The following is a 117,420-nucleotide window of genomic DNA, read 5'->3' on the forward strand; positions in this document are numbered from 1 at the left end:
TTAGGTTTCTAGTTTTCAAACGTACATATGTAATTTCTCAGGTTTCAACTATAATGTCTAGGTTGAGTATGAGGTGTTACATAAGGCTTAGATGTCTGCACAATGTTTGAAGATTTATCTCTTCGCTTCAAAATGCATTTTGAATCACTCAATTTCGAGTTTGGCAACTCAAGTTATGACCGTTTTAGTGAAAACTGAGCGAACAAAATTTTTAGATGGGATTATGACGGAAATTATGAGTTTCGAGTTTTTAATTTGAGTTTAAGTCATATTGGATTCGATTTTAGGCTTAATTTTTATTAGATATGAGCCTAATATTATATTTATTAGGTTTTATTTATTTATTCCGAATTTTGGAAATTGTTTAAATATTTTAAGGTGTTTAACGGTTTTTGTTTTTAGGCAAACAAGAAAGATTAGTTTAAAATTGCTTCTTGTTTAGATTAATTAGAGTTTCAGATACTTTAGAGTATTATTTGGATGTATTTAGTTAGCCAATATAAATGCTTCTTCATTGTTTATTAAGTAGACAATTGTTTTCATTAATAAAGTTTTTAACTATGGGAGTTAGTTTCTTTGTGCAAGATTTATTTTTTGTGATTTCTAGAAGTAGTTTTCTTCTCGATTTTTTTAACGGGCTATGAGAATTCATTCTGTACCCTTCAATTTGTCAAGGATTATTTATTGGAGGGTTGATTAGAGCCATTAATTAAGTTTGTTGGGATTTATATCTCAAAAGGGTTCAATTAGACATTTATCATTTTATCCATCCATTGATTTATCGTTCCATCTTCCATTTTGTTTTTTTAATATCTATTTCTTATTTATTTATAATTTTTATTTGCTCTGTATTCTCAAATTTCTTCTTTTACTTATTTCGATTTCTTTATTACTAATTTTGTTTATTTCTTCCTTTCATATTAGATTCAAATATTTTCTTTCGAGTCGAACAACTTGAATACGATCATTCTTCCACTTCCTCCGCTTCAATTCCTTATCAGGAGCACATAGTGCACTAAAGTAATTCTGCTTGCAAGAGAAAGCTGACTGGAATCCCAATTATGCAATTTATTGTGAGCCTTTTCAACCACAAACCTCAAAGTATTGCTCGTTATTTTACCATGAAATAAAGGCACTCCCAGATATGTTATGAGATTTTATACCATTTGAAATCCAAGTAGAGTGCTTATCCTGTTACCTAGCTTCTCGTCAATTCCACTAGAGAGGAAAATATTAGTCTTGTAGACATTAACCCGATACTCCGAAAAAGCACAAAAACTATCCAGAGTTTCCTTGAGAAGCCGAGCTTGTTTCAAATTTGCTTTGGAAAAGATGATCAGATCATCAATAAAGAAAAGGTGGGATAACTCCGGCCGGAATTGAGATAATCGAATAGGACACCATCTACCACTGGAAGTAGTTGAATGAATACCATGTCCCAACTATTCCATACAAAACACAAAAAGGTATCGAGATACAAGACACCTTCGACTGATCCCTTTAACAGACTTAAACCTTTGCGTAAGGACCCTTTCCACAAAATCTACATAGTAAAAATTGAAATAATAGACGTGATTACCTTTCAAATCAAATTATTCCACACATAATTGAATTTTCATCCCTATTTCACCGATATTCAATAATCCTATTAAATTTCAATTATAAATTCAAATTGAATTAAACTTCTAAACGAAAATAAAAAGGTTCCCAAAATTATTTTTCCGTTGAGAATTGTTTGGTTAAAAGGAGAAGAAAATAATGATATAAATGTTTGGCTATTTCTTTTGATTATATATATATTATAGTATTTTGATTTTTGTATTTAGAACTTTTGCCACTTCACATTTTAAATAATAGTTGACTAATATATATAATGAAGAAAAGGAGGAAACTATATTTTAAAATTTTATGTTTAAATAATGAAAAATCGCTCAACTAATTTAATTATAAAATAATTATTAGAATTCCTTTTTGTTTTTGGACTAGAAAGCAAAGTTTGAATAGGTAAAAAAAGTAGTAAAATTGAAATGGTGCCTGCATGTCCTGGCACGACGGTGACAACTTTCTGGAAGGTTTTTTTTAGTGGTTCTAAGAAAATTAATGACTCTTCTAAGAGAAACTCGTTCTCAGAAGTATTTGTTTGAAAATTTTATAAACACCCACATCTTTGTCAACATTTAATAACCAAATCTCTTTATTATTATTGTAGTGCTTTACAAATCGAGACTCATAATCATACTTGAATTAGCCTTTCCTTGTTGGTAAAAGATGAAGGAAAGGAAGATTCATGTCCATCACATTAGTGGACACACCATCGAAGCCAGCATAGCCGCCTTGATGTGAAAGCCACCCTTGCTAGCTTGAAACAACAACTGTGAAAAATAAGCTAAAAATAGGATGGGAATCAACCACCACGAGTGGCTAATCCAATGGGCTCGAGCCTCAAATATGAATTTTTTTTATTTGAGTTATTTTATAATTTATAAAATTTTAAATTAATAATGATAAAATTATACTTTAACTTTTAAAAATAATAAATATTTGATTTAAATTTTTAAAAATTATAAAGATATAACATATTAAAATTATAAAATTATCTTTTTACTATTATAAAAATATATACTTTAATTTCGCCCCAAAACCCCCGGCCACCACCGACTCAGCAAAAGGGCTCAATTGTCACCCTCATGCGAAAGAGAAGGCGAATGCTGCCAGAACCACCACGCGACGAAAGCCGGAGAGGTTGAAGAGCCACAGTGGAACGCTCTTTGTAATTTATACTTTCACATTTAAAAATAAAAAAAGTTAAATAGTAGACTTAGCTTATCAAGTCTTATACCATGAAAAGAAGATTGTTTTCTTTGCAAATTAGCTAACACAAAACATAATTAAAGGTGTTCAATGGTCGGGTCAATATAAGATATTTAAGTCACTTTTTCAAGTTAAAACCTATTTCGGTCCAGAAAATAGATTTAATTTTTTTGTTTGAACCCAACTTGATTTAAGAAATAGATTTAATTGTTATTGAATTAATAATTTAATATAAATATAAATATATATAATTATTATTTAACATATATAATTAATATAATATTATTTTATAACATAATATTTGGGACAGGCTGGGTCAAGCTCAACTCAACCTAAAAAGAATCTTACCCAAAACCCAGTCCATATAAAAAATGAGCCTTAAATTTTATCCAAACTCATTTTTCAAACCTCGTATTTCATCCAAACCCTCCAATTTTTTAGCAAACTTCCAGGCCTAAGCGAATGGCCCAACCCATAAACAGGTTTACACATAATCCGGTTAAAAAGGAAGATATAAAGCATTGCTAAACAGAGCTATTTATGCTCTTAGCTCTTTCAGACGGTTCTTTTTGAACTAAGATTAATGAATAGTATTGCCTATGTTCAAATGTTCAAGAGAAGTGAACCAAAAGAATACTAGCAATATTTTATCACCTCTACAACATGAAGAAAAGGTTTGGGATTAGCCCTCAAATCATGCATTGATGGATAAAATCTGAATACCAACCATCATCCATCAAAACCCAAAAACGAAAATCAATTTTAAATGTGATCCGCTAAAGAATGTGTTCGTTTAGAGTGCCAAAATTGAGGCTTCACCAGACAACAATGGTGGTTTATCTCAGAGTAGATTCTGTGGTATGGATCGAAGGGCAGAAATGTAGGCATTATGGTGCCGTAAACAGCTCTCAACATGCATTGATTATCTTCATGTTGGTGGTTGCCATGTTCCTGGCTTATAGGTTGCACCAGATCCTGTTGGTTCCGAAGACCTGAAAAAAATAGATAGGAGGATAAAAGAACACATAATTCGTGTTAGCAAGAATAGTGAGCTGAGAGTATCCATGTATAAAGCTATATTTTCGAAAAGGGACCAAAACTTACTCTGGAATTGGCTCTTCTTTTTCTTCATGTGTTTCTTTGATCCTGTAAATACAAGATGAGATGTTTAAGCGTTCATAGTATTGAGCAATTATCATGATATGATAAAAAGAAAAACAAATAAGCTCCAATGGCAACTCATTTTACCAGAAAAAAAAAAAAAAAGGTCACCGGTGCAATGCAGGGAGAGTTAAAAAGAAAGGGGAATCCAGCATAGGAATCAGATTAGGAAAAAGATAAAACCACAGTGATAAAGAATTCAACAAAGTAGCATTATTATTGCTTCAATTCTCAGCAATGTTTAGTTCAAGTAGCAAAATAGTTTGTTGTCTCTTACCTTCCATCTGATGCTTGTTCAACTTTGTCACCTGAGTAAAAACATCGGAATGAAAACATTGGCAGCAAAGCTTTGATAAATTATATTGATTAAGTTTTAGAACAGATGCACAGCTCAGTAAAAGAATATAATACCTTCTGAAGCAGATGGAAATTGCCGAATGAAGCTTTTTAAGTCTGGACCTCCAACTTTACCTTTAAGTTACAGTATAGTTATCAACAACTAGACAATGAAATATAGCAACAGGGGATGAGGAAACACAAAAGCAGTAGCTAAACACTAACCCAAGCTCACAGCCTTCCTACTGCCTTCTCTGGCTTTCCTTTCTTCTTCTTCCTTCTTCAGAACTTTTTTCCCAAAAAAAAAAGAAAAAGGCAAGACAAATCTTTATCAGAGAATGTAGTATTGAGACGTGTAAATTGATACTACTAGTACTAGTAATACATACGGGCAACATTAAGCCTAACACGTTCACGCCTTGCTTCAAGTTCCATCATTTCCTGAAGATAGAAACAATAAACTGTCAAATTGGAGTTGAAATCATTCCACCAGGATCCTTACCCGGAAAACTTGCAACCAAAGTAAAAGATTTGATATCAAAATGTTTTCATCAAATCTGCTATCTGTTTAAGAGATATTTATCCATTTAAATGTATAATTATAGTTCACTTCATCTTTTGATGAGGGAAAGTTTTGGTGCTTTGAGAAAAATTTTGATAATGCATTTGTAAGTACCTCTGGAGTCGGAGCTACTTTTCGCTGCCCGTTCAACCAACATATCCATTCAACTACAGCAATTGAACGGCAAGAAACCATAAGTAAGGATAAAAAAAATGTAGTGCATGTTAAGGTAGCTTTTAACAAACATACCGGTTAGTTACATTGAGAGTATCATTGTCTATTCTATTCTATGCTATGATTAATGGACATGGGTAAAGAGCGAGCAAGCTTACCTGAGATGGATGTTGGATCTTGCTCTCCTTTGAATTCCACCCATCTTTTCTCCTTTACTAATACATAGACAGAAATTACAATGTCAAAGAAACTTAATAGTAATGGCAACAAAAATCTGCATTAATTCCAAATACGGTGTTCAGGCCTGCTATTTTCCTTATTACTTTCTCCTTCTTGAAACCTCCTTACGATTAAACCCCACATTCAGACGAGGCCCTTGGAGCAAAATAGCATCTTAGTTCGAAAAATCCTTAAAAGACAAGAATGAAAATCCAGCTCAAAGACATCAAATAAACATATCTAGCTAGACCTTGAAGGCTTCAAGTCTTACCCTACATGATTTCATAAACAAAGAACTAATCTCCCAACAAGCAATAGCTAAAAGAAAAGTAAATCAAAGGGGAATCCAGATGTCAAATTGCTAGCTATTTGCAACAATTATATACACGAAATGCAATACAAAATACACATGTTCATACAATTCTTCAAAATCCCAGACAAATAATCCAATAATTCAAATAAAAAGTTTAAAAACACAAACAAGAATCACAGGTAAAAAACCCATACAGAAAAGGAACAAACAGGATCAACAACAAGTACCCATATCCATAAGAGTGAAATTTTTTAAAATTAAAAAAAGAAAAGGGAATGAGACCGACTTACAAATACCATCAATCTCTTCTTTTCTAGTGAAGTAACGGTTCCCAGCTTTATCTACACCTATGAATGTTCTGTTGCTGAAAAACCCAGCAATTCTAGACAACAGCTTTGACATCTCTGCTTCTAAAGCTGCGGTCTTTCGGCTTTTTGGTAACTTCAATTAAGGACTTTGCGACATTGGAGGGTGAAGCTAAGGTCACAGACAGTAGCTCAAAACGACATGCCGTTTTGAGTCTTAAAGTTCTAATTCACGTGGAAGTGACCCGTGGGTTGTCTTTTAGGCTCTGTTTGTTACTTCAAAAATAATTCTCTTTTAATCTAAACTCGGTTCATTTATTAATAAAAGTAGCCCAAACAGAGTCTTACAACAACTGAAAAAAGTCCCAACAGCAATCGTTTGTCACTTTGATCGGATTCTAAGCTTAATCCCAAAACCCTGCAAAAACCCCTCTCTCAATAATGTATTCATCAAATCTACCGATTTGGGTCTCATCAAAACCTTCAAATTCCAATAAAAATATACTCTTATATCAATTTAACCAAAACCCATTTCTCCAATTTTCTAAAAGATTACCACCAAAAAGCCTCTCTCAATCTCCTTCACCCTTTACTCGAATTCGTTGCCGCCTTCTTGAGCTCCGAAAACGAATTGAAACAGTAAAAAGCACTCAAAAAATCACTGAAGCAATGAAGCTGGTGGCTGCTGCAAAGGTTAGGAGAGCTCAAGAAGCTGTCATCAATGGTAGGCCTTTTACTGAGGCTTTAGTTGAGTTACTTTACACTATTAATGAAAGTTTACAATGTGACGATGTTGATTGTCCTTTAACTGTTATTAGGCCTGTTAAGAAAGTAGCTCTAGTTGTTACAACTGGTGATAGGGGTCTTTGTGGTAGTTTCAACAGTGCAGTGATAAAAAAGGCTGAGTCCCGGATTTCGAATTTGAGAGGTCTTGGATTGGATTACACTGTTATTAGTGTAGGAAAAAAGGGTAATTCTTATTTTAGTCGGAAAGATGATGTTTCGGTTGAAAGATTTGTTGAAGGAGTAGGGTTTCCTACTGCAAAAGAAGCTCAGATGATTGCTGATGATGTTTTCTCATTGTTTGTTACTGAAGAGGTCGATAAGGTTGAGCTTGTGTACACAAAGTTTGTATCTTTGGTGAAGTCGGATCCGGTGATCCGTACTCTGCTTCCTTTGTCGGTGAGAGGGGAGGTTTTTGATGTGAATGGGAATTGTGTTGATGCTGTGGAAGATGAGTTGTTTATGTTGACAACCAAGGAAGGGAAGCTGGCTGTGGAGAGGGATAAAGTGAGGGTGGAAGGAGGGCCAATTTCTCCTCTTATGCAGTTCGAGCAAGATCCGGTTCAAATTCTTGATGCCATGATGCCTCTTTATTTGAACAGTCAGATCTTGAGGGCATTGCAGGAATCGTTGGCGAGTGAGCTTGCAGCTAGGATGAATGCAATGAGTAATGCTACTGATAATGCAGTTGAGTTGAAGAAGAATCTTTCAATTGTCTATAATCGGGAGCGACAGGCAAAAATAACCGGTGAGATTCTGGAGATTGTTGCTGGAGCTGAGGCACTTACATAAATTCATAATTGGACCGTTTTTACCACTCCTTACTTTGTATGTTTCTTTCCTCCAATATCCTTATGAAGTGCATAGTCTTTTGATTATGATTGCAATAAAGAGGAATTTGTTCAATGATTCTAATTTTTGCTTCATTGCTCCTTTATCTTCAACCATATGCTATGTCTCACTGTTCAGCATGGTGCCTTTACTCGCAATTTAAACTACTTTATGTGCTTCAAGGTTACATTTGGTGTTGCACTTTTGTTCTACAGTACATATTAGATTGAAACTAGAGAAAATGAAGCGGTGATTTTTACGAATTTTAACAACATTAATGTGTTGTAATAAATATATTCAAGATTTATATATATGGTATAACACACTTCTTTTCATTTTTAAAAAAAAATGCTTTGGGGTACATGCAAATCCTCTCTGCTCCGCTAGTGATCATATGCAGAAGCCCCCCCACCAATAACCTGTAAAGAGGTCAAGCAATGTCGATTGCAAAGTGGAGAGGTTACTGATTTGAAGCTAAGTTCTTCACTCCTTGTTAAGGTTTTGAATGATGAATGGAAGTATTGCACCATGATTAAAGTAAGCCAATTCCACCTGCAGATTAATTCTCATGCAAGTTAGCAACATTTATATGCATAAAGCTGGTAATTCAATCCTGAATGCTTGGCAAAAAACCCTCCCCTTTTCTCTTCATATAACTGTTGAGTCGTGACATACCTTTGTATTGAAGCGGACAGTACATGTGAAGGATTTTCTGGTGTCGGTTGTGATGGTAACATCTTGGCCTGCTCTTATCTCACAGATTTTACTTGGTAGGTGAATTGTATAGCGCTCGAGACCTGTTAATACTAGTGTATCAGCATTCTCCAGCCTTGAAACAAAATGTTATGATCCCTATACCGACCAGATTCTCTCTCGAAGCTCTTAGCAATCACTGCTTTGACTCCCTAAACAAAGGGGAGGAAAGGTGAATTATATTGATAGATAAGATGAGCTAGAAACAAAAAAAAAAAAACACATGGCATTTAGATGTATTTGGCTATTTGCACCACTAACATTGGGCCTTTGGCCGCCCAATCTCGTGAGCTGCCGCTTCCATAATCTGATCCAGCTAAGATAATGGTGTCCTGCCCGGTGGCCTTGTACTTCTGCGAGTAGATGATATTCCGTATTTATTAAATAGGGTCTAAGCTTAAGTCATGTATTTCTAAATACTGATGCTAACACGCACCATTGCAGCATCATATACATTGAGTTTATCTCCTGTTGGGACATGAATTATCTTGGGGCTAACTTCCCCCTTCAAGAGCTTGTTAACAAGGAGAATATTGGCAAATGCACCCCTTGCCATCACCTCATCATTGCCTCGACGACTACCATAGGTATTGAAGTCCCTCTACTTGATCCATTTTGTTGTTCAAAAAAAAAAAAAACATAAGAACAATTTACTTGCATATTTTTATCATTAAAATTTTTAAAAAATATTTTTATTTATTTCAAACAGTAAACAAGTCATTTGAGTGGTTCTGATGCCTAGATCCAAGCCTAGAATTTTCTTTTAAAATTAGACTTATGATGAATCTATGAACACCTCTACTTCTACTTTTCCATATTCCATCAAAATATAATATCCAAACAAAATAAAGATTCATTTCCTTGCTTGACTCAATTTTCCTTTTATCTTTAAATCTCGATGCAAGCGTATTAAGTGAAGTTTAATATTCGATAAAAAAAGTAATATTGTAGATAAAAAAAACATAGTATCGTAAAAATTTTGTTCAATGTTAAAATACGATGCAACTTGATTTTAAATTTAATGAAGCACAAAAAAATCACAAAAACTAGATTTTGAATAATTTTATTTCTACATAAACAAAACCTCATGCTTCCAAAATTTTAACCCTGTTGCTACTTAAAATCTCTAATAAACAAGAGAAATCACGTGATTCAGTCCAACTATGCATGGATTTCCCGCCCTACCTTTTTCAAAGCCCTAAAAACATTCTCTTTCTTTCTCAGCCCTATTTCTCCAATTTTCCCACCCATATTTTCCCGCTTCTCAAACACTCCTCTTTTCCCTTATAAAACTCTCCCATTTTTTCTCATCCAATAAAATATCTATCTACTACTTACTCCACAGTTCCGTATCCATCTAAATTTCCCAAAATTTTCCAGATGAAATCCATTTCAAGATCCTTCAAGGCTGAAGCATTCCACAGGTATCTAAAGCCAGGAGCTTTAGCCCAACTAAGGGACTCCAAAATCAATGCCAGATCCAACAAGCTCAAGCTATTTCGACTTGACTCGATCCCATCTTTGAGTCCAAGCCAAACCCAGATCCAAATTTCAGATTTTGATCAGATCCCAAGGTTCCTTAGCAAGATCTATGGAGGTTCATGTTGTCTCCAAAGGAAGAAGCTTTTGGCTCCCAAATCTCTTTTGCTTGTCAATTTTCAGGCTTCTAGTCAAAGTTTAGAATCTAGGGAGAACGATAATAATAGTGAGAGTAGAAGTAATAGAAATGGTGATAATTTGTTGATTAACGTGCTAAACACTGATGTTGTTGTGGCTCATTGAATCGAAGTGGTGAATTAAAAAAAAAAGGGTTCTCTTTGCATTCCCTTGTAAAGTTTCTTCCTTTTTGTGGTATTGATTTTACAGGGAAATTGAATGTGAAGTTTCGCTTATAATTATGGTGGAATGACCCCAAAATTTGTTTCCTTTCGTTTATGACACAAGTGATTGTAATAACTACTGATGTTCATTTAAACCAATGTTTTGGTCTCGTAGGGAACTCAAGGAAGGTTTTTTTTTTTTTTTTTAACTCAACAGTAATATCCTTGTCCTTGTATGAAGTGGCCAATCAAAGAAATACAATTAGTATGAAGTGGTCAATCAAAGAGATACAATTAGTCTTTCTCATTCACATCTTAAATTACTGTTCTTGTTTCTGATCTTTTTCATGATCAAGGGCAAATGGGATTTGTCAAACTACACTATTGGTTTCTTTTGTTGAATCAAATGTTGTTCGTTAAGCTGATTTGAGGTTGAATCAGGTTTTAAAACAGGGGAAATTTACCCTTCTGGTAGATTAAAATCTCAAGTAACCAATTTGTCTTGTCATATCTGTCTATGTTGCTTTATGTTTAGCTGTATCATTTCCAAGAAGTAAGAAACGTGCAATATTCAATGAAGAGAAACTTTGGGAACTAGAGCTGATTCCGGGGTTCTAAAACTAAGCTTCTTAGTTGAAATCTAGCTCAAACTCTCAACTGAATGATCCCTGAATGTGAAGTCTGGAGAATACTGCATTGCTTACAGCCAAAGTTTATGTTTAGGCCTTTATGTGAATCTGTTCCTTCGTTGAAAGTTGATATGTTATTTGTTTGTTTTATAACATTTCTGTCCAAACCTATTCATGGTTCTTAGTTTAGTAGTCACTTGCATCTATGTTATTATTGTTTGTTTATCTCTCAAAGCAAAGTATTGTGGCCAATCATGTACTTCAATGCTCCTATCAATCCAAAAACCAAAGTTGTTCCTGTATGAAGCCTGAATGTTACCCTTATCACCATTTGGAGAATCCTATCATTACTTGTATCTGAACATAAAACTTGTCATTCATTGCGTCCAATCAGAATCAGTCATTACAAGTACCGAATTGAACAGTTTAACTCAAATCAAACTGACTATTGCTTACTCAGCAGTCGAGACGTAATGATCTTACATTAATTCATTATTTCTTGAAAGCCACTCTAGTATCATGGATGATGCATCTGTGTCTCTCCAAAAATAGTCATAAATTGAAATGTCATGCTTCCTCAGGCAACAACATGTAACAGAAACAGACAAATTCCTAGCAAATTTATGCTTTCAAATAGGCCTTACATGTTCATAGTTTCAGATTTCTGGTCTTAACTTTGAGGATCCAAATAGCATTATGTTCAACCATTTGATAAGTTTTAGTCTCTTTGCACTGAGTTTCAAACTACCCAAAACCTTTATGCTGATCTTGTCTGAAAAACGACCAAATCTAAGTTAAATGTATTTCTAGACATTGGTAAAAATCCTAAAGCAAATAGTGTTCAAAGTTTTCAGGAAATCAAGAGACCACACATGCTTGGAAAGTATTGTGCTTTTATTAGTTTTCAAATCCTTAGATTTAGTACTCTTTTGAATGATCTTTCCACAAAGTAATAACACAATAATTGAACTTTACACTAAAAGCTCCAACCATGACTTTCTGAGTCATCAACTTCAATTTCAATTTTCAATCTGATATAAAGTACTATCTTTCCTCCACCTCCCATACCCTTTCAATATTTCTTCATCCAATGATTTTGGACACTTTAATTATATTCTAGCTAACAACTGTATTTCTCTCTTTCAAACTTGAGTTCATGCACAAATTCATTAATCATTCGTCCAGATTACATGTGAAGAGTGAGAGCGTGTTGAAATTTAAATATAATAGTAATTTTTTTTAAAAAGATGATATTACGTGGAATTGTGTACCACTGGTGATAATATGTTAGGTAGATTCTGCTGTATATTTAAGAATGATAAGTGGAAGTTTGTTCTTGTCCTAAAATCTTTCATGTTTCAGTCATGGTTGTTCATCTTGACCAATTAAGCTAATGCTTGCACCTTTAATGGCAGTTTGGTGGAGAAAATTGTCAGCTAGTTTTCTTTATCACACGGTATATAAAGGAAAATCTTTTTCCTGAAAAAGATGCCCGGATTTTCATTTGCCGACTGTCCAAATTTTTAATCTCCTCCGAATAACTTGGGTAAATCCGGTTTGGGAATTTGCATATATATTAAATATAATAAAATTGATGTGATAAATATATAAAAAAATTGATATATTAATTATTTTTAAATTTAGTTGAAATGATAAAATTAAAATATTAAAAAAATATTGTTTTGGTTTTTTTTTTTGAATTACAATAATAGTGCAAAAATCTAAATAATAAACACAATTAGTACAACTCAAGCTAAGGCCACACCTAGAACAGTGAGCACCATTGACCATCATGCCATCACATGGGATTCATTTTGGTTCGATTTTAAATTATGGTTTTCATTATATGTATTTATGCTTTTAGGTTTAAAGAAAATAAAAAAAAATATATATATATACCCATATTTATTGTTTTATAAAAGAAAATAGATTTTGATAATTTTCGACTTAGTTAAAATCCGATCGAAAAATGACATAAACTCAATCAACTACTTAATATTAATATATATAATAATAAAATTAAAAGTTGTTTTAATACTTATAAGGAAAATCCCCATTGGAACCCATCAAATTTAGGATCAAATTTAACAAGTACTTTCTTTTTCTTCTTCTAATGATGTTTTCATTTGAATGCTATTAGTTTCGTAAAAATATTATAGAGACACTTATATTAAGAGTTAGATTGTATTTTACTCCTTTGACTCAAAAATGAGTAAATTAATCCTTGTACATTAAATCAAAAAGCAAATTGGTCTTTTATTAAAATTCCATCCATTTCTATTGTTAAAATTAGTCTTTGTACATCATAATAAGGAACATGTAGCACGCCCTATGTATTCGTTTCACTATTTTGTCAACCATATCAATTTTAATAAAATAAATAAATAAAAATTTTAATAAAATTATCAATTTACTCTTTAATTTAATAAACAATAATTAGTTTATTCTTTTAATAAAGAAACTAGATAATGCATTACCTTCCATTATACATTTACCAATTATTTTCCTATATAAATTCATCTCAATTTAATTCATGAGATTTAAATAATAATTTTATTAAAATATTAATAAGTGTTCAATTCAATCTATTCATATTGGTAAGAAAAGTTTAAGTAAAAAGAAAATTACTCTTTAATTTAATAAACAATAATTAGTTTATAGGATCTTAATCCCCAAATTTTAAAAATTATAATTTTTAACTCTTTTATAAATGATTAAATTATACATTAATATAGTGGAAATTTGTGCTTCGACCCCTCAAGAACTCAAAAATAATTTCTTTAAAATTAATAAAATAGTAATAAAATTTATATTTAATACTTAATAATTTAATTTGAATCCCTTAAAAGAAATTCTGAATTCACTGGATATTCAACTAACTGAAGAAATTTTATTTTTCATTTTTGGTTTTAATCAACGAGATGTCGGCTGACGAAAAAGACAAGAAAGCGAGGAAGTAGGTTTCATGGCCGCCACGGTGGAGAGCATGTGTTTATTTCGCGCATGAACCTGCAGTCTTTATGTTTGACAATGGAGCCAACAGCGAAAACAAAACACATTCCTGTTCTTCAACAAGGAGTTTGATTTGAAAAGCATCAAATCATCGTAAATATTTTAATTGGTTTTGTTTACGCTTTGCCATATTCTTTGAACCCAGTTGATGCATGTGGGTCACGTTGCCACATATCATTTTCATTCTTGCAATTTTGTCTCTGGATTATTCATCAAATCTCATCATCGGAACGGAATGTTTCATTAAGCTTCTTATTAAAAAATTAGAAGGGATAATCAAAATTTTCCGAACTCTTGACCTCTTTTGACTCGAACATAATTCTGCACTACTCGTTGTCATCAACACCATGATGTATGAATGTTAAAGTTGATAAAATATATATAGTATCTAAATGCCTTCAATAACGTTCCCCTTAATCTCAAATTATATTATCTTTTCTACTTTGGGTGTAATTTTGTTTGACATGAAACATTGTATAGCATTTCAAATCACATTTGGATTTGTCTATCTTAGGCTTAAACTACATATCTATGGGCTGGATTTCCCATCTTTATTGACTTCATCATACCTTTCGGCTAATATTTTAACCTTAAAAACAACCTCTTCAACTTTTCTACATCAAAAGGTTTTCAAAGTATCCAAAATTAAACAATCTCATTATATTTTTGTACACCTTTTCCCCCTATTATTGTAATTTAATCTCTCCAAAAATTTTAATTTTTTACATATAGATCAAGTTAATGAAAACCTTTTTGTGCCCCATTCATAAAAAGGGCACCAACGGGGGCATGAAAATGACCGAAAATTTTCCTTCGGATTGAATGGGGTTAAACACTTGTTTCTCCAATACCATTTATTCTAAATGTGTTCTTCACACTAATTAAAAAAATTAAGATATTTTTATAATTAAATTTAAATATAACTATTTTACTTTTTAAAATGGTTCGATTACAATTATATATATACAAATATTAAACCTAGAATAAATTTGAAGGAAATTCATACATACGATAAAATTCAAACTTTAACTTTCAAAATACTTAAGGGCTCAGACTCCATCTTATCATTGAATCAAAGCTTTAATGATAAAAATATATTATTTGATAGGGTTATATAAGTATTTTACTTTTTAAAAAAATAAAAGAAGCTTTTCTTTAAAGCAGTACTCCACTTAAAAAGTTTAAATTACAATCTAACCCTTAAATTATACCTTTTATTCATTTTGGTATTTAACCTTTTTTTTATTTTGTTATTTGAACTATAATTTTGTTCCATTTTACACATAAATTTATTGGTGTCCGATAATAATGTCACATTTCACATTTTTATTGACAAGTTTATTTTTTAGAGTAAACTAAGACAAAAATGATAATTCAAGTACTAAAGTGAGAAAACATATAATTCAAGTACCAACAATTATATGTGTATTTATTTTTATAGGATAAATTACACCAACAGTCACTCAACTTTGGGGTAGTTGACAAAACAGTCACCTAGGTTTCATTTCAGTCACTCAACTTTGGAAAAATAACAAAACAGTCACTAACGTTATTGAAAAGTGACAAATCAGTCACTCATTAACATTTTCCGTCACAAGCTTAACGGGATAGCTAACGTGGCCAATTAACTAGCTGCTGTGGCCAGTTAACTTGCCACGTTGGACGAGTAGTCAAAGGGTCAAACAGTCACCTATGTTTCATTTCAGTCACTCAACTTTGGAAAAATAACAAAACAGTCACTAATGTTATTGAAAAGATACAAATCAGTCACTCATTAACATTTTCCGTCACAAACTTAACGGGATAGCTGACATGGCCAATTAACTAGCTGATGTGGCCAGTTAACTTGCCACGTTGGACGAGTAGTCAAAAGGTCAAAGAAGAAAATAAAAGATGATTGGTCCTTCTCTGTGTCTTTCTTCTTTTTCTTCTCATCTTTCTCTTCATCTTCTTCTCCCTCAACCTCTTTCTCTTTAAGCTTCTTTTATTTTTTCTTGTTCTTCTCTTCTTTCTCTTCATCTTTTTTCTCCCTCAACCTCGTCTTTTACCATCTCCTGAATTTGGGTCTTTTTCTTTCAATCCAAATGGGTTGTTGCTCGACAAAAACCAAAGGGTCAAACCCACAACAGAACAATGGCTACAAATCAGGAGCCACAACAACAGTTGCTGAACAACCCCAAGCCATCCTCATCCTTGAAAAACCAAGCACTCAAGCACCATGAAAGTCAGTGGTTCCAATCAAACATGAACAAACTATAGGATTCAAAGAAAAAGAAAGGACCAATAATTGGTAAATACAAATTTCAAAGCATTAGATGACATAACATGGTACTAATTCAGATTTCAATTTCCATAGGAACAAGTAAAGTAGGTCCATAATACAAAAATCCAAATGGATATTCAAAAGAAGAATGAACTCAACATTACACATTTGAAGTTCAATGGCAAACAATATAAATGAAGGTAAATAAGTAAGGGCTTGATTGTATTGCTGCATGAAACTTAGTTCATATCTATGGGGATCTCACTTTTTCTTGGCAGCCTCTCCAGCCTTAGTCTGCAATGTGGGCAAAGTGACAAATAATAGATAAAATAAATTCAAGAAAAAATAGTTGAATGAACAAACACCCCAATTACCTTCTTTACACCTCTGACTTTCTTAGCCTTGTTTTTCCTTTTCTTTATATGTTTCTAGACTTTTCAACCTTGGTAACAAGTCCATTCTATCATCAGAAGAAAAAAAACTTCAGAATCAATGCACAAACTGCATATGTGCATTAGCACATGCACTCAACTTGTGCGGAGGAGGGCGTTGGCCATGGAAGTGTTGGTGCCGTGGAAGCGTAGTCGTCTTTGAGTTCCTGGATTTTAACCATTGGGAATCGTTGATACGAAGCTCCTTCCATTTTCTCTTATTCTTCTTCTCCTCTTCTTGTTTTCTTCTTCCTCTTCTTCTTCTTCTTCTTCTTCTTCTTCTTCTTCTTCTTCTCTGTTTCTTCTCTTATTCTTCTTTTTATCTTCTTCTTCTACTGCCCAGGGCTCTTAAATGGGTTTAAGGTTTAAAAGGACTGTTAAAATGACAGCTAACCCACCGTTAAATGCCATGTCATTTTTTGTTACGTCTGTAACGGAAAATGGTTAAAAGGACTGTTTTGTTATTTTTCCAAAGTTGAGTGACTGAAATATTAATTTTGTCACCAATGTAGTGAGTGTGTGAAGAAATCTAGCTTATACTAACTGGCCCGATCTTGGGGGTAGTTTAGGAGTGCAGCCGTCTAGGGCCTAGTGCTGAAAGGGGTCTAAATTTTTTTTTCAAGTTTTAATGTGAAAAAAAAAGTCAGCCTTTTAAGTTTTCTAATTTATTGCAAGTAGAAAAAAATGAAATAAAAGGGGCCTCAATTTTTTATTTTATTACTAATATATATTTTTATTTTATTATATTATATTTTATAAATTTTTTAAAAGGATCCCAATTTATTATTTCATATAGGATCCTAAAATATCAATAATGGGTCATTGAGCTTGATGTCATGACTTGAATGATTCCCACTCAGTTGAAGAAAGTACAATAAAATTAGAGAAAGGCTTTTACAATAATAATTAGGTATACTCTAAAATTATAAAAAGCTAGGTTATTTTACTTTTTGATTTAAAAGTTAACAAATATAAATAAAATATATAAGAAAAAACTTATTTATTACATATATATTACAATAATTAGACATAAAACAAAAAATAGTTAGTATAAATTTAAATTCAAAACTAAAAGAATGAGCAAAAACTAGAAATTATTTTATGGACCTTCCATCATATCATTTACGGTCCCTCAATGTTTGGGGTTCATAGTAAAAAAATTACCAAAATTATGTATCAATGATATGGAAAAAAACTGCTAAAATATCATTAAATAATTAGAAAGGGACCATGGATGATGTGGTGAGAAGTATCCATAAAATTATTTCTTTTTAATAAATTTATAATTAGTCACCCAATTTTATAATTAGTCACCCAATTTTAATAAACTGCTAATAATTTTATAATTAGTCACCCAATTTTAATAAATTTTCATATTAGTCATTGAAATATTTCTTTTTTCAAATTAGCACCACCATTAGATAGTTTTCTCATTTTTGTAATGTTTCATTTTGGTCACTTGTTGTTAACATGGCTAACAACAATGTTATTGTATACTGTTTTCATTATCCAATAGTAAATTTTCATATTAGTTATTCATTTCCTCTCTTTTTAATTATTTTTTCTAAAAATAAAAATCTATATTTTTACAGGAATTGAATTATTCATAAAACCAGATAATTCCTATAAAGATCTAGGTTTTTCCTTGTTTTGAAAAATAAATCTAAAATTAATTTTTAAAAAAGAAAAATAAAAGAAATTTAAAAGATAAAATGATTTTCCCTATAAAACCTACATTCTTCCTTATAAGTACATAAGTTTTATATTGTAAAACCTTATGTAAAAAAAAAACTAAAATTAATTCCAAAAAAGGAAATGAGTGACGAAAATAATATTTATTAAAGTTGGATGACTAAGGGTGAGTTTGGATGGGCGATTGGGTGCGGTGCGGTGCGTTTAGCTTATTTTTTGTCTCACGCTACAGTATTGCTACAGTATCTAATCTCACAATCACTGCTGTTTTTACACTAACCGTAGGTAAACGCACTTTCCATCCAAACCCACCCTAAAACAAATGTACAGTAACATTGTCGTTAGCCAAATTAACGGTGAAAGGCCAAAATGAAAACATACTAAAATTAGGTGACTAAAACGAGAAAATTATCTAACAATGGTGATATATTTGAGAATTTGATAACAATGGTGATTTTGCTTGATATAGAGAGGTGGCTATTATACAACTATAAACAACATATTGTTATAGAGAGATAATCGTTGTGAGCTTACAATAGAACTCATATAGTGAATTTTCATCAAATAAAAAAATTGAGAACTGTGTTAAAAAGAAGAAGAAAGAAAGTGCGAATCAAATCAACAAAATTAAAAACATATAACAAGTACATGTATAATAGCTTATGCATATTTTATTTTACGTTATTTCGCATGATTAATTATAAAGTTCATAAATTTAACAAGTTCAATTAATCAATATGAGTTATCAAATTAAATTAATTAATTTATCACAATTTATAAGTTTATGATGTTTCAAATTCATAGTAGAATATTTAATTAAGAAACTTAATAATTTATTGAATTGGTGTCGTTAATTCCACCCATTGACGATTATTTTCATTTAATAAAATACGATTAATAAGTTTCATCTGTGAAATTTAATCATTTTATTGAAATAATATTTTAATTGAGATAATTTTATTTAATAAATGATAATTAATAAGTTTACTTATATAAAATAATTATAATTTTACTTGAAAATTTAGACCATATCTTGTTATAGAGAACTAATTTAATAAGTCGTATTTTATATCTATAAATGTTACTGTTATAAGTGAAATGTTATCGTAACGAAATGTTTTCATAATTAGTGACTGTTGGAAACCATCAGCAATTCGGCTGCCTCACTATTGATTAATCAAATACATAATTAATTTTTATTAAATATAATTGTTTGACAAATAACTCCATTTGTTTTTCCTTTCAATTAAAAATTGTACGGAAACCAAACACTATGGTTTATTTATTTATTATAGCTTGTAATTTAGATGCATTCGTCTTTAATACATGGCTAAAATCAAGGGAGAAGGAAAAGAAAAAAATTAATTAAAATAATATACAATTTGATCCTGTAATAAGACAACCCACATTTTGCCAAAAGAGAATATAAAATGAGATAATGATGATGTTAACCCTATAGTTGTATTTCTCTAGTGGGGAGATTAATCAAAGCTGTTTTTGCTCAAACCAATAACCAATAATTCACATCTCAAGATCAACTTCTCACTTCTCTCTTCCATTCTTTCAAAATATCAATACCCATTTTTCTAATGAAAAATCCTTTTTGTAAAAATGGTATTACAGTTAATGTGGATTTAGATGTTCATGCATGTCTGATTCACCCTGGGAAAATATTTAAGGAAAGTCAGTAAAATACAGCAAAACACTTGAGGCAGTAAGCACGCATTGATAAAGGAGCAGATTTGTAAAGACAAAAACTATATGGCCTGTCTTATTCTTCTTTGTTTCATTGTTCACTGCTCTTTGTCTTCCACTTTGCCTATTTGAGTTCCTTTTGAAAAAGAAAAAAAAAACACCTTGTCATCATCTCTCTGAAAATTTTTGTATCAATTTCTATAGGTGAGATTCTCAAGATATCTGGATTTCGAATCTGTATTTCTTGTTATTTGTTGAAAAAAAAACCCCTTTTCTTTAACTGAAATTTCATTCTCATGATGCAGACCACTTTAGAATCTTGGGAAAGTTGTGGCTTTTGGAGGTTCTTAACACAAGGAAAGGTAGATGCTTTCTTTTTTTTCTTTTACCTAGATAAATGTTTAATTCATTGCCAACATGTATGGATTATTTGTGCAAGTACCCTTTGTTTGTTTTTGTATAAATATGTTGAATTTGGAGGAAAGTTGAAAGTAGATGATGTTTATGTAGGAATTCAGTAATGGAAGGTGATAGGTATAGTTATAGCAGGCAGGGGAGTGGTGTATGGAGATCCTTGAGAGATGGGGATTTTGAGGAAGAAGATGTTTGGGCAGTTCTCAAGGAAAGAAAAGATTCTACTAACAAACTTGGTCAACAATCCATTGAATCATCTGTTCCTGTTAGAAGACATCTCCCAAGTGCTGCAAGGATGATCCCTGGAACTTTCTCTACTATTAATAACAGTAGCAATATTGGCAGTTCAAGCTCCAGTTCCAGTCATGAAGCTAATGGAGTTAAACAGCAATCAGCTCCTGTCAACATCCCTGATTGGTCTAACATCTCTAGAAACAAGTCAAAGAAGGGTCCCAATGGCTTATGGCATGATCATGATGATGGGGATGGTGATGGGGTTTTGGTTGGTTTTGCAGACAGTGATGATGATGATGATGATGATGATGATGAGTACAATTCAAAGTTGCCACCACATGAATTCCTTGCTAAGAGGCTTGCAAGGAGTCAGATATCTTCTTTCTCGGTTTTTGAAGGTGTTGGGAGGAAACTCAAAGGGAGGGATTTGAGGAAAGTGAGAAATGCAGTTTTAACAAAAACAGGTTTCCTTGAATAATGGTCAATGTTAAAGCTTTTCCCCATTGTTGTAATTCATAGATGGTAAAATGTCAAATGTGGAACTGTTTTCAATGTTGGTATTTTGTTAGTCTAGTGTTTATGTATAGGGATTTTGAATGAACAAATGATCATTGTCAGATGTGTTTTTATTAGAAAATATTCAATTATAGCCATGGATTTGAATTATCAGTGAAATTCGAGTCCTGATACTTGTCAAGGTGCTGATGAGGATTTTACCCATTTTGACATAATCATTCGGCATCTATGTATAAAAGCATCCTTCCACATGCAACCAATTTATGCAGAGTACAAAGGAAGGTGATATAAGTTGGCATTGAACCAACTCAACCTAGTGCCTGATGTGTCCATATCATGATATCATTCACAAGGTTGAACCAAGCCTTGCTAGGTACCAAAACTGGGATTTGGGACCATAGAGTTAATTGGCCATGTTGCTTTCTGTTTCTATCATTTTAGGCTCTGGGGTTAGGCAATTAAAACTCTTCCATTCATTGAGTAGGTTTCTTTTTCATATTTCATTGCAAATTTGTAAAACGACGCATTCTATTCTAGATTCCTTTCTATCACGTTTTTTGTGATTACATGATATTCTTTTGTTTTGTGATGTAATAAGATAATATTTAGATTTTGTTAATAAATATTATCTAAGTTGCTATCTATGTTTTCAATTAAATTTGGATGCATAATTAATCAACACCTCTTTTTAATCATCAAAGAAGGAAAGGGTTCTCCAAGAGTCATGGTTGAGATTGAAAGAAATCTAATCTTAATCTAACAGTTACTTTAGCTAGAAAATGCACATTTTTCAATAAGTCTGAATTCTGTTTGTCTCATGTAAAAGATGTCGGCCTCAATCATTTTAGGGTTAGGAAAAATGAAAGTGGGCTGCTCTCGTGATGTTTAAAGCCTGCAATGACCTATGCCCAGATTTCATTATTGGCCCTAAATCTCAAAGCCGAGGGAAAGGGACTTGAACTCCACCATTTTAATCTATTTTAGGAAAATGTTTTTATACCATATCATATTATATTATGATGGTATAAAATAGTGGCGCTACATCATCTGTATCTCTTTTTCAACAATTTAATGTCATATCAGTATTTTCATTTGGAAAAATTCAAGTTCAATTCCTAAAATTCAAGATGAAATTGTTGACGTGGCATTAAACTATTGGGAAGAGATAATATCTCTGTTTCATAGAATCCTTTCTCTTATGTCCATTGTACACGTCTGTCACCAAAGGCATAAAGGACATGATGACTCTTTAATTGTAAAAAATATTTAAATTATAAATTTTTGAATTTTTAAAATTTTAAAAAATTAATTAAATGTAACATGGCAATCCACATGTATGCCACATTGGTAAAATAAAAAAATATTATTTTTTATTTATTTTAGGGTGATTTAACAAAAATACAAATTTAAAAATTAAATAAAAAATAAAATGACTTTTCAGGATGAAACAAGTAATTACACCATAAAAAAAAAAGAGTGGGAGCCACAATAATGAAGGTATTTAATAATGATAGAATTAATAGGCATGTGGGGGGATTGGGTCCCTCAAAATGGTAAATCTAACGGTTAATTCACTCTCTTAAAACATCTATTTATAAAATCTAATAAAATTGAATTCGAAATATTAGAGAGAAAATTGGCAACACGTGGACAAATAGATGCCACGACAGAAAAGCACAATATTTATTAAACTCATTTGCCAAATTTACCCTGGACATTACATAAAACTAGGCTCCAAATAGCTTAGATATTGCTTCAACCTTTGCCTCATTGAAACCGCTCAATTCATTGGTGGCTAACTTTCTAGTCTCCTCCACCAATTCCTTCAAATCCTTGCTTTTTCTTTCATCTCTTCTTATCATTCCTTGTATTTTTCCTATGTATACACCGTACCTTCTCATTTTCTCTATCTCCACTTCACTTCCGCCTCCTAATATCGCGCCACACGCGGCCGCGCAACCGTGTAATGTGCCTTCGTATTTTTCACTAGCACGTTCGTTTTGTCTGATACAGCTTGACTCGTATTCTACTTCGTAATATTGTCCATGAACCATGCCCTGTGAGCCTATAGCACGTGTGATCTCGACCATTACACGTAATACTCGATCCGAATTCTTTTGAGTCGAATCATTCGATACGGCCAACAGCTCGAGCCCGAATGGTATCATTGCGTCCCCGATGAGTAACTCAATGTTTGGACCGTAGAGATGTTGGATCTCGGATTTGGGCCTACAGCTTTGGGTCAAGGGAAGGTGTTCGTGAGCGAAGGAAGCTGCATACATGAGCTGAAGTGCTGATGCCGCGGGCAAAGCTTGGTCCCGGTGACCCCCGACAAGCTCGCAGGCGGCCACGCATAATGCAGGAGCAGTGCTCCGTGGGGCGGAAAACGTCAAATGGTTCATGGGTTCGAAAACAGAGAGGGGTTCTCGTACCGGTATGGCTTGCTTGAGATGAGCTTCAATGTCAGCGTTAATGGAGGTCCAATAAGATTGGTTACTCGACATGGTGACTTTGAAAAGCCTACAAGGCAAATTGGAAGGACATTGACGTGTGGGAATCGGTGTGTAAGGAACATGGAATATTGGGTTGCCATGGATATGGGAGAGAGCTCTGGCCATGGATGAGATGTTGAAGAAAGGAGATTTTGGGTTTTGGAATTACTTAATGAAGATTGTGGAGGAAGAGGAGAGTCGCAGGACAATTATATAACATGGGATGTCACTATTACCATGTCTGCTATTTTTTGTGGTTCTATTGGAATTAAAATATGAAGTTGATGTTGCTTGTTGGAATAGGGATCACACGTGGGACACGTGTTTCAGCATCAAAATATGAAATGTGTTTAACCTCTTGAGGGGTTATAAAGAAACAGTATGAAATGTGTTTTAATTCATATTAATTCTAGGGTTAATATATTATCTGGTACTTGAATTTAGTTTTAATGTTTAATTCGGTACTTGAATTTAATTTCAATGTTCAATTTGATACTTAAGTTTTTCTTTATCCTATTTAAGTGCTCTAGTTTAGTTTCAATGTTCAATTTGGTACCTGAGCTTTATTTTTTTTGTCCCAATTGAGTACCTATATTTTGTTTATTAGAGTACACGTTCATTAGATTGTTTGGTTTGGGTACCAAATTGAATTGAGGCACAAAAAGTTTAGATACCAAATTAAGGATTGATATTAACCCTTAATTAGTTTAGATTGATCTCAGAAGTAACCGATCAAAATTACGCTTAAATTCATTTGAGTTAATAACGAATTTAAAATTCACATTTATGGTAAAACAAAATCATTTATCTCAATATTTTTCAAGAAAAAAATAAAGAAAACATGAGATGTATTGAATTTCAAATAATTACTTTTAGAATACATATTTGGAATTGCACTAAAAGTATAGTCAACTCAATTGGTCAAAATGGTAATCATGTGGAGTAAAAAATAAAATGTCTTTAGATTAAAAAAAGAAAAAGGAGAAAGGAAAGTACAATAAGGTTAGAACTGGGTGAGTAAAACTCGAATTTCGAGTTAAACGAATCGAGTTACTTGAGTTAATCGAGTTATTCGAATCAACTCGAATTTTTTTTTCGAATTTCGAGTTCAAATCGAGTTGAGTTTTCGAATTCGAATAACTCGAATAATTCGAATAATTCGAATATCAAACTATAATATTTTACATTTTTACCCCACACTCCCAAACCTTTTTACTTTTTCCTCAAAACTTTTACTCCTTCCCACTTTCTCCCCAAAACTTTTACTCCTCTCCCCTCCCAACCCCCCAATCCATTTCCCACCAAAATTTTACTCTCCCATTTATTTTTTCTCAAAATTTTACTCCCAAAAACCCTTAAAACCTTTTATTTTCCCCAAAAAATTTTACTCCCTCCCACTTTTCCCCTAAAACTTTTATTATCTTCCCATCTCACCTCCCATCTATCCCAAACCCTTCCCCCTCCAATTTTTTTTTTAATATTTTCCCTCCAAAATTTTACTCCCCCTATTTACTTTCCCTCAAACTTTTATTCCCCAAAACTTTTTATTTTTCCCCTAAACTTTTACTTCTCACCCTTTACTCCCAAATAAAAAATCAAAATATCCAAATAAAAAATCACTAAACATAAATAATAATAATTTTATTTATATCTACTATTTATATTATTAAATTAAATTTCATATTTTATATTATTTATATTATTGAATTGTTTAGTCAAATTGAATATTTATATTAAAATTGAATTATTAATTATGCCATAAAATATTCGTTTTAAAATTTTATATTGGTATCAATTTCACATTTTATTTTTAAAATAAATTTTATTAAAAATCATATTTTTACATTTAATATATTTTTAATTCTAAAATACATAGTGACAAGAATCAAGATAATTGAAACAACTAAGCAAGCAAAGAAGCTAACCAAGATATAAAAATTAATAAATAAATTATGAAGTGATGAAAGTTAATAAAAATTTGATTAAGGTGGACAAATTTTATTACGATGGGTGACAATGGTTACAAGGACCTAAAATTATTTTTTAAAATTTAACTCGAAAAAATATATTCGATTCGAATTCCATCTCACTCGACTCGATTCGAGAAAACTTCAAATAAAGTTAGGATGATAAAATGAGATTCGAAAACTCGATTAACTCGAAAATTTTCGATTCGATTCGATCGAATGCTCACCCCTAGTTAGAAGATCCTGAAGAACAAATAGCTGACAAACGGAAAAAATAAAATAAAATAAAGAGAACAAATAATTAACAGGAAGAATAAGATGCAAATGGTTGATGATTTATTCAATGAAATGAGTGCATATTTAGAGGCTTAGCAAAGACCTATTTTTAGGCAAAAACAAATTCACTAAAAAATTGGTAACTGTCAATCAAATAAGTTAAAAATAGCTAACAAATAAATAGAGAAAATATGAAGATAGACTTGGTCAATAAATGACCACGTGTTGATGTTGATATCTTCAATACTCCCCCTCAACATCAACTTCTTCTTTGTTTGCCGCGCCCAGCTGACGATAGAAGCTTTCGAACTTATTACTACTCAAGCCTTTTGTAAACAAATCTCCAGATTGATTTTCCGTTCTAACATGCTTCAACTCAATCTCCTCTTGCAAGACTTTCTCTCGGATAAAGTGTTAATGCACCTCCACATGCTTAGTTCTTGCATGAAAAACTAGATTCTCTGCCAAACGTATTGCTGACAAATTATCGCAATACAGAGGAATCGGATACGTTACTGGTTGATGCAAGTCCCCTAACAGTTGCATAAGCCAACTGCTCTCTTGGGCTGCCATCGCTGCTGCTTGATACTCCACTTCGGTGTTTGACAAAGACACTGTTGGTTGTCTTTTGCTACACTAAGAAATCGCTCCCGACCCAAGCATGAAAACATACTTGGTAGTTGAACGTCGAGTATTATGGTCACCTGCATAGTCAGCATCACAATAACCAACTAGTTTACAACCTCCACCTCTTTTATACATAATACCATAGCCAAGTGTATTCTTCACATATCTTAGAATTCGACAAACTGCTTCCAAATGAGGCTTCTTCGGATGTTGCATGTACCGACTTATCACACCAACTGCAAAAGAAATATCTGGTCTTGTTAAAGTTAAGTAGATAAGACTTCCCACCAACTGCCTGTACATTGTAGCATCTTCTAAATCTTTCCCTTCATAAGCACATATTTTGGCATTTGGCTCCATTGGCGTCGAGATTGGCTTACATTTAAGCATTCCAAACTTCTTCAACAAATCTTTGGACTACTTTTGCTGATGAAGAAATATTCTTTCTTGAGAATAATCGATCTCTATACCAAGAAAATGCTTGAGCTGTCCAAGTTCTTTCATCTGAAAGCGAACTGACAAGTTCTCCCTAGTTCGAAAAATTTCTTTTTCACAATCTCCTATGATGATTAAATCATCCACATATACTAGCACAATAGCTAACTTCTCTCCTTTAGTTTTGACGAACAGGCTAGCATCCGCACTTGCCACCAAATATCCACTATGAGTAAAAAATTCAGCAATCTTACCATACCAAGCTCTCGGTGCTTGTTTTAATCCATAAAGCGCCTTCCGTAGCTTACACACATACTCAGGATGATCTTGATTCTGAAAGCCCATCGGCTGGTCCATGTAGATCTCCCGATCCAGCTCCTCATGCAAAAATTCATTCTTCACGTCCATTTGCCACAAATTCTAATTTTTGAAAGCTGCAAGTGCTAATAGAACTCGTACAGTTGTAAGCTTTGCAACTGGACTAAACGTTTCATCATAATCTAGTCCATATTGTTGAGAGAACCCTCGAGCTACCAAGCGAGCCTTGTGTCTCTCTATTGATCCATCTGTGTGACGCTTTATCTTGTATACCCATTTTCAAGAAATAGGCTTAACATCTTTTGGCTTTGGCACTATCTCCCAAGTTTGATTTTTGTCTAGCGCGACAATTTCTTCTTCCATTACTTTAATCCATTCTGGACTCTGGAACTCTTCATCGAATGTCTCCGGCTCTTTTGCATCTGTTTCTTTTACTATGGCGGCATTGGCATACTTTGGATTTGGCTTTCTTATTCTTGCTGACCTTTTTAACGAAGTTGGTGTTTCCACTGCACTAGGCTCATCTTGTTCGCTTGGTTGTTGATACACATCAGTTTGCCAAAGACTTTGAGCTACACCTTCTTCGACACTACCTTCGTCATCTACATCTTTAGTTTCATCTAAACCCAATTGGATTTGAGAAGATTGCACCACGTCTTTAAAACCATCTGAGTCTGGCAATACTTCATTGTCTGAAAACCACCATGAAGAAGCTTCATCGAACACCACATTTTGAGATGTGTATAATTTTTCGGTAGTCGGGTTACAACATCTCTACCATTTTCTTTGACTGTCATACCCTACAAAAATACACCTAATAGCCTTCTTGTCCATTTTGCTACGTAAGTGATCAGGTACAAATACATAACAAACACATTCGAAAACTTTGAAATAACTAACTGAAGGTTTCATGTTTCATAATTTTTCAAAAGGTGAAGTAAAACATAACATTTATTGAGGAAGCCTATTGATCACAAATGCAGCCGTCCTCATTGTTTCTGCCAAAAAATGTCATGGTATATTCTTCGCGTGAAGTATGCTTCAACAAATTTCTCTCAAATATCTATTCTTCCTTTCTGCTACGCCATTCTGTTGAGGAGTGCTAGCACATGTGAACTAATGGCGTATTCGGCATTCTTGAAGAAAATCACAAAACTCATCTGAGGTATACTCTCCTCCATTGTCACTACGTAGACAATGAATTCTTTTGTCAACTTCCTCTTCTGCTACCTCCTTGAACTCTTTGAACTTTGAAAGAGTTTCAGATTTCTCCTTTACAAAGTAAATCCACACATACTTCAAGAAATCATCGATGAAAGTCACCATGTATTTCATCCCACCAATGGAAGCTTGTTTAACTGGTCTAAACACATAAGAGTGGACCAACTCTAACTATTTTTTAGCTTTAAATTTAGACTCTTCGTTCGGCAACTGGTGTGCTTTTCCATACTGACAGCCTACACACACTGTATATTTTCTTCACTTCAAGATGTGGAAGTCCCTTCAACATTGACCTCTTCATCATCACATCTAATTTGGAATAGCTAACGTGACCTAGTCGCATGTGCCAGACATTTGTTGTTTTATTCCTTCTTGTTTTATCTACGTATGCAGTTTCTGCAGACATTACGTAGACTGATTCCAACCTCTGTCCTTTCATCACCGGTTCTTCTATAACCTCCAAGTTCCGATGCACTTTCACATCTTGTGGACCAAAGAGAACAAAATAACCAGAAGATGTTAATTGTGCCACTGAGAGAATATTTTTCTTCATACTTGGAACATGGTAGACATTTTAGAGTGACACATCGGTATCACTATGTTGAAAAGAGACTACCGTATTACCGACGTAAGCTATCGATAACTTTGAGTTGTTCGCTGTTACAACCACTCGGCTTCCCTTATACTCTGACAGGTTCTGCAGCTTCTCTTTATCACCCGTCATATGATTTAAACATCCCGAGTCGACAACCCAATCTTTCTTGTAACCAATCTTTTTAGATGTTGTTGCTATCAATAGTGCCTCAGCATCCTATTCATCTTCGCTTTTGAAAGCAGCTACATTACTCTCTACTGATTTTTTTTTCGACCAATAAGCTTTCGCCATGTGACCCTTCTTCCCGCAATTATAGCAGCCCCCTTCAAACTTTTTTCCGTAGTCTTGACTCTTCGAAGCTCCCCCTACATAAATGCTCTCTCCGCCTTGACGACTTCTTGCCTTGTCATTATTCTTTTTGGATCTACCGGTGGTATGTTGCTTGGAATTCCACCTGCATCTATTGGCATAGAGTGCCTCTTCTTCCTTTTTCAACGAGACTCCTCCCATTTGCTTAGCTAAGACTTCTTGACCAGCTAGCAAATTTTCAAATTCTACAAGCGACGGCTAAGTTTGCCACCCTTGTATTGCAGCAACGAAACTCCTGAACTCTGGCTTCAAACAATGAATGATGATTCGTTTCATCCTAGTATCACCAATATGAGCCTCCGGATCCAACTCAGAAATCTCCCTGCATAGCATCTTTACTTTATGAAAATACTGTGAGACCGCCATATCACGTTGTGACACCGAAAACAAATAACTTTCTAAGAGTTAGAGCTTCGTATCATTCTTCTTTGAGAACAGTTCGGTGAACGTATCCCAAGCTTCCTTCGGAGTTTTAGCATCACGTATATGCTCAAGCACATCTTCTTCGACTGTGGTATTCAAGGCGAACATCGCTTTACCCGCTTTGATTCTCCACTTCCGTAAGACACCATTAGTGTCTTCTGCTTCTGGTGATATAACCTCATTTCTATTTACTACTTCCCACAAGTCTTCACCTTACAAGTACGACATCATGCATGTAGACCAAGAATTGTAGTTTTGGTTGTTGAGTTTCTTGATTCCACCAACCACTTGAAGATCGCCCATCTTGACAGCGCCTAAGAGAACCTAGCTCTGATACCAGATTGAAGAACAAATAGTTGACAAACGGAAAAAATAAAATAAAATAAAGAGAAAAATAACTAACATGAAGAATAAGATGCAAAGGGTTGATAATTTATTCAATGAAATGAGTGCATATTTATAGACTTAGCAAAGACCTATTTTTAGGCAAAACAAATTCACTAAAAAATTGGTAACAGCCAATCAAATAAGTTAAAAATAGCTAACAAATAAATAGAGAAAATATGAAGATAGACTTGGTCAATAAATGACCACGTGTTGATGTTGATATCTTCAATAGATCTATTGGCCATAAGTTTGAAGATATTTCTAATGATGCCATTCACGACCGTATCCCAATATTTAGAACCAAAAAGAAAACAGTTAGGGTACTTTTTTAGTGACCAGATTCATCATCAGATATAAACATAGCAGTAAATAACAGGTATGATTCAAGTAATCGGTAAATTAATAAATATGTTCAGATATTAATAGTAAGAGAAATGATAAATATTTACAATTTAATATATTATTACGAAGGAATTGAGATACACTAATCACCACACTGGTGGATAATATTTCTTTATTTCTTTAAAATAATGTCACATTTTCCTATAAAACGTCCTACACAAGAATGCTAGTCATTGCACCTTAGTTGAATTTAGCTATTTAGCTATCAACAATAGATTTAGATGCATACAGCAAACCAAGTTGCCAAATTTGTTTGGCAACAACATTGCTATTATAATGCATATAATGTAAACTTCATTTGCTTGAAAATTGCATTAATATTGAGAGCCAACTTGATAAGTTTTATAAGTCATATGAATTTCAGCTTATTCCCATCACATTCATTCTCTCATTATTAGAATATGATCTAATGATTGATAAATCGCAACAATAAATCAATTGCACTCTATTCAATTATAGGTTGTTTGTTGATTGGAAGGCAAACTACATCTTCTAGCTTTATGGTAGGTTATTCGAATGAAAAATGAAAAGTATATGGTTTCCCGTCTTCATCTTTTGAGTGAGACAGTAAGCAACTCTAGCACCATTTTTAAGTGGGACATTTTAGTTGCTGCTAATAAACCAACCCTCGCTAAATAACCTTCATTAACTTACCTTGATTCGGCTCACCAAAATAAACATTATGTCCGGCTCAAATAGTTTAATTTTCCTCCTATTAGAAATTTCAAAAAAAAATGTAATTACCAGTACAGCAGAACATGTTTTTAGCGGCGTTTTTTAGGTCTTTAGCAGCGCTTTTTAACGCCACTAACTCCATTTCTGGCGCTTCTAGAAGCACCACAAAAAATGTCGCTAACGACAACGTCGCTAACTTTTGCGGCACTTACATAAAAAAACGCCGCTAAAGATCATGCTCTTTAGCGGCGCTTAGAATAAAAACGCCGCTAAAGATCATGTTCTTTAGCGGTAGAAAAAAAACGCCTTAAAGATCATGTTCTTTAGCGGCGCTTAGAAAAAACGCCGCTAAAGATCATGTTCTTTAGCGCGCTGAAGAAAACGCCTAAAAGTAATGTTCTATAGCGCTTATTCAAAAACGCCGCTAAAAGTAGTGTTCTTTAGCGGTACTTATTTCACAAACGCCATTGTTTTGATATGACTTTTAGCGCTTTTTAAAAACGCCACTAATTTTGGGATTTTTAAAATAAATTTTTTTAAATTTTTCACCCTCCCGCAATAGCAAATCAAAAGCAACCAAATCTAAACTAACAAAAACAATAAATTTATATAATATTTCAAAGTAAATGACTAAAATAATATTAATTGATAAATAAAAGTGAATTCATACTTTTCTTTACAAAAGCGTTAAAAGTATTTATGCAACATACACTATGATTGGCGAAGTTATGATCGCTAAACATCGTCATCATAATCAAGTCATTGTTGAAGTTCGTCGTACTTTTGCTCTGCTTCTGCTTCTCTCGATGCCGCATCTTTTGAAGTCGAATGTAGTTCTTCATATTTCTTTTGAACCTCTGCTTCTATTGCTTCTCTCGCTTTTCTCCTCCTTGGCCTCGCTTCTCTTCTGTAGCCTCTGCTTCCCTCACTGCCGCCTCTGCTTTAAGTTCTCTTTGAAGTTCTTCATATTTCTTTTAAACCTCGATGTGGTCGCTTGCATCCGAGCCATCCGTCTTTAACCTCGAACTTCACTTGAGATTGACTCCCGAAGCCATGTATTGGTGCGAATGGATCCAAAATATTGGGTTAATGATAAAAGATCCTTGAAATCGAACCCGACCATACTTTTCAGGACCCAAAACTTCAGTAATAATCAGGTTATCAATGTCTTCAAGATGAACCGAACTATCACTAGAAGCAATCGCTTCATACTCCGTCTTTTTTTCCTTTAGTTTTTCCTAATAAATAAATCACATAGTTAGGAATGCAATAAATAGTAAAAAAAACAAATGCAATATAACAATAGTCGCATTACATGCAATGAATTAAACCATTAGAAAATAAACACTATAAATAACTAAAACAAGTGAAATCGTATTAAGTAAACGTACCATAATTTCACCAGCTTCAGGAGTCATAGCAGATCCATCTTTCTTCTTATGTGTAATTTCAAAAAGTTGTAGGCGTCCAACTTTTTGACCGGACGACCGTTCCTACAATACAATAGTAAAAATATTATTTAATAGAAAGTTATACATATTTGAGAATTAAAAAATTAAAAATACCTACGCCTCAGCTACACATGCAAAACTTCTCGACCCGGCTGTGTGAGTGAATTTTTGTTGCTGCCGGCTACTTTTTCCAACTCGTTCACGATCCTACGTTATAAAATTGTTAGTACGTAAATATTAAATACTATAAACCAAAATAATTACAATAGTTTGAAAGTACGTCGTACCTCGCCTTTCTGAGAATGCCAAAATCTAACCGCATCTTCCCATTGGTACCTCAACATACCCGGCGAGACATTTTGCAATTTCTCATCGAGGGTTGTTTTTGTCTTATAATAATTTTTCTTCAAAGTACTTTTATTGTCTCTCCATCTTTTTCCCAATGCCTTCTTTACATAAGCATCGGAAACCTCTAAAGCAAACCTCGCCTACAAAAAACACAAGTTAATAAAGGAAATATAAATGAAATTATTTCCCAAGCATTACAGATGACATTAACATTTTGTTACCTTAATATTATCGAGGGCTTGGTTTTTGTTGCTATCGGGCATTTGACGCCATGACTCGTAGTTGATAGGCAACATATTCCCATTTCGTGCTAAAATGCCCATGTATCCTCGCTAAAAGTCGAGCTTCGATCCAACAGTGACCAAAATCATTTACGCATACCTTGACACGCTCATTGGATCTAACTCGTATAACTCTCTAAGTATCGTACGTCCTCGACCTCTACGCGTCCCACCATTTTCAGCTACAAATGGTATATTATAATATAAGAATTTGAAAAATAAATAAATTATAAGTCAACACGCATGGAATTAATGTAAGTTACTTTGAACTTCCGTAGGATCCTCGTGTGTAATCAGAACATTCGAAGATCCAATTGCTGTCTGTTGTTCAATACTATTTGTCTCTGCGAGTTTGGATCATTTTGAACAATGTTTTCCCTTATAATTTTTCTTCTAGGCATTTTATCTGCAATACACATAAAATGTAATTAAACTTAATAACTAATTACAACAATAACAGCACATATAAAATAGTTGAGTTATATAATAAGACCAAGATTTAATACTAATGTAAGTTACATATAATTAAACAATCGTAAAATCTTACTACATCATTATTCGTAAACATCTTCATCCGTATCATGACGAACCCATTGAAATTGTGCACTAGTACTAGGGATATTATCGTTTAAGTTTTGTTCTGGAAATGGAAAAGTTTCTGATCTGTCGTCGATGTTATCTCTACTGATTCCACTGCCCATGTCAAACAAGTCTCTAGGGATGTTACGGATTACAACGTACCAACCCTCATCAGTTGGATCTTTTGAGTAAAAAACTTGTTTGACTTGACTTGAAAATACATACGGCTCATCTATCAATTGTTGTCCTGTGTGAATCAATCGGTCAAAGTTCACCATTGTAAAACCATATTGATCTTGCTTGATTCCACGAGCTGTATTAACATCGGCCCAATCACCTCGAAATAAGACAACTTTCCATTTGCCGTAGTAATCCAACTCAATAATGTTAGTAAGCTGTCCGAAATATTCCACATTTCCCTCGACAGGATTATTGTCCCTAGCGCTAGCATAACTTGTAATTGCAGAATTAACAACTATTCCACAATTTTGCGTTCTCCTCAATTTGATAAATTGGCATAAGCGGGAAAGTCATTAATGGTCCACATCAAAGCTGCACGTAAATTAAAGTTCTCCTTTCTCAGCACATCGTATGTCTCGACACCAGTTCATAATTGTTTTAACTCTTCAATAAGTGGCTGTAAATAAATGTCGATATCATTCCCGGGCCCTTTTTCTCCAGGGATAATCATAGATAAGATAAGGGAAGATTGCTTCATGCAAATCCACGGAGGCAGATTGTAAGGAACAAGCACTACTGGCCAAGTACTGTAGGCAATGCTCATGATCTTGAAAGGATTAAATCCATCAGATGCTAGCCCAAGCCTCACACTCCTAGGATCGCTTGCAAAGCTTGGAAATTTATTGTCAACTACTTTCTAAGCTAAAGAATCTACCGGATGCCTTAGTAATCCATCATCGGTTCGTCCATCATGGTGCCACATCATTGACTCCGCTGTCTTCGACGACATGAAAAGCCTTTGAAACCTTGGTATCAACGGAAAATACCTCAAAATCTTAACTGGCTTCTTCCTCGACTGTGCATCATTTTCATCGTCGTTCCCATCTTCTGTGTTTCTATTTATCCAACGGGATTGGCCGCATACATGACAGCACTGTTAGTTTTTCCGATCGCCCCAATACAACATGCAGTCATTTGGGCAACTATGGATTTTGTTGTACCCAAGGCCTAAATCTTTTATCATTTTCTTCATATCTTTGCATGACTGAGGGATTTTTGCAAACTGAAACATTTCTCTCAAAAACTCTAGTAGCATTGTCAACGAGTTTTCGGTCCACCCTCCCAAACATTTTAACTGAAAAAGACGAACACGAAGGTCATTTTGAAAATTTTGATCCTCATACGCTTCTTCGTTCATGTCATTAAGTAGGCGTAGAACTTCGCGCTTCTCCATTTGGCTCTTCATGAGGTACACTACTTCCGGTTCGGTAAAAGCAGTTCCATCGACGTTACAATCATCATATGCCATAAAATCCCACGAACGATTGCACACCATGATTGTGCATATTAAATGCATCCCGCAACATACCTTCCATGTCATCCCCTCTATCAGACTGATGGTAAGCAGTCCCAGGATAAGATACATCCATCGTTGAAGAGGAAGTACTTCTAGGGCATTCTCCATGAAAAAGTCATTGCTTATAACCCTTAACAAACCCATCAACAATTAGATGCTCGTATACAACTTCACGATAATGCCAGTTTATGTTGACACACTTCTTACACGGGCAAAGAATCATGTTCTCTTGGCTTGCATATTGAAATGCAAAATTTAGAAAACTCTGCACCCCATTTCGATAACCGTCGCTTACCCTTGACAAATTCATCCAAGACCGGTCCATTTCTTAATTCTTGAAGTCTGACGTTGACAATAAATTGCACGGTTTTAGGATTTGACAACAAGATATACATTATGTAAGTTATGTAAGTTATGTAAGTTGTGTAAGTAGCGTAAGATGTGTATTATGAAACTTATGTAAGTTATGTCTTATGTAAGTTATGTAAAATATGTATTATTTACACATGTAAGTAATGTCTTATGTAAGTTGCGTAAGTTGTGTATTATGAAAGTTATGTCTTATGTAAGTTATGTAGGGTATGTATTATTATGTAACTTATTTAATTTATGTAGGGTATGTATTATTATGTAACTTATTTAATTTATGTAGGGTATGTAAGTTATGTAAGCTCAGTATTATTTACGCATGTAAGTTATAAATTTATTATTAATAAAATTTATATGTATAATATTAAAAAATAGTAATACTTATTTAAGTTATAAATTTATTATTAATAAAATTTAAATATAGCTTACATAATGTAAATGAATATATGTATAATATTAAAAAATAGTAATACTTATTTAAGTTATAAATTTATTATTAATAAAATTTAAATATAGCTTACATACGTAAATGAATATATGTATAATATTAAAAAATAGTAATACTTATTTAAGTTATAAATTTATTATTCGTGGAGAGGTATATGTGTTACTAATTTGACAACAAAATATGTTTAAATTTGATGCACCATTTTACTTTGACTTATTTAAAGTATTAAAATAACAGTTTAAAGAATTTCTCCATATAACATTTTAAGTGACTTGACATTTTGAACCACGAGCATAACAACTTATGAATTCATGTTTTAAGTAAAGCAATTGTGAAGATTTATATACATCATAAAAAGGAGTATTTTGTAATATTTTAAAAAAAAGGTGAATCACATGAAGAAATATTAAACAGATGAAGACAATACTAATGCCACTGTCAAAGTGCAATTCGCGTTTTGACTGGAAAATAGAAGCTAAAGGCAGCTTGGTTTCGCACTTAAGTTTTCTCCAGCATTTCCAGGCAAACTAGGTCAAAACAGTAAGACATTTGCACATCAAAATTTCCTACATAAAAATTTGCACATCAAATCCTTTGCTAAAAGCAGAGTACCAGATGATTCCACTGACAGCATTTTTGTGCAGAAAACAGAAATTTTCCTACATATATATTTGCACATCAAATTTTCCTAAATATATATTTGTACCTTCAGAACCTTGCAAAGAAATGCGAAATGAAGGCAATGAAATTGAATGGATGAAACCCTATAAAAAGCAAGATTAACATCGGTTTGTAAGCAATGAAACCATTCCAATCACTTTCGAACCATTACACTACCTTCAGGACGGTCCAAAAAAAATGAAGAGGAAGACCGAATAAAATTTACAACAGAGGATACAATTTTTTTTAATTTCAGGATCAACAAACAAATACAAACCAAGAATAAAATTAACAAGAGAAAACCCAAATGAATACGGATTGACAATGGGGAAAGCGAACCTTGAATACTTATTCCCCCGACGATCGATTCCGACGATGCTTCGCGACGTTCTCCGTCAACTATGTGTGTTGACCGAATGTACGAACCGGAGATTTTAATGTTTTGCAAGAAATGTAAACACTTTTAACAATGAAAAACGGTACAGATGAAGAATTGGGGATTTCGGTGACTTAGGGATTTCGGTGAAACACTTAGGGATTTCAGAAGTAAGAATTGGGGCTGGGTGAGAGCGGGGATATACCCCAAAACTGATCTGGTCAATGAAACGACGCCGTTTCACTAAATTAATTTGTGGCGCTAATAAAAAACGCCACTACAAATTAAATTCGTCAACGAAACGGCGCCGTTTTGTTTAAATTTTAATTGGATCCTTGCGGCGTTTTACACAGAAACGCCACTAATAATTCACTTCTTATAATTTTTAATTTCTTTTTATTTATAATTTTAATTTGTAATATATTTCTGATTTAATACATTATTTTTAAATGATAAAATTTATTAAATTTTTTTAATTTTATACCGTATGAATAATGTATATATTAGCAACATTAAAATTTATAAATAATTGAAATTATAAAAAAAATACATTTTCCAATTTTAAATTTTAATCAGAAAAACCTAAAATATAATTTATTTCCTTTGCGGCATTTTTAACAAAAACGCCGCTAATACCAATAAACAGTATAAAAACGATGTCGTATTGTCACACTTACAACCAAAAAATAAATGTAAACGACGTCATATTACAGAAACATTTGCGGCGTTTATGTAAAACCGCCGCTAAAGCCCCGAACTATTGCGGCGTTTAGTAAGAAGCGCCACTAAAGGTATTTCTCCCAATGAAAACGAAGTCGTTTTGGTTTAATTTTGTGCGGCGTTTATACAATAAATGCCGCAATTTAACTCTATAGCGGCGTGTTACAAAAAAAACGCCGCTAATTATTCAATTTTTAAAAATGTTTTATTTCTCTTTATTTATAAGTTTAATGATTTTTAATAGATTTTTTATTTTGATAATTGTTATGACATTATTATAAATTGACACATTAATATGATTGTTATGTAACTAACACAATATTAATATATATATGTTTCATAATATATAATATATATCGTTGCATATATATCTTTTTCTATAACCCTAATTATAATATTTAATTATAATCCTACTAATGACATATATAATAAGAAGTAAAAACACAAAGAATTTACATTTTTTTGGCTTTTGTTTTAGATGAGTAACTAAACCCTAAAACCCGAGCTATTAATCCCTATAACCCGTAAATTTTAAAATTAAATTATAAACCCTAACTCGTATTCTTCATACGAATCCAAACGCATAAAAACCATGCATTGCAACATTCAAATCATTAACGCTAAACCATAAACCATAAACAAGAAATTTGATCATTATCTTATAAGTCGTAAACACCGACCTCACATTAACACTAACATGTAAACCAAACTCTAAACCTTAAACCTCAATCCCCAAGCCATAATCTAAACCGAAAACCCTGAACTTAAAACTGTAAACCTCAAATAACGAACATTATGTAATGAACCCTAAAACCCCAAACCGTACACGACAAAACTTAAATATTAATCCCGAAACCCTAAAATAAAATTTATTCCATTTGCGGCGTTTTCACAAAAAACGCCGCTAATACCAATAAACAGTATAAAAATGATGTCGTTTTGTCTAACTTCCAACCAAATAATAAAAGTAAACGACGACGTATTCATCAAATCCTTTGCGGCGTTTATGTAAAACCGCCGCTACGACCGGTAAAATTCATCAAAGCGACGTCGTTTAAAATTTGTGCCCTATAGCTCAAGACGAAACGCAGCGTTTTGGTCCACATATTTTTGCGGCGCTTTTGCACTAGCGACGCTAATGATGTGATTCAGCAGCGTTTTTATAGAAGCGCCACAAATTCTACTATACCTCAATATTGTACGCTGCGTTTTGTTTAACTTTTGGCGGCGCTTATAAACAAACGCTACTAATTATTCAATTTTTAAAAATGTTTTATTTCTCTTTATTTATAAGTTTAATGATTTTTAATGGATTTTTTATTTTGATAATTGTTATGACATTATTATAAATTTACACATTAATATGATTGTTATGTAACTAACACAATATTAATATATATATATATATATGTTTCATAATATATAATATATATCGTTGCATATATATCTTTTCTATAACCCTAATTATAATATTTAATTATAATCCTACTAATGACATATATAATAAGAAGTAAAAACACAAAGAATTTACATTTTTTTGGCTTTTGTTTTAGATGAGTAATTAAACCCTAAAACCCAAAGCTATTAATCCCTATAACCCGTAAATTTTAAAATTAAATTATAAACCCTAACTCGTATTCTTCATGCGAATCCGAAACGCAAAAACCATGCATTGCAACATTCAAATCATTAACGCTAAACCATAAACCATAAACAGTAAATTTGATCATTATCTTATAAGCCGTAAACACTGACCTCACATTAACACTAACATGTAAAGTGAAACTCTAAACCTTAAACCTTAAACCTCAATTCCCAAGCCATAATCTAAACCGAAAACCCTGAACTTAATACTGTAAACCTCAAATAACGAACATTATGTAATGAACCCTAAAACCCCAAACCGTACACGACAAAACTTAAATATTAATCCTGAAACCCTAAAATAAAATTTATTCAACTTGCAGCGTTTTTACAAAAAAGGCCGCTAATACCAATAAACAATATAAAAACGATGTCGTTTTGTCTAACTTCCAACCAAATAATAAAAGTAAACGACGATGTATTAGGGAAATATTTGCAGCGTTTATGCAAAACCGCCGCTACTAAAGGTAAACATCATCAAAGCGACGTCGTTTACAATTTGGGTGCTATACCTACGACGAAACGTTGCGTTTCGGTTTCACATTTTCGGCGTTTCTCAGTTAAGCGCCGCTAATATGCGGATATAGCGGCGTTTTCCTGAAGCGGCACTATTCGCTCTATGCCTCAATACCAAACGTTGCGTTTTGGTCCACATATTTTGCGGTGCTTTTGCTTTAGCGCCGCTATTGATGTGCTTCAGCGGCGTTTTTGCAGAAGCGCCACCAACTCTACTATACCTCAATATTGTACGCTGCGTTTTGTTTAACTTTTTTTGCGGCGCTTAGAAACAAACGCCGCTAATTGTGTTCTATAATGGCGTTTCTATAATGCACCGCTACTGCCAATATTCCTAAATATTACGGCGTTTTGTTTAAAAACGCCACTAATGATGCTCTTTTACGGCGTTTTTGTATAAAACGCCACTATGTGTCTAACTATTTACGGCGTTTTTCCAGAAACGCCGCTATTTCCCAATCTTTACTGGCGTTTTATTGTTAGCGCCGCTAATGCCTGATTTATAGCGGCGTTTTATCTAAAAACGCCGCAAGAAATGCCGCTGAAGCCCCCTTTTGGTGTAGTGTACTAAAATTTAGAAAGAATTTAATAATGATAATAATAATAATAATAATATAATTTAGGGTAAACTATTAAAATAAACTATTAAACTATTAAAATAATCATTTTTGTTTACCTCAGGTTATATTTTAATCTCTTATGTTTGAAATGTTACGTTTTAGTCATTTACGTTATCACGTTGTAACATTTTAGTCATTGAGTTGTTAATTACCGTTAATGGTGTAACAGTAAGCTAACGTTGCATGTTAAATATCATTTTAAACAAAAAATTTAGGTTAATTTGTACAATCGGTCCCATGTTTTTTCGTTTCAAGCAATTTAATTTTTTTCTTTTATGTTCTTTTAGATTTCCTTTTTTTTCCTTTATTTTTCATTCTCTTATGCTTCTCCCTCTGTTTTCCTCCCTTCTCCATTTCTTTTAACGTAGTTTTTCTATGTTTTCCATTTGTTAAAACTAGACCCTATACTTTTATTTTTTTCAAATGAGACGAGCTTGTAGACTAGCTTTAACAAATGAAAACTATAGAAAAACTACATTCAAAGAAATGAAGAAGGGAGGAAAACAGAGGGAGAAGTAGAAGAGAATGGAAAATAAAGAAAAAAAAAAGAAAGTTAAAATAACATAAAAGAAAAAAATAAATTGCTCAAAATGAAAAAATATAGGGACCAATTGTAGAATTTAAGCTAAAATTTTCATTTGAAATGATGATTTAACGTGTCACGTTAGCTTACCATTACACCGTTAACAACAATTAACTACTCAGTGACTAAAATGTTATAACACAATAAAGTAAGTGAGTAAATCGTAACATTTCAAATATAAGTGACTAAAATGTAACTTTGAGGTAAACAAAAGTGACTATTTTAATATTTTACCTAGATTTTAATTGTAACAAAATAAGCAACAAAATTTTAAAAAGGAAAAAAAACTTGAGTAATTTTACAACATTTATAGTTGAGAGAAGTATGTGTTTATGTTGAAACTTTAATAAAACCATTTAGAGAATAGCGTGTTAAAAGATAATTCTAAGTGAAAATAGGAGCAAAAAGTAGAGAATTTAACACTTGCATTCCCCTTATTCATTAGAGATAAACTATTTATTTGTTTGATTGAACGTAATACTTATTCATAAATATTGGCTGAATCTTGAATTCATAAATGTTGAAACTACGCCACTAACATTAATTTAAGTGGTCGGGATGCTTGAATTACATTCAAAGAGACTTAACACTATGAGTATCGAGATCCAACTAATGTATTCTATTATCTTGATTTATATAGAGAGACATTAAAACTTGTATCAAGGCTTTTTCACTTAAATAATACAAAAAAATAAAATTAATAACTGAAATGGTATGCCCATAAAATTATTTACCAAAATGGTATAGTTTTACTGGTGCTGCCTGTCAAATTGGAGGCACTGGATTGAAATATAATGATCTAAAATATTTAGGGACCTATTATGAAATTTTTCTATTTAGAGTGGCTGCTAGAAAAAAAAGGAAAAGGGTGCCGATATCAAACTTTAAATATGGCTAATTGCCTTGTAAGCCCTCTTTATTTATTATTTTCTTTTTATTCCCCTTCAACTGACTATATTGTTTTTAAGCCCTTAACCTATTTTTGTAGTTAAATAAACCCTTAACTTATGGTTTTACTCATAAAAGCCCTTTATTTTAATATTAAAGTAAATATATTTTGAATTTCAAGCTCTTATCTTAATTTTTGTTGATGCAATAAAATTATATACACTTTAACATCAACATAAAATCTAAAAAGTAATCAAAATTTTCAAAAGAGTAGTTAAGGATATCGTGTATATAAGCACTCTCAAGAAATTTTAAATTCCTTTTATTTAATAAACTATTCACATCAACATAAAATATGAATTAGTTTATATATTTTTAAATAGTTTTACTTTGGGTAAAATATATTTGTTTTAATATTAAAATAAAGGGCTTTTATGAGTAAAAACTATAAGTTAAGGGCTTATTTAAAAACAATATAGTGAGTTGAAGGAGACAAAAAGTTATAAAGAAAAATAAAACAAAATTCGCGATTTCAACCTATGAAATAAAGAAAAAATTCCTTACGAAGCAACTTATCCCTTAAAAAGTTAAAATTATTGTTAGTCCTTATAATTTGACAAAATTTAAGATTTAATCCTTATACTTAAAAAGTTAAAAATAAGTAGTGTTATTATTATTATTTAAAAGTCTCATCCCTAGTATTAAAATTGTAAGTAATATTTGCAAAATTTGATTAGATTGTTGGCATATTGATTTATAGAAAAGAAATATATTAAATTATCAAAATTGGATAGAAATTACTAACCATGATAATAGTTAGAGTGGGAGTTTAAAGTTGAAAAGATTAACTTTTAAAAAATCATGTTAATAAATAAAGAAATGGGGAGCAAGTTGCATAAGTAATTAACAATCTTAGTTTATTTTTATATTATCCTATTATCAGGTTATTATGATTTTGCTCTACAATTAAACTTTGATAAACATATCTTATATTTTCTTTATCACACCCTATAATATAAATACTTTTTTTAACAAGTAATTATATTGAAAAATATGTGCAGTTTTTATTTAATTTTATGGTCATAATTTCAATCTAATTACTATAATTAGGATCTTGAGTAAAAAATAATTGCTCTTAGCCCAAAACAAATATGAAAATGGATCATTTCGATTGTGGGACCTGTGGGTGATGGGCCCACCACGCTTCCGCTGCGCCACTCTGATTAGTTAAATAACATAAATAGGTAAAATCTCATATTTAGTCCACACAACATGCAGAATTAGCTCCTTAAATTTATTATGCATTAGTTCCAAGTTACAAGTTGAGATTAGAAGCATCTGGAAAGCGAGCAAATAGCGACTCTCAAAAAGTAAAAAATTGCCAAACAAAAGCTATGAAATTTTGATAATTTAACATATTTATTTTCTATAAATCAATATGCCAACAATCTAATCAAATTTTTACAAATAATACTTACAATTTTAATACTAGGGCTGAGACTTTTAAATAATAATAATAATAACACTACTTATTTTTAACTTTTAAGTATAAGGATTAAATCTTAAATTTTGTCAAATTATAGGGACTAACAATAATTTTAACTTTTTAAGGGATAAGTTGCTCCGTAAGGAATTTTTTCTTTATTTCATAGGTTGAAATCGCGAATTTTGTTTTATTTTTCTTTATAATTTTATTTAATATTTCTTACTAATAAAATAATTTAAATTGTTTCATAAGTTGAGGTGACTTGACAAAAAAAATGCAAATTTAAGGGTTCAAGGAGACAAAAATTAAATGATGGACTAAAATGATTTTTTTATAAAGTTAGAGGGACAAAAAAGTTATTGTGCCTTTGGTGACAGTGCATACACCCTGCCTGTGGTTCGAGCACGAAATTGTGGGGTGTGTAAGACTTGAGTTGATGGGAATGGATCTGGTTGGGGCCTTCAGCCTTGGGGAAAATTATGGCGTTGGGTCCCGACTTGTCGATTTATAAATTATTAATTTTAGAGATTTTGAATCATAGATTGATGGTTTAATACACTATTTGATACTTGGATTTGATTTCAATATTCAATGTTTAATTTGGTACCCAGACCACATGACATTATGTGACCCAATGAAAATTTGACAAGTATGCTTTAGTAAAAAAAACATAGGTACTTAATTACGAAAAAAAGGTTCGAGTATTAAATTGAATATTGAAGTTAAATTTAGGTTTAGCTGAGACCAAAAAACCCTCAAGTATCAAATTTAAAAACTCAAGTACCAATGTGAACGTTGAAATCAAACTCAAGTACCAAATTAAAACTAAAAAATACTTAAGTACCAAATTAAATATTAAAACCAAACTTATATACCAAATAGTATATTAACCCAAGATTAATTTATGAATTTCGTTTCAATACAAAATCTTTTGTAAGAATGTGAAACAATAAGCAGATGATAGTTACTAAAATGCACCAAAGAATTTTTATAGATTAGGTGCTGTTTGGTAAACTAAAAATTTAAGTGTAAGTAATGAATTAAAGTTATAAAACCTATTTGATAAATTACTTAAAATTTATTATAAAATATAATTAGATTGTTTGATAAATATAAATTTTAAATTAAAATATATATTCGATATTTTATCCTTAATTTTAAACATTTCACTTTATTTTAAACAAAAGTCAACTTTTAAACATAAAATTTTTATAGGATAATATAATATTAAAATAAATAAAATAAAATTGAAGTAATTGAAAGTATTCTCTATTTTTCACACTTTATTATAGGAAAATAATTCTATTCTATTATTTTTATTTTGGATTGTCAAACATGTGTAAAAATTAAATAATTGAAATTATTAATTTTCAATAAATTTAATGTTTTCAACAGTTAATCAAAGCCTAGTCTAGCACGTTTTTAACGAATATGTGAACTCCACTCTAAATAATTGAAATAAACTTTTACTCGAAGCAACAAAATGTATACTAAAAATGTGTTTATCATTGAGGTTGAAAAATATTTTTCAACTCAGACCATGATTCTGAACTAAAAGATTGATTTTAAGTTGGGATTTTAAGCCAAGCTAAAAAGCAAAAAATTGTGGCTTTTGGAAAAGTATTTTTCAATAAATTTTTTTTTTGTCCAATCTTCTATTTTACAACGTCATATTTAAAATAAACATTTTATCTTTCTAAAAGTGCATACAGAGAACAATAATAAATGGCTAAATTTTATAAAAAAAGGTGATTTTTAAAAAAAATTATGGTTTTAGGCCATTTTCTGGGATATTCAAGGAAATATGTCGATTTTGGAGAGAGAAAACAAAAATGCGTCCTCTGCTACTTATGTGGCAGGAAACTGTGTCATACGGGATATATTTTTCCAACAATAAAATTTCAATGGTCACAAAACTAAAAGGCTATAAAAAAACTAATATATTTACTATATAAACCCTATCCATTTTCTCCATTTTACATTCAAATCCAATTCTCTCAAGTTTTTAGTTCTCGACCTATCATGTATTGTATTCATTTCAAGTGATTTTTATAATAGTAAATACTCTTATTTGTTTTGATGACAACCACATTTTCAGCGTTCAATTACAAATAGTAAGAAAATATTTTTAATTTTTTTATTTTAATTAAGTTCATTATTAAGTTGTTAACATTATTAAAATTATAATTTTTTTATATTCAAGTCGAAAATCAAATTTTGGAGACGTACATACACAATCTATCATCGAGGGCACCTCGTGTAATTGAACGATACTTGCAAGAGTTGGGATTCTTGCACGTGTCTCGTATGCTAGGGGGTGTAGATTGGATCCCACACTTATCAGCACGTTGGTGGAAAGATGGAGACTCGAGACACACATATTTCATCTCCTATGCGGCGAGTGTACAATCATACTTGAGGACGTAGCTTTACAACTCGGTTTACTAATGCATGTGTCAGTCGTTACGAGATTAGTGGTCATTAGCGGTTGGAGCAACATTTGTGAGCAACTATTAGGCAAGGTGCCGGGCAAGTTTTTGGTAGTTGGATAGAGATGAAATAGTATGAAGATAATTTCGGTTATCTCGACGACACCTTGAGTGCCCTTGAAAGAGAAAAACAAGCTCGAGCATTCATATTGAGGTTAATTAGTGGTGTTCTAATGCCCGATAAATCTCAAAATGTGGTGCATTTTAAGTGGCTACTACAACTCGACAACTTGAAAGAAGCAAACTGACTCAGTTGGGGATCAGTCGTGTTGGCCACGTATCGAAAGATGTGTCAGGCGATACAACTACAAAAAATTAAAATTGTTGGTTGCATATATCTTTTGTTTTTTTTTTCAATTCTTGTCCACCCATTTGCCTATATAAATGGAGGGTTTTCCTCCTCCTACTCCATAAACTCTCTCAGCCACCACCCCTCAACCCTAAAAAAATCTCTTCTCAATTGGTTTTTTTAGTGTTGAAAATTTTCGACGGAAAGATTTATTTGTGTTTAAGGGAGACAATGTGCTAGCTTTAAGGTGTGTTTGAGTTCACAATAACGCGGTGGCGCTCAAAGACCCATACATTTCATTTGTAGTGTCAAGATGGAACCATTGCCTTAGAAGCCCATCACATTGCAACTCGGGCTCGGACTTCACGTTGTTTATATGGTCATAGGTTGAAGTATAACTATGGCTCCTACTTGACAGATGTTAATGTGCGGTCACGATGGAGTATAACTCAAGAGCCTAGTTGACAATGGTTATGCAGTTACGGGTTCCAGTTCCACCTCCACTCTGTTTTTCTCCCTTCTCTATTTCTTTTAACGTAATTTTTCTATCTTTTCCATTTGTTAAAACTTTTTTTTATGTTTATGAAAAAATAAAGGCGAAAGCTAAAACCAAAATTAAACTTGCTTTGCATATTCTCACCCCACAATTACAAACCCTCGTCGTCCATCATTGCTTTAACGAACCAATTTGGATCTCTCAATGACCTAGTCCACAAGATCGCCTCACTCAAAGGCCTCGCTAGTCGTGACTTATGACAGTCCACCTTCAACAAAGTTTCCTAAGTCTGTTCCCTTAACTTCCTCACCAGTCCCCACGATCACCTTATATATTTTACCTACAACATTCTCGCCCTCTCGAAAATACGTTGTTTCACGAATTCCATACAAAACTTACCCTCAAATTTACCCAAACCAGTTTGGTTCCATGTTTCCTTTCTCTCTTCGGTTCATCTATGCTCGACTTCCAATCAAGCTTGCTTGGGAATATCTAAGAAGATTTAGATCAATTTATTGTTTGCTTAATTTTATTCGTCAGAAAATAAAAGAAAAGGAAATGAATAATCTATACGATTTTGTAAAAGTTTGGAAATGGAAAAATTTTGTTTTGAATATAAATAATTCAATTTATGTTTAGATTTGATTAAGGATATGATTTTTATATTGATTAGTTAGATCCAATTTTAGTTTCAAAATCAAGTTATATTCAAATCAAGATTTGATTAAGAATGATTGATATTCGGTTTTGAGTAAATTTCAATTTAGGAATCATGTGAAAGAAATAAGAACTTGGTTTATTTGGTGGGCAAAGATTATGTTTCGTAGTGAAAAATATGAGAAGAGAAAAAACAATGGGAAGAAGAAAATTAAAATAAAGAAATAAAAAATTTAAATTGTTCAACAAAAATAAAAGTATAGGGACTAATTTTAACAAATAGAAAACACAGAAAAACTAGTTAAAAGAAATGGAGAAGGAGAGAAACAAAGGGAAAATGAGAAGAAAATGAAAAAAAAAGAAAGTTCAAAAAATATAAAAGAAAAAAATTAAATTGCTTAAAACTAAAAAAAAATATAGGGACTAATTGTATAATTTAACCTAAAATTTTTGTTTGAAATAATGATTTAATGTGTCACGTCGATTAGTGTTATCCTGTTAACAACAATTAATGCTCAATGACAAAATATTATAACACGAGAACGTAAGTAATTAAAACATAACATATTGATAGTTTACCCTAAAATATACAAAAGGACATTCAAATAAATACACAATCTTTTATCGAAAATCCTTTTTCACTTGTTATTGGTTTACATGTTGTTATTTTATTAAACACAAAAAGATTTAAAACAAGATTCTTGATTTTTCTTTTGAAAATAAAAACCAGAATTACAAAATTGTATCTTTTACCGAAAATTGTTTTCACTTATTTTTGTTTTTGGTTTGCATGTTGTTATTTCATTAAGCACAAAAAGATTTAAAATAAAATTATTGATTTTTTTTCTTTTGAAAATTAGAAACCAGTGTAATGGCCCAATATTGCCCGGCTCGTATACAAATAAATACCAAATAAAATGTCCAAAATTACAGACTAAAATCAAACTTAAACTCGAATGGCCCAATTACAGTAGCCCGATACCCCGGCCCAATTACATTGAAGCCCAAAACAGAAAAGGAACCAGAAACCCTAGCAGTTAGGGCGAGCCTCAGTACTGCAGCCATCGTGGCATTCCTCACCTCACGCAGCCTCCTCAGACGTGCCACGTCCACCCTCCATATGTCGTACCTGCAGAAAGGGCAAACAAACGCAACAAGGCAGAGAAAGCAAACAAAAAGAGTGGAAATCGACAGCAAATCAGGAAAAAGAGGGAAATAAGAAAAAATGTAAAGAAAAAGATTCGGGGGGGGATTTTTCATTGATTTCGGCTATAAGAGAAAGGGAGCCTTTTGTATTTTGAAAAAACCACGCATACGATCACACAATATCAATAGAAAGAATCAAAGTTTTTTCATTTTATTTATTGCGGATTAGCCCCAAAATTTCTGTTTCCATTCTAATTTAGTCCTGATTAATATTTTTGTTTTGTTAATTAATTTACCATCATTATTTTTATTACCATTTGTTATTGTTATTATTATATTTAATTATATTTCTATTTACCTATATATATATATATATGTTACTTCATTATTTACTATTATTTTAGACTGCTTTTATTATATATATATATATATACACATATGTAATATATGTTATTTAATTTTAAACTATACATATATATATTTTCTATACACATATAACTTCATTAAAATCATTTTGCCACACACTCACATAATTGATTCCCTGTAATTATAATCATTTACCTTAAAGTTGTTTTTAAAACCGATATTTTCCTTTTATATACCTATATAATTTATTTCTATATTTCACTATTTTCAAGTTTTATATATTGCTCTATGTACATATATTACCATACATAGGCCATTATAAAGTTTTTCATTTTGTATGTATCATTTATTTAATTTAGTATATATATTATTTTGAGTTTCTTTTCGTACAATACTTTTATATTATTATTTTATATAGTATTCATTTTAACCCTTTTGATGTATTTCAATTGAAAACTTATTATATTTTATTTATGTTATTTCTCTTGACATTTCTTTTAAAATTGACTATTAATTCATTTAGTTGTTGAATGTTGATATTTGTATTTGCATGATGTGTGTTGGATATTATTGCCCGCATAGATTTTATAATATTTATTCGTATTTCTTGATTATTGATGATTGTTAGTATACTTTAGCCTATTAATTATTGTTTCGTGTCGTACATTAACATCCCACCGCATTTTTTTTATATTCGGTTTCATTAGAGTACCAAAACCATTTTATTTCATGATTTTCAAAAATGCCTGGTGTTCATAGCTCTCGAGAGAATTGCGCCCTAACTTATGGGGCTTCAATTCTCCTCGACAAATTTGAATAGCTCAGCGTTTATTTTGGTAAAACCATACAACTTTAAAATAAAGCTTTTGAGACTTCAAAGTGATGGATCCTAACTTACTGGATACCACATTTTGTTATCTCGATTTTAAAATAAAGGCAATGTTTCATGTTTAGGAATTTCGAGAAATTGAACCCTAACTTATTGGATTTTAATTTCTCGATTGACTTAAATAATCGAATAACCTTCTTAAAACATGATTTTCTTAAAAGAGGGGACGAATTTAATTTCGAAGATTGAATTGTTGCACCCTAACTCACTGAGTGTGGCAATTTATTTTTGCGAGATAAGTGCGTCTTATCATTCAATTTAGTTTATTCAAGTTTTCTCACCAAAGGATCGTATTTTAAAATTTTTTCAAAGTTTTGACATTAAGACATCAAACAATCAATTCGGTACCAATTTTGGGCGTATGAGGGTGCTAACCCTTCCTTGTGCGTAATCGACTCCCGAATCTATTTTCTCGAAATTTCGCTAACCAAATTCATTTTTTAACGGTGAACCGTTTACACCCTAATAAAAGATCGGTGGCGACTCCATTTCCATTTTTAAAGTCGATCCCCATTTTCAAATCAAATAAAAAATGGTTTCGACAACCAGAATTGAAAAAATTGTATCTTTTACTCTTTTTTTTTTTGTATGCATGCTGTTATTTATTAAGCACAAAAAGATTTAAAATAAAATTCTTATTTTTTTTTTGAAAATTAGAAACCAAAATTAAAAAAATTGTATTTTCAGAAAATTGGAGAATAACCTTCAATAAAAATGGTGCTTCATCGGGTTTCAAGACCCTTGCAACAAAGAAGGTTGTGACTCTTAGGAAAATCGAAAGAAATCATGAAAAAAAAAGAAAAAAGACATGGAGACTTTTTGTTCTTTTCATTCTCTTTGGATTTCGATTTTCTAGAAAAAGAGAGAGTGAAGCTTTTGTTTGTTAGTTTAAATTATTAGGGGAAACTATGAGAGTTGAGGGAATATAAAAGAAAAAAGTGGGAAGAATTTGAGAGAGAAATTTTTTCTAAGTTTCATTATTAAGAAAATTAGTTTTGAATTGGTAAGAATAAACTCATAATTAATTCAGTGTTTTTATGATTAATTTGTTAACACATTTCAAAATTTTATAAATTTTTAACTATTCTATAGTTCTTTAATATAATTTTAAATATTTTTATAAGAAAAAAACAATAGGGGTCAAATTGATAGTAATTGTAAAAGTTAAGGGATTAAATTTGTGATTGTATCTAATTTTTTAACAAAGTTAACGAAAAAGTTGAAGGGGACTAGTAAATAAATGGATTGGGCCTCAGAGAAGGCCCAAACTTCATTTATTTTCTAGAAAGAAAAGCCCAATCGGATTTCATGATGGATTGGAAAGAGAATGGATATGATGTTGGCAGTTGGGTTGGGTTTAGCTATTTGAAAAGGATAACTCAATTTAGAGATCTATAATTTGTGGGTTGATGGAACTTCTGAAGAATAAAAAAAAGGGGCAATTTTATTATTTCAAAGTGGTATAAAACATTAATATCTTTAAAATTCGTGTTCAGGATCTACCTTTTTAATGGGCCTACAGAATGTAAAAGATTAGTTACTGGGTTCGTTCTGGTAGATACCTTGAGAAATAAAAAAAAAATTAACATCTTTTAAGCACGACTATAATTAATATATTCAAATAATTACAATTAAAATCAACATGAACATATGGATAATCATAATATGTTAAAATAAAATTAAAAAAAAAACAAATATGAAGATAATTCATATATGATAATATTCGAACGTATAATTTCAAAAACTTCAAAATCCTAACAATATTAATATAATTTTTATTATTAGAATATTAAAAAATGGAAGGAAATGACAGAGTTTAAATCCGTATTATTATCAATATTATTATTTAATTTTTAATAATGTAATTAATTTTCTTAAAATACCAACCACTATTTTTTATTAACCAATTAATTATCCAATTGTCAAGACATAATATGAAGCTTTCAAGACAGAAATAATAAATTTCATTTAGTTTGTATGGAAGCAAAGTCAATGGCCCATGAGTGAAGTATATAAAGTAAACAAACATGTGAAATGAACATGCAATTGGTCACAATGTTAGGTGACACCATGTGGCTCATGTGAAGCAATTAGGCCATGACCCCATGACCCACTAAGGAAAATGATCTACCCTCCTTTTGAAATGTTGAAACTGGGATTAATTACTTCCCCAAATGTACTTGGATATTATATAACTTATTCTTGGTTACCTTTTTCGGTTAAATTCTTCTATTAGTCCCTATATTTTATAAAAGTTATGAATTTAATTTCTACACTTTTATTTGGTCATTTTTAGTCTTTGTACTTTTCAAAATTTAAAATTTTAGTCCTCACCAAAATTTCAAATTTTAATTCATTAAATTAAGTTTTACTATTTCCGAACTCGATGTGTCAACTTGTTATTTCTACGTATTACGCCCTTAAAATCTAATTAATTTCAAAAATTCAAAAGTATAGGGATTCGAATGATCCGATTGGAGAATATTGATTAAATCTACAACTATACACATAATTCATGACTATTAACTGAATTTTAACCCAACGAATTTAACTATTGTTGTTTGGGTCATTACTAAAGTTTCAAAATTTGAAAAGTGTAATGACTAAAATTGACCGATTTGAAAAGTACAATATCAAAAGTAATCAAATTATAGTATAGGGACTAAATCCACAACTTTCATAAAGTACGAGAACTAATAATAGAGTTTAATTAACCTCTTTTTTTCAATTCAATTAGTAACTGCCACAGCTCAATAATTTCAATTTAGTCCTATTTAATAGATAAATATATACTGTTCATGAGGACAGCTCATAGACAAACTCTTAGCCTTTTCTTATTCTCTTTATATACTATAGTTACCCTTTTTTTTTATCTAAAGAGTGAAGGTTTTAAACAAGTTAGAGGATTTTAACAAGGTATAGTCTCCACCTTAAACCAATTGTGTAGTGTTGAAAATGGTAAGATATGTTTGGGGAATTTGAGTATTTAGATTGGATGATAATTATAGGAGAATAAATTTATGATTTAGATTAAATTGAATAAATTCAAGCATTAGATTTATAATGGGATGGAAAGTAAGACATAAGTTGTATTCGGTATTTGTTTTTGTTTCCCATAAAAGAAATGCAGAGAATTTTATGGTAAAATATTTGGGTGTTCAATGCTTAATTGTATTGCTTGAAATTCTTTGGGTGCATTTCCTCAGCCAACCAAAAAAAGAGTCCCTTAGACCGAAATGCTCTACAATCTGTTTTTCAAGAAAATATATATAAAATACCCAAATTATTGCAGTTATAATCCTACTCTCAACCTAGTTGTAAATTTGAAACTAAAAGATTATCCAAATATTTTAGCTAAAAGAGGGAAAAGATTAAATCTTGAATTTAAGAGTTAACTTTCTTCATTTTGATTCTAAGGTTAAAATGATTTGGCCCTCATACTTCTCGTTTCAAAAGCTATCATTATAATTGTCACCATTTAGATTCGAGTCTCTTTAATTTAAGCTAATTTGATGGGTTGTAATAATTGGTCTTGATCATATACATTAAGGAAGAGATTTACTTAAACCGACATAAAACTCAACTAGTTTACGTATTTTAATACACTTCAAAAACTTTTTTTTATGATTAATATTTTAACAATCCGATTGTTAAACTTATTAATATAATTGTATTTGTTGTTCTTGTAAATTTTCAATTAATGCGATATTTCAGCTATATTGATTCAAACGATTGTCTTTATTAATATATATAACTATTAATTTTTTAAGTAAAAATAGTTAGAAATCTTTAATTTATTAAAACTTGACATGGATGATATACAAAATTTATAAAAACATGAAACAGTACTTTAGTTTTACGCAGAATCGCTCCTATCTATTAATATAATTATAAAAGTTTATTTTTAAAAAGGGAAAAAAATACATAAGGTTTGGTGCTAATTTGCATCTATATTTGAATATTTAGTGCCATTGCCCAACTCATGGGATTCAGACCCACAATCATATGGCAAAAGGGGGTTCCAATTTTTGATGTTTGCTCATGTGATTGGGGCCACTTTGATGATGGTTAATCACATCAACTTGGCTTAATTAACCACACTCATTAACAGACCCCTCTTTATTACTTAGAAGAACAAGAAACTAGACACTTTCCAATTAATCTCTCAAAATTGCAACAAAGTGAAGGCAAATAGGGTTTAATTAACCTTTTAGAGTGTAGCCTACTCAATGGGGGCTTAGGTTCTTTGCTTCCTTTTTCTGCTTTTCAACTCAATGGAGGTTACCCCTACCACCAAATATTAAAAAAAAAAAAAGGAAAGAAGAGAGAAGGCAATCATTTTGATATAATGGGCGAATTTGTTAATCTTTTTGACTTAAAGTTGATCTTATAATGGCAAGGAAAAGGCTCTTCATAACACCCCCCAAAGGGCTTAAAATGAAATCCACTAGTGCATTTTGCAGCTTTTGGTTCATAATTGTCATGCATTGAAGGGACAAAATCAACAGTATCTTTACATGCAAATAGAAAGTTAGGATTTACCAATATAAAGCAAATACTAAGAATAGATCTTAATGAATAAGATGTGTGGTACATATATGATACAAATGATCAAACTTTGATACCTTTAATGAAAGATAATTTATGGTTCATCCATCAAACAAAACATACTTAATGGTAGGTCTTCATTCTCTTTCCAAGCAGATATTATGGTGACATTTTATCTGTCTTCAAATATATATATGGTACGTATAAGAGACAATAGAGAGTCTTCTTCCCAAAGTCAAAGCTAGAAGGCTTGATGTTACATTTTAATCCCTCATTTTTTAAAGAAGAAAATAAAGAAAAATTCATGGCACTGTCGGTCAACAAAGGAGTTTACCTTGGAATTCCTGGATTTTTAGTCAAAATATGTACATATATAAACCCAAAATAGTTGTGCTGGAACTGGGACCAAACTAGCCTGTGTTGTGATCTGAATCTCTCAGTCTCAAACACATCAAAACTTGAATTAGAACCATAGGTCTTGATAACCTGTGAAAAATCCATTATTGGACTCATGTTCATTGCATGTGTCCCATGTGTCCTAACCATACTGTGATGAATGATTGTAAGTGTTGGGATTTTAGAACAGTTGGAGCTGCTGCTTTGTAAGGACAAAAGCAAAATCTAAACAGAAAAAAAAAAAAAAATGAAGAAGCTAAACTAAACTAAGCTAATTATATCTTTCAAAGTTTTTTTTGAAACAACATGTCAGGTTTCTTGACAGCCTAAAATATTCTCCACTAAGCTACATTCTTAGGGCATGTGATTTGTTATTCTTTTTTTCTACAACTGTTCTCCTTTCCCTTTTTCTTGTTGGACTTGGAATTTTTGTCTTTGGGCAAATCAGGACATAAAACATCACACATGCAGTTGTGTTTGCATATGTCATTTGAATTCAAATGGTGCGCATCCATTTCAAAATAACATGAAAAATAGCAGCAATATATGAAAACATATGTTTCAAATATGAATCCACTTTGTTTCTGATCTAGAAATAGAAGCTTAGCTGCTACTGGTACTCTCATTTTTGTTCCATTGTTAATCATCAAACAAACAACTGCTATTAGGGGAGTTGTTAAAATGTCAATAAATGTACAACTAGGACAGACAATTTAATATACAGCCCTATAAAAAATAAAATAAAAATAAAATAAAAAATAAAAAATTACTTTTCTGAATGTCGGTTGTATAAATTATACGAATTAATTGTATCACATATTTCTATATATGCTTGTATTAGAAAAACTCAACAGTTGAAGTTGTTGGGGGTCATCACCAAGAGCTCTTCCAAAAGAGCACCAAGTTTTGAGTTTTCTATTCTCTGCAATTTTCCAGAAGAAAGAATTCTCAAAACCCAATTTAAAGATACAAATTCTAAGTGAAAAAACATTTTGTTTTGGAATAAATGGTTGCTGTTTTATCTGTGGTTTGGTGTTGGGTTTGAAGGAAAGTTGGGATCTTTGGATCTGAAAGATTTTGGTCATTTTGACTTTGTTGACTTGAGATAAGAAATGGGTTTTGCTTTGAATTAGATTTTGATTAGTTTTAGAGGGAGAAAGAGGAGGAAGAGTTTCAAGAAAAAAATGGGTTGGAAGAGTAAAGGATTGGAGTCAAATACAAAGTCTTTTGTGACTAAGAAGTGGACTCTTTTGCTTTGCATTGGCTGTTTTTGTGCTGGGATGCTCTTCTCCGATAGGTAAATTTATCTCATTTTTTTCTTTTTAGCTTCTTTAAATTCCATGTCTTGATTTGGTTGTAGCTTGTTTTTGCAGTTTGGTGAAAGTTGGTGCTTCTAAAGTTATGATTTTTGTTTCTGATTTCCATAAATTGTTTTGGCTTTTACAAGTTTCCTGATTTAGGATGGTCTTGTTTTTGGTTGTATTTACAATTTAGTGAAAGCAGTATCCTGTTTCATTTAATTAGTTCTATGGACCATGGTTTAAGGCATTTTTTAGTAAGTTTTCTGATATTGTTCGTGGGGTTCTTATTTATGGATAATGTTTATGAAAACTTTTGATCTTGTAAAGCAAAGATCTGCAGTTCATAGAGTATTATGTAGGTTCTCCTGTTCTTTGTTTCATGATTTTTTTTATGGTGGATTTAAGGTTTTGGCCATTTGAGCTTTGCTTTGTTACTGTGATGAGATAAAATCAAGGTGATTAAAAGTTCAAAGAGTTTGACATGGCATTTTTAATGTGCAAGCACTTAATTTGCTGTTCTTTTATCTGAAATTTGTTACTCGAGGTATCTGCCGCGATGTTAGTGTGAATTTGTTCAAGTATTACGAGTGTACTTGTGCTCCCAGATCGATAATTACGATATTTTCTGTCCTATTTTTCTTTTACCAGTGTGAATTTCAAACTAATTAGATGTTTTGTCATAGAATGTGGACAGTGCCTGAAGCTGAAGATAAGGTTGTATCACTAGAAACTGGAATTAAAGATGAAAGGTTAAAACTAGTTACAGAGGGTTGTGATCCGATTCAAGTGAGTGTTTATTCAAATACTTGAAAGTTAACTCACCTATTGTTAGGTTTGGTTACCTCATATGATGTATTCTGTCAACAGAAGGATGTGAAGCGTGGATCGAAGAATATAGTCGGGGAAGTTTCAAAGACTCCTAATGCTATACAGTAAGCTTATATCCGTGCTTTTTCCCTTACATTTTTGGTTAATTTAGCGGAAGACTTATGTTTTACTAAATGTAAAATGCAGAACACTGGATAAAACGATATCGAATTTGGAGATGGAGTTAGCTACTGCAAGGGCCATGCAGGAATCCATAATTAATGGCTCTCCCATTTCGGATGACCTGAAAATCCCTGAATCGAGTGGGAAACGGAAATATTTAATGGTCGTTGGTATTAATACTGCTTTTAGCAGCAGAAAACGAAGAGATTCAGTTCGTGCTACTTGGATGCCTCAAGGTTTGCAAATTGATCTCTTTTATTCCATATAATAGTCATTTTGGTGCATCATGTGAGATGAATCATTACTGTTCCTTCATCTGTATGAAAAACCAGGAGAAGAACGAAAGAAGCTCGAAGAAGAGAAGGGAGTTGTAATGCGATTTGTAATTGGTCACAGGTGGGTACTTTATTCAAGTTAAAAGCTAGTTAGTTGGAAGTTCACTTTCGAGTTAAAAGCCTTTGGTTGTTTGGGCTAATATTCAGTGGATACATCTTTGGTTGTCTATAATGTTATTGCTTCATATATGATCTTCTCAATTTCTTGTGAGATCCTCCTAAACTTCTTATCTGTCCTTTGACAGTGCTACCTCAGGGGGTATCCTTGATAGGGCTATTGAAGCTGAAGATCGGAAGCATGGTGACATTCTGAGGCTGGTACTACCCTCAATCTTTGCTCGTTGTCGGCATCTTCTATTTGACATGAGCCTACATAAAGGAGCTCTTTTCTGCATTCCATAAGCTACAAAACTTTTCTTCAATATTCTAATTCTTGTAAAAATTTCATTTGATAGGAGCATGTTGAGGGTTACCTCGAATTATCAGCAAAGACAAAGACATACTTTGCCACTGCCGCTGCTTTGTGGGACGCTGATTTCTATGTAAAAGTTGATGATGATGTGCATGTAAATATAGGTAAAGGAAGCAATATTCTATTGCCTGGTTTTGCATTTAGGGAAAACAGTCTTTCTCATGTTGCAGCCAAAATGTATGTTGCGCTTGAAAGTTCAAATTTGTATCGAGAGTTTTTCTACTCTTTCGGGTTTATAGATTACTATGTAAATGATTCTTGGTGTCGCTTTCCTCGGTACATTTTCTTAAATTTGATTTATTCATGTGCTTTTGCAGCGACACTTGGAGCAACTTTGGCTAGACATCGGTCCAAGCCAAGGGTTTACATTGGTTGCATGAAATCTGGTCCGGTTCTTGCTCAAAAGTAAGCCAAACATGTTCAATATTATGTTTTTAACTAAAAGCTCGAAGTTATTACCTTTTATTTAAAATTTTCTTACTTTTTCCTCATCTGTGAACAGGGGAGTAAGATACCATGAACCTGAATATTGGAAATTCGGTGAGGAGGGAAACAAGTATTTCCGTCATGCTACGGGGCAGCTATATGCCATCTCTAAAGATTTGGCATCTTACATATCCATTAACCAGTAAGTTCCTGCATCCTCCGAAGAATAATATCATATTATCTGTGTTTGAAATTCATTTGTGTTCATGTGCTTCGTTTCTTGTGAAACAATAATTTTTCAGGCATGTGCTGCATAAGTATGCCAACGAAGACGTTTCACTGGGATCATGGTTTATCGGGTTGGATGTCGATCATATAGATGACCGCAGACTCTGCTGTGGTACCACAGGTAATGTTATATACTCATTGTTTTTCTTCTTATTTTCTTACTATCACATCTGATCGAGTTTAGCATCTTGAAACGACCATCTGGTTGTAAAGCCGCATAGCTTGAACTATCGAATTAAAGAACTTGTTATCAAAGAAGTGGTTTTACTGGTCATATGAGACCACCTGGGCTATTCAATAGCAGAGTAGGGAATGATGTACCGTTGAGTTCTGGGATTATATGTGAGCAGAAGCTTGACAATAACAAACATTGCTGCAGATTGCGAATGGAAGGCTCAAGCGGGCAACATCTGTGTTGCTTCATTTGACTGGACCTGCAGCGGTATTTGCAGGTCAGTCGACAGGATGAAGGATGTTCACCGGCGGTGCGGAGAAGGGAAGAATGCTTTACGGACTGCAACTTTCTAATGAAGCTCAGTTCCTCCAACCTCAGGAGGGAAGCAAGTGAAACGAAACGAGCTTGGTTTTTGGGCATTGAGAGTTGAGAAGAAAAAAAAAAAAGGGGACTGTAATAACTGTAGAAACATGAATGGGTTGAGGGGAAAAGAAGAGGTTGAAGCTGCTGAATGTCTGCTCCATTTTATATAGGGAGAAAGACACTGCAAACAGCAGTTATATATAGAGAGAGGAAGAGAGGAGAAGAGCTTGTAATTAACCATTCTTTTGTTTGCTTTTCTTGGTGTGAGTGGCAAACTCCATAATAAGTAAGCCATTGCTCCCTTTTGAGTTCTGATTCGTGAATTAGTTGATCACTCTACTTTTTGACTGGTATATGATTATGATTGAAAAGGGTGATAAATATTTCTTCAAAAATTGGACGTGACAAGTTCAAACATTGCAGTAGCCAATGGCTATTTCGGGTCATGTTAGTCAATAGAACTACGAATTGATCATAAAACAATTTGCTTACAAAGTGTTGGCACTCAAGATAACATCTTACATTTGTGCTCTCTTCAATACTACAAAATCAAGTAAACAAGTAGGTTTGCAAATTTTCAGCTAGAGTTGATGTGATATCCCTGAAATTGTGCTTCAATAATACTTCCATGTGGCATCCAATAAGCAACATCAATAATAACTTAAACAATAAAAACACTCGATTACTCTTCAACTTTGATTCAGTATGATAATGAATACATGGATGTATCTCTAGATTTAAGTAAAGTTCTAAAAACACAAATGTCACTGTCGCACACCCAGCACCTCCAAGTAATTTAACAACTTATTAATCTCGTGCTAAGTGCAATATTGTTCTCGGTTGGTCGTTTTACCCAAAACTATTCTTGCATAAGTTTTTGGCTAGATCACTATGGTTGAGTAAGGAACTCTCTCAACCTACTTTTTCTTTAGGATTCCTATTAACCTTGCTCACACTTAGAATTAATACATGCACACAAATCATAAAATTAATCCGTAGTCTTGTTCTTATATCTAATTTTAATCCTATTCTGATTACTATGACATTAGTTTATAGGTTTCTGAACTACGTAAATAATCTAATTTATTGTAAATTGTCAAACAACATGAAATATATTAAAATGAAGAATGTTAATTGAGAATTAAATGAAACAAAAAAAAAAACCTTAATATAAATAATCTCTAAAAAAAGTTGTTGCAATGCACAAGAAAAAATGAATGTTGAATGTAAAAATGGCTACAAAACTCAAAGCTAAGAAAACCTAATTAGAAGTCTGAGGATGCCTCGTTGCTTTTGCTATTTACGAGGCTTTCTAAGACTGCTTGCTTTTTTCTGTTCTTAAATGAGTTTTTTGGTCTTTTCCACCTGAATTCGTGATTTTGCCTTAGAAATCCAACCAAGATCGCAACCTTTTAAGGTAGGTTCCGGTTTCTTTGTAAAACTCATTCCATGCTTACGAAAAGAGCTTGAAAAATTTTATTTAATCAAAAGCACTACAAAGTTTTAAAATTAACATAAAATCACTAAAAATAATCTAAAACTCATTTTACCCCAACTAGTTATAAAATGAACTAATTAAAAATCACTCAAGAATAATGTAAATGTGAACGAATTAAGGCCTAACATCATATATTTATGTGTTCTTTTTTCTTTTATATCCAAAGGTTTGGTTAGATGGTTTGAGCAAGAAGATAAGCTTTGTAGTGTAGTGCACGACTCCATCAAAATGTTCGATTAATCTAACTCGTTTAGCATTAGTTGTACTGGCAGTTGTAGACCCATTTGCAACTTGGTCCTCGTCAGCTTAAAAGTCTTCTTCATCAAGATTCAAACCAACAGCTGCATGTTTCCTTATGTTTCACTTAGATGAGTTGTGGTGCTTCAAGGACTTCTCCTTCCTGCACTAAGTCTTTCTTTTGTTGCAGAAGGATTTGATTGATTGAGGGAAACAGTAGCATATGTTTCTTGTTCTTGGTTTTTGTGTGTTTTACAATCTCATCAAAAATTAATTTACCAAGATCAATTGGAATGAAGGATGCTACCTTATACAAAAGAAAACCATCTATTTGTTTACACATATGCTTTGTTTAGATAGTAGCCAATTCCGAGTTGCAAAGGCTAGCAGTGCATCATAATTTGGTTCTTGTTCTGATGTCCTAAAATCTTGACCTTCAAGACATGTGGTTCTGACTTTGTTGGTAAGGTGTTCAGTAAGGTGATCATAGTCAAGGACAAATTTATCATTCATTATAGGGGTGAGCATTCGGTCGAATTGAATCGAATCGAAAATTTTTGAGTTAATCGAGTTTTCGAATCTCATTTTATCATCCAAACTTTATTTGAAGTTTTCTCGAATCGAGTCGAGTGAGATAAAATTCGAATCGAATCGAATCGAATATATTTGTTCGAGTTAAATTTTAAAAAATAATTTTGGATCCTTGTAACCATTGTCACCCATCTTAATAAAATTTGTCCACCTTAATCAAATTTTTTATTAACTTTCATCACCTCATAATTTATTAATTTTTATATACTGGTTAGCTTCTTTGCTTGCTTAGTTGTTTCAATTATCTTCAGATTCTTGTCACTATGTATTTTGGAATTAAAAAATATATTAAATGTAAAAATATGATTTTTAATAAAAGTTATTTTAAAAATAAAATGTGAAATTGATACCAATATAAAATTTTAACATGAATATGTTATGGCATAATTAATAATTCAATTTTAATATAAATATTCAATATGACTAAACAATTCAATAATATAAATAATATAAAATGTGAAATTTAATTTAATAATATAAATAGTAGATATAAATAAAATTATTACTATTTATGTTTAGTGATTTTTTTGGGATAATTTTGATTTTTTATTTGAGAGTAAAGGGTGAGAAGTAAAAGTTTAGAGGAAAAATAAAAAGTTTTGGGGAATAAAAGTTTGAGGGAAAGTAAATAGGGGGAGTAAAATTTTGGATGGAAAATATTAAAAAAAAAATTGGAGGGGGGAGGGTTTGGGATAGATGGGAGGTGGGATGGGAAGGGACTAAAAGTTTTAGGGGAAAAGTGAGAGGGAGTAAAAATTTTGGAGGAAAATAAAAGGTTTTGAGGGTTTTGGGAGTAAAATTTTGAGAAAAAGTAAATGGGAGAGTAAAATTTTTGTGAGAAATGGATTTTGGGTAGATTAAGGGGGTTGGAAGGGTAGGGGAGTAAAAATTTTGGGGGAAAAGTGGGAAGGAGTAAAAGTCAATTGGTTTGTTGACTTTAAAGCTATAAATTAATTTCAGTTGTAATAAGTAATAAATTTATTACAAGCATCATATAATTCACTAATGTTGTTGTTGAGTAATTTTTTCTATCTTTCATTAAAAGAAACATTTATACATATTATCACTGTTCATTACTCTATTATTCATGACTTGACCTCACTATTCATAGGATTGAGATTCTGAGCAGACATTAGGCATGTTGAGCACGTGTACTGTTTCAGCTCGCATACTAGATCTCGCGGTCCCTTACATACGAAATCCTTGGGCATATGCAAGTTGGGACCATGAGCTCCTCTCACTCATGTGAACTGATAGCGTAAACTCTGTACAGCCCAAATTTACCCGGGCCTCACCAAATAACAAGCCCAAAAATTTAAAACCTACCCAAGCCCAATTACAAAACCCATTACCCAAAACACAAATCAGAAAAAAGAAACCCTAACCCTAGGTGCGCCGCACCTAGGGCCTTCTGACATTGCCGCCGCAACTGCCACCACCGACTCACCCCACTTGCGCCGCGCACGTCCCATTGTCCTCACCTGCTCCACCTGCAAACACGCAAACAACAGAAACACGCAAAGAGAGAAATGAACAAGACAGAAGCAGTAACAAGAAGGCTTTAAAAAGCCAAAACAAATGTAAAAATAGGGGGCTCGTTTTTTCTGTATTTTTCTATGAGATTTTGGGGTTCCTCTTCTTCCGTTTTTGTAACAAAAAAAAAACAGATATCAATAAAAAAAAATTTAAGTTTCAAGGTGATTTTCGTTTTGCATTTCTTTTCTTTTTATCTTTTTGTTATTATTTATTTTCTATGAAAACAGTTTACATTTAAAAAATATATATAAAGAGGAAAGTATAAAATTTTTTTTACCTTTTTTCTGAATTTTTCGGCCACGGTGTACGGTGGCCGGTGCGGCGGGGACGTGGCAACCCTGTTCGCCAGTTTCTGGGCTCTAGTCGGAGGAAGGGAGAGAGACTTGAGAGAAATTTTTTGTTTTTTTTTTTGGAGAAGAAGGGAAGAATGAAAATTTTGAAAAAAAATTAGTTTAAATAGGCTTCCAAACGACATCGTTTTGGGCAGCCTTCTCGCACCAAAAGCGGCGCTTGCTTTGACTTGACCTGTTAGACCCGACCCGCCTCTCGGGGATCCACGTGTTTTTGACGGAAGGGCTAATTGCACGTTTAGCCCTTCCTCTTTTTTATGCTTTTAAAATTAGGTTCTTTTAATCTTTTGAATTTTACCCGAAAATTTTTTGCGTTTTCAATTTAATCCTTACCCGAACTACGTCATTTTAATGGAAGGGAAATTTCTTTTACTGGTCCCTCCATGTTTTATGAATGGTCAGAGTAGTCCCCCCGCTTTTGTTTATTTGCGTTTTGAGCCCTGAATCTTGTTTTAATGTTTAATTTAGTCTTTTTGCTATTTTGTTTATTTCCTAACAAATTTCCTAACAAATTTCATATTATTATTATTATTATTATTATTATTATTATTATTATTATTATTATTATTATTATTATTATAATTGCTTTTATATATATATATATACTTATATACATACCTACATTTTTATGTATATTGTATGATTTTTGTACATATTTACATATCTATATATATGTATTTTATTTTCATAAATATATATATTTACATATTCTTCATTTTTTAAAATATTTATTTTATATATGTATTTTATATTTTATGATTCATATATATATACCTACATATATAGGCTTTTTATATTTGATGATTGTTGTATAAGTATATATGTATATACATACACTTATATAATTTTTCATGTAATAATACGTATATATGCATATGTTTTTTTTATATTTTCATAATTTTATACATATATATAGATTTATATATTTTTTATAATTTTGTTAATCTTGTTCATTTATTTATTTACATGTCCGTTATTATTTGTTATGCTTTATATTTGTTTATTATTGTACATACGTGATTGATTTTATTTATATATATGCGACTTCTTATTTATTTATATTTTGTTTTGCTTATATTATTTTATTTACATCATTATCATCATCATTCTATTACACCCATTTTTTAGACTTCAAAAAAGAAATTTTAAAAATATAAGTAATATTCGGTATTTTAGATCTTCGAGAGAATCGAGCCCTAACGTATTGGGTTCCGATTTTCTTCGTTGAATTTAAATAATCGAGGTTACTCTTTTAAAAATAATAAAAAGCTCATTATCGGGAATTCAATATGTTGTGTCCTAACGCATTGGATATGACGCGCTGTTTTCCCGATATGAGAATTTTTTCTAAAAAATAATAAAGGCAATGTTTTGCGTTTGGAAATTCGAGAAAACATGCCCTAAGGTGCTGGGTGTTGATTTTTCTCGTTCGACCAAATAGCTAAATATCCTTTTAAAAACTTTTCAAAAATAAGGCAATGTTTTGCGTTTGGAAATTCAAGGAACGTGCCCTAAGGTACTGGGTTTCGATTTCTCGTTCCACCAAATGACTTAATATCCTTTTCAAAAATTTTCAAAATAAGGAAATATTTTGCGTTTGGAAATTCGAGGAACGTGCCCTAAGGTACTGGGTTTCGATTTCTCGTTCGACCAAATAGCTAAATATCCTTTTAAAAACTTTTCAAAAATAAGGCAATGTTTTGCGTTTGGAAATTCGAGAAACGTGCCCTAAGGTGCTGGGTTTTGATTTCACGTTTAACCAAATTGCCAAATTTCCTCTTGAATTTCAATCCATGCCATTCGAGTTTTTTTTAAGGATCGTATTTTAAATTTCTTTAAAGTTTTCAATCTTCGACACTAAGACGTTAAGTAATCAACTAGGTACCAATTTTGGGCGTATCGAGGGTGCTAATCCTTCCTCGTGCGTAACCGACTTCCGAACCCGTTTTTCTGAATTTCGTGGACCAAAACTTGTTGTTTTAATAAAATCAAACCTTTTATTAAAAACAACCACTTTTCAAGGTGATCCAATCACACCTTATCAAAAAAGATTGGTGGCGACTCCCGTTTTCGTTTTCATTTTCAAAAAACCAAGTCGACCCCATTTTCCATCCAAAAAATGGTGTCAACAAACTCCATTGACTATCCTCTCACTACGTGTCTCACCGATAAACAATCCAGATCTTATCTGGATTTCAGATTGGTGACTATCGGTGTATAACAATTTTACATATAAATCCTTTAAATTATAGCCAACAAATTGATGATATAACAAAAAAAAAAAGTTATTTAAAAGGTAATAGAAACATGAATCACTTGATATTTGGATATAGATGTTATTTGCACTGCTTTGGCTCATAAGATCTGATTTTCCTTTTAGTTAATAACGGTCAAACTATATAGTCATTAAATCTTCAAACAAATGATTCGACATGTAAGCTTAATTATGAAAATGACACATGAAGATGGCGAGTTTCTAGAATTGATGGCCAACACTAAGATAGTGAACTTTCTAGATAGAAAATTTTGAGATGATTTAAGAAATAAATATTAATACAAACCTCACTTACGTATCAATCCATCATTCCCAGCATCTGGTGTGTTGCTACCTTTATTGAGCCAAAAAATAATAGAAAAAGAACCAATCCTTATGCAAAGTGTTCAGAGTTTAGAGGTTGAGAAGAAGAGTTGCAAGAAAATGGCTGCCAGGTAATTTAGAAATGAATTGCTCTTTCTTTTCCCTCTTTATTCTTCTCCATAGTAGTTCAGTTTAAAAAATCAGTACTTTAAAAAGGTCGACGTTAAAATTTTAAAAAAAAAAGTTTGGGAGTCAATTACATGTGAAGAGGGTTTTAGCACCCTTACAACACCCAAAGTTGATACTTTATTAAATTACAAAGGGTTTGATTTGCATCCGGATGAAATTAGGTGTCAGCAATGCATTTTTTTTATACGTTACTTGATGTTTCATGATTTGATAAATTTATCTAACTTTATTCATTAGTTGGCAAATTTGTTAGATTGTTACCATAAGCAAACTGGAATTGTCCTTTTTGATATTCATTAATCTTTTAAGGTTTTATCACTCATATGTACTTGTTGATAGATTTAAGAGATTAAGGTTTTATCTCCCATAAGTACTCGTTGATAGATTCAAACCCAAAACCTCATACTACATTCTATACAGATAGATCAATTGGTATTTACTTTGCAAAGCATACTTTTTTAAGAGATCTAAGTTCAAATATATCAAAGGCACTTGTAGGTGACAAGATTTGTGAGTAATAAAATAGAATGATTTCGAATTGTGTATCACGACCTGATGGGTCAGTTTTAACATTTTGAACAATTGGTATCAATTATATAGATTTCATTTCTTTATGAATGAGATTTTACGTGTAAAGTAGCATATGCTAAGTGACAAAATTATGAAAAATTTATATTCGAATAGAATAATTTCAAAGATTGATTATAACATAAAAACACCCTACAATTTCCCAGCCCAAAAGTACAAATGAAATTTCAGCAAAAAAAAAAAAAAAAACCATAAAACATTTTCTTATCCTCGATGTTTGAAATTTACAGCGCAGGTGACATGGGAGCAATGCATGCAATTTTAACCTTCCTAGTACTGGCCTTCGTTCCCTTTTTGCAACTCAAATACTACAACAAACACGATGCTTCTCCATTTGATGACAATAGCACCTTGATATTCGCCTTTTTCATCGTTACATTAACATATGTTGCAGCCATGGTGACTAATATCAAGCTCCGAATTGACGACAAAGATTGCCCCAACATCATCATCAGTATCAGCCTCTTATTTGCACCATTAGCATCCATATTACTCGTAACCATCATTTTCCCTTACCTTGGGTGGTCCTTATTGGTCATATGGTGCGGTTTCTTCGCTAAACTAACACTTGTCGAGATGGTCCACAAAGTAGCTCGATACGCATCGTCAATTAAGTTACTGCGTCGCGAGGCCAATAAAGATGATCAGGTCAATGACGACCAATCATCTGTAGTTACAAACAATTCTGTCGACTCTATCGTTTGACCATCAGTAGTTTACGAATCATTGGCATATATAACATTGCTTCTATTTTCGTGTATGTATCAAAATACAGAAAATTTGACTTTTGGAGTTCTTATATTCTTTCTTTGAATATATATACGAAAGGTATATCCAGTCATTGCCAATTTAATGTATAATATAATATTTTTATTTTGTATAGGTGCTATCAATTTATTTATTTATGTATTATAATGGTTACTTTTGATTGTAGTACTTATACAAATATATTTATTGTATTAAAATTAAGGGTCGATAATGACAATATAAAATGATCGCAAAGTAATAGAAAAATAAATAAATAAATAAAATAAAAATATAGATTTTATGTAGAAACTCTCTCAGGAAAAAGCCACGGGCAGAGGAAAAGAAATTCATTAATGTTAAAAATTGAATGATATAAAAGGAGTTTCGACTATATCTATTTAAATGTTGAAAAACTTTATTTTAATAAATATCAAATAGACAATGTGTAATTATATACGGATTCTACTTGTGTAGCATGGTCCGTATCGTAGGGGCCTACACAGATCCCCTTATTTTATCACTATATTTTCTTTAACAAAGAATCGAGTCACACAATTCTAACATATTGTAAGAATTTAAATGATATTTAAAAAACAATTTTTTAGACCTTAAAAGAATATCTCATTTCAATTTTTAAAAATTCTAATTAATATCATTTACTTTCTTTTAACACATATTTCACTTTTAATTAAGTTGAATAATTATAATTTTGTTGATGCATTCAATTGATCATTTTAATTATAATAATATAGATACATCAATTGTAATTAAAAATGGAATAAAATAAACAAGCATACAAGTTCCAATAAAATCTTCCAGCAAAAGAAGTGGCTGATCCATTAAATAGGATTCTCTCCTAAACAAAAACCCCTAATCATTCATGAACCAATGTTAGAAGAAATTATTATAAGTTAAAATAACTTTTCATGGAATAATCTTTGATGTGTTGTTGATTTAGTAAATAATAATATAATATTTCATTATTAAATAACTTTTTTTCTAAATTTATTTGTCTAACAATAATTTTTTTTTATCTTGTTTTGCTGGCTGTGCTAGTTTGTGGGTTGGTTACTACCTACCTTTTTTTCCTCGTGCTAACCTTCCTCATTGACTCAATATACCTTCTCTCTTTTCAGTTTGTAAATATACTTTGTGGGTATCTTTGGTGTCTTCACAAGTTGTGATCAACATATGCCGGTGTCTGTTGTTGTTGAAACTCCACCAGCCACGAGCAATTTCTCGCGAAAAGTGGGTAACTTTTCGTCAGCTTATTAATCTGAATCTATTTTGAGTAGGGGTGTGCATAATTCGGTTTTAACCAAATTATTCGACCGAACCGAGTTATTTCAATTAATTTGGCAACCATTGAATCTAATTTGGTCAGGGTTCGATTAAGGGTTTTTTTTGAAATTTCAGTTAACGGTTAAATCGATTTGAAACCGAATAATTAACCTATTAACCAAAATTTTTAATAATAAAAATTATAGGCTCAATATATTAGATAGGTCTATAACACCCTCTATCCAACCTGAACACTGGGTTTGGGTACCGAATGTCACAATTAAATCGTATTACTTAACAAAATTTCTGACTTGACTTATTTACAATACTTAGACCACACCAAATTTAAAATATGTACACCATATAACTTTATTCCAATTTCTTAGCTATCAAACACGTTCTATGAAATAATATCCAATAAAAATTCTTATCATATGAGTAACAAAATAAGTTGATTATAGTTCTTACAATCGTTTGGTTTATCGAATATATATAACATATACATCCCAAATTTGAATTCAACTAACTACGCTTAATCTAACCCTGAAGCGTAGCCTCTAAGGGTGCCCCTCTATATGTATGAAACCTCACCAAAACGTCCACTTAATTCACGAGGTCTAACTTGGTCCATTCCCACAATATCCATGTTAGTCTTTGATCCTGCAATCAAGGCAAACCACTCATAAGTTCAAATGAATTTAGTGAGTTTTAATACACCAATTATTAAATAATAACTCTTGATATCATGAGAAATAAGAGTGAATGCATGTACATAAACTCCTAGAGTTTTATATAAGCTCTCGCAATTCGGCTAGTGTGGTCGACGCCTATATGTTCTTCTTGAACGGATCGTTGGCGGATATAGCGGGGGCGGATTTGGACGTATTCGTAGGTGACCCTCGAATATAAGATTCCATGGATAGTTTAAACACTACTCTTTTCTTGTGGAATTATACTTGGAAGATAGACATTAGCGGACTTCTCAACACTAGATAGTCCTAATGGACATCCTCTTCATTTGTTAGTCCATGACAGTATTTACAGAACAAATAGTCCTTATGAACATTCCTGTATTCAAGATAGTCTTTAGCGGACCTTCTGCATAAGTCAGTCCTTGGCAAACTTCCCACATAAGATAGTCATTGGTGGACTTCCCTTTTTTAGCGACCTTTTTGCCTAGAAACACTTAAAAATAGAGTCTAGAGATCAGCCTCACTTTCTCATAACTAAAGTTGGCTTGTTCGTTACCTCTGGCTGACTCTTAATGACGGATACACATTTGTAATCATTCTAAAGGAAAAACCCCTTTTTCCACGTATATCCACATACAAAATGCTTTCACATATTCTCCTTGCATTCGCGTCTTGGCTGGACTTCTTATCAGTACGCTTGCTAGGGTTCCCATACATATTCTCCTTGCATTCTCTCTGTACTCCATATTTTATAAACAAGCATATCATGCCCATCATTTCAATCAACACGAATTATTCATACACTATATATCATGGATTACGCCACATTTCAATCAATATGAAACTATACCCATTTAACAAAAACATTCTTGCAATTCTTATACTTGTACAAACCTATGCATGCATATAATCTCCATACAATCCTAGACAACAACACTCATACATAGCTGTAGACCCAAACCAAACTCAGTACAAAATATGCAAATAACACAACAACCAGCAAACATCCAAAAGTGGAGTAAAGAAACTCACCTTCTGTCTTTTCTCCCTGCCAGCTTAGCTTTTCCAACAACCAGAGTCTCCTCCATTCTAGTTAGTTAAGCATGACAACCAAATATACTAGTTAACTCAAAGGTATTCACGCTTTAAAATCCATAATCCAAAAACTTACAGAAACCCCAAACTTCTCTTTTCCTCAAATCCACAAGTACAGAAAGATTAAGAAACTTACCAGTTCATCAAATTCTCATCTTTTCAGACTCAATCCGCATGTTCATCGCTCCATGCAAAGCATTCCTTGAACTTTCTCCTCTTCGAGACAACTAAATAAAAAGATGAAGAAGTGAAGAAATTGGAACAGAATTGACAGGAATTTTCCCTCCAGAATAACACTTCTCAACTATATATAATATTACATGCACAGTCACCTAAAAACCCATCAAAACCAACGGTTGACATCATTATGTTTCCCACTTAGGAACCAATCAGTTCCAACGTAATTGAACTAGAATTAAAACCCAACTATTTGCCATTCAGCCACTAAAAATTTTAGATTTTATAGTAGAGGTCACCAAACCTACGATTTCTTTCAATTAACACCCTATTATTTTTCTAAATTTCAAACCTCTATTGAAAACCGAGTGTGACAAGTCCAATATATTATGTAAGCCCAAAATATAAAAAATTAAAGAATGGGCTTAAAACTAATTGGATTTGTACAGATTATTATAATGGCTCAAAATCATAATAGATTTATATATTTTAAAACTAAATAATAAATAATAAAATAAAGAAGCCCTAAATTTTTTTCTTCCCATCCTCAAACTCAAAAACAAAGTCTGGGTGGGTGCCACTTGACTCCAAACCATCTTCTATTCTCATTGATTTCTTCGATTTTTTTTCATTTCATCATTTAAGTCTCAAACTTTCTTATTTTTAATGTAGTGTTTGTTACGATGATATTAAATTAGTCTTATTTGTTTTTTTAGTTAAAAGTAAAGAAAAATAACATTACAATGATGTTTTTTCATGTTTCAAACTTATTTGAACAAAACAAAAAAAATGTAAAATTTTCAGTTAATTCGGTTATCTGCCAAAATTAGTCAAAATTATTTCAATCTTTTAAAAGATTTAAAAAAAAATTGGTTCGGTTAATGATTAAGACTTTTATGGTTTTGGTTAATTTGATGAATGGTAATTCGGTTCGATTAATATCCGAATTGACCGTTTGAACACCCCTAGTTTTGAGAGTATTTCGGAACAATAAATAATTTCATGAACCGGTTTAGACTTATGTTGTCTTGAGTTTTATATATTTACTGAAAAACATTATAAACTTGGGATTTAACCAACCTCTTTTGTCATTAGAGTCAATAGGATTTCAAGGGTCTTGTAAAAAATTACGAGTCATTGCCTCGATCAACCTCTTTTGTCTCTGTCCCTAGTGCAAATATTATAAACTTGGGATTCGAGATGTAGGCGTAGGGATCACAATTCATAATGCAAATTCGGATATCCACTATTTTTTATCTATTTTATTTTGGAAATTCGAATAATATTTATATTTAAATTTAAAATTTAAAATTATTATCTACAATTATAAATTTTCAGAGTAGGTGCAAATAAATGTTTCAGATATTTATTATGTGAATATACATTTACTTATTAGGATAAGAGATACAAATTTGAATATCTAAATCAGTTGTTTACGTCAGTTTACTATAAATTCAACTTGACTGACTAAAGTTGCTTATATCCTTACACAAACAAATGATTGCAACTCCAATAGTTAGTCCCAACTTGTTATAACCACTCATAGGGTGCGAAAATACAAGGGAAAATAATAAAAATAAATTAATCAAATCAGCACAACACTTGCTTAGAACAATGCATCTCCCGTGCGTATTGGTTGCCTATTTACAGGTTTAACATGACTGCCTATTTGATTCTTACAGTCCAAGATAAACTCTGATTCTTCGTTATAATAATCATAATAAATAATCTTATGCGTTTGAGATTGAGAAAATCTTTCACCAAAAAATAACTTTTTCAACCTGTAATACCCAAATTTTTACCCGGCCCACAATAAACAAGCAGTCCATTTTTTTACAAACAGGCCTATAGAGCCCAAAACCCGAAATACAACAGGGGCCCAAAGCTCAGTGGCCCAAATCATTTGCAAAAACCCTAGGGTTTCTGAAGAAGACCTTTGCGCCGCAGCCGCAGCCATCACCAAGTCGAATCTTCACGATCTTCACCTGCAAACACAAGAAAGGAAAGAAAATCAAATCAAACCAAATCAAATCAAGCAGATTTCTTGTTTCTATTTGTTGTATTTTCATTCGGCTATATAAAGCCATAGACAATACTGTAAACAGACCCCCGATTTCGAAATCGAAAATACAAACTACGACTTTCTTAATATCAAGAGCAAAAAAATTAAAGCAAAGGTTGATACTTGCAATTTTATTGTTACATATATTTTATTTACATACGAATAAAATAGAGAAGAGAAGGAAAGAAACAACCTGTATTTGGGAGCCTAAACCGCCGTGTGCCTCTGAGGTAGCCGTCTCCGAGGAAATACGGTCAGAAACCGAAAGGTTTCTCAGGTTTTTGAGGCGTCTCTCCTTTTATTTTGAAAGTTTTAAGTCCAGATTTGGGTAAAGGGGGTCGAGAAGGCTAAAAGGGGAGTTTTTTTTTCCATTTTTCGGCCACCGCAGACGGTGGTGCCGGCGCCAGAGATCGGCGGCCAGCGCGGTGGCCGACGAAGGGCTGATGACCGACCAACCGGAGGCCGGTGCCAGAGGTTGAGAGCTTTTTTGAAGGAATTTTTTTTTAGGGATTAGAGAAATGAAACTTTTCTTTAAAATTTTGGCTTAAATAGCCGATTGAAAACAGCGTCGTATTGAGGGGAGGATCCGCGCGTCGACCCGACCCGGACCCAGGGATCCGCGTGTTTTTCATGCGGAGGGGCAAATTGCATTTTTGACCCCTCCGCCTTTTAATGAATTTTCAATTAGGTTTTTTTATGTTTTTAAATTTGTTTTTAAATTTATTTTTCATTTCAATTTAATCCTACTGGAACGGCGCCGTTTTAGAGGAGAAGGGAAAATTTCCCTTCCAGCCCCTCTATGTAATTCGCGCATTCAATTTAGTCTTCTAGACTTTATTTATTTGCGAATTTACCCCATATTTTTTACTTGTAATCCAATTTAGTCCTTTTTTCATATTTTCTTCAAAAATTAATTTTTTTGATAATGCAATTGTTTTTATCTTATCTTATAATTCTTATATGTAATTATTATTATGTTGTATATATGTTTTTTTTTAAAAAATTAGTATTTTTCGCGTACTTGTATTAGATATATACTTGTTTTATTTATTTAATTATCTTTGATATTATTTATTTCAAACCTATGTATTTTTATGTGTACTTGTATGTATTTTTGTTATTTATCTTAATTATTCGCTTATTAATTTATGTTTGCATATTTTTGCTCATTTATTTAATATCTTTTGCATGTCATTATTTATATTCATTTGTTTGTATTATTTCTATGCTATTATTGTATTTGTTATCATTTTTATTATGACATTTGCACATATAAAATAATGTTACATCATTTTATTTAAAAAAAATTTAAAAATATAATTTTTTTTTAAAATTGAGATAATACTCGTATTTAGGATTGCTCAAGGAAATTGAGCCCTAACGTATTGGGTTCCGATTTTTTTAAAAATCTAACAATCGAGGATTGCTCTTTAAACCAACTAAAAACTCATTATTGGGAATTCAACACGTTGTGTCCTAACGTATTGGATGTGACGCATTGATTTCTCGAAATGAAGATTTTTTTTAAAAAATAATAAAGGAAATATTCCGAGTTTGGAGTTTTGAAGGAATTGTGCCCTAACGTATTGGGTGTGATTTCTTAAATCTCGGATAAGTGGATTTTCTTTTAAAGTAAAGGAAATATTCCGAGTTTGGGATTTTAGAGGAATCGTGCCCTAACGTATTGGGTGTGATTTCTTAAATATTGGATAAGTGGATGTTCTTTTAAAGTTTTTTTACACTAGTATTTTGGCCCAATTCATTTTTGGGGGAAAATTAGAATGCTGTGTCCTAACGCATTGGGTGTGGTATCTTCTTTCTCTGAAATAATAAGGGTCTTAATACGTAGCCTTGTAAGTTTTGCTAAAGATTACATTTTTCCAAATTCTCGACCTTAAGACACTAATCAATTAACTAGGTACCAATTTTTTGGACGTAATGAGGGTGCTAATCCTTCATCATACGTAACCGGCTCTCGAACCCGTTTTTCTAAAATTTTTAAACTAAAGTCATTTTTAGGTGACCCAATCACACCTTAATAAAAGATTGGTGGCGACTCCCAATTTTTTTGTTTTTTTAAAGTCGAAAAACTAAAATTTTTGTTTTTCAAAAAAATGGTTTCGACAGCTTGGCGACTCCACTGGGGACTAATTTTTTTTAAAAAAAGAGAGTCGAGCCACAAAGTTGATTAATTTTTGTCTTATGGTCGAGGAAAATATTGTTTTTAAAAAACTCATGACATCCTTTCGCATTCATTATCTTATTGCTTAAATGTTGTTTGCATTATACATTTCATGAGTTGAACAATTTTACCCTTTTAAGTGGGAGTGAGAAGCTATGCCTTCGTGAGGTTTTTACCTCCGTGTAGGATAGTGGATTGCTTCCGGGATACATCCGTACCTATGTCTTTGTGAGATTTTCATCTCCGTGCAGCCATAGGGAAATGTATTCCCCTGAACCGAACTCGATCCATATGAGCCTATAATGGGTGAGGATTGAGGAATCTGCTGGTTCGGGTACCTTTACTCTAGAAGCCAAACTTCATATAATGAACCTTAGGAATCCACCCTAGGTAGAATTATACTAAACCCTAATAGATATCAAATTAGGGATCATTACTATTTCTTGATTATATCTTGTGTTTCTATGTTATACTGACTTTTGGTGTTTTATTTGCATGACATGGCATTTCATTTCATCATAAAAGACTTCAATCCAGATTCAATTGCTAGATAGAAGGCTTATCATGGAAAGAGGGTTTCTTGATAAAGTGAAGGACAATACGGCTGTTCGAACTTGGTCTGAAACAACGCAGCAAGAAAAGGGTGATAGTTTGGCTGATGGGCATGTATCGGAGTTATGGGACTTTACGCATATCAGTGTAACTCAAAATAATTTGCAAGAATTGAAGGAAATCTGGGGTCAGTGGAGTGATGAGGTTAGACAACTCTTTTATGATAATTATGGGGATCTGCCTTATTTGCTTGATGTGAAGGTAGATAAGCATTTGTTTCAAGCCCTTGCCCAATTCTGGAATCCTGCTTACAGCTGCTTTACGTTTAGGAAGGTCGATTTAGTGCCTACGATAGAAGAGTATATGACTTTACTCTGTTGTTCAAAGTTTCAAGTGGACAGGGTCTATTCGAGAGCGGTAAATGTGCCAACCTTTTCCAAGAAGCTGATGAGTGTAACAGGAATGAGTGAGCAGTGGGTTGTCGCACGAATTAAGCAAAAGGGGATAGTAAGTGTGTTCCTTGGAGAGGCTTGAAAGATGCAATTCTCACACACCCAGAAGTAAGGAAAAGGTTAGATGTTTTTGCTTTAAGTATATACGGCGTGGTTGTCTTCCCTAAAGCCTTGGGGTATGTTGATGAAACAGTCACTGATTTATTCGACCGGCTCGATAAGAAAGTTACACCGATTCCAGTAATTTTGGCAGAGACTTTCAGGTCATTGAGTGCATGCCGGAAGACGGGCGAAAGTAGATTTATTGGATGTGCACAGCTTCTACTCGCGTGGTTTCACAGTCACTTTTGGAGGGTGGATAAGGTTTCGTATCAGATTTTCTCTGAAAATTATTCACCACTAAAGGAGATAGTCGCTACGCCCAAGAGAGACGACATTTCGAAGGAGAAGTGGATAGCAATTCTTTAAATTATTCGAGAGGAGGACATTGAGTGGAGAGCTCCTTGGTTACTTTCAGATGAGATCCTGTATAGGTGTGGTAGTTTTGATTGGGTTCCTTTGCTAGGGGTTTGGGGAGCTACTGGATACGCCCCATTATTGGTGCTAAGGCAATATAGGTCAAGACAATTTATACCGGTGACCCAAGGGATAGCTGATTGTGAATTTTCGTACAAGGATGATGGTTATAGAAAAAACATTCAAGAGATGGTTAGTGCGTGGAAACAAACTCGCTGAATGAAGAGGCTAGCTGTGGGACCAATGAAAACTCCTGAGTATCATCAATGGTGGGCTAGAAGGATTAATGATAATACACCTAAGTTAAATCAAGAAGAAATCCAGTCAATAGAAGAGCATTTGCGAGTCATTCCTTCTGAGTTGGAAATCATAAAGCAAGATTTTGAGAGGAGAAATGCGGATTTGGAGAAAAAGATAGAGCAAATGGAGGTGGAAAAGACAAACTTAAGATTGGATATAGACGTTCAGAAGCTTGAAAATGAGAAGTTAAAGAAAGAGAAAAACAAGGCTGAGGATGAGCTGAGTAGTCTGAAGACGGATTATAAAAAATGCATTTGTCAATGAGAACTGCTGGGTTGGCAAAGACTTCAGAATAATGGCGAGCAGAAATTCAAGAAGAAAAAGACAAAGCCGATAGATGGGAACAGAAATGTAAGGAGATGCAGAGACGAAATGAAATCTTAGAAAAGAATTTGTCAGAAAGCCAAAGGGAAAAAGGTGAACTAAAGGATAGGGTGGTTGTGTTGGAAGGATGTCTACGTCAATATCGAAATCGAAATTTGGCAAAAGAGTTGAAAGCTAGCTTGAGCAAGATTGAAGAAATGAAGAAAAGAATTGAAGAGTTAGAAACGGAGCTGCAAAATTATGAGATCCAGATCAAGCACTTGAAAGCAAACGAGAGTCATAGTAATGAACAGCTTCACCACTTTCAGAGTCAAGTTAGAAGCAAAGATCATCTTATTGAGGAAGCTGTGGTCCAGATTCGAGAAGTAGCTGATCATATACAGACTTTAGCAGTGCAGGCTGACACGCTGAGTGTGAAATATGAATTAGAGTCGGTTCGGGGGCAGGAATTGGCTTTGTTACTTAGAAAGATTAGAGTTCTGGGTACTAGGGCAAAGTCTTATTTGTAATTCACTTTATGTAAAGGAATTTAATTTCTAGTAAAGTTTTTTTTATATAGAATTGAATCAAAATTGACGCATTTTCTGCATTCATTTCATGCATCGCATTGTCTCATATGCATTAATAAATACATTAACGGATTCTAATTAATTCAAATCACTCCTCAGTTATTCTGGAAACCAATCAACCTACCAAACACTGCTACGGTACTCGATCGAAAACTAGAGACATGGACCAAAGGCTAGAACAGTTCCAGAAGGAAATGCATGAGTAAATGAATGAGCAACTAGAGAAGATTTAACAAAAGATGATGGATAAAATAATGGAATCTCAGAGGAGTATGATGGCTAAGTTGACTCAGTTATTGACTGGAGGAGTTGACAAAGGGAAGGGCTCGGTGCTCAACATTGAAGAATGAGACAACGAGGGACCTGTTTATTCCTCAGGACTTACTTCTCAACAAGTGGGGATATATCCGCGCAAATCCTCTGTCACTATCAAGCCTCAAGACGATACTGAAACACCAATAAACTTTCAAGCTAGAGACAAGTTGGCTATCCTAGACTTCGACGAGACAATCGAGAAAATGAATGGTGAATTACCGAAACAGCTCGAGAAAAAGTATAAATGGCTGGAGGAAAAACTTAGAGCGATAGAAGGAACTGAGAGCTACCATGGAATTGATGCTAGAGAATTGAGCTTGATTCCAGGTCTGGTACTTCCTCACAAGTTCAAAATGCCAGAGTTCAAGAAGTACAATGGGACTAGTAGCCCCGAAGCCCATATTACTATGTTCTGTAGGAGGATGACTGGATATGTTAATAATGACCAGTTGCTGATACATTGCTTCCAGGATAGCCTCACAGGGGCTGCATCCAAATGGTACAATCAACTGGGCCGTACCTAGATTAATTCATGGAGAGATCTAGCACAGGCATTCTTAAAATAGTACAGCCATGTGACTGACATGGTACCTGATAGAATTACTCTACAGAACATGGAGAAGAAGCCTGGTGAAAGTTTCAGGCAATACGCACAGAGATGGAGGGAGGTTGCTGTCCAAGTTCAGCCATCTCTTCTAGAAAGAGAGATGACGATGCTTTTCGTCAACACATTGAAGGCACCATTTATTACACATATGTTAGGAAACGCTACTAAAAGTTTTTCCGACATAGTTAGGAATGGCGAGATGATAGAAAATGCTATCAGAAGTGGAAAAATAGATGCTGGAGAAAATAGCAGAAGGGCAGCCTCGAAGAAGAAAGAGAACGAGGTCAACAACACAAGTTCATATTCAAGACGATTCTGATAAATCACCGGGAAAAGTGGTCATTAACCAAAGAAGGGTCATCAAAGCAGAGATCTGATACAAGATAAAATACAGAGAAAATTCAATTTACGCCAATCCCAATGACGTATAGGGAGCTATATCAGAATCTATTCGACGCACACGTGGTTGCCCCTTTCCACTTGAAACCTCTGCAGCCTTCATACCCCAAGTGGTACGATGCAAATGCACGGTGCGACTATCACGCGAGAATGGAGGGGCATTCTATAGAACACTGTACGACGTTCAAAAAGTTGGTGGAAAGACTTATAAGCTTGGGCGTGGTTAAATTGGATGATTCACCCAATACAGAAAATTCGTTACTTGATCATAACAAAGTGAACATGATAGGTGGAAGCCTGGGTAGAAAGATCAAGGGAGATATATCAGAGGTGAAAATTCCTTTAAGGTGGATTTGGAAAAATATGGTAAAAAGGGGATTGATCATCCCGAGTTCAGAGAGAAGCTTCGAAAAGGTGGAAAATTACTGTGATTTCCATTACGATGAGGGACATAAAATCCAGGAATGCGCAGAATTCAGAGCCTTAGTTCAAGACCTGATGGATAACAAGGAGATGAAATTTTATGAAGAAGTTAAGGAGGAGGGGAGCATTTGCACATCAGAGTCTTCGAAGGTTTCAAGAGGAGTGCAACCTGTGGTCATTATCTCGCGACCCAAGAAGGAAGATGTGAGAACACCAGCAATGCCAAAGATTATAATAAAGAAACCTGCAGCCTTTCCTTACCAGGACAGCAAGAAGGTTCCATGGAGCTACGAGTGCAATACAACTGTCCCAGGAAAAGAGATTGCAAAGAGCCAGTGTGTGAGGGCCAATCCAGCATCTATGAAAGAGGCCATACTAGGGGAGCAAAAAAGGAAAATAGCTGAGCTAGTGAAGGAGGAAGAAGCTGTAGAGTTCCTCGAATTTTTAAAGCATAGTGAGTATAATGTCGTTGAGCAGTTGCATCAACAACCAGTCCGCATATCTGTACTATCCTTACTCTTGAATTCAGAAATACATCGAAATGCGTTGATGAAGATGCTAAATGAGACCTATGTGTCCAAGGATATTTCTGTCAGTAAGCTAGATCGGTTGGTCAATAATATTAGTGCTGATAATTTCATATTTTTCAACGATGATGAAATACCTCCTGGGGGCATGGGATCTACCAAAGCTTTGCATATTACTGCACGATGCAATGGGCATATTTTGCCAGTAGTATTGATTGACAATGGATCAGCTTTGAACGTACTGCCATTATTCACACTTCACAGACTGCCCATAGATAGTTCACACATGAAAACGTGTCAAAATATAGTAAGGGCATTTGACGGTACAAAAAGGAAGGTCATGGGAAGAATTGAGATACCCCTATTGATTGCCCCAACAGTCTATGAGGTAGATTTTATTGTGATGGACATCAAACCTTCCTATAATTGTTTATTAGGAAGGCCATGGATACATTCGGCAGGGGCAGTACCGTCATCATTACATCAGATGTTGAAGATAGTGTCAGATTGTCGGCTAGTGAAAATGACATTCTGCATTCATTCATGCAGGTCTAGTTAGGAGCAGTTGATGCATTTTGATCATGACATCCTAATCTTAGGCATATTCAGGTTCATAAAATGAATTATACAGGTTATGTTCCCCAGAGAACAAACAGAAGAAAACCGATAATCCTATCTCCCTGAAGTTGCAGTGGAGCAGATTAAAACCTTGGATCTTATTTCTCTGAAGTTGCAGAGAGCAGATCATATCTAGTCTTATCTCCCTGAAGTTGCAGTGGAGTAGACAAAGTAAGCAAGTCTTATCCTCCAGAAGTTGCAGTGGGGGCAGACTGAAGATGGAAAGTCTTATCTCCTTGAAGTTGCAGTGGAGCAGATTAAAGCCGATAATCCTATCTCCTTGAAGTTGTAGTGGAGCGGATTTAAACCACAGATCTTATCACTCTGAAGTTGCAGAGAGCAGATCGCATCTAGTCTTATCTCCCTGAAGTTGCAGTGGAGCAGACTAAGCAAGCAGGTCTTATCCTCCTGAAGTTGCAGTGAGGCAGACTAAAGATGGAAAATCTTATCTCCCTGAAGTTGCAGTGGAGCAGATTAAAGCTGACAATCCTATCTCCCTGAAGTTGCAATGGAGTGGATTAAAACCTCAGATCTTATCTCTCTGAAGTTGCAGAGGGCAGATCGCATCTAGTCTTATCTCCCTGAAGTTGCAGTGGAGCAGACTGAAGAACGCAAGTCTTATCCCCTTGAAATTACAGTGGGGGCAGACTAAACATATCAATCTTATCTCCCCAACGTCGCGGTGGAGTAGGTCGAGACTCCAATTCCTATACCTCTGAAGATGCAGTAGGATGGAATGTGGTTTCTTGAAGAAGAAGATCACCAATATCCAGCGTGCCCGGGTAAAAATTGGTCATTTTTAAAGTCTTTGCTCCGTTCCTGTTACACGACAACGAGCAAAGAGGGGCAGCTGTAATACCCAAATTTTTACCTGGCCCACAATAAACAAGCAGTCTATTTTTTTACAAACAGGCCTATAAAGCCCAAAACCCGAAATACAACAGGGCCCCAAAGCTCAGTGGCCCAAATCATTTGCAGAAACCCTAGGGTTTCGAAGAAGACCTTTAACGCCAACATGCACCATCACCAAGCAGAATCTTCACGATCTTCACCTGCAAACACAAGAAAGGAAAGAAAATCAAATCAAACCAAATCAAATCAAGCAGATTTCTTGTTTCTATTTGTTGTATTTTCATTCGGCTATATAAAGCCATAGACAATACTATAAACGGACCCCCGATTTAAAAATCGAAAATACAAACTACGACTTTCGCAATATCAAGAGCAAAAAAATTAAAGCAAAGGTTGATACTTGTAATTTGATTGTTACATATATTTTATTTACATACGAATAAAATAGAGAAGAGAAGGAAAGAAACAACCTGCGTTTGGGAGCCTAAACCGCCGCGAGCCTCTGAGGTAGCCGTCTCCGAGGAAAGACGGTCGGAAACCGAAAGGTTTCTCGGGTTTTTGAGGCATCTCTGCTTTTATTTTGAAGGTTTTAAGTCCAGATTTGGGTAAAGGGGGTCGAGAAGGCTAAAAGGGGGATTTTTTTCCCTTTTTCGGCCACCGCAGACGGTGGTGCCGACGCCAGAGATCAGCGGCCGGCGCGGTGGCCGACGAAGGGCCGATGACCGACCAACCGGAGGCCGGTGCCGGAGGTTAAGAGCTTTTTTGAAGGAATTTTTTGTTTGTTTTAGGGATTAGAGAAATGCAATTTTTCTTTAAAATTTTGGCTTAAATAGCCGATTGAAAACGGCGTCATATTGAGGGGAGGATCCGCGCGTCGACCCGACTCGGACCCAGGGATCCGCGTGTTTTTCATGTGGAAGGGCAAATTGCATTTTTGACCTCTCCGCCTTTTAATGAATTTTCAATTAGGTTTTTTTATGTTTTTAAATTTGTTTTTAAATTTATTTTTCATTTCAATTTAATCCTACTGGAACGGCGCGTTTTAGAGGAGAAGGAAAATTTCCTTCCAGCCCTCTATGTAATTCAAGATTCAATTTAGTCTTCCGGACTTTATTTATTTGCTAATTTACCCCATATTTTTACTTGTAATCCAATTTAGTCCTTTTTTCATATTTTCTTCAAAATTAATATTTTTTTGATAATGCAATTGTTTTTATCTTATCTTATAATTCTTATATGTAATTATTATTATGTTGTATATATGTTTTTTTTAAAAATTAGTATTTTTCGTACTTGTATTAGATATATACTTGTTTTATTTATTTAATTATCTTTGATATTATTTATTTCAAACCTATGTATTTTTATGTGTACTTGTATGTATTTTTGTTATTTATCTTAATTATTCGCTTATTAATTTATGTTTGCATATTTTTGCTCATTTATTTAATATCTTTTGCATGTCATTATTTATATTCATTTGTTTGTATTATTTCTATGCTATTATTGTATTTGTTATCATTTTATTATGACATTTATGCATATAAAATAATGTTACATCATTTTATTTAAAAAATTTAAAATATAATTTTTTAAAATTGAGATAATACTCGTATTTAGGATTGCTCAAGGAAATTGAGCCCTAACGTATTGGGTTCCGATTTTTTTGAAAATCTAACAATCGAGGATTGCTATTTAAACCAACTAAAAACTCATTATTGGGAATTCAACACGTTGTGTCCTAACGTATTGGATGTGACGCATTGATTTCTCGAAATGAAGATTTTTTTAAAAAAATAATAAAGGAAATATTCCGAGTTTGGGGTTTTGAAGGAATTGTGCCCTAACGTATTGGGTGTGATTTCTTAAATCTCGGATAAGTGGATGTTCTTTTAAAGTAAAGGAAATATTCCGAGTTTGGGATTTTAGAGGAATCGTGCCCTAACGTATTGGGTGTGATTTCTTAAATCTTGGATAAGTGGATGTTCTTTTAAAGTTTTATTATACCAGTATTTTGGCCCAATTCATTTTTGGGGAAACTTAGAATGCTGTACCCTAACGCATTGGATGTGGTATCTTCTTTCTCTGAAATAATAAGGGTCTTAATACATAGCCTTGTAAGTTTTGCTAAAGATTACATTTTTCCAAATTCTCGACCTTAAGACACTAATCAATTAACTAGGTACCAATTTTTTGGACGTAATGAGGGTACTAATCCTTCATCATACATAACCGACTCCCGGACCCGTTTTTCTAAAATTTGTAGACCAAAGTCATTTTTAGGTGACCCAATCACACCTTAATAAAAGATTGGTGGCGACTCCCAATTTTTTTATTTTTTTAAAGTCGACAAACTAAAATTTTTATTTTTCAAAAAAATAATTTCTACACAACCCACTCAAACACGATTTCAATTTCAGCTTTTAAGGAAAAGGTGGAGAACATGCACAAATCACATTTGCTTATTAATACATCACAAAATAAGACCCTAAGTCAAATAAGCATAAATTGCCTCACTAACTTGACTGATATACGTATATTCTTTATTGCTTATTAATACAAAATTAATACATCACTATTGCTATTAATTTATAATTATTGATATATTATCATAATTATTTAATTAAATCTCCTTTTGAGGAAACATTGGGCATCTATATTTAGCTAATGATAATTTATAGCCATATATGGGGTTGAACTTATAAATGCACTTACATTATTATAATATACTAGGAGAAAGCTTGGCTCTCCCATGAAAGGAATAAAGACAAGTATATTACTATTAATTGACAATTAATGACATTGCAAGAATACCATATAAAATATGTGAGGTAATGAGTTCAAAAAACAAGTTCAAAACCTCAGTTACAAAGACAAAACCATGATAAGAAAAATTGGTGCTCGGTCGAAAAAAAAATTTTACAGAATAAATGTCGATTACTTTGCAGATTTTATTCACCGAATATTCATATAATGTATACCTCGAGCTTATTACATGTATATATATAGTGTTTTATGAACAATATGTGGTCTCATTTCCCACAATTGTTGTACCAATCGGGCATGGGCATCGATGAAGGAATTGCATTGAGTAGCCGAGAGTATTCTTCTTGTGTAGCGTTGATCTCTTGATCTGTCACTGTTTCTTCTTTTCCTTTGAATACCCAATCAATAGAAAAGAAACAAAATCAGAATAAAAAAAGAGATGGTGACATTTATAAGGTTCAAATGTTAGTCTTTTCTCTAAATGGTTCCCTCACTTTGCTAATCTTGGACAATTATATGCATATTATTTACCTTATTTGAACTTCAATTACTAATCCCTATCTTGCATCCAAATAAGGCTAAGCATGATCAACATTTAGTGGTGCCTACATATTGAAAAACATGCCAAATGCATATTTCATGGACTGACCTGAAGTTAAACCATCAGAGCTTGTATTGAATCCGTCCAAACAACTCTCCCGCCGCAGAATGTCGTTGTCGCCGGCCAACAGTTGAGCCTCTTCCAGCATATCATCCAACAAGCCACCCCCACCAAAATGGATACTCAAATGGTGGTGGTTGTTTTGATCATTACTGATATAGTTACAATTCCCTTTAGTATCAAATGTAACTTCTGAAGTCCCATCTAAGGACAAGAATTGGTTCGAAGGGAGATCGTCGGTTTTTGACGTGTAATCGAATCCCGGAGTCGATATAAACTGACCGTTATCGAAATTCTGATGATCAGCGAGGATCCTTGAAGATGAAGCAAGATCAAGTGTGACTGGATCCAAGGTATATGAAGGGGAGTAGTGTGGGGATGTCAATGGCGTACTAGTAGTAACATTTGGTGCAGCATGGGAATTGAAAAAAGATGTTTTCTGAAAGGGAGGATACTGTGACATAAAGCTGGAACTGGTACTGCTACAGCCGCCATTGACAGAAATACTGTTATTATGTCTTTCATTGTTGATACTTTCACTTACATCAGGTCTAAAGCGCTTATAACGCATTGGTGTCTGAAGAGGAGGGGTTGCTCTAGGGAAAAAGAAATCAGAAGGAGATTGAAGAATAGCATTATTAGTGTTGATGTTATTATTACAAGTGTTTGATGTTGAAGAATCAAAGAGAGGGAGAGTTGAAAATGCAGGCTTATGGGGAGATTGAAGTGGAGACACAGGGGTTGGTGTTGAAGGGGAAGAACTTGGAAGTGGGGATGGACATGGTGTTGAAACTGCACTTGCACTATGAAGAGGTGGTGGGGTTTGTGGGTTGTACAGAACGTGGGATGATGCTGAACGTGGGATATGGAGAGGGTGTGCTGGTGTTAAGATCGAGCCGTGGAGAGTTGTCGAGGACGACGGGTTTGGCGGTGTTTGGAAGGAGAAGGAAGACGTTGACGTGGCTGTTGGGGACGGGAGAGGTGTCGACGGCAGTGATCGGTGCTGGTTTCGTTGGTGTTGGGAATAGAGAGGTTGGATTTCAGGAGGGTAAAGTGGGAGGCCTTGGCGTTGCCTTCTCTTCACTCTTGTGTTCCAATAGTTCTTGATTTCATTATCTGTTCTTCCCGGAAGCTACATCATAAGCAAACAAAAGCAATAATTAATAACAGATAAATGATAACCAAAAGTCTGAAGATTGGTAAAAATTGATGAAGAAAAAAGGGATTTGATCTTTGATGATGAGACTATTATTAGAAAATTGTGGGGTTTTTTTATAGATAATCAGTTCAAAACTGAAACAACAACAACAACACTATAGGAAGTAAATTAAACAGCTAGACGTGTTCCTAAATATATATATATATATATATATATAGCTAATTATATGTTGTCAATATTCTAAAAAATATGAACAAGAAGAAAAAATAGCAGGGTTTAAGTGATTAAAATTCTTGAAAGTTACCCAGATTACGAACAAAATGCAGATTCAAACTGATATAATCAAAATGATAACTTTTAAAATCAAGAAATTAATTAACAAAACCATAAATATAAACTGTTTTAGAATGTAGAATTTGAATTTACCAACAAAGACCATGCAAGATCGGAATGACAAACAGTCTGAAACTCCATGGAAGAAAATTAAAAAAAATAAAAAAGAGTTATTAAACAAATTATACCTGAGTTGCCATGCGAGCCCATTTGTTACCCATTTTAGCATGCAACTCAACAATAATCCTTTCTTCTTCAGGTGAAAAGGCACCTTTTTTCAAGTTAGGTCTTAAATGGTTAGCCCATCTTAGCCTACAACTCTTCCCACAACGTGCCAATCCTGTATTCTTTTGTACTGCATTCCAGTTCCCTTCACCATGAGTCCTCACGTAATCCGCCAACACTGCATCTTCCGCAGCCGTCCACGGCCCCTTTTTCAACATTATACCACCTTCTCCGCCACCGTTGTTGGAACCACCACCCTCGTTTTGTGTAGTGATCTGGTTGTTTCCTCCCATCATCATCATCTTCCCACGTTATATACTAATTAATAATTTAATATATATATATATATATATACACGTGAAAAAGAGAGCTATATCTAGTTATTTTTGGACCTTTGGTGGTGTTTAATGGAGGGTTTTGGGAGGTGTTTTCAATTCTTTTCACCTTCTCATTCGTTTAAAAAAGGAAGAGGAGAAGGGAAAAGCAAAAATGAAGAAGCAAGAAGAAAACTATGTGATGTTTTCTTAAAGGTAGGTTGTTTTGTTATAAGAAAAATGAAGAGAGAAGGGACAAAGAAATCAAGTCTTTGCCCTCATCAAAATGAAAAGTAGAAATGAAGAAACTCGAGATCATAAGTCTGGGTTTTGTTCTTTGGAGACAAAGCTCATGTCAGAGGCAAATAGAAAGAGGGTTTGGGTGAAGAAAAAAGGGGGGGCCTAAGCTATACCCTAAAAGGAGGGTTAGACCCACAAATAGGCGGCTTTCGTTTTCATTACAAAGAAGGTTTACAGCTTTTCCCCTCTGGTTTTTCCCAATGTTTTTTGACAGTCTAGAAATGGCTTGTCATTATGGGTTTTCATACACGTTAAGGAATATAAACTTAAATAGAATATATTCTAACTTTGAGGTGGATTTTTTGCATTCGGGAAATATTTATCTCTGGTCAAAATCAAAGGGACAGTAAAAGGTTTTGACCCTCATTAATCATGATACAATGTTGATTTAATATCTTATTTTAGCTTATATTATTGGACCAATAACCCTTTTAAGGGTCTTTTTAGTTACATTTTCTTTTTACAAAGAAACCCTTCATTATTAAATTCAACTTGAAATTGATTTTATGTGTTATTTTCAGTTTATTAAATATTAATAATGTAATAACAAAATTCAATTTTATTCTAATAGCAATTTATTAATATTTGTGTTTACTTATTTTGGTTATTTAATAAATTATTTTTAAGTTTGTGTAATTATTTTAAGTAATCATTATTAAAGATAATTAAAATTTGTAAAATATTTTAATAATTTGAAATCATAATTAAAAGTAATTCATCATACAGCATTAAAAACTTTGCATGTGTACAATATAAGAGCGACATGCTTTTCTTCTTTTAATCTTTACAAATTTGATGGAAATAAATTAGTTATATTATTATTATTATTATTATTATTATTTTAAAATTTAAAATGACAATTTAAGTAGTAATCGGTTAAACTTAACCAAAATTTGAGAATATTATTTAATTGTATTCTAAAATAATAAGAAATAATAAATTAAAGAAAAACTAAAAAATCCAAATTTTGAAAATGTTATTCAATTGTATTCTAAAAATAATATATAATAAATTAAAGAAAAACTAAAAAATCCAACTTCCTAAAAATTACAATAATATAATATTTAAAAAAATAACTTCCTAACAATAAATAAAATTTAATTTAATTTAATTTAAAATAAAATAAATAATAATATTATAAAACCATTTTAAATATTCTCAATCCCTTCTTCCACTGCTCATACTCATCATTATCTTCAATTTTGTTGTCAATTTAGTTAATATGCAATTACTTCTCTTTTCACATTTGTTGTTTCATTCAACTTCATAAAGAAAAATAAAACTTTTATTTGCATAGAATCAATTTTTTATGAAAATGAAATTCTTTCCTTGACATTCTATCTTAAAATAAATAAATGTATAATTAAAAAATTACCTCAATTACATGTTTATAATACTAGGCTAATCACACCGTGAGTGAAACAACAAAAATTATATCTATAAAAGATTTATTCAACAATGTTGATACACGATATCAATAAGGAAGAGATAAAGAGGAGAAGGTGATGATTACAAGGAGGTCAGTTCACTTGTGACAAGTGAACCGTCAGAGTTGGAAGCTAAGAAAGAGGGGATGCTAAGTAACAGAGGGAATACTTGGGGAAAAAAGGGAAGATCCTTCTTCCTCATGTGTTGGGGTATATCTAAGAGAGGTCCCCTTGTCATGTAGTGTTGACACACACTTACAATATTGATGGTAGTTTGCTCATGTGGTTGGCTAGGTGGTAGGTCTGTTACATGTCAATCATTGCCATGCATAGTAATGTGGTTTTGCTTTGACATTCTCCTTATTGAGGTTGCATAAAGTTATTATGCCCTGGTGGTCCCATTTGAAGGCCCAAAAGGGGTGGTTGCTCATGCATGGTCCAGCAGGAGGGTCACCATAAAAGGTATTTGATCAGGGGCCATTCGTGGGTACCTATTTAGGCTTTTACTAGGTCACTCATTTTTCTGCCATGTGCCCTTAATGGGGAAGGTTATAACAAACAATAAATCCTAATGGAGTGGTAAATGATTTTAACATTCATCAACATTAGGGTCGATTCTTAGACATTTGACTTATTTTAAGTAGTGGTTTTTAGTTGATTTATATAAAAATTGTATATGAAAATATGAAAACATAAAATATCACTATAATAATATTTATTACTTTCTTTTCTTTTTTTAGCCAGTATTAGAATTTTTATTAAAGAAAAGACAATGGTATTACAAAACAAACTACATAATAATTGCCAAAAGCAAAGAATAAAAGTTCTTGCAAAATGAACATTGCAAAACAGTACACATAAAGCCACAATGAACCACAACAAACAAATGCCAAAAACAATGAACATGAATCACAATCATCATAATTCACCACTAGTCCCAAAATACACTAAGATGATAAGTTTAGCTTCCATCATAGCATTGGCCATCCCATTTACCTCTTGCAACGTATTGAAAAACATCACTTTTAATGTTGGCTTGAAGAAAGATTGTGAGGGATATTTAGCACAAAAAGCTTGGAAACAAAATACCTAGTGACTCCAAAAACAAAGCCACAACACTAACCAAATGGTCTTTAAGCACACCCCTATGCATGGTTTCCCTCTCATTGCTTCAACAATGTTGGATATAATAAATCCAACTAATGGGGGAGAACATATAATGTCACACTTAGGGAGGTCAAAAAAAGATTTAACTTAATAAGCTTCGACCTATCGAATCATCTTTTTTAAATTAAGGGTAGGGCTCAAGGCAGGTTTAATTAACGACCTATCGAGCTCTAGCATTTTGAAAACATGTTTTAAACTCACTAAAACAAACTTCCTGTTTTAGTTAAAATTGAAATCGTTAATGGTGAAACTTGGATTTCTGAATTAAATAATTGTTTTAAAGTATTTTCCAACTTGTTTTTGAAGAGATTAGAAATTGAGAACTAATAGTAAGCTATAAGTACTAAATAAGAAACACTTTCACAATATTTCATAACCAAAACATAAAACAACAAAATTATGAACAAGTAAACTTTAACACTCCTAGTACATGCCACTTATAACCTAAATAAAAATAATCACAATTTATACTAAATTGTTGAGCAGATAGTGTGATCTCCAAAAATAATCCAATCGACAGCTCGAATCCGATGATCTACAAAGAAGAAAACCCAAAACGAGGTAAGCTTGCATTAAACTTAGTAAGTTTGTAATATACTTAAACTTTAACTTACCATAAAGGATGTAATTTAAACATTTTAGAAGATAATTCAATATCCTGGTCATGAGTTCATTAATTACCTATACACATTACAAGTCTTACAAGGTTAGTGAGTTCATATATAAAATATGTAACTTTATCATGTTATCAAACATATACCCAAAAACACATTTGGTAGATAAACTAACCATCACATACAAGGATTAAATCTGCAACTTACACATAATCTAAGAACCAATAGTAAAATTTAACATAAATGTTTTGTATTTTTTTTTTTACTTTAAACATGCATACGTCACTCATCTTGACTTGTAGCTCTCGTCAGACACCCATTTGACACTGGTCCAAATCATATGATCCCATCCCCTACCCCCAATATTGTGTAACACCGCTAACCCGAATCTATTGTCGAAACAGGGTTATGGAGCATTACCAGAGTTTACAGAACAAATAGACAGAAATTTCAAACATTTCATATCATATAGAATTCATGTCAAAAACCAATAAAAATCATACATATTATCTCTTACACGAGCCCTCGAGACCCAAATTAGGCATTAGAAACAAATCGGGACTATATCGAAAACTCAAAGAATTTTTCAAAAATTATTAAATTTTTCTTTTTTTTTAAAGGTGCAAGGGACACACGCCCGTGTGGCTAGGCCGTGTGTCTCACACAGTTAAGAGACACGCCCATGTCTCAGGTCGTGTGGGCATTCGAAATAGGGACACACGGTCGTGTCTCAGCCCGTGTCCAAAATTATGAGCTCTTTGACTTGGGTCACATGGCCAAACCACACGTCCGTGTGCCAGGCCGTGTAAATATACTGACTTGTACTCTTTAAAAGACATAGGGGACACACGGCCATATCACTTGGCTGTGTGTCACACACGGTTGAGACACACGCCTGTGTCTCTACCCATGTGGATGGAAATAAGCTATTTTATAAGTCATTTTTCTCACCCAACAAGGCATGTACCTATAGTTATCATCATACATACAAACAAGTCATATTATGGCATCCAAAACAAGTTAAAAACAAGCCTTAAATATACAATATCTTAACATACAACCAATATTCCTTTGGGCACCTCAGATGACAGATTATGAAATGTGTGTTCATGTATTCAATATATTCATATGTACAACTAACGTATATGCATAATTGTACCCAAGGTTTACCAAGATAATTTGTATGATTTCAAACCAAGTCACTTACCTACCAAAACATACCGTCTGGTGCCAAAATGTATTTTAAATACTAATATATTTAAATATATTTATACATTATATATTAAGATACCGATTCCTGATCAATTCATCACATCCTAAAACACATGTATATAAATGCACTTTTAGCTAACATTTTATCTTCTACCGTACAATCATAAACAAAATCACACATCAATCATATAAGGCAAATATGCACCAAACCAAAATGTGCCTAAACATAAGCCAAATAAGTGACTAATTTTAACAAAACACATATAGAACAACATTAACCAGAATACCTATACATGCCATTATAACCAAAATCAAAACTTCCAAAAATACTGATAGAACCGATAGATAGTGTGATATATCTTTGACAAGCTTCCAACTCGATCGAGTTTCCGATAATCTGGAAAGTAAAGGAAAACAACTACGTAAGCAATGAATGCTTAGTAAGCTCATATAAATTTTAATCATATCACTTCATTTTAAATATGAAATTTATACATATCAAGAATAATCCAATATTGGCACCGCAATACTCGTGAAGTTATATTCAATAACTCACAAGGTGAATAAATCCACAACATCATTTATACATATTATTCCTAGCATGGTAGGATTTTAAACAACTTTAACTCTTCCAAATGTCTTTATTTTCATTTGCATTTCTTTAATTTCCACACTCATTTCATATGCATAACACACCAGTCATAAACATATCATTCAACCATAGTCACAAACTAGTACATTTAAACATAGCCTTTTTCGAATTAATCACATGATAAGTCATTTAATAAGAAATTGCAAAACTTAAACCTTACCCCTCTTTCATGAGCACTAGCATATTTTCTCTTGAGTTCTTACCATTTCAGTGCATCATATAAATAACATATTACCATTCAACCAATAGCTTGGCACTTGCCTAAGCATCAACAACAACACTGGTTAGCGTACTTGCACATATTTCATATAAATTCAACATTGATAAATTTATTTTCTCGATATGTCACACTTGAATTTATTACTAGTCTCAACTTACATAATTTCCTTGTATCGTCATATCAAAAATATTCATATATGTACATGTCATGATACATATCATTCTCTTATCGTTTCTTCATAAACATATATCATTCATTTCATTATATCAATATATCATATACCATCATTTCCATGTATTTCATATAAATATCAAGAAATGTATGAACTCAATAATAATAAAATTTACATATACATATACTTTCCACATTTCGTGTCCATATAACATGTACAAATCATATCCATATATTTCAAATTTATTTTCGTAATAATTCGTCTTGAATTGAGATTATCTCATACTAGAACTTTGCCCGTTGAATCGTTCATTATTTGATAGATACACGGGTAGTACACACGAAGTGTACAATTCTGTAAACTGTCAATTCATATATAGGTATGTCATACGAGCATGTAATCGGGAAGCTCTTTCGAGCCATATAACGGGAAACTCATGTGAACCATGTAATGGGAAGCTCCGAAAAGCCTTTAACGGGAAGTTCAAGCGAGCCAATATCGAGAAGCTCCAGAGAGCCATTAACGGGAAGCTCTCCGAAGAGGAATAAACAGGAAACTCAAAAGAGAGCCATTAATTGGGGAGCTCGCAAGAACCATTTAATGGGTCGCTCGTGAGAGCCAAATATTAGGAAGATCATGAGAGCTAATAACGGGATGCCCTTTCGAGCTGTGGTGTGTCCGCAACACATACAGGACTACAACCAATTCGGGAACTTGTATCCATCAAATTTCATTTATTCATATGGGACTTAATATTTGTCGGACATTATCGGATATGTGAATGACTTTCATACATGACCATTGCACAATTCACATGCATCAAATTCAATTCAAACATATAAATATATAATTTAATTACATGAACTTACCTGGATAAATTGCAACAATACTAAAGTTCAGGGGCATTTTGATAATTTTCTATTTTTCTCGATTTTCCACCTGATCTCGATCTAAATTAATAATTTCATTCAATATATTAATTTATAAGATAAAACCATTCATTTCATGCAATTTATTCATTTTGACATTTTATAAAATACCTCTAAAGTTTAACTTTTATTCAATTTAGTCCCTGAACTCAAAACATGCAAATTTGCCATTTTAATACAAATCCAAGCTAGAAGAATGTTCATGGAATTTAATACAGTCCATTTTTGCAATAATTTCACAACAATTTAGTCTCTAATTGAAAAATTCATCAAAATTACTTAACAAAATACCTTTAAATATCAACCAATATCTCAAATTCATCATTTAACATCTAAAATCATATATATTCATCAATGGCAACATTCAAAATCTTTAACAGTTTCAAAATCGAAGGTACGGTTTAACTAGACCTAGTTGTAACAATATAAAAACATAAAAATTATTGAAAACGAGGATAAATTGAACTTACCTGCAGCAAAAATATGAAAACCAGCTTAAAGCTCTCCCTCCATGTCGGTTTAAGCAGAATGTAGAAGATGAATTGCATAGAAACATTAAAATTCAATTTGTTTGTTTTAATTTCAAACAATTTACCATTTTACCATTAAATCCTTTTATTTTATTATTTTCCATGCTTATGCCGCCTCATCATTTTAGTTTAGGTATATTTGCTTCTTAAGTCCTTCCTCTTTTATTAATCAAGCCATTTAATCTCTTAAATATTATAATTAGAAAATTTTGCATCTTTTTCAATTTAGTTCTTTTAATTAATTAACTATCTAAACGTTAAAATTTTTCAATGAAACTTTAATACCATCTTATTAACACTCCTTAAATATTTATAAAAATATTTACGGCTCGATTTATAGAAACAAGGTCCCGATACCTCCTTTTTCAAAACCACTTGAACTAGGGTTTTATCATTTGAATCTAATAATTCATTATAAGATATAAAATATTAATTCAAAAATATTTTTAAAATCATATTTGACTCGTAAATATTAAACAATAAGATTTACGAGCTTACTCGCTGGATTTGGTGGTCTTGAATCACTATTTCGGACACCACTAAAAAACGAGTTGTTACATATTGTATCAAAAAATGTATGCTTCACTCCTTTTTACAATATTTCTAGTTTTGTTCATGTCTTATTATCGCTTCGCTTATATATATATAATATTATGCAACACTCACGATGTGAGTGAAAAAAGGAATTTTGTGCAAGATATATTTAATTATTAAAATTTCATACAAAAGTCAAATGATGTTTTGGTTGAAATGATTAATTAAATTAAAATTTTAAAGATCATGGTTTCTTAAATTCAAATATTAAGATAGTAATATTTTATTTAAAAGATAAAAGATAAAAATACCCTTATATGAATATTTTTATTTTATAAAAATAATGAGTTTTAGTAATTTCTCAATTGAATTGATATGTGATTGATTCGTGGCGAAATTCGGATAAGTAAATATCAGTTTTTTCTTTTAAAATATCACGGTAGTTAATATAAATTATAAAATATAGGGTAAACTACTCTAGTAGTCACTCACTATTAATAAATTTCTTTTTGTTCACCCAACTATGAAAAATTTCAAAATAGTCATCCAACTATTCAATTTTGTCTTTTTGTCACTAGTTGGCTAACAAGGCAACTTTTAAAATTGACATAATAGCAACTTTAATCCTCAACAGTTATAAATTATGTTAATTTAGTCTTGATTCTAAACAAAATTAACTCTCAACATTTACACGTTTTGTAATTTACTTTTCTTTTGTAATTTTGCTTTTCCTTATGACATTGAGGGTTAATTTTAAAAGAATGAGAAAAGATGAAAATTATTATCTTGGATTTTTGAGTGTTTCTATGTTTTGTATATTTTTAATCAAGTTTAGCTGATAAATTTATTTTTTTAGCTTTTTAGGTGAAAGGGTCGCAAAGAAAAGTAAAATTGCAGAAAAAAAGATCAAATTACACAATGTGTAAATGTTGAGGGTTACATTTAGAATCAAGACTAAATTGACACAATGTATAATTGTTGAGGGGTCAAAGTTACTATTATACCAATTTTAGAAGTTGTCACCATTAGCCCGTTGGTGACCAAAAAAGAAAAAAGTGAACAGTTGGGTGACCAAAAAGAAATTTACTAATGCTTAAGTGACCATTTTGTAACTTTTCATAGTTAGATGATAAAAAATTACTAATAGTTGGATGACTACTAAAGTAATTTACCCTAAAATATATTACGCACTAATTACTTTAGGGGTTAACTATACAAATGGTTACCTAACTTTAAAAACTTTCAATTTAGGTATTATCGTTTGAAATTGTTTCTGTTTTGGTCACCATCGTTAAAGTTATAACGTAAAGCCTTTTTCTAACTAGTATAATAACATATTTAATCCTCAATACTTACATATTCTATTAATTTGATCCTAGTTCTAAATAATTTAATAATTTTAAAGTTGAGTGACAAAAAATGCAAGCATAATTGAATGTTCATTTGTATAACTACCCTTACTTTAGTTAGAATATGACCAGTTCGTACATTGAAAAAGGAAAATAGACTTACTAAAGTCTAATAAGATCAACCACCGAAACCAAAGTACGTTACTTCAAAGGAAAAAGAAATCAAAACTCTGGAATCCCTTGGTCGTACACGTTTTGGTTGGTTTGACACTTCAAAATAAATATATATATGGTCCTTCCAATATTATATATATGGTTTATACAATATAAACGTGTGCCTATGTTAAGCTGAAAATACAAAGTATAGTAATTTCTGCCAACCAACATTGACCATTGCCCCAACCATAATTTAAGATGCCATGCCATCGACCCTTTATAAATCTGTCGGCAAAAACCATGAATGATGAATGGTGAATGATAATACATCTTCTTCTTCTTCTTCTTCTTCGAAGCATAAACTTCTAGCTTCCATGGCTTTGCTGCAAAACATCTTCGGCTGCTTTACAGAATCTTCCGAATCCAAATATATTTGCCATGGCGATGTTTGTGTTCTTCGGAATCAGAAGAAACCTGGGAAGAAGAATATGATGTCGACCTCCACCAACAACAAACCAAAGCAAAGCAATCGGAATTTCCTCGCCATTCTTTCCGTTAGAAGAGCTTCAACTACCTAACTGTGGTTACCTATATCGTTCATATACATATATATGTACACACTGTAGAGGGATAACTTGTAGATTGTTTGATAATGGGTTATTGTTGTTTTATGTCTGGGTTGTTTATTTTGATAGCTAACAGGCCGCCAGACTTCTGGGAACAACATTAGATGTTTCTGAGTTCTGAACCGTTTGTTTCCAGATTCATTTGTTAGAAAAGTGTGCTTCAATATTCTTGATCTTTGATTTTGATAATTTAAGATTACTTTTATTTCGACGTAATAAAAGAAATACTGTAAAAGTACTCGCTCGTTAATGCATTGTTCCGCGCTGCCCGGATGTAAAAAATTTAATATATGTGTAATGGAACAATTTCGCCCTAAAAGATATTTTTTTATTTTCCATCACTTTGACATGTATAAAAAAATATTGTGACATTTCATTTTTTTATAGCATTTTCAACCCGGTCATTTTTTATATATCGCAAAGGTCGATCGCATCATTTAGAATAAAAAAGAAGTGTCACAAGAGATTTTTCAATCCATAATAAATATTTATTTTCTTTTTTTTTTAATATTTCTAACTTCGAACTTTCTTGATTCCCATCCAGATAAGAAGTTTCATAAACTGATCTATTTTTATAGTATGTCTCTTTAAAACGAAAGTGGAGTTCGCCCTTTATTATTTTTTCCAGTCACTCGTAGCTTTTCTGTTTCGTCGATTTTGCTCGGATCCACCTCTTCATCTGAAAAAAAGGAAGAAGTATTTTCTTCGGTCCCCTGTTTCTGGTTAGCCCCTCCCCCTTCAAAAATAGTTTCTATTTCTATGTTTCTTTCTTCCTCATTTTCCCCAACTTCTTTCGTTTCGGAAATTCCTTGGGCCTAGATTACAAACAAATAAAACAAAAATTTTAACCAAAAAATCAAAAGTCCATTGCAACAGTCCATTTACAAAAAAAAATATCAGGTCCAAATATAAAAACCTAAAGGCCCAGTGGCCCAAACTATTTCAGAATAGGGTTTTTGGCACCACTTCTCTCGCGCCGCCTCCTATCCCTTCACAACCACGCCACTCGAGGCCTTTCATCTTTGCCACCATCATCATCAACCACCACCTGCAAAAAAAGAAAAAAAAGGACAGAAGAAGAAACGCAATAACACACAAGAAACAGTATGAAACAATAGAAAAAAATAGAAAAATAATATTGTAATTCAGTTATAAAGAGCTTGAAAACAGATTGTAAAAGGAGGTTTTTTTGAAAAAATAGAATGCAAACTTCAAAAGTGACTCTTTTTTTTATCTGCTATTTTTTGTTTAAGAAAACATAAAATAAATAGAAGGTTTTTACCTGAACACTGCTTCGTATTCCACCATCAGGGTGGGTGAGGACGCCGTCTTCGATGAAGGACGGCTCCTTTCGGCGCATGACCTCCGAATCAGCTTCAATTCACTTAAGGAACTCGTCGAGAAGGAAGGTGCTGGACGCCTCTCGAAACCCAGGAAAACAGAAGGGTTTTTTGGTCTCTTTTTAGTATTTTGGTGGTCTTTTGGGGATTTTAGCCTCAGATCGGGGCTAGGGGAGATAAAACGGCTAAAATAGGCTTTTTCGTGAAATCTAGCAACCGGGAACGACAGTCACAGTTGCTGACGATTGGTGGCCACGGCGGATCGACGGTGGCTCCCATGGCCGGACATGGAAAGCCTTGGAGAGAAAAAAAACAAAGAAGAAAGCATTTTTTTAAAAACAATAGTGAAATGATTTTTTTTTTAAAAATTTAACTTCAATAGGCCTGGTGAAACGGTGCCGTTTACTAGTAAATTGGATTTTGATTGCACGAACAATATGACGAAATACAAAACAAGCATCATGGGTATCCTTGCAGCCATAGAACGCAAGATCAAAGTACTGGAGGTATATGGGGATTCTACACTAGTGGTTTATCAACTTAAAGGTGAATGGGAGATAAGAGATCCCAAGTTGATTGAGTATAGAAGGCTGGTCCTAGAGTTAATTAAAGAGTTTGATCACATCACCTTTTACTACCTCCCGCAAGATGAAAATCAAATAGCTGACGCCTTGGCTACCTTAGCTTCCATGGTCAAAGTAAACAAACAAGAGGATGTAAAACGTATCTAGATTAGTATTTATGATGCTCCAGCTCATTGTTACAATATCGAGGAAGAAGAAAAGGATGATCACTCTTGGTACCACGATATACTGCTATATGTGAGGAATCGTGAATACCCTAATCAAGCAACTGAGAATGATAAAAGGACGTTAAGAAAACTGGCCAATGACTATGTCTTAGATGGGGAGATCCTATACAAAAGAAGAAATGATCATGTGCTACTAAGATATGTGGACGCTGTTGAAGTTAAGAAAATCTTAGAAAAAGTCCATGAGGGTGTCTGCGGAACATATGCTAATGGTTTTACAATGGCCAGACAAATCATTAGATTTGGATATTATTGATCCATCATAGAATGGGATTGTATTAGTTATGCCAAGAGATGTCATAAGTGTCAAATTTATGGAGACAAAATTCATGTGCCTCATTCACCTCTTCATGTTATGACTTCTCCATGACTTTTCTCTATGTAGGGCATGAATTTCATTGGGCCGATCTCGCCAAAAACTTCCAATGGACATCGATTCATCTTTGTAGTCATTGATTACTTCACCAAGTGGGCAGAGGTCACTTTTTACGCCAATGTCATGAAGTAGGCAATCAGCAAATTCTTGAAGAAAGAGATCATATGTCGGTATGGGATACAAAAAAGGATTATATCTGACAATGCATTGAATTTGAACAACAACATGATAGCGGAGGTCTTAGTCAATTCAAGATCAAACACCACAACTTGTCACCATATCGCCCAAAAATGAATGGTGCGGTGGAGGTAGCCAATAAGAACATTAAGAAGATCGTGGGAAAAATGACTGAGACTTATAAAGATTGACATGAGAAGTTATCATTTGCCCTCTATGCTTATCGAACGTTTGTTAGGACCTCCATCGGGGCAACGCTTTTCTCATTGGTCTATAGAATGGAGGCGGTTTTGCCCATTGAAGTCGAGATTCTTTCTCTCTGATTTTTGTCAGAGTTGAAGTTAGATGAAGCAGAATGAATCCAATCTCGATATGATCAGCTGAACTTGATTAAAGAGAAGAGGTTGAAAGCTATCCATGATGGTCAGATGTACCAAAAATAAATGATGCGAGCTTATGACAACAAGGTTCGCCCCTGAGAATTCCATGAGGGGGACCTGGTATTGAAAAAAATCATTCTCATACAAAAATACTTTAGAGGAAAGTGAATGCCAAACTGGGAAGGACCTTATGTGGTAAAGAAGACCTTTTCTAGAGAAGCACTGAATTTGATCGAGATGGATGGAAAAAACCTGCCTAATCCTGTAAATTTAGATTCAGTTAAGAAATACTTCACCTAAGAAAAAAATGAGGAGAGGCCAAGGCGAAAACTCGCAAAGGGCGCATTGAGACCAAAAGGATTTGAGTTGAAAACTCGAAAAAAGGCAGCTCAAATTTAGATCGAAGATTGAGAATGTGGTGCTTAGGTATTCTCTGAAGGAGAAATGTTACATCTTGGGGCATCAACAAAATACTCTAGATCTCCCAAACACATATCAAGCTCAAAATGGTCCTCAAGAAGCTTGTGCAGAGAAGCTCATGCTACGATATTTGGGGCATCTGTTTTCATCTTACTCATTTTGTATTTTAGCAGCGCTTGCTATTTTGATTAATCTATTTATTTCGAGCTTTGCTCCCAATAAATTTCAATATTTTCCATTGTTACAATCTTTTTCAAGCATTTTTCATTGAAATAACGATTAATGGACTAATCATATTCAAGTAAAAGAGTTTTTGCATGTTGCTCTGAAAGGTTTCTAAAAGGTACAAGAACCTGAAACAGGACTACTAGTTAGAACTGACCAAATCTAAGGGTTAGAAATATCGAGGAACAAATGGTTAAATTATGATTACTTTTTCGAATTTCCTGTCAAAGATACCAGAACTGAACAAGAAGGCATGATAATACATCAGTGATGGAACCTTGACAAACAATGAGTAATGACTACCTAAGCATTAAAAAGGGAATCACTCTAAAAAAAATGACAGTCTGCATGCATGCAAATATTATTCATATACATCTAGTTAGGAGCATTTGATTCATTCTGATCATAACATCCTAATCGCTTGGCATAAATATAGGCCTATGAAATGGATTCTACAGGTCATGTTTCCTGGAGAATTGTGTAACAGATCAGTGGGCCACAAATCCTATATCCCTGAAATTATAGTGGGATGGTTTGAAGTCATCGTGGCGAATCTTATCTCCCTACAGTTGTAGTGGAGTAGATTAAAGCCACAAATCTTATCTCCCTAGTGTTGTAGTGGAGCAGATTGGAGCTTCAAATCTTATTTCCCTAAAGTTGCAATGGAACAGATTAAAGCTACAAGTTACAAATCTTATCTCCCTGAAGTCGCAGTGGAGCAGATTGAAGCTTCAAATTTTATTTCCCTAAAGTTGCAGTGGAACAAATTAAAACTACAAGTTACAAATTTTATCTCACTGATGTTGCAATGGAGCAGATTGAAGTTTCAAATCTTATTTCCCTGAAGTTGCAGTGGAACAGATTAAAGCTACAAGTTTTAAATCTTATCTCCCTCAAGTTGCAGTGAAGCAGATTGAAACTACAAATCTTATTTTCCTGAGGTTGCAGTAGAACAGATTAAAGCTACAAGTTACAAATCTTATCTCCCTGAAGTTGCAGTGGAGTAGATTGAAGCTACAAGTCTTATCTCCCTGAAGTTGCAGTGGAGCAGATAGAAGCAACAAATCCTATATCTCTGAAGTTGTAGTGGGTTAAAATGAAGTTACTTGAAAAAGAGCAGCACCAAAAAGGTCGAGATTCAGTGAGATCAGACAAAATTTGTCATTATTAAAAGTCTTTACTCTATTCTCATTACACGACAACAAATAAAGAGGGACAACTGTAATGACCTAATTTCCCCAAGGCCCAGATTACAAAAAAATAAAACAAAAATTTTAGCCAAAAAATCAAAAGTCCATTGCAGCAGTCCATTTACAAAAAAAAAATCAGGCCCAAATTTAAAAACCTAAAGGCTCAGTGGCCCAAACTATTTCAGAATAGCCAGAAACCCCAGGGTTTTTGGCGCCACTTCTCTCACGCCGCCTCCTATCCCTTCGCAAGCACGCCGCCCGAGGCTTTTCGTCTCTACCATCGTCATTGTCAATCACCACCTGCAAAAAAAAAGAAAAAAAAAGGGCAGAAGAAGCGTAATAACATGCAAGAAACAGTACGAAACAATAGAAAAAAATAGAAAAATAATATTGAAATTCGGCTATAAAAAGTCTGAAAACAAATTGAACAAGGAGGTTTTTTTTTGAAAAAAAACAGATATCGAATACAAAAAGAACAATCAACAAAAAAAAAATAGAATACAAACTTCGAAGGTGACTTGTTTTTTTTATCTGTTATTTTTTGTTTAAGAAAACATAAAATAAATAGAAGTTTTTTTACTTGAACACTGCTTCGTATTCCACTGTCAAGGTGGGTGAGGACGCTGTCTCCGATGAAGGACGGCTCCTTTCGGCACATGGCCTCCGAATCGGTTTCGATTTGCTTGAGGACCTCATCAGGTAGGAAAGTGCTGGACGCCTCTCGAAACCCAGGAAAATCGAAGGGTTTTTGGTCTCTTTTTAGTATTTCAGTGGGCTTTTGGAGATTTTAGCCTCAGATCGGGGCTGGGGGAGACAAAACAGCTAAAATAGGCATTTTTCGTGAAATCTAGCAACCGGAAACGGCGGTCACCGTCACCGACGACTGGTGGCCACAGCGGATTGGCAGTGGCTCCCATGGCCGGACATGGAGAGCCCTGGAGAGAAAAAAATAGAAGAAAGCATTGTTTTTAAAAACAGTAGTGAAATGATTTTTTTTTTTAAATTTTAACTTAAATAGGTTTGGTGAAACGGTGTCGTTTCGTCCAGGCCTAAAATGCCCTTAAATGATATTGTTTTGGGGCCGACCCGAACCACCCCTAGGATCCGCGTGCTTTTCTTGGGGAGATATTTGCACTCTTAGTCCTTCCGCTTTTTAGGTGGTTTTCAATCTGGTCCCATTTTTTTTCTTTTTTTTTATTTTTACCTTGTGATTTTGACTTTGTTTCATTTTAGTCCCTCATGGAACGGTGCATTTGAGGGTCTAGGAATAATTTCCAGTTGGTCCCTCCTCTTTTTCACGTGTTACAAGTTAGTCCTTTATTATTTATTTTATTTTGATTTATCCTTTTAATTTCATTTAAATTACAATTTAGTCATTTATTTTTCACCCTTTTGTAAACTATTTCCTTTTATTTATTTATTTATTTATTATTCCTTTTATTTTATTCATTTACTTACTTATTTACTTATTTATTTATATATTATTCATTTATTTACTTTTTATTTTAATTCCTTTATTCATTTCTTTGTTATTCCTTCATTTTTATATTTAACTTTTCTTTATTTTCTTTTATCAAGTATTTATTTCTGGTTTTCTTTTTTCTTCTTTGTGCCTTTATTATTATTATTATTACTATTTTATTATCTATTTATATATTTTTACTTCTTTATTTTGTATACATACCTAAAAATTAAATTGCTTACATTTTTATTTATTTTATTTATTTGCATATTTATTGTTCTCGTTATTATTGTTATTATTATTATCATTATTATTATTTACCTTTCCTCGATTATTTATTATTAGTATTAGAATAATAATTGTAATATGATCTTTGCCATCGTCATTACAAATTGGTGTTTTATCACTATCATAGTTACATCATTGTCATTTGTTAGTATGACATTTTATATTTTTCATGCATCATCGTTTCATTTTTATATGCTTCTCTTTTATTTTATCTTGTTATAACAATGTCACGAGTTGTGTTTAAATGTACTTATCCATTTTTATGCTATGCCCAAGTAAGCTAAATACACATTACTTTAAATATTGCATTCTTCTTTGCACAATGCATAAAAAAAGAAAAAAAATTTAAATCAAGGTAATGTTCATTATTTTGGAATTAGAAAAGTCGTGTTCTTAACTTACGAAATATGGTTTCTTTCTAAAACCGAGATAGTCGAATATCTACTTTAAAATAAATAAAAAAAATAAGATTTTGGCGTTTGTTCTCGTTTTCGAGGATTTAAGGCATTGTGTCCTAACTTATGGGACATGATTCTTTAGGGATTGTGTCCTAACTTATGGGACATGATTCTTTCTTCTCGATTAACTTGAAATAAACCCTTTTCGTGAAAATTACTTTAGTTAGGTAATACCTTAATACAAAAAGGGATCATGTTGTAAACTCTTTTCAAATTTTCAATTCTCGACACTAAGACATCAATTAATCAACTAGCTATTATTTTTGGGCGTTACGAGGGTGTTAATCATTCATCGTGCGTAACCAACTCCCGAACCCATTTCTTGGATTTTGTAGACAAAAAACCATCGTTTTAGTAAATTTAAACTTTTATTAAAATGATCAAATTACGAGGTGATCCGATAACACTCAATAAAAAAGGATTGATGGCGACTCCCATTTTCGTTTTCAAAATATAAGTCGATTTAAAAAAAAAAAGGTTTCGACAATATGTAATTATTATAGATTATTTTGTGAATGGAATGTGGATTTTCTTGATTTAAAATGAAATGGTTATTAATATTTTCTTTAAATTCTTGTAATTACATAAATACGGAACATTTATTTTAAGATTTTAGTGGGGCAACAACCGTGATTGTAAATATTTTTATGTGTTGGAAATATATTACTGTAAATAAAAGTGTTAGGATTGACAGAAAACTAAACTAAGTGTAAATAAATAAAGCAATCATTGTGCCGTGGAAGAATCACTACTTTAGAAGTGATTTCGTCTTGATCGGTGTAATCGAAAATGGATGTCGCCCAGAGTTGTTTATCTCCTTCTGTCCTTAAGAACACTAACAAAAGAAAGAAATGTTTTTAGGTTATGTGGGTTTTATAATTTTTTTAAATTGGGGTGGGTTCTAAACTTTTAATTTTAATTTAGGTAGGTAAACCTAAATTGATTTAAAGATTTGACATAAACAAATTTTGATTTTAAGTTGAACGGACGGATGATTAGAGTTCTTATCATATAGCCATTTAACCTTAACTTAATATTATATAAAGAAAGAAAGATAGGAATGAATATTATACAAAAATACAACATTTATGGTCAAAATTATACAAATTGCTATCAACAAATGCTGACGTGTAAGAGTTACCAGTCATGCAAATATTGATAAAGCTCAGTATTTATGATGCATGTAGCCCTCAATCTTTGATTCTCCTTAGTCAACTTAGGACGTAATTGCCTAAACAAAATGTGTTTAGTAGAAAAACTAAAAATTAATTTTTGAAAAATGAGAGAAAATTAGTTTTAAATGGGAAAGTTAAAAACAAAGATTTTAAAGTTTAAATTTAAGTAATAGTTAGACCTGGGTTCAAGTATACATAAATTTAGGACCTTTTTCATTTTTAATTAACGATAAAATTTATTCTACTTTTACTGAAAATAAAAATTATATCACTTATGTTTATTTAAATTAATTAATTATTATATTAGTAACACTAATTTATCTAAAAAATATACCTTAATTTAATTACTTCTTATTTCTTATTTTTTATTAAAAGTATTGAAATATTTTATTTTTAGATTTTAGATTTTATGGTTTTAAAAATAAATACTAAATTAACAAAAAGTATGATCCTTGAATGCTAAAAAATTATTCATTTATTTATTTATTAATAATTGTCACATGTACACACGAAATTGAACAGAATTATCGTTGGAGATTCAATGTCTAAATTACGAAAATTAAATTTTAAATTTCGTTAAACTACAGGGACTGTGGGCAAATTTAAACCTTTTGTACGTCATTGACAAAACTACCCTCTATTCCACTATTCCCTCCATGGTTTCCCTCTTCTTCCAGTGTTGTTTAGTGTTCATTCCTTTGGTTGCCAATAATGGAGAAACTGAAGCAAGCAGTGAAAGAGATCGCCTACTACCGACACCAAGCTAAGTTTTCCAAGCTTCATCTCTCGCTTATTCCTTTCCTCTCCTTAGCTTCGTCTCTCTACGGCGCCCTTCTCTATATTCGTCAGTCTCTTTACCGCTCTGGTTTCTTCTCTAAGAACAGGTCCATATGACACACTCCCCCTCATTAATTATATATTAAAGCTTAGTTTGGAGGACATTATCTTCAAGTTAATTATTCGTTTGTTTTGTTTAATTTATTGGGTTTTTGTTTTTGAAGGTTGCCAGTGCCGGTAATCAGTGTTGGGAATTTGACGTGGGGAGGAAATGGAAAGACCCCAATGGCTGAGTTCATAGCTAAACGCTTAGCTGATTATGGAATTTCACCTCTCATTTTGACGAGGGTATTCTGTTTTTTCCTCAATTATTTTCATTTTTGTACTTTTTTTTGCACTATTCATTGTTGTACTTGATTCTTCATATGGTAGGTTAGGGGGTCTGAATGGGTTTGAATATGAGTCTATTTGGAATTGCATCATCAACCTTTTCAAATAAAATCGGGTCGGGTTGGTAACCTTTATATTGCCGATTTATGTACTGATCAGGTTGGGTTTGAAGTCTTGTTCCCGGGGGGTTTTTAGGCTTTATGCTGATTTGGGTGCGGATAATTTTGGGTTTCGGTATCGGTATAGGTCCTAACTGGGTAAGGTTGACCCAGGTTTTGGCAACCTTAAGGGATTGCTTTGCTTGCTTTTCAGCCATTGAGATAGTTGGTGCTTTGTAGCTGTAATATTTATATCGGTTTCTTGATGTGGAAGATTGGCCATTGGGTTTAAGTAAGTTTGAGTGGATTCTAATTGTTTTGAGTTTTGAATTTCGATGTTTAGCGGCCAAGAATAGAGCTAACTTTTATCTCGGTTATTGTCACTTTCAATTTGCAATTCTATTATAAAATTTGGTTCTCTTGAAGGGCTATGCCGGTGGAGATGAAGCTAAAATGCTAAAAAGGCATCTACTTGGGGGACCTGTAAAAGTTGGTGTAGGTGCAAATCGGGTGGCCACTGCCAATTTGTTCTTTGAAAAATATGGATATGTTGATTACCGTGGTAGTAAATTCTTTGAGAGAACCTATCTTGACCCAAAAATGGGAAGTCATGTTGGTTCACAAAAAATTGGTGCAGCAGTTTTAGACGATGGTATGCAGGTATGAGTATGACAGTTTCTTTCGTACGCATTGTTCTATTGCATGTCTTATTACGTAGTAATTATCTCTTAGCTAGTTTTTGTATATTAACAAGAAATTATATGGCCAAATAACTTCTCTTGGTAGTTCCCTATTTCTTGCTAAGCTGATGAATTCATTTTTATGCCAGCAGTTCTTGTTTTAGGATTTGATATGCTTTTATATTTAGTTTCTGCATTTCCCTTTATCTGGGTAATTTTTAAGCAAAAAAACATTTATATGCTGATAAGTAATCATCTCATGTGTATGGAAGGCAGCATTGGAGCTTATGTCGTGACCTAGAGATTGTAATGATTAACGGACTAATGCCTTGGGGAAACTGCAAACTACTTCCTCTTGGACCCTTAAGAGAACCTTTAATAGCAATCAAACGTGCCAATATTGCTGTAGTCCATCATGCTGACCTGGTATGATGAACTGATCTTTCAAGTTGTACTTTTCTAAAAGATAATTTCTCATTCTTCAATAAAATTTCTGCATATTTTGGCTTATGTTTTTGTAGGTGGACTATGTTAAGGAGTTGACTAAAAGCTCATGCTTAAAATCATGCAGGTGTTGGAACAAAAGCTCAAAGATATCAAGTTAGTGGTTCAAGAAATCAAGGAGTCACTTCCTATTTTTTACACCAGAATGACTCCCTCATATTTCTTTGAACTGAGAAATATAAGCACAAAGATGCATTTGGGAGCTGTGCTCGATGCAGTTGTCTTATGTGTTTCTGCAATCGGTTCTCCCTATGCTTTTGTGCGGGCGATGGAAAAGGTATTACTATTAATGTTATTTATTTTCCGGTTTAGTTAACATGTGATGCATAATGGAGAGTCTCTTCTCCATCACTTATTTCTTCTCATATTCATCTCTATAAAGGAATTTTACTGTGTTCAATAACTTGCTGCAGATAGGACCATTATTTGTCGATCGATTTGACTTCAGTGACCATTACTCATTTCAACTTAAGGTACAGTGCTCCTCCTTCATTTAAACTTGTCTGGAGACAACTTTAATCTCTTTGCAAGAACTAGGGGTGAGCAAAATTCGATTCGACTCGAAAAAATCGAAAAAAAATTCGAATTTCGAGTTAAACGAATCGAGTTATTCGAGTTAATCGAGTTATTCAATCAACTCAATTTTTTTCAATTTCGAGTTCGAATCGAGTTGAGTTTTCGAATTCGAATAACTCGAATAATTCGAATAATTCGAATATCAAACTATAATATTTTACAGTTTTACCCTAAACTCCCAAACTTTTTTACTTTTCCCTCAAAACTTTTACTCCTTCCCACTTTTCCCCCAAAACTTTTACTCCTCCTCCCAACCCCCCAATCTACCCAAAATCCATTTCCTACCAAAATTTTACTCTTCCATTCATTTTTTTTTCAAAATTTTACTCTCAAAAACCCTCAAAACTTTTTATTTTCCCCAAAATTTTTACTCCTCCCACTTTTCCCTAAAACTTTTATTCTCTTCCCATCCCACCTCCCATCTACCCCAAACCCTCCCCCTCCAATTTTTTTAATATTTTCCTTCAAAATTTTACTCCCTTATTTACTTTCCTCAAACTTTTATTCCCCAAAACTTTTATTTTCCCCTAAACTTTTACTTCTCACCCTTTACTCTCAAATAAAAATCAAAATTATCCAAAAAATCACTAAACATAAATAGTAATAATTTTATTTATATATACTATTTATATTATTAAATTAAATTTCACATTTTATATTATTTATATTATTGAATTGTTTAGTCATATTGAATATTTATATTAAAATTGAATTCTTAATTATGCCATAAAATATTCGTGTTAAAATTTTATATTGGTATCAATTTCAAATTTTATTTTTAAAATAAATTTTATTAAAAATCATATTTTTATATTTAATATATTTTTAATTCCAAAATACATAGTGACAAGTATCCGAAGATAATTGAAACAACTAAGCAAACAAATAAGCTAACCAAGATATAAAAATTAATAAATAAATTATGAGGTGATGAAAGTTAATAAAAATTTGATTAAGGTGGACAAATTTTATTACGATGGGTGACAATGGTTACAAGGACCCAAAATTATTTTTTAAAATTTAACTCGAACAAATATATTCGATTCGATTCGATTCGAATTCCATCTCACTCGACTCGATTCGAGAAAACTTCAAATAAAGTTAAGATGATAAAATGAGATTCGAAAACTCGATTAACTCGAAAATTTTCGATTCGATTCGATCGAATGCTCACCCCTAGCAAGAACAATGGATAAAAGACACAAACCTTATTAGACTCCTAACTGATCATTTTAGTCTGCCGTTTCATTCTTTATATCCCTAGATCTATTTTCCATGCAATCATGTTCTGGTTTCGTGATGTCGATGAAACCTAGGATATTCATATGATGAGAGGGCGGCTTAGACAACTCGAGGACAAGTTTGGTTATAAGCCAATTGTTATAGTTACAGAAAAAGTGAGTAACCGAGAAAGCTGGCTTTGATGCATACAGAAGGTTTCTCTTGATACGAATCCTTTAATCATGTTAAACTCTATTATACCAGGACTATGATCGAGACCCTGAGATTCTGAAACATTTGCATCCTTTCAAAGTTCTGGTACTCTGTTCTGAAATGCAGATTATACCTTGTAACGGCTGCAATGAGGATAGCTTCAAGTCGTTATTGAAGGAGCTACTGGAAGTGTAAATGCGTATCAGGTGCAGATTACATTCAACTTTTAGACACCATAGTAATTGCTTATGCTATGCATGCTGTGGCTGAAGTTGCTTGAATGAACATTGAACGAATGACACATTCAAAGAGTTTTGAACCATAGTGTTTCGGTTTTGGTTTTAGTATATTTGGTCCAATTATATGAATACCTATTTGATTTCGGTTTTGAGCTTTTAAAAAACTAAAATATTGCTTATTAACCGAATTTTTTTTTTAAAACTAAACTAAACTAAACTAAACTGAACCGAACTGAACTATTATTCATAGTCAAAATTCAGATGGACTGATTTGGACTGTTTTTGGGCCTTCTATCCTAGACACAGTCACCTGTAAGTAGGCCAAGATTTGCTATTTTCCCATGAAGGCCTTGATTTAGGCAATTTAGGTTCAAATTTTTGACTTTGTTCAAGAGTAAATTTTGAAATTACTCGGAACCATTTTTTTAAAGGGTTACTGTATTGAAATCATCGTCTCCAACTTTATCATGCGTATGAAACAATGAATTTTGTACTTTAGGATTTATGAAAATTATGTTAGTTTCTACCATTTTATTTTATTTTGCATTGATTTTGGATTTGGTTAAAAGTATATTTAGTATTAGCACATACCAAATATGTTCATTGCATGTTGGAAATTAATCAAGTAGGGTTAGAAATATCATGAATTTGAATGTTTTTTTTTCATGATTGTAAATATAGTGCTGCCCTTATGGTTCTATTCTTATGCATAAAAAAATTCCCTTTGAAACAAGAAAAATTAATTGTATTGGCCCTGCACCAAAACAAGACAAATAGCATAGACGCAAAGATTTTGTCGAGTTCTCCAGATATGTAGGAAGAAGACAATCAAGAGGGCTTGAAACAAAGCGTGAACGCAAGTGAGATAGGTTGAGTCAGTGGTGATCCATTTGGCATCTTTATGTTGCAAAGAGCTCCACGCCTCTTATCCTTTGAAAGCACTCATTTGTGGTGGTACATCAGACCATCAATAGATAAAAACCATGGTCCCATCTATTGTTCATTGAGCTGCGTCAAAGTGTCTCCACTGGCTAGCCTTCCACCAACCAACTTGCCGTTGTGGATCAATGGTTATAGTGGGGGGTTGTGCCAGCTTTCCAATTTCATTTTGTCCATAAAAGAACAATGGTTTTCTTCAATTATAACAGATATTTGGTCAAATTTCTTGCTTCTTTATTTATTCATTCATGTTCTTCATTCAGCTGACTCCCAACCCTGATAATATATTATATAATTCTATGAACTAGATTATGACACATCATTTAAAATTTTTAGAAATAAATATACCTTCATTTTCAATGATGTGCCATTTTTGATTCACTGTCCATGCATAAAACTATATAAATTAGAGTTGAGTCAAATAAGATCAAACATTATAATAGCAGTATTTAATATCTTATGCTTTGCCGGCCTTAAAATTAATTTTGGGTTAATATATATGATTTATTTGTTCTGTTTTTTATAGCTAGAATTCATTATAGTAGCTAACAAAGAACCCACACAAATCATTGAATAGCTTCGGAGTTTGGGCATCAATCTATAGCCAAATTAATTGTGTGAACTAAATCTAATTTAAAATGGTTGATTATTAATTAGTATGGGTAATAATCCTAAGAAAGTAATTAAAAAGTGGAAAGTAGTTCGAGTATGGGACGGTGCCATTCGATTGCTTATTATGATCTCTATTTCCAGCTTTAAAATAAAATAAAAGCTGAGACATGGAACGTGACCATGAATCGAATGGATGGAAAATGGAAAATGGGATCCACACCTGAACTGAATGAGTTTGTTCTCTGTCTTACCACTCATTGGGTTCTGTCTGAATCAATTTGGTGGGTTCACACACCATCCAACTCAACTTACAGACGCTTACAGCTTTATATTCTTAAAGCATCCCATTCATTCCTTTTTATTTTATTACATAACTTCTTAACATGTTTCATCCACTCTCTATCAATAATCATCAAATTTTTATATTAAATATTTTTTATTTAATATAATTTTTTATTCAAAAGAATAGAGCCCCACTCTCTTCCGTCCTCAACCCCACACTGTCTATAAAAGAATATGAAACTCTCACATCTTCATCTCCCCACTTTAAACCAAAGTTTTTTCTTCAATAAAGGAATGGATGATGGTAGAGGTTTTAGGGTGAAGAACTTGTTGTTGTTTTTGTTATTCTTTTGTTTATTGAGTTTGAGAATGGAGTTTTCGAGAGCTCAAATGGTGCCGGCGGTGTTTGTTTTCGGGGATTCGTTGGTTGATGTAGGGAACAACAATTACCTTCCGGTTTCCATTGCAAAAGCAGATTTTCCTCACAACGGAATCGATTTTCCAACCAAGAAACCAACGGGGAGGTTTAGTAATGGCAAGAATGCAGCTGATTTGCTTGGTAAGTAATCTTCACAACTGGGATGAGTTTTTGGATGATAATTGAATTAAGTTTCAATGTAAGGCACTACGAATTTACTGATAAGTAGCCATGCAAATTAAATTTAATTAATCACCTTTTTCTTTTTCTTTCTTTCTTTAACTACTCTTTTCTCGATTAAATATTTATCAATTGAATTTTAACTGTATGGTTGAAGATATGGGTTTATTGCTTTAATAACAATTATGAATTAAAAAAGAAAAGAAAAAGGCTGAATCACTTAAAAGTTAAAAGAGTATTGATTGAACGTATAAAAAGTTGAATAAGATTCATAAATAGTAATATTAAAACAAAGCTATATCATTCAGATGCTCATCAGCTTTATCCTTGGTTGGAAATTGTAATTATTTTATTAAAATAATTGATCTGTTTAACGAATATCTTAGTTTACAGATAATGTTTGAAATATTTGTGAATCTCAAAAGTCGTTTCAACTCGGAAAATATTTGATCTATTATCTCCCAACTTGAAGACACACATGAAATAAGAAAAAACATCTAAGAATTACTTCACCTTTAGTATTAGATTTATTGTATTCACATTGTTCCATTTATATAATATTGTTATTTGCGCAGCCGAAAAATTAGGGTTACCAAGTTCACCACCCTATCTTTCTTTGTTAAAGAAGACAGATGAATCAGCATATATAAACGGCGTTAGCTTCGCCTCAGGTGGTGCCGGAATCTTCAATGGCACGGATCAAACTTACGTAAGTCTCTAATAAATGTCATGTGTACGAATCAATTGTTTCTCAAATGTAGCTATATTAGGGTTTGTAGTTTCACACATGGTTTGCCAAATTTCTAGGGTCAATCCATTCCTTTGTTAAAACAAGTGGACAACTACATTGTAGTATATAAAAGTTTGGTGCAACAAATGGGACCATCTGGTGCAGAAAAGCACCTTTCAAAAGCCCTTTTCACCATTGTTATCGGTAGCAATGACATGTTAGATTATTTTGGATCGTCTGATCTTAGAAAGAAGAGCACCCCACAACAATTTGTGGACTTGATGGCCAACACCCTAAAAGGACAACTCAAGGTAACTAAATAAGTGATATTTGCATTGGAAAAAAATAGTGAAACTTGATCCTAAAATTTCACTATTCTTTTGGCAGAGACTATACGAAACCGGTGCACGTAAATTCGTTTTAACTGGTGTCGGAGTGATAGGGTGTATTCCTGCAGAAAGGGTTAAAAACAAAACCCATGAATGCAATGAAGAATGCAATTTTTGGTCTGTCAAGTACAATGAAGAGCTGAAGGCAATGTTGAAAGGGTTAAAATCAGAGCGTCAAGGCATAAACTACTCTTACTTTGATACTTATAGTATCATGCAAAATGTCATCCAAAAACCATCTTCTTATGGTATTATATATATAACTTGTGGTTTAATTAATTTATGCAGTTTTTTGGGGGGGCATTTAATTGTTTTAGGTTTTGTTAAAAGGTTTGAGATTTTTCAATTTATGGTTGCAGGGTTCAATGAGATAGAAAGTGCCTGTTGTGGGCTTGGGGATCTGAAAGCTAAAGTCCCTTGTATGCCCATTTCGAAATATTGCTCCAATAGGAAGGATCATGTTTTTTGGGATCTGTATCATCCAACTGAGGCGACGGCTAGGATTTTTGTGGATACTCTTTTTGATGGCCCTTCACAATACTGTATCCCAATGAATGTTAGGCAACTAGTTTCTGCTTGAACTTATACTCAACTATCAATCGCTTACAGTACTAAGAGAAGTAGATAGTTTGGTTGCGATGTAACATCACAATTTTAAAAACGATATAACATAAAATAGTTACACGAGTACAATATAAATATACAAATATTTCAAGATTTATATGACGTCATTTATTAGCATATCAAAATTTATGTCAAATACATGAAATACTAAACAGAACATTAACGTCACAAAAAAAATAAGAATCTCAAATCCAATTAATGCATGTTAAGCTGTTTAGTTATTAAGTTTTATGACAATTCAATATAGGAACCACGCTTTTATATTAAAAGATTTAGATTATTCAGCTCTAAGCCTTTCTCTTTAACAAACCAAGTAATAAATTTATTTGCACTCTCAATCTCGATATAAAACTTATTAGAACCTTCGATTTGTTCTATGTTCAATTCAATGTTCAAACAGATGTTTGAACAAAGGTTTGGGCAGAACCGTTTAAGCACATCAACACAAGAAGCAAAACAATGAGAAAAATAAGCACAAATCCAAAACACGAGTCAAAGAGATAAGTAAAGAGAGAATCAACAGATGATATTTGTTAAAACAGTTCGAGTTTCCCAATCCTATTCTACAGAGTCTCGCTTAGAGAATGATTTCATTCAACAATTCAGACAATACAACTCTTGGTTTAAGCCTAACCTACCCTCTTCCATGGGATAACTGCAACCCCAAAATTGAACTTGAACTGTTACAACTCTCTCCCCAAATACCTCACATTACATACAATCTCTCTCCATAAAAATATCTAAACAAGTAGTGTCTAACACACTAGCATAAAAATCCCTTTAGCAAAGTTTTGATAGACATAAAACTTAGTAAAAGGCTGAATATATCTCTTAAAATATCTTCAAAAATTATCCAAAATAAAACTTTATCATCTAAGATAAATCAATAGCTTAATCACCAAATAAATAGCTTAAATGATAAGGATAAGGATAATGCTTGAGGTGAGATTGTCAATCCCTCTTTCTACTCTTCCAAATTTCAATCAGCATAATTCAAAATATAATAAAATATGGCATAAGAATATGTAATAGCCGTTTTTCAGTGGTGTTGAAAATAATAGTTTCGAAACCCCGTTTTCTAATGATCAAATCTGTAAATATTATTAATTAATATTTACGAGTTAATTTTAGTATTATATTAAATTTTGGTTTGACAATTTTGTTAATTAGATAGTTAGTTAAGATACAAGTATTTTGACCCGAAAGTCAATGGTATAGGAGACGGTGGCCTCAGAACCCCATTTTTGACGAGCGAGCCCGTAAATATTATTATTTAATATTTTCAAGATTAATATAAAGTTTAATTAAAATTTGGTTTATTAATTTTTACATTTAGTTAGTTAATTAGAGTACAAGAACAAAACTATAATAGTAAAGTTTAATCGCTAGAGATTTTTAATTACTAAAGGACTAAAATAGTAATTAAACCAAGGTTTGAAGTGGAAATATTCCCACTTTAGTTGATAGTGGACGGTTGGTGGCATTCGTCCGCATAAAATTTATTAAATTATGTTATAATTATAATTATAACTAATAAAGTATATGTTATGTTATAAAATTAAAGAAAAGAAAAGCCATCCTAATCCATTTTAGCTTTCTTACACCGAAACTCAAAAGAAAACAACCAAGAAGCCATTGTTGAATGCTCCAAACAATCCGCCTTTGCATAATAAGGTAAATCGAATCTCTTTTTTTGTAAATTTTATATTTTGTGATTGTTATAGCTCGATTTAGCTAACTTGTGTGTCAATTTTCAAAATTGTTAAAGTTTATAAATGATACCATTGATGAATGCTTGAAATTTTAATTTTAAATTGTTAGTTTGTAAGTTTAAAAGTGAAAAGGACTAATGTGTAAAGTAAAATTGATAGTTTTGAACTTAGAGACTAAAGTGTAAATATTTCAGATTTGGTACAAAATTTCTATAATTATAGATAATATAGGTTTATAGAAGGATGAAATTGAATTCGTATTGAAAAACAAAGCTTAAATATGAAAGATATAGCTATTTCAGTTTTAGGGACTAAATTAAATAAAATAAAAACTTTAGGAAACTTTCAAAAGTGAAATTGAACTGACTTATGGATATAATAGACTGTTAAAAGATGTTTAAAATTGATAAATTGTAATGAATTATTATAGATCGAGATTTGAATCAACTAAAAGATAATTGAAGAAAAGATAAATTTGCGGATTAGTCTTAGATATTTCATTTGTTGTTGTTTTTGTCGTAAGTTCATACAGGACTTACTTTATTAAATCATGTTATGTATGTATTATATTGTTTTACTTTTTAGTTCGAATTGTTAGGTAAATAATGTCTTTTGGTATCAAAGGGACTAAATCGTAAACATGAAATAAATGACTAATATGAATTGATACATGATAATGATTAAATGTGAAATTGATATATGATTGATTAGTATGTTTATGATGATGAAATTTTTACTTTGATTTTTTTAAAAGTTTAATATATCCTAAACTCGTAGTTTATCTGGAAAATTAAAAGAAAAAGAAAACAACTTACCCTAGCCATGGGAGGGGCTATAAACGATGATGCTACAGGGGAGGAATGGGCGACAGAGTAGTCAAAGAAGGGAGGGGATAGTGAGTAGGCAAGCGAGCAACGACCATTGAGGGAGTGGATGAAGTAGTCAAATGAAGAACAGACATGAAACCAAAGGGATAGGGGAGAAACTAGGGGGTTGGCAGGGGACCCGACCCCCTTAAAATGGACAATTTTCTATTTAGGCCCTTTAAAATTTTTAAAATTTAAACTAGTAAAGATAAAATTACACTTTGACCCCCTAAAAATATAAAAATTTGATTTAATCCTTTAAAAATTATAAAGATATAGGCTATTAAAACGATGAAATTGTATTTTTGCTATCGTAAAAATTACAATTTAATTTTTTCCCCTAAAAAAATTTTCTGGTTTTGCCCTTATAAAGGGAGTGGCTAACTGAGCAACGAAGGACGAGCGGTGATGGATACGGTCATCAACGGGAGAAATAGGAAGTGGATTCAATAAGAAACAAAATGTAGTCTCTTAGTTTAGTGCAGAATTAAAGTACAGAGCTATGACACAATATGTGTGTATCAACAATTGAGTGAAGTCAGTTTAGAAACTACATTGTTGGTAAAGTTGTGGTGTATCAGCAGATGCTAGCAATAGCAGTTAACAAAAGCAACTAAATAACTACTATTAGTTAGCCTCAACCAACTATGAATTAGTTATAGTTTCTTGTATAAATAAACAAGCTATGTATCTCAAAATTCAAGCTTTAATTCAAGATTTCATTCATTTCTTATTAAGTTTCTAATATGGTATTAGAGTAGTTTTTTTTCCCATGGATTCCGTAGAGTCGGC

The 117,420-nt window shown here is 32.7% G+C and overlaps 10 protein-coding genes across 14 annotated transcripts; 6 read left to right on the forward strand and 4 right to left on the reverse strand.

Moving 5' to 3' along the window:
• Window positions 1-3,432: 3,432 nt before the first annotated feature.
• Window positions 3,433-6,080, reverse strand: LOC105780781 (uncharacterized). Of its 2 annotated transcripts, none has more exons than XM_052631373.1 (9): window positions 5,873-6,080; window positions 5,203-5,259; window positions 4,985-5,037; window positions 4,698-4,749; window positions 4,534-4,596; window positions 4,384-4,443; window positions 4,250-4,280; window positions 3,916-3,957; window positions 3,433-3,803 (listed from the first exon to the last, which is right to left on the reverse strand). In XM_052631373.1, exons 1-9 carry the CDS (start codon window positions 5,976-5,978, stop codon window positions 3,740-3,742), a joined length of 528 nt encoding a protein of 175 aa, XP_052487333.1. In that variant the 5' UTR covers window positions 5,979-6,080; the 3' UTR covers window positions 3,433-3,739. The 2 variants fall into 2 exon arrangements, with proteins under 2 accessions (XP_052487333.1, XP_012460738.1); XM_012605284.2 differs by having other exon boundaries at window positions 5,867-6,077.
• Window positions 6,081-6,220: 140 nt separating this feature from the next.
• LOC105780772 (ATP synthase gamma chain, chloroplastic) lies at window positions 6,221-7,590 on the forward strand. Its single transcript, XM_012605271.2, has one exon. It carries the CDS (start codon window positions 6,323-6,325, stop codon window positions 7,454-7,456), a length of 1,134 nt encoding a protein of 377 aa, XP_012460725.1. The 5' UTR covers window positions 6,221-6,322; the 3' UTR covers window positions 7,457-7,590.
• Window positions 7,591-7,978: 388 nt separating this feature from the next.
• Window positions 7,979-9,499, reverse strand: LOC105786761 (aconitate hydratase, cytoplasmic). Its single transcript, XM_052628364.1, is given in 7 exon segments — window positions 7,979-8,047; window positions 8,171-8,315; window positions 8,317-8,364; window positions 8,366-8,400; window positions 8,503-8,601; window positions 8,685-8,849; window positions 9,434-9,499. Coding segments are annotated over 7 exon segments (627 nt in total).
• A 129-nt stretch (window positions 9,500-9,628) lies between these two features.
• On the forward strand, window positions 9,629-10,030 carry LOC105786762 (uncharacterized). The gene has a single exon (XM_012613243.1). It carries the CDS (start codon window positions 9,629-9,631, stop codon window positions 10,028-10,030), a length of 402 nt encoding a protein of 133 aa, XP_012468697.1.
• A 9,528-nt stretch (window positions 10,031-19,558) lies between these two features.
• LOC105780802 (uncharacterized) lies at window positions 19,559-21,113 on the forward strand. The gene is made up of 3 exons (XM_012605312.2): window positions 19,559-19,994; window positions 20,096-20,152; window positions 20,301-21,113. Exon 3 carries the CDS (start codon window positions 20,311-20,313, stop codon window positions 20,914-20,916), a length of 606 nt encoding a protein of 201 aa, XP_012460766.1. The 5' UTR covers window positions 19,559-19,994; window positions 20,096-20,152; window positions 20,301-20,310; the 3' UTR covers window positions 20,917-21,113.
• A 1,308-nt stretch (window positions 21,114-22,421) lies between these two features.
• LOC105780788 (heterodimeric geranylgeranyl pyrophosphate synthase small subunit, chloroplastic) lies at window positions 22,422-23,653 on the reverse strand. The gene has a single exon (XM_012605294.2). The coding sequence runs from the start codon at window positions 23,570-23,572 to the stop codon at window positions 22,682-22,684; it is 891 nt and encodes a 296-aa protein (XP_012460748.1). The 5' UTR covers window positions 23,573-23,653; the 3' UTR covers window positions 22,422-22,681.
• A 32,104-nt stretch (window positions 23,654-55,757) lies between these two features.
• Window positions 55,758-59,585, forward strand: LOC105780816 (probable beta-1,3-galactosyltransferase 4). The gene is made up of 11 exons (XM_012605330.2): window positions 55,758-56,220; window positions 56,908-57,010; window positions 57,092-57,156; window positions 57,239-57,450; window positions 57,547-57,610; window positions 57,795-57,867; window positions 58,005-58,125; window positions 58,339-58,426; window positions 58,524-58,649; window positions 58,750-58,856; window positions 59,115-59,585. The coding sequence occupies exons 1-11, from the start codon at window positions 56,108-56,110 to the stop codon at window positions 59,261-59,263; spliced, it is 1,221 nt and encodes a 406-aa protein (XP_012460784.1). The 5' UTR covers window positions 55,758-56,107; the 3' UTR covers window positions 59,264-59,585.
• A 24,939-nt stretch (window positions 59,586-84,524) lies between these two features.
• LOC105780827 (transcription factor MYB97) lies at window positions 84,525-86,976 on the reverse strand. Its single transcript, XM_012605350.2, has 3 exons — window positions 86,638-86,976; window positions 84,946-86,089; window positions 84,525-84,684 (listed from the first exon to the last, which is right to left on the reverse strand). The coding sequence occupies exons 1-3, from the start codon at window positions 86,974-86,976 to the stop codon at window positions 84,563-84,565; spliced, it is 1,605 nt and encodes a 534-aa protein (XP_012460804.1). The 3' UTR covers window positions 84,525-84,562.
• Window positions 86,977-105,849: 18,873 nt separating this feature from the next.
• LOC105780838 (probable tetraacyldisaccharide 4'-kinase, mitochondrial) lies at window positions 105,850-111,037 on the forward strand. Of its 4 annotated transcripts, none has more exons than XM_052631391.1 (9): window positions 105,850-106,062; window positions 106,180-106,303; window positions 106,870-107,103; window positions 107,400-107,549; window positions 107,695-107,904; window positions 108,041-108,100; window positions 109,520-109,600; window positions 109,689-109,843; window positions 110,611-111,037. In XM_052631391.1, the coding sequence occupies exons 1-8, from the start codon at window positions 105,890-105,892 to the stop codon at window positions 109,830-109,832; spliced, it is 1,176 nt and encodes a 391-aa protein (XP_052487351.1). In that variant the 5' UTR covers window positions 105,850-105,889; the 3' UTR covers window positions 109,833-109,843; window positions 110,611-111,037. The 4 variants fall into 4 exon arrangements, 3 of the variants coding, with proteins under 3 accessions (XP_052487351.1, XP_052487355.1, XP_012460812.1); XM_052631395.1 differs by having other exon boundaries at window positions 110,646-111,037; XR_001129414.2 differs by lacking the exon at window positions 110,611-111,037 and having other exon boundaries at window positions 109,468-109,600; window positions 109,689-109,757.
• An 897-nt stretch (window positions 111,038-111,934) lies between these two features.
• On the forward strand, window positions 111,935-114,147 carry LOC105780875 (GDSL esterase/lipase At5g55050). Its single transcript, XM_012605407.2, has 5 exons — window positions 111,935-112,268; window positions 112,883-113,016; window positions 113,115-113,348; window positions 113,425-113,674; window positions 113,786-114,147. The coding sequence occupies exons 1-5, from the start codon at window positions 111,944-111,946 to the stop codon at window positions 114,004-114,006; spliced, it is 1,164 nt and encodes a 387-aa protein (XP_012460861.1). The 5' UTR covers window positions 111,935-111,943; the 3' UTR covers window positions 114,007-114,147.
• The last annotated feature ends 3,273 nt before the right edge of the window (window positions 114,148-117,420 follow it).

The sequence above is a fragment of the Gossypium raimondii genome, chromosome 1 (genome assembly GCF_025698545.1).
Source record: "Gossypium raimondii isolate GPD5lz chromosome 1, ASM2569854v1, whole genome shotgun sequence".
NCBI classification, from domain to species: Eukaryota; Viridiplantae; Streptophyta; class Magnoliopsida; order Malvales; family Malvaceae; genus Gossypium; species Gossypium raimondii.

Excerpts from the sequence above, each read along its gene's own strand:
- LOC105786762 (XM_012613243.1), top strand. The coding sequence starts at position 9,629 with ATGAAATCCATTTCAAGATCCTTCAAGGCTGAAGCATTCCACAGGTAT.
- LOC105780802 (XM_012605312.2), top strand. The coding sequence starts at position 20,311 with ATGGAAGGTGATAGGTATAGTTATAGCAGGCAGGGGAGTGGTGTATGG.
- LOC105780772 (XM_012605271.2), top strand. The coding sequence starts at position 6,323 with ATGTATTCATCAAATCTACCGATTTGGGTCTCATCAAAACCTTCAAAT.
- LOC105780838 (XM_052631391.1), top strand. The coding sequence starts at position 105,890 with ATGGAGAAACTGAAGCAAGCAGTGAAAGAGATCGCCTACTACCGACAC. Across the intron at positions 107,905-108,040 it reads TTGTGCGGGCGATGGAAAAG|ATAGGACCATTATTTGTCGA; the intron begins GTATTACTATTA and ends AACTTGCTGCAG. Across the intron at positions 109,601-109,688 it reads TTGTTATAGTTACAGAAAAA|GACTATGATCGAGACCCTGA; the intron begins GTGAGTAACCGA and ends CTATTATACCAG.
- LOC105780816 (XM_012605330.2), top strand. The coding sequence starts at position 56,108 with ATGGGTTGGAAGAGTAAAGGATTGGAGTCAAATACAAAGTCTTTTGTG. Across the intron at positions 57,868-58,004 it reads ATGGTGACATTCTGAGGCTG|GAGCATGTTGAGGGTTACCT; the intron begins GTACTACCCTCA and ends TTCATTTGATAG. Across the intron at positions 58,427-58,523 it reads GGTCCGGTTCTTGCTCAAAA|GGGAGTAAGATACCATGAAC; the intron begins GTAAGCCAAACA and ends ATCTGTGAACAG.
- LOC105780875 (XM_012605407.2), top strand. The coding sequence starts at position 111,944 with ATGAAACTCTCACATCTTCATCTCCCCACTTTAAACCAAAGTTTTTTC. Across the intron at positions 113,017-113,114 it reads ATGGCACGGATCAAACTTAC|GGTCAATCCATTCCTTTGTT; the intron begins GTAAGTCTCTAA and ends CCAAATTTCTAG. Across the intron at positions 113,675-113,785 it reads CCAAAAACCATCTTCTTATG|GGTTCAATGAGATAGAAAGT; the intron begins GTATTATATATA and ends TTATGGTTGCAG.
- LOC105780781 (XM_012605284.2), bottom strand. The coding sequence starts at position 5,978 with ATGTCAAAGCTGTTGTCTAGAATTGCTGGGTTTTTCAGCAACAGAACA. Across the intron at positions 4,597-4,697 it reads TGTTAGGCTTAATGTTGCCC|TTCTGAAGAAGGAAGAAGAA; the intron begins GTATGTATTACT and ends TTGGGAAAAAAG. Across the intron at positions 3,958-4,249 it reads GAACAAGCATCAGATGGAAG|GATCAAAGAAACACATGAAG; the intron begins GTAAGAGACAAC and ends TTGTATTTACAG.
- LOC105780827 (XM_012605350.2), bottom strand. The coding sequence starts at position 86,976 with ATGATGATGATGGGAGGAAACAACCAGATCACTACACAAAACGAGGGT. Across the intron at positions 86,090-86,637 it reads GGGCTCGCATGGCAACTCAG|CTTCCGGGAAGAACAGATAA; the intron begins GTATAATTTGTT and ends CTTATGATGTAG. Across the intron at positions 84,685-84,945 it reads CTCTGATGGTTTAACTTCAG|GAAAAGAAGAAACAGTGACA; the intron begins GTCAGTCCATGA and ends GGGTATTCAAAG.
- LOC105780788 (XM_012605294.2), bottom strand. The coding sequence starts at position 23,572 with ATGGCCAGAGCTCTCTCCCATATCCATGGCAACCCAATATTCCATGTT.